Raw genomic sequence first — 144,179 nt, 5'->3', positions numbered from 1 at the left:
AAGTAGCTACAGACTAATGGACTGATAAAGAAGTCAGTCACTACCACAGGGAAAGTAGTGATAGAGCTGTGAACAGAGCCATGGGTCTCTGAGGTGGCCTAATAAGAAATTAGAGCAGTTAAGTCTTCTGTGGGAAGTAATAGCCTCTCAATGTGGGGAGGAGATAAGAGAGGACAAGCTGTAGGACAGGCCTGCTCCTCTCCGTAAGTCACCCACTGATGAATTGACCAGTAGAGGAATAAGGCAGCATGTGCTATTATAAACCTGGGGCCATATACAATCAAAAATAGTCACTGGGTTTCCCGGGATACATAAAAAACAATAGGGCTCGACCATGGTGTCTCTCTCTCCTCTGATAATGTTCTCTCTCTCTTTCTGGTGATAGAACAGGGCTCGACCATGGTGTCTCTCCTCTGATAATGTTCTCTCTCTCTTTCTGGTGATAGAACAGGGCTCGACCATGGTGTCTCTCTCTCCTCTGATAATGTTCTCTCTCTCTTTCTGGTGATAGAACAGGGCTCGACCATGGTGTCTCTCTCCTCTGATAATGTTCTCTCTCTCTTTCTGGTGATAGAACAGGGCTCGACCATGGTGTCTATCTCTCCTCTGATAATGTTCTCTCTCTCTTTCTGGTGATAGAACAGGGCTCGACCATGGTGTCTCTCTCTCCTCTGACAATGTTTCTCTCTCTTTCTGGTGATAGAACAGGGCTCGACCATGGTGTCTCTCTCTCCTCTGATAATGTTCTCTCTCTTTCTGGTGATAGAACAGGGCTCGACCATGGTGTCTCTCTCTCCTCTGATAATGTTCTCTCTCTCTTTCTGGTGATAGAACAGGGCTCGACCATGGTGTCTATCTCTCCTCTGATAATGTTCTCTCTCTCTTTCTGGTGATAGAACAGGGCTCGACCATGGTGTCTCTCTCTCCTCTGATAATGTTCTCTCTCTCTTTCTGGTGATAGAACAGGGCTCGACCATGGTGTCTCTCTCTCCTCTGATAATGTTCTCTCTCTCTTTCTGGTGATAGAACAGGGCTCGACCATGGTGTCTCTTTCTCCTCTGATAATGTTCTCTCTCACTCTTTCTGGTGATAGAACAGGGCTCGACCATGGTGTCTCTCTCTCCTCTGATAATGTTCTCTCTCTCTTTCTGGTGATAGAACAGGGCTCGACCATGGTGTCTCTCTCTCCTCTGATAATGTTCTCTCTCTCTTTCTGGTAGAACAGGGCTCGACCATGGTGTCTCTCTCTCCTCTGATAATGTTCTCTCTCTCTTTCTGGTGATAGAACAGGGCTCGACCATGGTGTCTCTCTCTCCTCTGATAATGTTCTCTCTCTCTTTCTGGTGATAGAACAGGGCTCGACCATGGTGTCTCTCTCTCCTCTGATAATGTTCTCTCTCTCTTTCTGGTGATAGAACAGGGCTCGACCATGGTGTCTCTCCTCTGATAATGTTCTCTCTCTCTCTTTCTGTTGATAGAACAGGGGAAAGTGCTCAAGGTTCTGCACACTATCGAGGAGGCCTTTATCATATCCCAGTACTCCCTCTTCCACAATGAGGGTCCTGTTCTAAGCATGGCCATCGACTCTAGGAAGGTACTGTAAGACCATCGCCGAACACTCCTTAGCAGCTAGCACTAACATCCGTAGATGAATTTGTTTACGATGTAGCTGCAGTCCAATCCTTTTAAACAATGCACTTCTAGTGATAGCCACTGTATGTCTCTTCCTGTCTCTCGTGTATTGCTCCCTGCCTTCTCCCCCAGGGCCACCTTTATGTGGGCACGGCAATGGAGGTCCAGCGCATACCATTGGCTGACTGCGGTCGCTATGGAGACAGTTGCCGGGAGTGCATTCTGTCTCGGGATCCCTATTGTGGTTGGGATGCAGCCAGGAGGAGGTGCACACCCATCCCAGCTGGATACAACATCAGCACTGGGTATGAGATGTGATGATGTCACTCCTGGAATACAGTTCAGATACCTATGGAAAACATGCAGTGTATCAAAAAATGACAGTCAATACCAGCCATAACTTATCATTTCTCACAGAGTGTCGAGGTTCCAACTACTATTCTAGGTTTTATGATAATTGTTTAATTTACATAAAATGGTTGATCGTTCAAAATGGTACATGCTAATTTGATGTTCCTTCAATAATTTGTTTCATACTGTAGGGCACTCACTCAGAGTCTGGACCACTCCAATGCCTCTATCTGTGGTGAAGCTGCTGGTGAGTGCCACTCCGCCTCCTCTCTGACTCTCTGTATCTTCATTCACTGAAATATGGAACTTTTTTCCAGAGCTTAACTCAGAAGATGATATCATATAATTGAGCGGAGGCTCAAACCCATTGGGTGGTTTAATATCAAAGTTTGCCCTCACTTCAAAGCCCAATAACTTCAGCCATATTAACCTCTAATAATCCAAACAAATTCTCCCCGCTGATGGGATATGTACTGTCTTTGTTATCAAGCTCTTTTTTCCATTGCTTCTCTTGGTCGCAGTCTCAGTGCAGCTGTCATGTATATCCGTTCACTGTTTCCTTTCTTCCACTCCTGGAACACTGAGATGTAATCCTAGGGAGTAGAGGATGAAAGGTGATGCAATATCATATAGAAAGATATTCTATTTGAATCTGTTATTTTAGCTGATATTTTCCAGAGAAAGTAAGTATCAGGCCACAGAATAAAATAGAACACTATTTAATGCATCTCTGTGTCAGTTTGTACACATTAGTCTGGTTTTAGGTTTACTGGGCTTTGAGTCACAATTGTCCTAGTAACTGAGAGCAAAGTTATCATTTACATCAACCTGTATATTTTTTCACCATGGCACCTGAAAGTTCCCTGACATTTCTAGGGGAAATGGCACTAGCCCTCACCCTCTGATCCAACAGGTCCCAGTGCTCAATGAGATTGAGATCCGGACTCTTCGCTGGCCATGGCAGGATACTGACATTCCTGTCTTGCAGGAAATCATGCACAGAACGAGCAGTATGGCTGGTGGCATTGTCATGCTGGAGGGTCATGTCAGCATGAGCCTGCAGGAAGGGTAACACATGAGGGAGGAGGATGTCTTCCCTGTAACGCACAGCGTTGAGGTTGCCTGCAATGACAACAAGCTCAGTCCAATGATGCTGTGACACACGGCCCCAGACCATGACGGACCCTCCACCTCCAAATCGATCCCACTCCAGAGTACAGGCCTCGGTGTAACGCTCATTCCTTCGACGATAAACGCGAATCCGACCATCACCCCTGGTGAGACAAAACCACAACTTGTCAGTGAAGAGCACTTTTTGCCAGTCCTGTCCGGTCCAGCGACGATGGGTTTGTGCCCATAGGCGATGTTGTTGCCGGTGATGTCAGGTGAGGACCTGCCTTTACAACAGGCCTACAAGCCTCAATCCAGCCTCTTTCAGCCTATTGCGGACAGTCTGAGCACTGATTGAGGGATTGTGCATTCCTGGTGTAACTCGGGCAGTTGTTGTTGCCATCCTGTACCTGTCCCGCAGGTGTGATGTTCGGATGTACCGATCCTGTGCAGGTGTTGTTACACGTGGTCTGCCACTGCGAGGATGATCAGCTGTCCGACCTGTCTCCCTGTAGCGCTGTCTTAGGCGTCTCACAGTACGGACATTGTAATTTATTGCCCTGGCCACATCTGCAATCCTCATGCCTTGCAGCATGCCTAAGGCACGTTCACGCAGATGAGCAGGGACCCTGGGCATCTTTCTTTTGGTGTTTTTCAGAGTCAGTAGAAAGGCCTCTTTGGTGTCCTAAGTTTCCATAACTGTGACCTTAGTTGCTTACCGTCTGTAAGCTGTTAGTGTCTTAACGACCGTTCCACAGGTGCAAGTTCATTAATTATTTATGGTTAATTGAACAAGCATGGGAAACTGTTATGAACTTGAGTGAAGACCCAAAAGCGGTTTTAACAGAAAACAGAGTTCTTTAATGAAAATACAGGAATGGCATAAATCCTCTTCCAACGTTGTCAGCGGAACAAAAAGAACGTTAGTATAGTGCAGGATGCTCCTGCCAGGCAGACTCCGACAGGACAGGACAAGGTGGAAGCAAACGAGACGACAGCTTGCTTCTGGCATCAAAAAACACAAACAAGAATCAGACACCGAAAGTAGCAGGAACAGAGAAAGAAATAGAGACCTAATCAGAGGGGGAAGAGAGAACAGGTGGGGAAAGAGAGAATGAGCTAGTTAGGGGAAATGTAGAACAGCTGAAGGATGAGAGACAGAGAAGGTAACCTAAAAAGACCAGCAGAGAGAGAGAATGAAGAGAAAGGACAGGAACAGACATAACAAGACATGACAGTACCCCCCCACTCACCGAGCGCCTCCTGGCGCACTCGAGGAGGAAACCTGGCGGCAACGGAGGAAATCATCGATCAGCGAACGGTCCAGCACGTCCCGAGAGGGAACCCAACTCCTCTCCTCAGGACCGTACCCCTCCCAATCCACTAGGTACTGATGACCACGGCCCCGAGGGCGCATGTCCAAAATCCTACGAACCCTGTAGATGGGTGCGCCCTCGACAAGGATGGGGGGGGGACGAGCGGGGGCGCGAAGAACGGGCTTAACACAGGAGACATGGAAGACCGGGTGAACGCGACGAAGATGGCATGCTGGAGAAGAAGTCGCACTGACAGGATTAATGACCTGGGAAATACGGAACGGACCAATGAACCGCGGGGCCAACTTGCATAGAAGCTGTCTTAAGGGGAAGGTTCTGAGTGGAGAGCCACTGACCCAAACAATATCTAGGACTCTTGGTCCTACGGTGAAGCCCTCACAGTCTGCGCCCTATTACGGCAAAGTGCCGACCTGACCCCCTTCCAGGTGCGCTCGTACGCTGGACAAAAGCCTGAGCGGAGGGGACGCAGGACTCGGCGAGCTGAGATGAGAACAGCGGAGGCTGGTACCCGAGGCTACACTGAAAAGGGGATAGACCGGTAGCAGACGAGGGAAATGTGGGCGACTCTGCCCAGGGGAGCTGTTCTGACCAAGACGCAGGGTTACGAAAAGAAAGACTGCGTAAAAATGCGATCAACAGTCTGATTGGCCCGTTCGGCTTGACCGTTAGACTGGGGATGAAAGCCGGGCGAGAGACTGACGGAAGCCCCAATCAAACGGCAAAACTCCCTCCAAAATTGAGACGTGAACTGCGGACCTCTGTCGGAAACGACGTCAGACGGAAGGCCATGAATTCGGAAAACATTCTCGATAATGATCTGAGCCGTCTCCTTAGCAGAAGGGAGCTTATCGAGAGGAATGAAATGAGCCGCCTTAGAGAATCTATCGACAACCGTAAGAATAACTGTCTTCCCCGCTGATGAAGGCAGTCCGGTGATAAAATCTAAAGCGATGTGAGACCACGGTCGAGAGGGAATGGGAAGCGGTCTGAGACGGCCGGCAGGAGGAGAGTTCCCAGATTTAGTCTGCGCGCAGACCGAACAAGCGGCGACAAATCGACGCGCGTCACGTTCCCGAGTGGGCCACCAGAAACGCTGGCGAATGCGTACCCCGAACGCCGGGGTGGCCGGCTAACTTGGCAGAGTGGGCCCACTGAAGAACGGCCGGACAGTAGGAACGGGAACGAACAGAAGGTTCCTAGGACAAGCTCGCGGCGACGGAGTGTGAGCGAGTGCTTGCTTTACCTGCCTCTCAATTCCCCAGACAGTCAACCCGACAACACGCCCCTCAGGGAGAATCCCATCGGGGTCGGTGGAGACCTCAGAAGAACTGAAGAGACGAGATAAAGCATCAGGTTTGGTGTTTTTTGAGCCCGAACGATAAGAAATAACAAACTCGAAACGAGCGAAAAACAGAGCCCAACGAGCCTGACGCGCATTAAGTCGTTTGGCTGAACGGATGTACTCAAGGTTCCTATGGTCAGTCCAAACGACAAAAGGAACGGTCGCCCCCTCCAACCACTGTCGCCATTTGCCTAGGGCTAAGCGGATGGCGAGCAGTTCGCGATTACCAACATCATAGTTACGTTCTGACGGCGATAAACGATGAGAGAAAAACGCGCAAGGATGGACCTTGCCGTCAGAGAGAGAGCGCTGAGAAAGAATGGCTCCCATGCCCACCTCTGACGCGTCAACCTCAACAACAAACTGTCTAGAGATGTCAGGTGTAACAAGAATAGGTGCGGATGTAAAACGATTCTTAAGAAGATCAAAAGCTCCCTGGGCGGAAACGGACCACTTAAAGCACGTCTTAACAGAAGTAAGGGCTGTGAGAGGAGCTGCCACCTGACCGAAATTACGGATGAAACGACGGTAGAAATTAGCAAAGCCCAGAAAGCGCTGCAGCTCGACGCGTGACTTAGGAACGGGCCAATCAATGACAGCTTGGACCTTAGCGGGATCAATCTTAATGCCCTCAGCGGAAATAACGGAACCGAGAAAAGGGACAGAGGCGGCATGAAAAGTGCACTTCTCAGCCTTCACATAAAGACAGTTCTCCAAAAGGCGCTGGAGGACGCCGCACGTGCTGAACATGAATCGAGAGAGACGGTGAAAAAATCAGGATATCGTCCATGTAAACGAAAACAAAAATGTTCAGCATGTCTCTCAGGACGTCGTTAACTAGTGCCTGAAAGACAGCTGGAGCGTTAACGAGGCCGAAAGGAAGAACCCGGTATTCAAAGTGCCCTAACGGAGTGTTAAACGCCGTCTTCCACTCGTCCCCCTCCCTGATGCGCACGAGATGGTAGGCGTTACGAAGGTCCAATTTGGTGAAAAACCTGGCTCCCTGCAGGATCTCGAAGGCTGAAGACATAAGAGGAAGCGGATAACGATTCTTAACTGTTATGTCATTCAGCCCTTGATAATCCACGCATGGGCGCAGGGACCCGTCCTTCTTCTGAACAAAAAAAACCCCGCTCCGGCGGGGGAGGAGGAGGAGACTATGGTACCGGCGTCGAGCGAAACCGACAAATAATCCTCGAGAGCCTTACGTTCGGGAGCCGACAGAGAGTATAATCTACCCCGGGGGGAGTAGTTCCCGGAAGGAGATCAATACTACAGTCATACGACCGGTGTGGAGGGAGAGAAGTGGCCTTGAACGACTGAACACCGTGCGCAGATCGTGATACTCCTCCGGCACCCCTGTCAAATCGCCAGGCTCCTCCTGTGAAGAAGAGACAGAGGAAACAGGAGGGATAGCAGACATTAAACAGGTTACATGACAAGAAACATTCCAGGATAGGATAGTATTACTAGACCAATTAATAGAAGGGTTATGGCGCACTAGCCAGGGATGACCCAAAACAACAGGTGTAAAAGGTGAACGAAAAATTAAAAAAGAAATGGTTTCGCTATGATTACCAGAGACAGTGAGGGTTAAAGGCAGCGTCTCACGCTGAATCTTGGGGAGAGAACTACCATCTAATTTTAACAAGGCCCTGGGCTCCCCTAACTGTCTGAGAGGAATGTCATGTTCCCAGCCCAGGTCTTCCATAAAACAGCCCTCCGCCCCAGAGTCTATCAAGGCACTGCAGGAAGCAGATGAACCGGGCCAGCGGAGATGGACCGGAAAGGTAGTGCGTGATCCAGAAGGAGAGGCCTGAGTAGTTGCGCTCACCAGTAGCCCTCCTCTTACTGATGAGCTCTGGCTTTTACTGGACATGAGGTGACAAAATGACCAGCGGAGCCGCAGTAGAGACAGAGGCGATTGTTGATTCTCCGTTCCCTCTCCTTGGCCGAGATGCGAATACCCCCAGCTGCATAGGCTCAGCATCCGAGCCGGCGGAGGAGGGTGGCAGTGATGCGGCAGGTGGCAGTGATGTGGAGAGGGGAGCAACGGAGAACGTGAGCTCCTTTCCACGAGCTCGGCGACGAAGATCAAACCGTCGCTCTATGCGAATAGCGAGAGCTATTAAGGAGTCCAGACTGGAAGGAACCTCCCGGGAGAGGATCTCATCCTTAACCTCGACGTGGAGACCCTCCAGAAAACGAGCGAGCAAAGCCGGCTGTTCCAGTCACTAGAGGCAGCGAGAGTGCGAAACTCAATAGAATAATCCGTTATGGATCTATTCCCCTGACATAGGGAAGACAGGGCCCTGGAAGCCTCCTCGCCAAAAACAGAACGGTCAAAAACCCGTATCATCTCCTCCTTAAAGTCCTGATACTGGTTAATACACTCAGCCCTCGCCTCCCAGACTGCCGTGCCCCACTCACGCGCCCGTCCGGAAAGGAGAGAAATGACGTAGGCGATGCGGGCTGCGCTCCTGGAGTAAGTGTTGGGCTGGAGAGAGAACACCACATCACACTGAGTGAGGAATGAGCGGCACTCAGTGGGCTCCCCAGAGTAACACGGCGGGTTGTTGATCCTGGGCTCCGGAGACTCGGAAACCCTGGAAGTGGGCGGTGGATCGAGGTGGAGTTGGTGAACCTGTCTTGTGAGGTCGGAGACTTGGACGGCCAGGGTCTCAACGGCATGTTGAGCAGCAGACAATTCCTCCTCGTGTCTGCCTAGCATCGCTCCCTGGATCTCGACGGCGGAGTGAAAAGGGTCCGGAGCCGCTGGGTCCATTCTTGGTCTGATTCTTCTGTTATGAACTTGAGTGAAGACCCAAAAGCGGTTTTAACAGAAAACAGAGTTCTTTAATGAAAATACAGGAATGGCATAAATCCTCTTCCAACGTTGTCAGCGGAACAAAAAGAACGTTAGTATAGTGCAGGATGCTCCTGCCAGGCAGACTCCGACAGGACAGGACAAGGTGGAAGCAAACGAGACGACAGCTTGCTTCTGGCATCAAAAAACACAAACAAGAATCAGACACCGAAAGTAGCAGGAACAGAGAAAGAAATAGAGACCTAATCAGAGGGGGAAGAGAGAACAGGTGGGGAAAGAGAGAATGAGCTAGTTAGGGGAAATGTAGAACAGCTGAAGGATGAGAGACAGAGAAGGTAACCTAAAAAGACCAGCAGAGAGAGAGAATGAAGAGAAAGGACAGGAACAGACATAACAAGACATGACAGAAACAGAGTTTAAACACTTTACAACAGGGTCCTGAAAAAGGGATGTTTCTTTTTTGCTGAGTTGATGAGTGTGGCCTCTCACCCACACATTTCTCACATAATGAAGTAGTCCTACCAATCCTGTCCTGCCATTCCCATTTTGAACTCACCTATGATTGTTACCGTAGATACGTAAACAATCCATAGGCATGAAACCATAGGCTACTCTCTAGTCTAGGCAGCCCATAAGTAAGTATTTCATTTGGGTGAGATCAATGTTAACCAGGCTGTGCCCTCTGAACCCCCACAGCACTGAAGACCCATAGGACAAACCCCAAACAGGTGGTGATTGACTCGGATGGCCCCGTCAACCTCCCCTGCCCCGTGCGCTCCTTTCACGCCACCTACCGCTGGGAGAAGGACAACTGTATCCAGCACTACCCCTGCTTCATCATTGGAGACTCCTGTGTGCTGGAACCCACCCCTGGCCTGCCCCTTAAGCAGGGGGTGTTCCGCTGCATGGCCACGGAGAACGGCTACAAGGTGGAGGTGGTCTCCTACAGGCTGGTGATCAACAGTGGGCCTCTGCCTGCCTCCCTGGCCTCCACCCTGGGGCCCTCCCTCCTTCTTGCTGCAGCCACCCTCTGGCTCCTGTAACCATTGCAAATGCTAAAGCTAACCCCTTAGCCTCTAAGGCCCTCTCTCTGACAGACAGGAGAGGAGGGGCCACCATACCCAGGTTCGGTTCGCAGAGCATTGATATTAATGGTTGGGTAATGCGATCAGTGTTGCCCGCAGAGACTGTTTTCAGAAAAAGTGTTTTTAAATTTATTTTCCGTTGTTCAGAAAATGCCTGAAAATAAACCAAGCCATTTATTTTTAAATAATATATGGGCCTCCCATACTAACTAATACTGTACTGTTTAAACAAAAAAATACCTAAAACAAACTCAAAATACATAACATTTAAACTCAATTAATACATTAACATCAATATGGGTTTTATGGAAAGACAAACTATATTACCATGTCTTATTCTGAATTTTAAATACAGATTCAAACCACAAGATATGCTTTGCGAACCTTGCCTGTCCACCCAAGAGATGACATCTCATGAGTTGTGTTAAATACAATACCAAGCCAATTTCTCTTTATGGTTTCTCAACTTATTTTGAAACTTGATTGTGCTTCTTTGTGAATATTTGAAGCTTGAATACTGCTCTAACATCTAAACATCCTGTTGAATGTCATAAGTATAGGCTAGTATTTAGAAAATGTCTGGTATTGAGTAAAAAACAAAAAGCCTTAACAATTCTGGGACATACCCCCTAAGCACAATTTGCTGTGAAAGCATAACTGCTCAATTGTGTTGACTTGAATCTGTGAATGAGGTGGCCAAGTCTTACTTTGATGCTGGGAGGAAGTGTCATCATTTTGACAAGAAGTCATCTTTTTGACAGGAAGTAGGTAGAAGAGCGTGAGCTCATCCTCGAACGTCACTGTGTCTCGGCAAGTCCTCTGCAGTAAAGGCAGTTTTTGCATCATTTTAATGGACAGTATCAGACATTCATATTATGCTACTTCATTTTCAATAAACGTAAGTTCAGTAAACATCATTCATTGGCAGGTGAGGCCAAATTAGAATTGAGTAGATGACATGTAGAGTTAGTTGCATTTTGTAGTTTGCTAAATATGAGAAAAAGCTTGTGATTATATGAGTACCGTGTGTTAAGTATTTTATTGCTCCACAAATGCTGATTTCCACCATTGCTGCCTATGAAAGTTATTCTTGACGGTTCAAGGTTTTATACTGTACGGAAGTCATGAAAGGACATATGAATAAAATAAAATAAATCCTTGTTATGTTGAGATAACAACTTATTTATCTCATGATCACGACATAACAAACATTTTGCAGAGGTCACAAGATTAACTCTACAAATAGGAGTAGACGCATTGATGATAGATTGACAGCATGGCTGAGGCGGTAGAGCCCACAGTGGATCAGCGCATATGTTTTGATCGATTGCTACACTAAGGGATGCTACATTTCATGCTAACATATCAGTCATTATCAGTTTATAAATTAGAATGTTAGCCAGCTAAATGTCCCTTACCTTGAACAAAGAGCTCTTGGGGCATCTAAGCCTTCATGGGGCATTTGAGTCTTGAATGATGCCTGACAGGCTGGCCTGTCTCTGAGACTGTATGCCACCCCCAAGACCACAGGCAATCGCATGCAAGCAACAATGCAGCTAACTTGGCTAGTCTTTTGAGTGCGCAAGCTATCTAGCTAGCTAGCTTGTTATATATGCTGGTTGTTAGCTTGCATAACTGATATGTGTATAATTGTAAGGGGCACTTCATGTTTTATGGATAATATTACATTTACAGAGTGGGTGAGCACAATTCCTGACAGGCTAATAAGATTACATTTTATCCTCAGACATTGATCAGATTCAGTAGCAGCCTCAGAGGCTGATAAAATCAGGATTCCACCTTGTAGGCTGTTTCATAGGTAATGCTCCTTGCAGGCAGATTAGCAGTCAGTGCATTATGTATATGATCAAGACTGGGTGCACTTTATTCCTGGCAGGCTGATTCGATTCAGTAGCAGCCTCAGAGGCTGATAAATCAGGATTCTGACTAGTAGGTTGTCTGCAAGGAGCCTTACATATGAAACAGCCTACAAGGCAGAACCCTAATTTATGAGCCTCTACGGCTTCTATTGAATCTGATCAGCTTGCCAGAAATAGAGCTCACTCACTTTGGATTATAGGCATCAGCCTATACAGTGCTGACAGCTAATCTGCCTGCAAAGAGATTTACCTACGAAATAACCTACAGGGCAGCATCCTGATTTATCAGCCTCTGAGGCTGAAATTTAATCTGAAATTTAATCAGCCTGTCAGAAATGCAGCTCACCCACTGCAAATGTAAATATTATTCACAATAAATGAAGTGTCCCTTATAATTTATACACATATCAGTTATGCAAGCTAACCACCAGCATAGATAACAAGCTAGCTTGCTAGCTAGAAAGCTCACAAGGAGAGCCAAGTTAGCTGTGTTGTTCCTTGCATATGATTTAATATGGTCTTGGGGGTGGCGGACACCCTGGGAGACTGTGTCGCCTGTTAGGCATCGTTCCGTGCTTAAATGCCCACATCTCCTTGATGAAGTGGTTATCGGGCATCTGAAGAAATGAATGGGTGATAAGTTGTACTTTTGACTGTCTTGTGATCTCGACAAAACAACTTTTGTTATGAGATAAATATGTCTTGATCTCGACATAACGAGATAACTATTTTTTAAATTCATATGTCCTCTCTGGATTTCCGTAATACTGTGGATGTACAATGATGTTACTCATTGACTGCTTTAACTAACCTATTCTCAATGGGAAAATCTAGTGCACAATACTCAAAGGGGTTATTTTCATACTTGTATCTGTATGCTGTAACAAAAGGCTTGACATAATTTGATAGGATCATTTTGTGAAGTAGAACACTTTGAGCAGCCACCATACTCTGGGGAGAAAGACTGAAATTGATTGACATTTCTGGAAGATATGGAACAAAATTCCTCTTTAAGCAATAGATGTTTTTTATTTTAGCACCTGACCTCACGTAACAATAGTGTATGCTTCATTGGAGGCAGAGAATGTTTGCTGGGATGGAGTGGTTTACTCAAAGCAAATGTTGAATGCAACATATTAATATGAACGTAGTTGCAACAAAATGCATGTCTATTGTCCCTATGTATTGATTGTTTTATCTCAGTGCTGAAGCACCACCTTATAACTACTACTTTGTTTTGAACTGTGCCACTGAGGTTTGTGGCGAATTTTGAAATGGCAAAAAACCACTGTCGCCTGAAAATATTGGTCGAAAACAGTCGACATGATGCTGTTCTTAGAACAGTTTTAGCCATAGTTCTGCAGGTTCCATCTTTCTCTCTGGGGGGTGGCTGTAAGTTTGTTGTCTCGAGGTCTCGGAAGGATCTGCTTGCTGCATTGCACTGATGCGGGTTATTGACTGTGCCAAACATAAGCTGTGTTGAGCCGCCTCATCCGCCGCCTGCCGCTTCTCACTCACTTAGCACTTTGAGTAATTGGTTTCCCAAATATCTTTCTCAAACTCACACACATTCTTATATATGTCACAAATACACACAGGCATGTAGGTGCGCGCGCACACACACACACACACACACACACACACACACACACACACACACACACACACACACACACCTCTTGTTTACCAATCACCCACTTCAATCTCATTCTCTTTACTCCAGTATTTACTGTTGCTTATCTGTTTCATTGTATTTTGAGCATGAAGCTGGTGTGTCTCTGAAAACAGTGAACAGAAGCCACTCATACACTAGCCAACACTAATTAGGCAACTGAACCTGTATCGCTTACTGCAGAGACATACAAGCTCTTTTACCGAGACAGATGGCCTAGTGTCAGTGGGTATTGTTAAAAACGGTCAATGAATCGTGGCTGTGCAGAGTTGATTGTATTTGGCCTTTCATGGATTTCCAAGGGGCAGCAGTGATATGGGAGTTTGTTTTCTCTGGAGCACTTTATTTAATGACCACCTTCATAGCCAGGATTCCCTGCTTTGACGTGGACATAAACAGTGGATATATCGCATGCGAGTGATTATCATTATCCTCGAAAGATTTAAACTGGTTTGTTGTGTTCAATTACCCGTTAGATAAATAATGCCAGCAGAGAAATAGAGTGAAGTGAATTGTATTGTCTTTAAATCCTTTCTCTGGTGCTTTGGACGGTGTTGATTGCATTCTGTGTCTTAGTACATTTGTATTGGGAATCAGCTTCCCAAACTCGATTGAAGAGGAGATTGTATTGGTATCATGCTCGTTAATGCCTCACCATAACCATTATTTTTCTTAAGGACAGATGTCTGTCTATATGAGGTGTTAATACATGTCCATGTAACACATCTGTAACTCCATATGTTTCCCTTTACTGAACATGTACAGTGAAAATCAATAAAGTAATCAACTACAGTATTTGATTTTTTTATTATCTTTTATTTTTTTCCAGGGTAGTCCAATTTTTGTTTCACACACTGGAAGAAAATGGTCTATCATTGGTCTTTTCTTTCATTTGCTTGTGTGTCTGAAGAGAGAGCGAGAAGAGGGGCAGAGGGAGGGATGTGGACAAGCATATCAGAAGAGGAGAGGGAGAGAGAGCGATACATACGTAACTGTATAATACATGGGCAATGAGCATGGCCCCGTTTGCCGCACAGTGGAAAGTTGGATTACTTTAAATTGTAGCAGATTGTGTTAAATTCATACTGGAGAACCACAAAATGGTTGAATTCTACACTGAGTAAATTATGTTAAATGTTGCACCATCTATTGGTGTAGAATTGTATGACAGTTCAGTGTCAATGCAGTACACGTGATCTTCATAAGAGTAAAATCAAATAAAAACATCACTTACACCATGACACAGACAGGTTGTCACGTTTTGACCTTTATTTCCTTTGTTTTGTCATTGTTTAGTATGGTCAGGGCGTGAGTTGGGTGCGCAGTCTATGTTTGTTTTTCTATGATTTGGGTATTTCTATGTTTCGGCCCAGTATGGTTCTCAAACAGAGGCAGGTGTCATCAGTTGTCTCTGATTGAGAATCATACTTAGGTAGCCTGGGTTTCACTGTGTGTTTGTGGGTGATTGTTCCTGTCTCTGTACCAGATAGGGCTGTTTTTTTTTTTTTTTTTTTTGGGGGGGGTTCCACGTTTTGTAGTGTTTATCTTTTTTTTATTAAACATGAATCAATATAACCACGCTGCGTTTTGGTCCGCCTCTCCTTCACCACAAGAAAACCGTTACACAGGTGAACCCTATTTATGCTGGTGATGAACCCTATTTATACTGGTGAATGCCTAATCAAGGACATACTCCATTGTCAGAGAAGTGATATTGCTTAACACAAAAGGGACTATTTATTTTTGCCAACTCACTGCCAGCTTATTTTCTACCTATCACTTCCTGATTTTTTTTTCCCCCAAAGGAAACTTGGCGTGACATGGAGATGAATCACTTATGATTAATAACAAGATCTAACAAGACAGCTTGCATTTGTTATGGGTTGTCATTCACTTTTGAACAACCACCATCAAACTGAGACAACCATAATGAACATATTTATTTCCCCCTCTCTTTTCTATTAAAGTTTCTACCCATTTGCCATGAAGTCAGTTTCCTATTTGTAATGAAGAGAAACAAACAACTAATCTTATTCAACAATAGAAAGGCTTACTTCTCGACTACCAGAGATAGCCACACAAAGCAAAATCAAAACCCCTGCTACATACAACCATACAGTATATTAATCATCCATTGTATTAGGTTCTAGCTTTCCTCTGTGCAAAGACAACCACAATACAATTATATCTAATGACACAACTCACCAAAACAATTTAATTGTCAGAGAGGTTTTAACTATAAATGTTGAAGGTTCTGACCTAGCATTTTGTCTTTATATGTTAGAATACCCAGGGTGGAATAACAACAGAGACAAAGCTATTTCAATGTACTATTGCACAAGATGGCCCCATATCTTATTTTCCCCACAGTCACCTCAAGAGACATTGTGTGACATTAAAGGTTGCAAACCCCGGCAGCAGCGCTTGACTTGGACTTGATTAGGTGCCGGTATGCATTTTGGGTGCAGGTACCTTTTATATTTAGGTGCAGGAGCGCTACAATACTTTGGAGCTAATATTCTATAAGAGGTGCAGGAGCTCAAGCAGTAGAACATTTGAGGTACCGGTACTCAGCTCCTGCCCAAGTCAAGCACTGCCCTGCAGAAAAGGGAACGTCTTCATTCACCACATTCCACATTCCTGAGCGCGTAACAGAGCAATGAAGGAAATAAAACTTAAAGGGCTGGACTTCTTCCTTCACTTGTCATAAGCGTGATCAGTCACTGACAACATATGCTAAAGTGTTGAAGGGCTGAATTGGTTCACTAATCTTTCCTCTTCAGGTGAGTGCTGAGAGTTTGTCTGACTACTTTATATAAAATGTTGATCATTTTAACAGTATAAAGATATTCAGGGTAGGGAGAAGGGGGCTGGCGTCATTTACACTCATTTAAATATTTGAGCGTAAAATTACCTAAAAAATGCTAGTAGTAACTATTATTAGGCTACAGGATGAGTTTACAAATACCAAACAGTCGGGCATCAAGGAAAAAATCTCGATATGCAAATGTGAACTTTTCAAGTGACTGAGAAATCAAATGAGTTTTTTTTAAAGTAAGCAGGCCTAGACAAGCTGTATCAGATAAATATAGAACCACACTGTGATTATAGGAGGAGTCACAATCATGAGCTTTACTCTGTTAAAACATTTCCCTCAAGTCAAGCAACACAGTGATCTGCCAGGTGGATGAGGGTGCGTTTGACTCCATTAATATTGTAACTGAAGAACTCGTGTGAGGGCCATGGTTTTGTGCAGTCTGTGCAATTGAGCCATTGCATCACATAAGGCTTTAATGTTAATGTGTTAGGGTACAACTTATATAATATTGAAGACCTTTGACCAGTTCTCTTGAAAAACAGATTCTGTCAGTGAGACTAAGCTATATAAAAAAAGTTAAATATATCTATATAAAACTAAAACTATAGCTCAAGTCAAACTCACAACATTACAGTATGCATGCCAAGCAAACACACAATGGACAGTTCCATGACAGACTAGATTGGGGTAAGTCATTACCTGGGAGTAGTTTTAAAGCTAATTTCCTGCTGTTCTACACATTGTATTGCTCATCTCATGCCATTTGTCACATTTTGCCACGAGGCTGAGAGAAAACGTTGCAGTTTTAAACTGTCCAGTGAAAATCACTTTTAAAAGTGAATATTGTTAACTCATACTCAAATGTTGTTGCCTCATCCTATGCATAGTATTTGTGGCCGAAGTATAAATAAAAATCAACTCAAACAAAAAATAATGGTTATTATGATATCACCCTCCTGGGGAGAATGAGCTGGTTCTACTCGTATCACCGTTCTACTCGTATCACCGTTCTACTCGTATCACCGTTCTACTCGTATCACCGTTCTACTCGTATCACCGTTCTACTCGTATCACCGTTCTACTCGTATCACCGTTCTACTCGTATCACCGTTCTACTCGTATTCATATTTTTAATGACCGGCATACGCCCACACCATTCCTACACAGAAAATGTGCTTTAACATACTTTTTAGAAGGCAACCCATTTCACTCATTGTAATTAATGAGTAATATTTAGTAGAAATCTGGAAACACTGGACAGTTATTTTGAAAGGTCACCTTTGGCCAAAAACAGCAGCTTTGAACTGTATAACTGATCAATGCACCATCTTACCCAGTCATTTCACCCTTAAATGGCTACATTAGTGCTATTTCTTACCAATGTAAAAACTGATCAGAGTTGGGGTTGTAAAAGGACTGCATATTGCTGTAACTGTTGGTTTGAGTTAGGGCTACCATGGTGGTGTCTCCATTAAAATACTGAGATGGTGGTTTGAGTTAGGGCTATCATGGTGGTGTCTCCGTTAAAACACTGAGATGGTGGTTTGAGGTAGGGCTACCATGGTGGTGTCTCCATTAAAACACTGAGATGGTGGTTTGAGGTAGGGCTACCATGGTGGTGTCTCCATTAAAACACTGAGATGGTGGTTTGAGTTAGGGCTATCATGGTGGTGTCTCCATTAAAACACTGAGATGGTGGTTTGAGTTAGGGCTATCATGGTGGTGTCTCCGTTAAAACACTGAGATGGTGGTTTGAGGTAGGGCTACCATGGTGGTGTCTCCATTAAAATACTGAGATGGTGGTTTGAGTTAGGGCTATCATGGTGGTGTCTCCGTTAAAACACTGAGATGGTGGTTTGAGGTAGGGCTACCATGGTGGTGTCTCCATTAAAACACTGAGATGGTGGTTTGAGGTAGGGCTACCATGGTGGTGTCTCCATTAAAACACTGAGATGGTGGTTTGAGTTAGGGCTATCATGGTGGTGTCTCCATTAAAACACTGAGATGGTGGTTTGAGTTAGGGCTATCATGGTGGTGTCTCCATTAAAACACTGAGATGGTGGTTTGAGGTAGGGCTATCATGGTGGTGTCTCCATTAAAACACTGAGATGGTGGTTTGAGTTAGGGCTATCATGGTGGTGTCTCCATTAAAACACTGAGATGGTGGTTTGAGTTAGGGCTATCATGGTGGTGTCTCCATTAAAACACTGAGATGGTGGTTTGAGTTAGGGCTATCGTGGTGGTGTCTCCGTTAAAACACTGAGATGGTGGTTTGAGTTAGGGCTACCGTGGTGGTGTCTCCGTTAAAACACTGAGATGGTGGTTTGAGGTAGGGCTACCATGGTGGTGTCTCCATTAAAACACTGAGATGGTGGTTTGAGTTAGGGCTATCATGGTGGTGTCTCCATTAAAACACTGAGATGGTGGTTTGAGTTAGGGCTATCATGGTGGTGTCTCCATTAAAACACTGAGATGGTGGTTTGAGTTAGGGCTATCGTGGTGGTGTCTCCGTTAAAACACTGAGATGGTGGTTTGAGTTAGGGCTACCGTGGTGGTGTCTCCGTTAAAACACTGAGATGGTGGTTTGAGTTAGGGCTACCGTGGTGGTGTCTCCGTTAAAACACTGAGATGGTGGTTTGAGTTAGGGCTATCATGGTGGTGTCTCCATTAAAACACTGAGATGGTGGTTTGAGTTAGGGCTATCGTGGTGGTGTCTCCGTTAAAACACTGAGATGGTGGTTTGAGTTAGGGCTACCGTGGGGGTGTCTCCGTTAAAACACTGAGATGGTGGTTTGAGTTAGGGCTACCGTGGTGGTGTCTCCGTTAAAACACTGAGATGGTGGTTTGAGTTAGGGCTACCGTGGTGGTGTCTCCGTTAAAACACTGAGATGGTGGTTTGAGTTAGGGCTACCGTGGTGGTGTCTCCGTTAAAACACTGAGATGGTGGTTTGGGTTAGGGCTATCATGGTGGTGTCTCCATTAAAACACAGATGGTGGTTTGAGTTAGGGCTATCATGGTGGTGTCTCCGTTAAAACACTGAGATGGTGGAATACTGTTCAAAGGGCTGTTGCCCGGTTTATTATTTCAGTGGAATTGAAGATAATGACAAGGTTGAAGATGTAGTGGTCTGGAAGGGAGATAAAGGGAAATATTAGTAACAAAACATAAAAAGGTGTAGACATGACAAAGTAGTGCCAGGTGACTATTACAGGGAACGGGGTAATATAACTACAACTAAGGAGGCAGCCACGACTAAAACCTAAAAGGGACATTATCAAACTGAGGACATTGATATACAAAGATAAATAACAAAGTTATGGCTGCATATAATATTGACTTATCGCCAACATAATAAATAGGCACTTAATTTCTCATATCACACACAAGGAAAAGTATGGGGGCCACCCCATGGCATCACCAAGCATAAACTATGCTAGTGCTTAGGGAGATGCATGCTGCTTATATGGGGAAACAGAAGAGCGAAAAAGGGAGGAGAGGTGATTATAGAAGTGGGAACTGGTGTGTGTATTTGACCTGTTGGGGAAGCCAAAGTGGCGATAGGATAAGGTGGTTAGTGATAGGATAAGGTGGTTAGTGATATGATTAGGGGGAATGTCAGTCAGGTTAGGGACAATTCGACAACACTGATCTTTACAGCAGCGCTGGCAAACTCATTCCATGGAGGGCCTAGTGTCTGCTGGTTTTTCCAAAGACCTAGGCAATCAGGTGAGGGGAGTTCCTTCATAATGTGTGACCTTAATTCATCAATCAAGTACAAAGGAATAGAAAAATCCCGCTGACACTCGGCCTTCTGTGGAATGAGTTTGACACGTGCTCTACAGGTTGTCCAAAAACCAATCCTGTGAAATGACGTCAACACATACTGGAGGAGTTAATGAGTAGCTACAAGTGGCTAGTTTAGCTAACGAACTAGCTACATTGGTCGCTGCACGCATGACCAGAATGACACACCGAAAGCACACCCCATTTCTGTTAGAACATGTTGGAGATGGAGGAGTTTGACCGTTTTCATGTCCAAAGTCGACCGTTAAAGATAATTTCCTGCAATTCTACACATGTTGCCATTGATTATGACATGTTCGTATGCATGAACTTCAGGCTAAGGGCAACATCACATGAGCAAGGTTATATACCAGCAAAAATATTGTAATCAGATTACAGATAGTTTTGAAAAACGAGATGATTACTTTGAGGATTACTTTTAAATTCAGAAAGGATGTTTGCGGAAAAAAAATCTTTGACACTTCTATGTTTTCTAAATGACATTCAAATCAGCATTGAAAAATGGCGCAAATTTAAGTTTGTTCCACCTGAGCGAGTCTGACCACAAGTCAGAGACCACTGTGACGGCAGATTTCCTCCTCTTCGTCTGAGGTGTAGCAGGGATCGGACCAAAATGCAGAGTGGTAAGGGTCCATATCGTTTATTATAAAACATAAACTGAACACTAAGAACTACCAAACAATAAATGTGAACATGAACGAAAACCAAACCGAAACAGTCCCGTGTGGTGACAAACACAGAAACAAACACCCACAAACCAACAGTGAAACCCAGGCTACCTAAGTATGATTCTCAATCAGAGACAACTAACGACACCTGCCTCTGATTGGGAACCATACTAGGCCGAAACAGAAACCCAAACATAGACTGCCCACCCCAACTCACGCCCTGACCATACTAAGTAAAGACAAAACAAAGGAAAATAAAGGTCAGAACGTGACAGTACCCCCCCCCAAAATAAGGTGCGGACTCCGGCCACAAAACCTGAACCTATAGGGGAGGGTCTGGGTGGGCGTCTGTCCGCGGTGGCGGTTCTGGCGCGGGACGTGGACCCCACTTCACTAAAGTTGTAGTGCGCCTCTTCGCCCGCCTCCGTAGCCTCTTTAAAGCGGCGACCCTCACCACCAGCCTTGGACTGGGAACCCTAGACATGGGTCCCGATTGGACGGGGGAGTCTGGCAGCGCGGACAGGCGGGAGACTCCGGCAGCTCCGGAGTGAAGGGCGATTCCAGCATCGCCTGGCTGACTGACGGCTCTGGCAGCTCCTGGCTGGCTGATGGCTCTGGACAGACGGGAGACTCTAGCAGCTCTGGACAGACGGGAGACTCTAGCAGCTCTGGACAGACGGGAGACCCTGTAGGCAGAAGACGGAGAGACAGCCTGGTGCGGGGGGCTGCCACCAGACGGCTGGTGCGTGGAGGTGGCACTGGATAGACCGGACAGGCGCACTGGAGCTCTTGAGCTCCGAGCATGCCCAACCTTACCTGGTTGAATGGTCCCGGTAGTCCGACCAGTGCGGCGAGGTGGAATAGACTGCACTGGGCTGTGCTGGCGAACCGGGACACCATGCGTATGGCTGGTGCCATGTACGCTGGCCCAAGGAGACGCACTGGAGACCAAATGCGTAGAGCCGGCTTCATGGCACCTGGCTCGATGCCCACTCTAGCCCGGCCAATAGGAGGAGCTGGAATGTACCTCACTATACACCCGCACCGGGGACACTGTGCGCTCCACAGCATAACACGGTGCCTGCCCGGTCTCTCTCGCTCTCCGGTAAGCACAGGAAGTTGGCGCAGTTCTCCTACCTGGCTTCGCCACACTCCCTGTGTGCCCCCCCCAATACATTTTTGGGGCTGCCTCTCGGGCTTCCTACTGCGCCGCCATGCTGCGCCGCCATTCCTCCCAAGTAGTGACACAGTCCAGATCTCGCTCCCATGTCCAGAAATCCTGACATCGCTGCTGCTGCCCATTACCACACCGCTTGGTCCTTTTGTGGTGGGTGTTTCTGTAACTGCAGATTTCCTCCTCTTCGTCTGAAGAGGAGGTGTAGCAGGGATTGGACCAAAACGCATGGAAAGTGTCCATATCATTTATTATAAAACAAACTGAACACTAAGAACAACAAAACAATAAATGTGAACATGAACGAAAACCAAACCGAAACAGTCGCGTGTGGTCACAAACACCCACAAACCAACAGTGAAACCCAGGCTACCTAAGTATGATTCTCAATCAGAGACAACTAACGACACCTGCCTCTGATTGAGAACCATACTAGGTCGAAACAGAAACCCAATCATAGAAACCCAAAACATAGACTGCCCATCCCAACTCACAGCCCTGACCATTCTAAATAAAGACAAAACAAAGGAAAATAAAGGTCAGAACGTGACAACCACTATGATGACACACCAAATGCATTAGATAGATCGCGGGAAAGGAGCAGGAATAGGCTTTTGTAGGCTTCATTCCAAACTATGTCTTCCAATGGTGCGACAAAGATTATCCATTTTGAATCAATGCTTGGAGGTAAGGATGACAGCTGTGGTGTGTAGTCTACGGCGACACGGATATCACTTATTATTGATATCTACATAGCACGTTGATGTGAATCACACTGCTGCTCTCTCATTTACAAAATTGTGCCTTACGGATTGTGGTTGTTGTGGATGGCTGTTTACAAATCTAAATGTGTATTTGAACCCAATAATGGTTGAATTCAATGTTTAAGCTGCCTATCAATCATTGTTTTTGAAACCAGTGGGCAGCCAGTGAAAAATGCGCTCTTGCAACAGCTCCATAGTGCGGATCCAAACCTATGGAATAAAAGTGGGGCTTTTATTGCTCAATTTAATCCATGCTGATAAAAAAACAAAAATCCATTGGCCTAATGGACACATGCTCAAATTTTCACACTTTTGATAGACTTAAAGGGGCAATCTGTAGTTGCTACATCCATTTTTGTACTTATACATTATAATATACAGTGCCTTGAGAAAGTATTCGGCCCCCTTAAACTTTGCGACCTTTTGCCACATTTCAGGCTTCAAACATAAAGATATAAAACTGTATTTTTTTGTGAAAAATCAACAACAAGTGGGACACAATCATGAAGTGGAACGACATTTATTGGATATTTCAAACTTTTTTAACAAATAAAAAACTGAAAAATTGGACGTGCAAATTTTTTCAGCCCCCTTTACTTTCAGTGCAGCAAACTCTCTCCAGAAGTTCAGTGAGGATCTCTGAATGATCCAATGTTGACCTAAATGACTAATGATGATAAATACAAGTTTGCCAGAAGCCACCTGGGAGACACACCAAACATGTGGAAGAAGGTGCTCTGGTCAGATGAAACCAAAATTGAACTTTTTGGCAACAATGCAAAACGTTATGTTTGGCGTAAAAGCAACACAGCTCATCACAATGAACACACCATCCCCACTGTCAAACATGGTGGTGGCAGCATCATGGTTTGGGCCTGCTTTTCTTCAGCAGGGACAGGGAAGATGGTTAAAATTGATGGGAAGATGGATGGAGCCGAATACAGGACCATTCTGGAAGAAAACATGATGGAGTCTGCAAAGACCTGAGACTGGGACGGAGATTTGTCTTCCAACAAGACAATGATCCAAAACATAAAGCAAAATCTAAAATGGAATGGTTCAAAAATAAACATATCCAGGTGTTAGAATGGCCAAGTCAAAGTCCAGACCTGAATCCAATCGAGAATCTGTGGAAAGAACTGAAAACTGCTGTTCACAAATGCTCTCCATCCAACCTCACTGAGCTCGAGCTGTTTTGCAAGGAGGAATGGGAAAAAAATTCAGTCTCTCGATGTGCAAAACTGATAGAGACATACCCCAAGCGACTTACAGCTGTAATCGCAGCAAAAGGTGGCGCTACAAAGTATTAACTTAAGGGGGCTGAATAATTTTGCAGGCCCAATTTTTCAGTTTTTGATTTGTTAAAAAAGTTTGAAATATCCAATAAATGTCGTTCCACTTCATGATTGTGTCCCTCTTGTTGTTGATTCTTCACAAAAAAATACAGTTTTATATCTTTATGTTTGAAGCCTGAAATGTGGCCAAAGGTCGCAAAGTTCAAGGGGGCCGAATACTTTCGCAAGACACTGATATTATGTAGTTAATTATATATATATATATATATATATATATATATATATATATATATATATATATATATATATATATATATATGATTAAAAATAATACTTTTTACATCATGGATGGTCAGTCCTTGCATCCATAATCTGAGAGCGGTTACATTTCTCTAGGCCCATCCATCAGCTTTTTACCAAAACAGGCAGGGTGAACCATTTTGTTATTGTTTCATCTGTGGATTTGCCCTTTAAACAGCTGTATATGATCAAAATATCAAAGTGTCACCAACAAAAAGGTAAACAATATGATCAAAATATCAAAGTGTCACCAACAAAAAGGTAAACAATAGGTCTATAACAAATGCAGCAGGCATTCATTTTTCACATGTAAATAGCACTTTTCAGTAGTCCTCAAAGCATGCCATTCCATGAGCGCAGCATTTATTTTTTAAACTCAAATCACTGAGCCCAATCAGTCCTACATGACAACACAATCATAAACAACAGAGTAGGGCTGGCCAGTAAGTCCTTAGTTTTGGTGTCATGTTGAGGTAAAACTACTTGGCTAATCAATACTTCCATATTTCCAAGTCCTAGTCTTGAAGATCTAAGGGAATAACATTAATTGGAATGACTGGAATTCTGATAGATTTTGGTTTTAATGCAAAGCTATAATTTAATGGTATTATATGTAGCAGAAAGCGATGGGTTAGAAGAAGTCTACATAACCAACCCATAGAGTAAAATCCATATATGTAAACTTTAACTTTGATTTATCCTGCAATATATGTGGTACAATTGGTAACATACATTTTTGCCTTCTTTTATGCCTCTTAAGGGGAAATCAATCTAAAAATAACAGAATGTAATCAGATTACATTACTGAGTTTGGGTAATCCAAAAGTTACGTTGCTGATTACAATTTTGGACAGGTAACTAGTAACTGTAACGGATTATATTTAGAAAGTAACATACCCAACCCTGGTTATATATAAGAAGTGGAAACTTTAAAACTCGTTTTCACATGCAGTCTTTTGAACATTGAGACTCATTGTGCCCATACAGTAATAGTATTACGAGAAATGCCTTACATTGTGATTCTGTGCCAAGGCATGGCCACTCCTGAACATTGTTACTGAAAAGTGAAGCAATAGCATTACAACAGAGATGGACTGATGCTTATCAGTGTAATTCCCATACAAAGACGCTTTGACGATACGCAGGATTCAGTAGGCCTATGTCACTAGGAGGATGTCATTATGCCAAGACAGGAGGGTCAACTTCAAGGAATCATTGACAAAATGGAACCAGTCAGACATCAATTCACTGCATTGTCTTCACTGTCATTCTATTGACGGTATGTCCCACTGCCATTCATTCCACTTACTGTAGATCCCTGAGATGATATACAGTAGATATGATATAGAAAGCTATAAATTAACAGATACCGGTAACAGATATGATTTATCTTTTGGTGTTGAACTTGGGGGTTTCTTTGAAGACAATATAGCTAATTGGCAATAAAGCAAGTATGTGGAAATGTTTACTGAGAAAATAATATCAGTTGAATATATGATGCTATGTGTATCAGAAGTTGTTTTGTCTCAGTTTTATATGGATGTGTCTCAAATGTGTCTGGATGTGGATGTCTTTTTTAAATATTTGTTTTACTTGCTACATTGTATTTACTTCGCCACCATGGCCTTTTTTGCCTTTACCTCCCTTATCTCACCTCATTTGCTCACATCGTATATAGACTTATTTTTCTACTGTATTATTGACTGTATGCTTGTTTTACTCCATGTGTAACTCTGTGTTGTTGTACCTGTCGAACTCTTTGCTTTATCTTGGCCAGGTCGCAATTGTAAATGAGAACTTGTTCTCAACTTGCCTACCTGGTTAAATAAAGGTGAAATAAAAAAATTAAATTAAAAAAAAGTGGGTGAGTACTAGGTTTAAAATAGGTTTAATAAGTTGTTTGGACATGCTTTCTGGGCACCAAACTAAGCCTTACATTTATCCTGGCTTGTCTAAATAAACTGCTTAGCTGCGGATATTAATTTCCCTGAAGCTAAAGTATATACTACTTATTTGAGTGACCAATCTTGATTGGCAAGTCATCTGATTCCAGTATTAGACATTCAGAAGCACACAACCAGTGAGTTAATGGTTAACCAGGCTAACTAACGGAGTTCATGTAGCCTATTAATACTCTATACATGTATGTTAGAGGCACACAGCTCAGGGTTGACTGCTCTGACCTGGTGGTAAGTAGTAACACTAAGTAAATATAGACCGGCTTTAGAAGGAAGCTTCTACTTTCCTGTAAAAAGTCCCACTCATTGTGTCATATTTACGGGTTACCATCCGGTCTGACATTGGTCCGTGGGACATTAATCAATCACTCAGTTATAGTTGGCTGATAATGATTGAATCACTCTGCAAGGTCTAATGTTAATCTAAGCAGTTTTTAGTGGAGGAAGACCATATTGTCCTGGGTTCATGGTACAATAACAATAAGATTGATAAATAATAATATTGAACCATTTCATGATTGGCCTATGCTTTATGGTGGTCATTATGCTGGGTTATGGTTTTGTCATGGGGTCATATGCATGTGAGGCATTTTACTGAATCAATATTATTGAAATGTTTTATCTTTTCTTCATTTGTAGGAATAGCTATCAGTGGTGGCTAGATAACGGATAAGCTTCTCTAAACTATGGGTACAGTAGGTATCATTGTGCAATAAAGCTATGCAGGTTTTTTTTTTTTACATGCAGATGCTACGTAGCATAGCAACAAGGAAGGGCATATTGCCTCTATGTTAAATTACAACAACCCCACACAGTAAGTAAATATTTATGAGTCAAGGAACCCTGCCAGATATGAATGTCAGTGGAGGCGGTGCACATCAGATAAGGAGATCAAGATCAAGACAGCAGTCTAACAGACTGTCCAATGAATTATAAACATCATAAATTGACCCTTCCAGCAGAAAGAAGGAATTCATTATCTAATTAAGCTCTATATCAAGAGCAGAACTCTGACCTGAAGTTTGAAAGGGTCCGTCTTAATTGCTGGTCTCCAGGAAGTAGCCATTGCCTATGTATATGCTACCCAATGTATACAGTACAGTAAACAAAGTGGAGGCTCTGAATACCTTAGACATTTTGGTATCAGAAAATACAATATGCCAAAGATTTAAAAATATATATATATATATAATCCAGAATCTTTATTGAGAAAAGCAAGGGCTTCTGAAAATAAAATGTTTTCATTAAATGTTTCATCCCTTGGTATTACTCAAAATATCATAAAACATTGCTAGAATACCAAACTTACTGTAGGCTATAGCAGAGTTTTACCAAACTTTTTCACTTGGGGCCCCGCTTCCAACATTGGGGAACATTCCACGCCTCAAGCACTACACTAGCTGTTCACAGCCCTCTTGTTGGTGGAGAGAATTTTGCAAGTTTAAGGCTTATTTTCTGCAATTCTACAAATTTTGTCATGGTGTGTAAAGAACATTTTGCAGTTTTAAAATAAATGTTCTGTAATTCTATACATTTTGCCATGTCTAATGTGTATTCATCTGATATTTGAGTGACAAAAAAATTACTACAATGGGCTTTTTAAAAATATATTGCTAAAAAACCTTAATACAAAAACATTAGCTGACATGTGCTAGTTGATCTGGACATTTCTGACAAGTTATAAATATCTCTCCAAGGTATGCAATGACTAACATTAAAAGAGGAACTGGTGATGCACTACCCAATTTTGCAATTGCATCGTGTACTATTACAACTTTCAAGAGTAAGTTTAAAGCCGGACTGAGTTCAGCCTAGGGGCCGCGCCCCACAGCTTGGGAACCACTGGGCTATAGGACAACAATCAAAGGGTTCACTGACATAATTGATGTTAGAATATGTCATCTATGACAATCAGTTATTTTCTTAAATATTGGTGAAGAAAGTGTACTGTAGGTGATAAGTCAGGTGTAAATATGAGGAAGCAGTACATCTGCAGCCAGTGCATATTTGTTCATGACATGAATGTTTACTCTTTTCTTGCCAATCACTGGATACAATTTTATTAAAACTGTTTGTTCTACATGGTAATAACATTTATTGCCGACTTGAAGGTAATGCCAAAACAGTGAGTTACCCTTGGTTTGTAGTATAAACAAAGGAAAGGATTATGAGAACTTGGGGGATTGTACCTAACAGCCATGAGCAGAGTACTGTGTCTTATGAGGGTTAGTAGAAACATTCAGCCACGAGAATTAGTCTGCAAGAGGAATTTTAATTTCAGTAAAGGGGGATGAAGCAATTCAGTCCCTTGTGTAAAGGCATATCAACATATCAGATGGTCTTGAACAGATAACAGCATCACCTCCACTAACAGGTACAGTTACACGCTTTTAAAAGATGCATCTTTAAATTTACTAGTCACAGGAATACTTTAAAGGTTCTCCATTGAGCATGCATTTTAGCCCAGAAATAGGTTTAATCTGGATCCTGGTAACAGCCTACTTAGAATGGCATATATCCTTTATTAGTTTTGCTATGGAAATTTGAGCATTTCACTTCCCAACACCACAACAGTAGTCGGAATTAAGTCAATAGATCAAGTGATGTGCATGCCAGAACTGACCATACGGTCCGTGTTGAGAAATCTCACGTTCAGTTCCATTTTCTAATTTTATTGCCCACAAAGCGAGAACTATACATTATAGGTAGGACATTATTGGTTGTTGGTATTCTTGATCTGGTTGCTTTTTGACTATTTTATCAATACTTTGCTGACTTCTACACTAAAGCCTAACTTAAAATATGCACACTGTTGGACCATTCTTCAGTGCAAGCATGTTAATATTCAACCTGTAATAATCATGACAGTGATGGTAAACATGGATGTAAACATGTATCCACAGATAAGAGTGTCATGGCAATATTTCACAAATCTCTTCTCTTGGCTTTGAAACAGAAATGTGTGGGCAATGTTGGGCACAGACATAAATACTGGTAACATCAGAGTGAAATCCATTTTATTCCTCCCTATTTCCTCTAGTTGCAATAGAGGATTGAAGGACGTAAAGAGGAGACTATAGTCAAACTTCAATGATAAAGACCTAGAGAATGTAATAGATGTTTGTTAACAATCTTGTCAATCTTGTAATTTGTTAAACTTGACAGATTTTTTACATTCCTTTACAGATTGAAAATGTGCTTGCACACAATGATTCTACTGGGTTTTGTGTGGTTTAGTCTGCCACTTCTTGTGGCCCTTGCCTCACCAAGCCCTGCTTCGAATGATGAGAGAGTCCCCTGTCAAATCTACAACTCTGGTCGCTCCGCAAACTGCCTTGGTCAGCAACTGGATCATGTTCCATGGAAGCACCTCCCTTCCACGCTTGAAAGTATAGATCTCTCCTACAATGAAATTCATGCCATTCGTGTTAATTACTTTTCTCGCCTACCTCATCTTCGTGTCCTCGAGCTGCAGTTCAACAACATCTCTGTGATTGAGGACCGTGCCTTCCACAACAACCCCCTCCTGGAGCATCTTAACATCTTTAACAACTCCCTAGAGGAAATCCCTGCCAACGCCTTGCAGGACCTCTTCAATCTAAGGGAACTCCTTATGTCGAATAACCTTTACACCCAGGCCACATTGTCAGCTGATGTTTTCTCCAGATTGACCCACCTCAAGGCCCTGTCCATGGGCGGCCCCTTGGTCAAGGGTCTAAGGAAAGGGGACTTCCAGGCATTGAGGAACATTCAGTTGCAGGACTTTGCCATTAAAACTTCATCAAATATCAGTTACTATGAACCGGGTAGTCTGAAGGTAATCCAGACAGGTAGAATGGGGTTTGACATGGCCATAGATCAGAAGCCGAATTTCCTTCCTTTGATTCTACGAGACTTGGCCAACAAGACTTTCAGTCTCATCCAATTCAGGAACCTCTTTGAGTTCATGTATTACTTGGGAGATGAGGATATTTTCAGAGGCTTGCAAGACATCAAAGTAGATTCGCTCATCTTTCACCGTGGAAAATTCAATGAGAACCTTATGAGGATGGCTCTGTTTAATCTACAGGTCACCCCCCTTAAACGTCTGACACTTCAATACATTGACTTTGCTCGCTCGCCCAACTTTCTGGATAATGGCTTGGGATCCAGTATCAAAGACCTTGCACTGAGTAGACTAAATTTGTGGTAAGCATATCTTATTCTACTCTGTTAAATTACAAAAGCACTATGCAGACATTACTATCCAGAAGATGCAAAAACAAATACAGGTTCCTAGTCACAAGAGTATTTTTTTCATCAATTGAAATCTTTTGTCATATCTATGTATTGGGAAAGTACCAATTATGTTATCATCTTGACCACACATGTTTTTTTCCTGCTTACATTTTTTTCTTGCTTACTCCTCAGGCACATCAGTAATCCAGACATTTTGCGATTTGACTGGCGCTTCACATGGTTCAACAAAGTCCGACTGCTGTCCATTCAGAATGTCAACTTCAACTCTGTGCCTTGCGATGCCTGGCTTAATATGGAAGACATGGAGGTTTTGGACATCTCAAACAACCGCCTGCAGGACAACATCCTCTTCAACCAGAGATGCGACTACAGGGGCACCATGCCGGCTCTTCGTTCCTTCAATGTCAGCACCAACCAACTGACCAGCCTTCAGGACTTAGCCTCCCTGACAAGGGAGTTCAAACAGTTGAAGGTCCTGGATGTCAGCCACAACATGCTGGGTTCTGCTGAGAAGAGTCGCAACTGTAACTGGATGCAGAACATCACCCAGGTGATCGCTCACCACAACCGATTCGAAAGTGGTGTCCTCCAGTGTCTGCCCACCACAGTACAATTCCTGGACCTCTCGTACTGTGACCTGGACCAGCTGGACATGGCCTACTTCCAACAAACCATCAGCCTCAAGGAGCTCCTGCTCAATGGGAACAAGATCAAGTTCATCCCCTCTGGGTGGAGAAGTCGCTCCTTGCAGTCACTGGCTCTGGATGGGAACTCCTTTGGGCTCATCAGCATGGGCTCCTTCCAGGACATGCCCCATCTGTCTCGACTGACGGCGGGAAACAACCCATTCCACTGCACCTGCGACCTCCATGCCTTCATCCAGGACACAATTTCCAAGGGGAAAGTCAACATCACTGACTGGCCAGAGAACTACAAGTGTTACCATCCAGAGGCCCTGCTCAATACCGCTGTGGCAAATTTCTTCCCGGGTCACGTGGCCTGCGATATCAGACTGGTCATCATCATCTGTGTGGCTACTACTGCAGCTGTGGTTTTAGTGTTGATGCTTATATGCTACATATTCAATGTTCCCTGGTACATCAAAGCCACATATCAGATCCTCAGAGCCAAATACAGGGCTCATCAGGAAGGAGCATCTGGAAAATCACAGATCTATGTTTACCATGCCTTTATCTCCTACAGCCACCCAGATGCAGACTGGGTCAGGGACCAGTTGTTGCCCTGCTTGGAGAACAGCAAGCCCCCCTACCGACTCTGTATCCATGAGAGAGACTTCATGCCAGGAAAGTGGATCATCGACAACATCATTGAAAATATTGAGAGCAGCGAAAAGGTAAGGGTGAGGACCCACCAAGACAAGTTAGAGGTGTTTTAACAAGTAAATAGTACTAGACTTTTAAATATAAAATGTCAAAATGTAAGATGTATGTTTTGTTTAGGTTTGTATCCTGATTCCTGCACTGTGAATTTGCCTAAATGAATACACCCTATCCTCTGAATTTTTTGTTTCCTAATCCAGGTCATATTTGTGTTGTCACACCACTTTGTGAACAGCGATTGGTGCAACTACGAGCTCTACTTTGCCCAGCAAAGAGCCATCGGCAAGACCTTCAGCGATGTTATTCTGGTGGTGAAAGAGCCCATCGACCCTGAATCTCTGCCCAGCAAGTATTGTAAGCTCAAGAAGATGCTGTACACCAAAACGTACCTAGAGTGGCCCCAGCAAGCCAAGCAGCAGACCTTCTTCTGGGCTCAACTTAGGAGCTGCCTGGGCAAGCCCACAGTGACTAAAGAGCAGGCTCTTAGTGGTAGGAGCAGCAGTGTATCCTCAGTGGGTGCTGTGCCTGTGATAGAGCTCCCTCTAGAGGATGGGAAACCAGCGATAGCTATGCCAAATTTAGACAGAGAAGCAGAGCTCCACAAAGTAGTTCCTCAGGAGATCGAAAATCTTTCAGTGAGAAGTGCAGAGTTTTATGGGCAAAGACCAATCCATGTAGCCGTGGCATCAGACAAAATAAGCCAAGCATGTAGCTTGTAATGTGTATAGTGTCCCAAGACCAATCTCTCTCTGAAGTGCTGAGCTTGAGTGACTTCTTGACCATGCTGTGGCAGATAATGTGTTTTCCAAGCTGCTGGTAGCATTAGCAAGTGTTTCATAATGATGACAGTGAATAACATGATCTGTCTGCTACCCACCCTTCTGACATGTACAGTGCTTACTCCCCCTTGAACTCTTTACATTTTGTTGTGTTACAAAGTGGGATTGAAATAGATTACATTTTTGTGTCATTGATCGACACAAAATACTCCATAATGTCAAAGAGAAAAAAAATAATAATAACAGAAGTATAAGTATTAATTTATAAGCACAAGTATTCAGAAGTAAAAATTGGCTGAACAAATCACATAATTTATACATTTTTAAACCTTTATTTAACTAGGAAAGTCAGTTAAGTACAAATTCTTATTTTCAATGATGGCCTAGTAACAGCAGGTTAACTGCCTTGTTCAGGGGCAGAACGACAGATTTATACCTTGTCAGCTCGGGGATTCGATCTTGCAACCTTTAACCACTAGGCTACCTGCCGCCCCATGGACTCACTCTGTGTGAAATAATAGGGGTTGATGGTATTTCTGAATGACTACCCTTTCCTCTGTAAGGTCCCTCAGTCAAGTATTGAATTTCAAGCACAGATTGGAACACACTTTTTGGACTAAATGCAAAGCCTTACACATAATGTATGCCATTTAGCAGACACTTTTATCCAAAGCAAATTACATTTTGTGTGCACATACACATGCCATGTAGAATCGTCTCTGCCATGTCAAAAGGCACGCAAGCCACAAATCTCATAACAAAATGGAACCAGTGGGGACTGCATGTTAAATGACAGTTGTTTAGAATGAAAAATGTAGCTTATGCAATGTATTCATGTCCAGTAATATTGAGAAAAATGTGATGGTCCAAATATTGAAAACAATATAAATACAATAATGAAATATAGTTTCCTAAATATTTTTTACTTTTCTATACTCTATACATGCTTTAATGTACATGTGAATGTTATTGTTAATGTGAATGGAATTGACTAATTAAGTAAATAACAAATGAGTTCATTGCTTATCATAACATTGCTTGCCTAAAGCAAATTAATTCATGCCAATACCTCTAATAAAACAGTGTCGTTTTGACTGTTGAGTGGGTATTTAGAAATAGGGATGTGTTAGAATGCAGTGTAATTCTGTTTTACAATAAATATCAGTGTGAAGGGCTGCTTTGTGAAACCTGGCAATATATACAACTGACCAATAGATGACACCCTTTTACATTTTCTGGAAGTCACTTTGTGTGTGTGTGTGTGTGTGTGTGTGTGTGTGTGTGTCTTGAGGAAGAGATCAGACTTATATCACAGAAACTGGCAGATGTCAGACATGATATAACAAACAGCATCTGCCTGTAGTTATATGCCCAGCAAGACAACAAACATACTTTTATTGTATCAAGTGTTTGTTTTATGCAACAGAATAGAGTATTCTTAACTTATGTGTGTGTGTTCTACTGAGGATGATCCTCTGGGAGATAACACTGACAGGAGATTTACAATGTCTTTTGGGTGGTAAAACCTAAAGAGCATTCCAGAGCATGAGTTAATGTTTCTGTTCTATATGGTACCAGGGAGAGATGGTTCCAGTTTGGAGTCGGAGGGACAGACACTGGTCTCTATACAATGAAAACTGTTGACACAGCAGATACTGTCTGCTATAGGTATCTTTCATACAGATCTTAACCTTGTGACCCAGTCTATATATCTGTTGTTCGTCATGTAGGTTGAAAGGGGTGTATCTTGGCTATAAAATACCTTTGTACTTTTGTCTCAGGGCTCTCAACGAATCATTTGATCGTGAATCGTCGACCAGCCATCATTATTGTAGAGCACTCAATTGATTCACTTTATATGTGTGCGTTGTATTGACCTGTCCCCTTATTAATAAGTGATTCAATATTTAGTTTAAGTACAACTCTGACTTGTGTGATAAGTTTGTCTTTCCTCATTTGATAGTAAAAAAAAAAATGAACCACCACAGTTCCAATTCTAGTATGTCTCCTTATGTGTTTTTCCAATTGTTAAATGAGAAAATGGCTACCCAGACTAAATCAAAATGTATTATGTGCTGCCTATTTACAGAAATTGCCATCTGAGCACAGAACATAAGAAGAAAACATGTTATCACTGTAAGAGATTCTAACAGTTGGTTCTGCTTCTCTACACAGTAATGAGAGATGGTGGCTTTAGTTTCCCACACAAAAGGGAAAGGTGAGTTCTCTTTTTCTGGGTCACTCAAGTTGACATCTACTTAAGTGAGATCACCTTGGAAACGCACTCCGCAGAGCCCGCTTTTGTGGCCTTGACATGGCCAAGCCTCGATGAATGACTTCCACCAGACTTACAGTATTTGTCCTGGAGCTGTCTAATCTTGGAAGGTTAAGTAAAGTATAGCCTACTAAGTAATACGCAAAGTATATGACATGCAAATACTTATGACAGAGGTCTGTATTCTGACCACATAGACATATCCTAGAAACTACGGCTTCTCAGGCATTATCACTTAATTGATCCCTTGGTTTTGTATTCTGCAAATATACATATAAATTAGTGTTTGTTTTATTGAGTGTTTATCTAATCGGAAGTCATAACATAAGGGCATGTAATCTTGAAAAGGGATAGAAGTACAGGCGTTGTATGACAACGTGGACATTAGCATATGAATGAATTAGAATCTCATAGAATATAGCATGTGTGATGAAAGATGGCTCATTCATCGGCTACAGCTGATTTGAGCTTGGTAGTTAGAGTCTGTTATGAGCGCATAAGCATACAGAGGGAGATTATTTCCATGTGATGTCATTTGAGGTGATAAATGCTGGCAAACCATTTTGGGTGCCCAGCAAGGGACAATGGTGAGAGAGAGAGAGTGAATGTCATATCCCATGGCTAATGTACCGTCATATCCCATGGCTAATGTACTGTCATATCCCATGGCTAATGTTCTGTCATATCCCATGGCTAATGTACTGTCATATATCATAGCTAATGTACTGTCATATCCCATGGCTAATGTACCTTCATATCCCATGGCTAATGTACCGTAATATCCCATGGCTAATGTACCGTAATATCCCATGGCTAATGTACCGTCATATCCCATGGCTAATGTACTGTAATATCCCATGGCTAATGTAATGTCATATCCCATGGCTAATGTACTGTCATATCCCATGGCTAATGTACTGTCATATCACATGGCTAATGTACTGTCATATCCCATGGCTAATGTACTGTCATATCCCATGGCTAATGTACTGTCATATCCCATGGCTAATGTACTGTCATATCCCATGGCTAATGTACTGTCATATCCCATGGCTAATGTACTGTCATATCCCATGGCTAATGTACTGTCATACCCCATGGCTAATGTATTGTAATATCCCATGGCTAATGTACTGTCATATCCCATGGCTAATGTACTGTCATATCCCATGGCTAATGTACTGTAATATCCCATGGCTAATGTACTGTCATATCCCATGGCTAATGTACCGTCATATCCCATGGCTAATGTACCGTCATATCCCATGGCTAATGTACTGTCATATCCCATGGCTAATGTACCGTCATATCCCATGGCTAATGTATTGTAATATCCCATGGCTAATGTACCGTCATATCCCATGGCTAATGTATTGTAATATCCCATGGCTAATGTACTGTCATATCCCATGGCTAATGTACCGTCATATCCCATGGCTAATGTACCGTCATATCCCATGGCTAATGTACTGTCATATCATATGGCTAATGTACTGTCATATCCCATGGCTAATGTACTGTCATATCCCATGGCTAATGTACTGTCATGTCATATGGCTAATGTACTGTCATATCCCATGGCTAACGTACTGTCATATCCCATGGTTAATGTACTGTCATATCCCATGGTTAATGTACTGTAATATCCCATGGCTAATGTACTGTCATATCCCATGGCTAATGTACTGTCATATCCCATGGCTAATGTACTGTAATATCCCATGGCTGATGTACTGTAATATCCCATGGCTAATGTACTGTCATATCCCATGGCTAATGTACTGTAATATCCCATGGCTAATGTACTGTAATATCCCATGGCTAATGTACTGTCATATCCCATGGCTAATGTACTGTCATATCCCATGGCTAATGTACTGTAATATCCCATGGCTAATGTACTGTCAAAGCCCATGGCTAATGTACTGTAATATCCCATGGCTAATGTACTGTCAAAGCCCATGGCTAATGTACTGTAATATCCCATGGCTAATGTAATGTCATATCCCATGGCTAATGTATTGTCATATCCCATGGCTAATGTACTGTAATATCCCATGGCTAATGTAGTGTCATATCCCATGGCTAATGTACTGTCGTATCCCATGGCTAATGTACTGTCATGTAATGCCAGGAATTGTGTACACATCATTGCGTCATGGGGCCGTGCATTATCATACTGAAACATGAGGTGATGGCGGCGGATAAATGTCACGACAATGGGCCTCAGGATCTCGTCACGATATCTCTGTGCATTCAAATTGCCATTGATAAACTGCAATTGTGTTTGTTGTCCAAAGTTTATGCCGGCTCATACCATAACCCAACCACCACCATGGGGCACTGTTCACAACAAACCGCTCGCCCACACAACGCCATACACACCACCTGCTCGGTACAGTTGAAACTGGGATTCTTCCGTGAAGAACACACTTCTCCAGCGTGCTAGTGGCCATCGAAAGTGAGCATTTGCACACTGAAATTGGTTTCGACTCCAAACTGCAGTCAGGTCAATACCCTGGTGAGGATGGCGAGCACGCGGATGAGCTTCCCTGAGATGGTTTCTGACGATTTGTGCAGAAATTCATGGGCTTATTTTTCGTGGACAGATTTTGGGCGGAGTAAAACCTCTTGCTTCACCTCTTCCTCTCTACTTTCAGCTGGTCCCTGTCTTGGATTCTCAGCAGATGTGTATGGAAGACAGCTGGCTCCATGTGAACTACTCCCGACGCTCTGTTTTAACGTTTAGAAACGTTAATAATTATACCTTGCGATATGGTTTTGGAAACATAAAGCCTTCCACTTTCACATCAAGATAATTTCACAAATGCTAAATAAACACTTAATATACAATGTTTTAACCGGTTTTAACACAGTTGCAGGCGGCAGTATTTTTCAGTTACAACACTATTACACACAATTGTTAGGAGACGCTTCGATAGCTAATTAGTTAAATAAAGGTCAAAAAAATGAATTAATTAGAACAGGTTGTCTTCTTCAAATTTCAGTCAGTCGTCTTCTTCAAATTTGTATTGGAGGACCGCAACAAATTGAAAGGTGCATACACCGCCACCTACTGTATTGGAGTGTGAGGACGGTCACGGACTCCCTATTCATCTATTTCTCTTATCTGGCCCTGTGTTTCCACCTACTGTTCTGGAGTGTGAATTCATTACACTTTGACACAAAAAGGGAAGGGGACAGGGAAAAGGGACCAACTAACCTTACATCCATTAAAAACCTCACAACTTTTCCACTACTTGGCTCCATCTGAATCCTACACCAGGCTGACATCCTGGAAGGACGAGACACTATCATTCAACACACATTGTAACTCACCTGCAGTAAAATCTCATACACCCAAGTACCTGTCTGCAGCTGCCACCACAACATCTATTTTGTGCGATTTACGTTCCATTCCTGAGGTACAGTTGATAACCATGGCTATGCCTCAATCTCTATTGGCCACAGCCTGCTCACAGGGATCATCTTAGGATCTCTAGCCCTGTACCCATCTTCCTCTCCTACTCTCTTCACTGTCTCGGCATACCAAACTTTCTGTACTACTCTCATCCAAGCAACGTCAGCTTGCCTTTCTCTCACTGGAAACTTCTGATCCTCAGCACCATGGGTACCCCCACAGTTAACACACAACTGTTTTCACCGATACTGCATATTCCTTTGTCTCATGTCCCCCTGCACACTTCTCACGGTCGCCTGTCTTCCGTAGGCCTAAATAAGCGCTATTACATGGAAATATGGCAGCCCTGCATGGACCTCTAATCCTAAAAAGGTGTGTAGTCATTTATCCTTTTGTTTTTTCATAAATACCATCTCACTGATGTGAAAGTTATTCCAAATATTTCCAAAACAGTATCTCTTCGTGCGAGGTATAGGCCTATTTGCGTTTAGACAGAGCATTTGGGAATTGTCACGGCATTTCCCTCAAGAAGGCTAAAGGGTACGTCCAATGGCTCATGTAATGCACTATAATAAATGTTACATGCGGTATATTCATTCATTACGCCAATTTTGTTGCAAACCATTTAGCCTACGCCAAACGGTAAACGTTTTGCAAGAGTTTCTATTGGACAAATTCAGATAGGTCCCGTCACCGTTTCCTCTGAGTGCATCAGTGTGGTTCTTAAACCGTAAACGGTTTCCGTTGCAACTAAACTCAGAATGGAAGTCGGTATTTTTAGTTGCTTTAAACCAATAGGTCCCATCATTTCAAGACGTCGTTGTTAAATACAGCGTATACGACTGTATACTGATACTGTCTTGTTTATGCGATAGGCTAATACATTCTGTATAATACTTATAATTAGTAGTTGCACCGCGAAATGTAACCTTACATGGTTAAATTAATTAGGCATACCTGTGTCATTTGCATCCGTGACGTTGTAGGTTTCACCGGTGGGAGGCGCCTGATTTGAATTTTGTCTCAGGTGAGATGCATAAAACAGGTAAGATGAGAGTCGACGCCACTTCTGCTTCGTTTGTCATCAGCTTTGAGGTGAGTAGCGGACCTGTTTGTGGTAATATATACACACATACAACCTGTATGCCTAGTTCTTGTTGAGCATATGTTCATTTTTGTATACCTTTATTTAACTAGGCAAGTCAGTTAAAGAACAAATTCTTATTTTCAATGATGGCCTAGGAACAGTCAAGTGAGAGAAATCAAATGTCCTTTTTGGGGGGACTGTAGCATTGGGTTTCTATTTTATAGTGCTTCTCTTTTGGTAATTGCACAATTTGCCATCTGTTTTATAATTGGCTTAAACTAGGCCTACAAAGTTTCAGCGACTGTGCTTTGGGCCTATACTGACTGGAATAACAACTATACAGTGTACAAAATATTAGGTAGACCTTCCCCTTTTGTCCTAAGAATAGCCTCAATTCGTCAAGGTCGGCGAACTCTACAAGGTAAAAAGTGTTCCGCAGGGATGCTGGCCCATGTTGATGCTGACGTTTCCCACAGTTCTGTAAAGTTGGCTGGATGTCCTTTTGGGTGGTGAATCATTCTTAATACAAACGGGGAAACTATTGCGCAGCGTTGCATTTCTTGACGTACTCCAACTGGTGCGCCTGGCACCTGTTAATTTGAACAGAAGTCTTTTGTCGTGCCCTTTCACCCTCAACAGCACACATTCTCAAGACTTAAAATCATTATTTTAATTTGTTTCTACCCCTTCAACTACACTGAAGTGGATTTAACAAGTGACATCAATAAGGGATAATGGCGTTCACCTGGTCAGTGTCATTGAAAGAGCAGGTGTTCCTTATGTTTTGTTCACTCAGTGTACTTTCAGTCCAATTGCCTCAACAGCCCGTGGTGTTTTAATGAGGGTGTTTTCACACAGCTGATCACATTTGTAAGGAACAGAACCACACAATCTAAACTTATCAAATAATGCTTGATTCAGGGGTGTTGTGTGCTTTAGATACATCAAACATTAGGCCTACCTCCTTCAGCGCTTTAGCTAGGATAGCTGCACACATCACGAAAGAATGGGCTACATTTGTGTCTCTGGGGATGACAATTTTATAGCTTGTGAAACCATCTATAACCTTACTGAGACAACCAATCCTTTTTGATGGTTTATCATGGACCCCTTGAGAACAGCAAGGTATGACCGTTTCCTTTGTAGGCCCACCAGGGCTGTATTGTTGAAGTGTGCTCACCAGGACAACCAATAGCAATGTTTCATTCTCCTTTGGGTCAATATTTTTCAATCCTAGTTGCTGCTGGAGTTGATGTCTTATTTAAAGATCTTAATTCATGGGTTGCTAATTATCGGATGCCTGTCTAGATCATAATTGAGAATTGACTTTGTTTTTCAAAGACCACATTTGAAAGGGGGATAGAATTTAACCCACATGATCATTTTGAACTGGATTAAATGCTTAAAAAAACTGGCCCCAGTGGCTGTTGCATACAGTTTACAATATTCTACACACTGACAAATGTTTCATATAAAAATAAACAGGAACCAGTAAGGAGTTCACTTCATGCAAATTGACTTCTACTGTAAAATCTAATTGTCCATACAGTTTATACACTGTCATGGCTTGACCTGTTTCTCACATTTCTTTTAGGTGTTCACAGCAGTGTAAAATGGGTTCCAAACTCGAGAGTGCAATGGAGGGGCTAATTCAAGTGTTCCACTCATACTCATCAAAAGAAGGGGACAAGTACAAGCTGAGCAAAGTTGAGCTGAAGAATCTATTGCAGGGTGAACTGAGTGAATTCCTGGCGGTGAGTTTGATTCCTAATGCCGTCCAGGGGAGGGATATGTGGTTTCAATGACATTCTGTTCACTTACATTTTAAGTAGACATAAACAAAATGTAAAACTGCCCCAAAACAAGTCATACATGCAAGAATTGGAGAAGTCTTGATTTATTGAACAGTTGTGGGACCATCATCTTCACAAAATATTGTATTAGAATCATTTAAATAATACAATGGCCTTGCCTAGAAATTACACATCACCTAGACATTTCATAGATATGAAATGATTTGATGGGTATAACAATGGCATGAGATCGATCTTTCCATCTGATTGGCTTTGTGCAATTTCCTGTGCATTGCTTATTCCAATTCTTATCTACAACAGTTCCAAGAGTCATGTGGCTGCTTCTGGTCTTGGCCTACCTTTCAATGCATTAACTGTTTCTACTCCTCTCTCAGGCATGCAAGGACCCTATGGTAGTAGAGAAAATCATGAGTGATCTGGATGAAAACCAAGATGGCGACGTGGACTTTCAGGAGTTTGTCGTCTTGGTTGTTGCGCTGACGGTGGCCTGTAACAAGTTCTTTGTAGAGGGTCTGAATGAATGAGTTGGGGGGGGGGGGGAGAAAACAGTCTGTGACCTCACCTTTCTACTCATTATTCCTTGTTAATAAAACAAACGTATGCTTTCATTTGATTGAAATGATTATCTTTTTGACAAAAAGGCAAATGTTTCAATATTGTCACATAATGGTAATTTCTAACAAAGGCTCTTTTCACTGTTGTAAAATGATTGCTTCTGGAGAGAATCCTGCAATGGACTGAGCAGTTTCAGTTTCAGCTCATTAACTTGAATGCGTGTTACTGGTACATGTCTTTTGCATGAACTCTGGGCCGTATGAATCAATCGTCTCGGCTTTAGGATCAGTTTTGCTTTTGCACTGTGAATAAGATTACATGGACGGTAGGGACTTGATCATACAAAAACACTTGTACTGAGATTCTTCATATGGCCCCTGGTCTGCCACCTATGGTTAAACATGACAAACCGCACCCAACATTTTAGGGAAGGCTTTGTACTGAAATGCACAACACTTTCAGCCAAACATGGTTCTAAACTAACTTCCAAAGTGACTTCCCCTCAGGTGTGCACTGCAAAGCTCCAAAGAGGAAGGGGGAACTTTTTTTTTCCCCACACAGCAGACTGGCTGCATCCTAAGTTTCCGCAATCTTAATGAAATGCAAAGCTTGATTTAAATCCATGTAAAAGATTGCTTTAGAGCCTGTGTTGGCAGCAACAGAATACTGCAGTCTCTGACAACTTAATACTGGAGTCTGGATGCTTCAGCCATTTGCGTTGAACTCTTCTTGTAACTTAAAATGGGAGTGTGCACTGAGCAACATGTCAGGGTTTCATGTATGACTGCTGCTGTGAAATGTGCCACATTAAACTAATATTTCAAGCAGCCTTAACTACTGTACAGGTCGATTTGCATGTCAGTGAGACCACTGGAAACAGGCTTTGGAAAATTAACTAAGGATTCATCAGGTGAAATCTAAATACTAGTCTTCATTTACACAATTTGCCATAAAAGGGGTACATTCTCTCAAGTAATTTTGTCCAGACAATATGGAAAAGCAATTACATGCATGGTTGCGTGCCCTCCACTTCTCACATTCTGTGAAATATTAGTCATTTGGCTCTGGCCATGTCCGAATACCCATACTTACATTCTAAATAGTAGGCCATTTTTGAAAATCAAAGTATGCTTTAAATGTGCAGATGTCATACTTATTTCAGCTTTGACAACCAGATGTGGGGATGTGCTATCAAAATTAACCAAAACACGAAACGATGCAATTGTGCATGAAGCATTCTCAGTATAGAAAAACATTTTTATAGTATGTCATTTTCAAAAATCATGTATGGCTTCAATGATACTAATTTCAGGTCATCTAGTAGAATTTGATGCACATTTTTCCACAGTGCATTGGAAGAGGTGGGCTGCGAGTGATTGGCTACTTGAACTAGGACCTAACAAAATTAGGCAACTTAATTGGGAAGATGCCAAATAGCCAATGCTTCTGCGGTGGTGTTCAAATGTACTGTAGGCCAAGTCGTTTTTGTTCTCTTTAAAATGATTCGTGTTGCTGCATCAGGCTACATCTTTTGGAAACATTTATTTACCCAAAGTGGATTTCTGTTCTCATTAAAGTATTGTTCCTCAGAGCTTTTAAACTAAACCATCTTTAGATGTTTTAATGCGTCAGTAGCGAGGACTCAGGATGTGGCTGCGTTATTGATGTCATGTTAATCAGGCCTTTTGATTTTAACACATGGATTGTTTTAGGTTTGAAGGCCTGAGCAGTCATTCTGCTCTCTTTCCCAATTATCAGTGCTTTAGTTTTCTGTTGCTGTCCAACAGTTTTGAATCTGCGATGCACCGGCCTGTCTACGTTTTTTGTTGATTTTAACATTTGAAAAGTTTTGGTGTGTACTAGGGTATTTGATTTAATGTATATATGCACTTGGGTTTCACTAAATATGTTAATGAAACCAAAACCAGATTTAAAGTGCCTTTGAACGGAGTATGGTAGTAGGTGCCAGTCATACCGGTTTGTGTCAAGAACTGCAACACTGCTGGGTTTTTCACACTCATCAGTTTCCCATGTGTATCAAGAATGGTTCACCACCCAAAGGACATCAAGACAACTATAACGTCATGACTATTCAGAGTTTAGAGAAATGAACTGAATTGGAAATTAGCTGTTATCGGGCTGGTTAATTAATGCATGTCTTTTGAATTTTGAAAAATCCACCCGTACTCTGCACCGCCCCACCTACTCAGCCAGTCAGGAGCCGCTACTGCGTTGTGGCCGTGGCATACTTCTTACTAAACGGTATGTGCAAAATAGTTTGCGACAATGAGTACATAGTATGCAGTTTAAGTATGTGGTACGGATATTCGGACACAGATACTCACTTCTAAACTTCCACTCCAAAGTCTTTGAGCACCAATGAGTACGGGAGTAAACTGAACACAACACACGATTTTAGAGATGTCATTGGTTATGGAAGAGTACACTCGGCCTCTTTGTCCCTTGTCGGCTGCTTCAGTACCAGGCTTCAGGGAGAGAAAACAGGGTCAAAGAGTGGCACCAGCTGACTCTTTATACCCACACCAACAATCAAGCAAGAACAAATAACACCTTTACTGTTAGCACTGCACTGGGCCCATGAAAAAAAAGATATATGGAATCCAGATACAAGATCTGATAACACACAGTCTCTGTACATTTCCTCACCTTTCTCCTGAAGGTATAGGATCCTGTCCAGCAGCACCAGAGTCTACACCACCAGTGCCAGTAGCAGAGCCAGGCTGAAGTATACCACCACACGACCCTCCTGCCTCAGCATGGCCCCCACTCTGCAGGTGTCCAGGGGCAGGCCAACGCAGGGCAGACCCAGACGGGCATACCTGTGAGTACATGGTGAGAGGGGGTCAGGGGTGTTTGACTTAAAGGCTATATAGAGAGAACGCAAATATTGAATTCCTAATGTGATCATCAAAATTATTATCATTATACACAAGGATAATACCAAATAGTAAAGGTTTTTCTGAGACAAATGCAAGGATGAATTTCTTATGTTTTCAGCCGAACATACAGTGAAAGCTGCTGCCTAATGATACAGACTGAAGAGGTATGGATACAAACTTGTGTAAACACTTACCCTGTAAAGGGTAGTAGATGTGCTTTCTTTATCGCCTGGACTCCCGGCCCGCGCAGTCCCGGCTTCACCTCCCTGATAACTGTCTTCAGGGTTGCCCGATAACCGTGCATCCTTAGCAACCCACTCTCCTCCCGCAGCCTATGCACGTAGTCCTCGATGGCATGACACGCCCCCTCCCGCGCATTATAGGACAGCTGGTGTCCTGGCAACCCCTGCACCGAGGAGCTCATAGGGTAGCCAAACTCTGAGTGACCCAGCCAGCCACATGGTAGGGTGAGGGGCCAGATCTAGAGAGGGGAGGTCCATTCTGAAAGAGTATGAGCAGTATAAATATTTAATTCTTCATTATATTGCATATTAGCAATATTCACCAAATTGCTTCACCTCTTTCTTCCAAAAAAAATCCTAGTCAACTGGGCCTTTCTTGCACTTTACTACTGAGCGTTCTGGTGCATTACCTTCCTCTGCCGCTCCTTCTCCAGCATCCACAGAAGCTGTCCATCATATTTGGATGCCATGGAAACTAGAGTGGGATCAGCCTCAATTCCAGTCACAGACAGACCGAGCCCAAATGACAAGAAACAAGTCAAATGGCCCTAGGGAAACCAGTAGGGATATACAACATTGTGACAAATCATATACCGTGACAAATCTCATTGTTAGGCAGATTACAAAAAGTAATATTGTGTGACTCCTAGGTCTGATAAGGAGGTTACCTGTCCAGAGCCCACATCCACCACACTATTGCAGACTGTCAGGTCACAAAGCTGCTTCACCAACTGTGGAGAGAGATGAACAGATCAGTATCCACAACTAAAATGCTTATTTGAATCAGCAGTATATATAAAAAAGTAGTATGCACATCCATATATGTAAAGTAGTATGCACACCTTTACCTTGCCCAGACTCCAGATCTCATGCTGCTTTTTGGGTTTCACATGTTTCCCAGCAGTGAGCTCTGACTCTTGTTCTCCAAGAACTCCTCTGGCTTCAGCATGCCCACTTCATGTCCCTGCTTGCCCTGGGGTGTCATGGGGAGCGTCAGGGCATGCGCAGTGGCCCGGAAAGCCAATAGTTAAAGAGGCCATAGTAGCTGAAAAAATAAGTAAATTGTATAAGTTATAACTGTTTTATGATATAGAATCCAATTCAAATTGAACGAATACATTGGTATGACTGAATCCCTTTTTAAATGTTTTTTTTATTTCACCTTTATTTAACTAGGTAGGCAAGTTGAGAACAAGTTCTCATTTACAACTGCGACCTGGCCAAGATAAAGCAAAGCAGGTCGACACATACAACAACACAGAGTTAGTTACACATGGAGTAAACAAACATACAGTCAATAATACAGTAGAAAAACAAGTCTATATACAATGTGTGCAAATGAGGTGAGATAAGGGAGGTAAGGAAATAAATAGGCCATGGTGGCGAAGTAAATACAATATAGCAATTAAACACTGGAATGGTAGATGTTCAGTAGATGAAAAACAACAACTTCAATTCACATTCAATCTGTTAGCTATTTGTGGGGGTGACAGGTCACGGAGGATCTATTGCCATCTAGTAGGTGTAACAGTATAACTTTAGACCGTCCCCTCGCGCGAACCAGGGACCTTCTGCACACATCAACAACAGTCACCCACGAAGCATCGTTACCCATCGCTCCACAAAAGCCGCGGACCTTGCAGATCAAGGGGAACCACTACTTCAAGGTCTCAGAGCAAGTGACGTCACCGATTGAAACGCTATTTAGCGCGCACCGCTAACTAAGCTAGCCGTTTCACATCCGTTACATAGGCAATGTAGCCCATAGATCCTCACTGAAGAATTCCTATGGCAGGAGAAAACATGATCAATAACACATAAATTGATGAGTAGCTAGAGAAATCTATCCAGGGGCCCTTTTGAGCCAGGGATCAAGCTTCATGGGAAACTTTGAGCCAGGGATCAAGAGTGTAGGGTGAAGTTGCCTCTAGACGCTGACCTTTGGTCAGTTTTATTTTTTTCCTAATAATGGTTTAGGTCAGGATTGAGGACTGGGAAGTTGATTCTAGATCTGTAGGGGAAACTTCAACCTGGAGCGGAGGACTCAAGACCTGATAGCAGCATATCACGTGATCATCTTATCAAATAACAGCAGCAGCTTAATTAACTTTAAATGCGTTGCTTGCTACGTACAATTATGAAGGAATCGGAGATGTGTTTGTATGTCGACAGAAAATATGTAAGATTTCTTGCCAACTCTCAGCAGCTGCTCTGCTGAAAGTGTCCGTGAGCACATCATTCGACTGTCGCATCGGCAACTGACTGGCTACAACTGGTTACGAATTGTGAACATTAAACATTTCAACAATAGGCTATTTCAACAGAGTCCGAGTGAAATAGTTTTATATAACGACGATGAGAAGTGTTTGTAGCTCTTCCTCATAACGTACGTCCATTATGTATATCAGAAACGAACTCTGAACCCGGAACCGGAAGTAGTCGACTGTTTGGCTTTTAAGGAAGTCGGAGCATGGTGCTATATTTATAGGTCGGTGTATAAATGTAATTTGTTGTATAACGCTTATTTGTGCACCACCATATCAGGATACAATTTGAGTGAAGACAAACAGTTAAATTAGTCTGTCTGGAGAATAGAGATTCATTCCAAGCGAGCTAATGTTCGAGTCGAAGTTTAGCATTATAGCTAGCCAGTGTTACTATAGCTAGTTAGCTAGCTAGCCAATGACCCAGTTCTAGCTCGCCTAAACCGTATTTTCGACTGTAATATCATCCTGACAGCTAACGTTTACACTACACGGATTACATATACTTTTCAAAAATACCTAACGTTAATTGTGGCTAGCTAGCTAAGTTGGCTCAATGTGTTTCATACTAAACTCGTACCAAACTAGCTAGATTATATAAACAGCTAACTAGCTGGCTTCTTTGTTTGTCATTCATGACTATAATCGTTTCCTACAATTTCAGACATACCAGCTGCTTTGTTAACAGAAACCTATTTTGTTTTTGTCCAGGGATCACAATACTGCTTCCATTGATGTCATGATAATTGGGTCAGAATGACATTTAATTAAAGCAAATATTTGAACCTAAATTTGCTCAGCAGTGAATGCCTTTATGTCCTGCTGAAGGGAGTGGGACGTAAACAGTTTTAGTCCAAGAACAAACCCAGCCCCAGTTGAGGAAGATTCCCCTCCAAGATGTCTGACATTATGTTAAACCTGGACTGTTCGGGCAGCAGTGGACCCCGTAAGGACTCATCGGGAAGCAAGAAACACAAGGCATTCATCAACAGGCGGCGACTCTTGGAGAAAAAGGGTTACCTCAACAAAAAGCAGAACCAGCACAATCACAGACAGGGGAATAAACATCAGGGCCCACCTCACTGGCACAATGGGGCCAATCGGCCGTCTCAACCCAATGCTGCACACAACAAAAGCATTGCTCACACGCAGAATACTCACAGTAAAAGTTCATATCACATACCCAGGTCAGATCATGCTAGAAGCGTTGCTTCCAAGCCTGCATCATCCACAAGCAGCTCAACATCCTTGACCATAACTGTGGAGAATTCCACCAATCCTGAGCAATCCACTTCGACTATCACCCCGGGGCACCAACCCCCACCCAACAGGACAGTTGCCCGCTATGCCTCTGTCCCAAGTGGGTCGGCCCCCCTTTGTAACCCCCTGAAGTACCTTGCCTTGGACTGTGAGATGGTCGGCACGGGCCCCAAGGGTCGCAACAGTGAGCTGGCACGATGCAGTATTGTCTCCTATGATGGAGACGTGGTGTATGACAGGTACATCAAGCCCACCAACGCAGTCACTGACTACCGGACTCGTTGGAGTGGCATCTCCTGGCATCAATTGGTCAAAGCCATGCCATTTCAACTTGCCAGGAAGGAGGTAAGAAGTCTCCCGGAAGAGAATGTTCAAAGGAGGATGAAAAATATGTTTTCCGTTTAACCTTTTTCCACCGTAAAGGACCTATGAGCATATCAAATTGGGTGTCAAATGAAAGCTAAGAGTCTATATTTTGGGGAAATGAAGGCATAGATACATTTTTCAACTATTATCCATCTTGAAAATGTGATATAAGCAAAAGGCTTTGATTTCTGGATAAACAGGTGGGAAAGGGGTCTTAGAAAACATATACCAGAAAAAGTCTTAAAAGGTATCAGAAATACATCAAAACACAGTAATGTTGAAGTAAAGACCCCTGCCAACTCATTGAGCGGTCATGAGTCGATGCGCTTGTTTTGAGATCAAAGTGAGAGCTACGTGTAGTGACTTGTGCATATTTGTTCATATCCTTTGCTAGTTAGTGAGTTATTAGCCCAATTACAGATCATTTGTAGTCGGCAATGGAGGATTGATTGCTTCCTACAAGAGTACAAAACGTGAGCATTTTCTTTGAAAAGCGAGTCAGGTAAATAGCTTTGTAGTGTTGTATTTTGAGACCGGCTTGAATAAGCTAAGTATCCAATAGGCAGAGCGTAGCATAATTTGTCTGATTCACTGTAGCAATGGTATGGGAATAATTATGCATTTTACTTTGTAAAGTGGTTTCTTGCATCAAACAACACAACATTTGTTGTCGTCTTGTCTAAAGGTCAAGTGGATTAATTAATGTCAAGCCCTGCATGTTTCTTTTTCTTTCAAAAGTCTCATGTAATGTAAGCATACATTGAACCCCACACATTGGCTGCTACTGTTGATTTTTCTACTCACAGTAGCCTACTTGACCACTGTTTAAACTAACCTAAAGCGGGAACAGCATCAGTGTTCATAGTAAATTTTCACAACTTTCAAGTTTGCACTCAGCAGACCTGAAATTTGCTCAGTGATATTCTTTTTTAGAGGGAACATTGGTTGTATGGTTTGTTAAACTTTGAAATCAATGATTTTTGTTTGGCATACATTTTCAAGTGAAAAAACTGAGTCAAAGCATAAATCTGTTACAGTGGAATTGCCCCTTAATTGGACCTTTACTTTGCTAAACATGACCATGATATCATTTGATCTATTCTGTATTCCCCCCTCCTATAGATACTGAAGATCCTTGCAGGAAAGGTGGTGATAGGGCATGCTGTCCACAATGACTTCAAGTCCCTGAGTTACAGTCACCCTGCTGTCTTAACGCGGGACACCTCCCGCATTCCTCTCCTCAACCAGAAGGCTGGCTTTCCAGAGAAAGATGTTGCCTCACTGAAAAGACTCACCAAGGCCCTGTTCAACCGCAACATCCAGGTGAGAAGAGACTTCTGATTGAAACGGGATTGATTTGAATATAATCTATAGTGATTCAGTCTAGGTTGTTGTTTCTAGTCTCGACAAAAGTAGTAAGCTACTAAACCTCTTATTGTGTCGCTTATGTTATTTTGTAGTAACAAGGAATTCCCCTTGTGTTCTCAGACTGGGAAGAAGGGGCACTCGTCCGTGGAGGACGCCAAAGCCACCATGGAACTGTACAAAGTTGTGGAGGTGGAGTGGGAGAGGACCTTAGCCTCCAAATAGAAAAAAAGCCAGTGAAAGACAGTATGGACTGAACTGGTGAAAGGGTTGAGTGATGGTATGGACGTATCATGTTTAACATAATTTTAACATTCAGAAATCACTATCAGGTCTTCCACTTCTCACCTCAGCCACTTCTGTCTCTTTTTCTACTTCTGTAAAAAAAACAAAAAACAGTTGCCTTCAGGGTTGCAGTTGTTTATTTTATGGTGGATGACCTACGGCACAAGATGGCAGTCCTCTGCCACAAGGTTGCAGTCTATTTTCTTGGTTTTTATTAATTAATTCCTAATACAGTACTGTGATGTTTTTTTGCTTTGAATTGTCTAGAGTTATTTGTTCAGACATTTCTATTTTATATATTCAATTGTTAACATACAGTATCTCCTCATGTACATGTTCATTTTGCCGGGTGAAACTGCAGTATAATGAAGAAATTGGTTTTAAACAATTATTGTAATGGCAAACATGGCAAAAAAAGAAATAAATGACCATTTCAAACTTTTAAGCCTACATTACTTATTGATATAATGAATGGCGCCCAAGAACATGGCTGATGTTTTACATTTTTTTTACTTATTGTGTGCATAATGTTGCTGCTACCGTCTCTTACGACCGAAAATAACTTCTGGACATCAGAAAAGTGATTACTCACAGCGGGCTGGAAGAAACTTTTTCCTTTAACGAGTGACAAGAAGGATTTCCTGCTTTCACCGGAACAGGCCCAGATCCACGCCTTTTGCTCGAAGAAAAGATGCCGGAAAAGAGGCCACAGATCAGGCATCCTTCTGAGAATCCGGAGACGAGCCAGTTAACTCCCACCGCCTTCCATTCTTCTTGTTAACTTGCAATCATTGTAAAATAAAATTGATGACCTACGATTAAGACTATCCTACCATAGTGCCCACAAAGCTCATCACTAAGCTAAGGACTCTGGATCCTGGACTTCCTGATGGGCTGCCCCCAAGTGGTAAGAGTAGGCAACAGCACGTCTGCCACACTGATCCTTAACACTGGGGCCCCTCAGGGGTGTGTACTTAGTCCCCTCCTGTATTCCCTGTTCACCCACAACTGGGTGGCCAAACACTATCCCAACACCATCATTAAGTTTGCTGACGACACAACAGTGGTGGGCCCGATCACCGACAATGATGAGAGACTATAGGGTGGAGGTCAGAGAACTGGCAGTGTGGTGCCAGGACAACAACCTCTCCCTCAATGTGAGCAAGACTAAGGAGCTGGTCGTGGACTACAAGAGAAGGCGGGCCAAACAGGCCCCCATTAACATCTGTAGTGGAGCAGGTTGAGAGTTTCAAGTTTCTTGGTGTCCACTTCACCAACGAACTATCATGGTCCAAACACACCAAGACAGTTGTGAAGAGTGCATGACAAAACCTATTGCTTCTCAGGAAACTGAAAAGATTTGTCATGGGTTCCCAGATCCTCAAAAGGTTCTACTGCTGCACCATTGAGAGCATCCTGACCAGTTGCATCACCACCTGGTTTGGCAACTGCTCTGCATCTGACCATAAGGCGCTACAGAGGGTCGTGCGAACGGCCCAGTACATCACTGGGGCCAAGCTTCCTGCCATCCAGGACCTACAGTTGAAGTTGAAAGTTTGCATGCACTTAGGTTGGAGTCATTAACTCGTTTTTCAACCATTCCACACATTTCTTGTTAACAAACTATAGTTTTGCCAAGTCAGTTAGGACATCTACTTTGTGAATGACACAAGTCATTTTTCCAACAATTGTTTACAAACACAGTGAGTTATAAGTGAAATAATCTATCACAATTCCAGTGGATCAGAAGTTTACATACACTAAGTTGACTGTGCCTTTAAGCAGCTTGGAAAATTCAGGAAAATGGTCATGGCTTTAGAAGCTTCTGATAGGCTAATTGACATCATTTGAGTCAATTGGAGGTGTACCTGTGGATGTATTTTAAGGCCTACCTTCAAACTCAGTGCCTATTTGCTTGACATCATGGGAAAATCAAAAGATATCAGCCAAGACCTCCGGAAATTCTTTTAGACATCTACAAGTCTGGTTCATCATTGGGAGTGATTTCCAAACACCTGAAGGTCCCACATGCGTCTGTACAAACAATAGTATGCAGGTATAAACACCATGGGACCACGCAGCCATCATACTACTCAGGAAGGAGATGCATTCTGTCTCCTAGAGATGAACGTACTTTTGTGAGAAAAGTGCAAATCAATCCCAGAACAACAGCAAAGGACATTGTGAAGATGCTGGAGGAAACGGGTCTATATCCACAGTAAAATGAGTCCTATATCGACATAACCTGAAAGGCCGCTCAGTAAGGAAGAAGCCATTGCGTCTAACCACCATAAAAAAAGCCAGACTACGGTTTGCAACTGCACATGGGGACAAAGATTGTACTTTTTGGGGAAATGTCCTCTGGTCTGATGAAACAAAAATAGGTCTGTTTGGCCATAATGACCATCGTTATGTTTGGAGGGAAAAGCCGAAGAGCACCATCCCAACCGTGAAGCACGGGGGTGGCATCACCATGTTGTGGGGGTGATTTCCTGCCAGAGGGACTAGTGTCCTTCACAAAATATATGGTATCATGAGGATGGAAAGTTACGTGGATATATTGAAGCAACATCTCAAGTCATCAGTCAGGAAGTTAAAGCTCGGTCGAAAATGGGTCTTCCAAATGGACAATAACCCCAAGCATACTTCCAAAGTTGTGGCAAAATGGCTTAAGGACAACAAAGTCATGGTATTGGAGTGGCCATCACAAAGCCCCCTGACCTCAATCCTATAGAACTAGCCACTTTAAACTATGCCACTTTATGTTTATATACCCTACATTACTCATCTCATATGTATATACTGTACTCTATACCATCTACTGCATCTTGCCTATGCCGTTCTGTACCATCACTCATTCATATATCTTTATGCACATATTCTTTATCCCTTTACATGTGTGTGTATAAGTAATGGGCCAAAATTCCCCAACTTATTGTGGGAAGGTTGTGGAAGGCCACCTGAAACGTTTGACCTAAGTTAAACATTTTAAAGTCAACTTCTGACCCACTGGTAATGTGATGAAAGAAATAAAAGCTGAAATAAATAATTCTCTACTATTATTCTGACATTTCACATTCTTAAAATGAAGTGGTGATCCTAACTGACCAAAGACAGGGAATTTTTTACTTGGATTAAATGCCAGGAATTGTGAAAACTGAGGTTAAATATATTTGGCTAAGGTGTATGTAAACATCTGACTTCAACGGTATATTATTGGTGGTGTCAGAAGAAAGCCCATAAAATTGTCAGAGACTCCAATCACCCAAGTTATAGACTGTTTTCTCTGCTACCGCACGGCAAGCAGTACCGGAGCGCCAAGTCTAGGACCAAAATGCTCCTCAACAGCTTCTACCCCCAAGCCATAAGACTGCTGAGAAATTCATAAAATCGCCACCGGACAATATACATTGACCCCCCCCCTTTGTACACTGCTGTTTGTTTGTTACCTATGAATAGTCACTTCACCACCCACCTACATGTACAGATTACCTCAACTAGCCTGTACCCCCGCACACTGACTCGGTACCGGTGCCCCATGTATATAGCATTATTCTTATTGTGTTACTTTTTATTTTAGTCTGCTTGGTAAAACAGTTCTTCTTGAACTGCACTGTTGGTTAAGGGCTTGTAAGTAAGCATTTCACGGTAAAGTCTACACTTGTTGTACTCGGCGCATGTGACAAAGTTTGATTTGATAATAACCATGACACAAAGGCAATTGCATGTCTGTCCAGGGACTTGAGATTGAATAGGGGTTTCCAGAATGGGTTTTTGGAAAGTAGAATGTGGTCCTATTGACACACAACTGTTACCAAGACACCGTTCAACACAACAGTGTGCCAGACCAGTGTGATTAGACTACAGCCCCAGTAGTCAACCTCATGCATTGTCGTCCAGTTGTTTCTTTTCAGTGGATAATGTAGCGACGCATTAGCTCAATGGCAATACTTAATTAAAAGCATTTGTGTCAAATCTAAAAACGATTTAAATTGGAAATCAAATGTATTCATGTTACTGTTGTTGACTTATACTTAAGTGCTGTGGGACCCATAAAGAGAGGCCCTTGTTGTACCTTCTCCTGCCCGGGTCAGGGTGTGAAACGTGTGCTACTGCCTTTGGCTGTTTTGTTTCCCCCCCTCCCTCATTGAAGACCTATGCTAGGTATTCAAAGACAACCGTTCTGTTCTTCTCATGTCAGCCTTGGCCTACCTCTATTGACCGAGCAGGCAACTTAAAACCACGGTATCGCCACCGCTTGTGCCAGAGCTCCTGATGGCTAAATCCAGGACATTACACCTTCTCGCCAGAATGTACCAGTGATTCTGAGAGGGCACGCCACTCTGTGCCAGTCTTCCCGGCTGCCACCCATTCACTGGTTACGTGGATCCTTGTTTTACATTGACGGACATCTTGACTCTTCACAATAACTATCCACTGAGGTTAAAAGACAATTCATTTCACAAAGAATCTTTGACCTGTTGGAGCTTTCCATCGTTTCCTTTTGTCAGATGGTTTTTACCATTTCATGTCAAGGAATAAATTGTCTCTCATGCATATTCACTTGTAACTCCACTCCCACTTGTGTAGGCACCGCAGAGTGGACCTTTACAAATGGCAGAGAAGCCTGAGCTCTAAATTCTGCCACAAAATGCCTGTAGGTACCATGCAGAGAAGTCATTGCGTAAGGTTGAGAAATGACCTATCAACGCATTCATCAGTGACACAGCTGAAGCAGCATGTAGTCTGTGAGATAAACCAAACAGGTTCTCATTCATATTGATTTAAAAAGGTAGTAAGGTATTGCACCAGTGGAACAATCAGGTCAGTGATCAGATTTAATCCCAGGTGGAATGCATGTCTTTGTGCCATGAAGGGATATAGCTGGATGAATTGGGAAACGTTGCCTGGAATGAAAGTATTCCCAGAGGAAGTTATTAAAGTTGTAACATACATGTATTTTCTACAATTATGTTTTGGCCCTCACATCATTATCAATTATAACATTGACATGGATGGTCGCAATACCCAAGAATGAACTAGACATTGGGTGGGAAGTGCATGGCGAAAATATCGGGCGACTCTCTCTGAGCCAGCCTACCATCATATCCATGCCTCTGGGCTTGCAGTCCAACAGCGGCGTCCATCCCACTGGCTTCCCAGCACCCATGTTGACCGTCCCGCACCATGCCTATATGTTAGATTCCTCCACCGCCCGCCACTCGGCCGCGACTGTCAGCTGAGCAAGGCTATGAACAAAGCCGTATTCACCCTCCCCTCTTACGAAGACCTCTTGCTCAGCACTACTACCATGCTATACCCACATTTCTAACTTCTGTCTGTTCATACCGTTGGACCATTAAAACCTCTGTGGGTGGCCAGCATCCACACTCTGTCCACAAGTGGTGAGAATAGCAGACATGAATCACGACTCTGACTCTGCAGCCTGTCTGCGAGAAAGCAAGGTCCTGCTTTGTGTCTAGTTGGAAATCTGTACATAATCGTTTCCCACATAATTTCAACCTGTATCATGTGTTTGACTTTTATAGGAAACTGGGTTAAGTCTGATGGCTGTGAAAGGACAAAAAGTTCCTCCACATACTCATATTATTGTGCAAGTAATCCAATACAGGTCTTGATGAATCCCACAGAGATTTTGTTAAATTGGGAACTGAAATTGCATAAGCATCCAAATGGAACTCAAAGCAATGTGATTGTGACACTTGACCTTTGTTTGGCCTTTCATGTTGTCGACATGTTGAGCAAAAATATCTGCTATCATCCACATGTTAATCAAGATTGTCCCAGATTAATAACCCCAAATTAATCCCTTTGTGCAGGGGCACATAATGAGGATAATTTTAGATTGTTCACCATTAGCTGTTAACCCCTCAGTTTTGGATGAATTGCTATTTTCTTGAGAGCCTTGCAATATTTCAGGGGAGCTAATAGGAGGAGTAATTTAATGAAGATTTCCTCTCCTTTTTATGAGTGATCAGCGATGGTTGTAACTGGTCATATTCTTTATGACAGGCAATAAATAGGCCTAATCAAATCACCATGATATGTGCTCTTCTTACTGAATTTGGAGCATGGAAACAAATTATTAAAGTGGTTTACAAGTTTGGTTGGTCAATTTTAACTTTTACACGATTGCTCTAAATAAAAAAATAAAAAACCAGCAGACTGACATGCTGTTTTCTTTTAATTGTAGTATAGGTAACTGGAGTATGTGAATGGGTGCTGCTGGTAGTTGATAGGCCTCTATTGTATTCCCACTGCAGCATCCTCAGTGGTACCCTCTGCTGCGAGATGGTGTGGGATCGCAACTTTGAATTCAGGCTATTGACTTCTGATATTAATATCCCCTAAGGTGATTCCTTCAACCTGCATGCTTGTGGGCGATTGATGGTGTGGGATCGCAACTTTGAATTTAGGCTATTGACTTCTGATATTAATATCCCCTAAGGTGATTCCCTTAACCTGCATGCTTGTGGGCGATTGATGGTGTGGGATCGCAACTTTGAATTCAGGCTATTGACTACTGATATTAATATCCCCTAAAGTGATTCCTTCATCCCCCCCCCCCCCCCCCCCCCCAATCATCGCGCAAATAGGAAAGTGTTCTTGGTCGGAGGAAGAAAGTGGGCTGTTCAAGATTCTGGTGTGCATAATTCTCTGCCCCCCAATCCCTCTTTACTTTGCTTCCTTCGCTGGCGGACGGAGCTCAAGTCGTTCTTTAGCTTTTTCTATTCAACTTGGGGAATCCTCGTACCTGACAACCCATTGTCTAATTTCATTCAAATTTGGTGGAAAAATAATTATTAGAAGTTGCACCTGTCGAGTCTACTTCAAAATACAGAGGTCCGCAGAAAGGATACTTTGAGAGGTTCGTTTAAATGAGGTAGGTGATGGATTTGTAAATCATATATCTTTGGCATGTCCTTGATAAATATAAGCATACATTTCTGTCGCAAAATAACACGTTTTGTTCATGAATTAGCCAACAAATGTTTTTTCGTTGTGTAAACATAAAATGCTCAATACATTTTGCCATAATTCTAGCTATTTAGAGACATTTTCGAAAAACGTTTTAAACAATATAGCCTATATTTTTCGTCAAAAATATATAATTAAATATTTTCTATCACCTCTTTTAGCCTACTGTTATTGCTATTCTGTAGGTCAAAATGACATTTATATGGGCGTTTATTTTGATATAAAGTTATTTTGACTTACCACGAACCTCACAATCTCAAGTATTCAATGTAAAATAATATTTTCCTGATGCATTGTTTGCTGAGCACAGTTAAGCAAGGATCCAGACAGATTGCACCTGCTACAGTGCTGTGTAAGGATTCACTCCAAACTGATTTTATTAAGGAAATCGCATGGGGCAATGCACACTGTTGTTCTAGGCCTACTTGTACCTATAGAAATAAAAGTTGTACTGTACTCCTAACTGGCTACATATAGACAATCTGTGACAGGGAATACAGCATATTTTCCCCAACCAACTACTGTATTGACATTAATACCAGTAGCTTTGTTTAAGCATATTGATTAAGACATACAGATCTCTGAACTGGAAAGGGAAAGGGGGATACCTAGTCAGTTGTACAACTGAATGCATTCAACTGAAATGTGTCTTCCACATTTAACCCAACCCCTCTGTATCAGAGAGGTGCAGGGAGCTGCCTTAATCGACATCCAGCCCGGGGAACAACTGCCCGTCAAAGGCTTAAACCTTTTGATGCCAGTTGATATTTGAGTGGGCTAACACAGATGTTTTGTGGAATGTCAAGTGATAGTTAAGTTGGAACAGGTAGCTAATTTCTCTACACCTCTCACAGTCAGCACACCTATTTGGCTAGGGGCACTTACAATGTATAGGCTATTTCATGACATCTCAGTGTTGATTTATCAACACCTCTGTTTCTAAGTCGATGTTGTATCATTTTAAAAGAGCTAACATCGACCCATACAGTACGTTGACCTAGTTTAGTACTATGTCCCAAGCAGGACCTTTCTGATACAGTGTGTATGTCAACAAACCTTGTACTTTTACATGGAAAAGTGGAACTGTAAACGTTTACGTGTGTGAGAGCCCCCCCCCCCAAGCCCAGCCCCTGGATGTGCTCATCACTCAAGCCCCAGGTAGGGACAGCCATGAGGAGCTCCCTGAAATATGAAGAGGGGTGTGAGGTGAGCAGAGGAAGTGACACGCATGCCCTACCCAAGTGGACTCTACTGCATGGAGTGGAGGGAGAGAGAGAGGGCAGGGTGATTTCATGACCACTCTGCTGTCCATGAAACACTGTTTGTGAGCTTGAAACTATTATAGTTTTTATATTTAAATATTCAGCCAACCAGTAACCGGAAAAACGAAAAGGAGGTCTATGTCATAGTATATGCCATTTAGCAGACACTTTTATCCAAAGCGACTTACAGTCATATATTGTATTTTCGTGTGTGGCCCCAATGGGAATCGAACACACAAACCTTGCCTTGCAAGCACCATGCTCTGCCAACTGAGCCTCACAGGACCGTTATTGTTATCTCTTCCATAAAGAAAGTAGAGGCAAATAAAAATAAAGGTGCACTTTGATGACACTTAGCTGAGTTTTAACAGGGCTGGATAATGCCCTAGTTGTCTGCCTAATGTTACCGGTCTCTTAATCATGTTCCTATGTACGATCAAGTAGCTATATCCTCCTTGCAGCCTGACTGTCAAGACAGACACTTTGATGCTGTGGTATCTGGGTTATCCTTCTCAGTTTGACTAACCTTGCAAATATGACTGTCTATTGCAAATATGAGATCATTGGTTTCTAAATAGGTCATTGCACCAACTTCGTGCTGTTGACTGACGAGAGTGGACTGAATTGGTGTACTGCTGTGAGTGCTGCCACAGTTTGCCTTGACAGTCTCCCATAAGCCCTTTAAGCGCTCAGAAGCCCTACATTTCTGCCTAATCAGCCCGTGGCACAGGCTACAAATTGGCCAAGGCCCCCTCCCCCCCATCCACCTCCATGAGTCAGTCCCTTTGGCTGGAGTGGCTAACGGCTAAAGCTAATAGCAATATGGCTAATGTCACTCCTCAGCTGGGCCTTCTGTTGTGTCCTGCCCTGCCGGAGGGGCACTGCTCAATCACACCAAAGCTTCCTTCCTGTTGACTTTCTCTCTCTCTCTCTCTCTCTCTCTCTCTCTCTCTCTCTTTCTTTCTTTCCTCTCTTAGTGCACTCTCTCATAGCCCCTTTCTTTCTCATTCTCACCCCCCCCCCTTTTTTTGCTTCCTACCAGCCTGGGCCTATGAGGGGGTATGGGTTGCCCCTAGAGATGGGCAGATGGAGTCATTCGAGGTAGCATGAGGCAGGATTGGAGGATGAGGCGTGGTGGTGGGGTGGAATGAGGCCGGGTAATGGAGGGTGGCAGACTGGCAACGGTGGTGGTCGGTGCCATTTCCATGAAAGGAGGGGGAGTCACTCAGATTTGGGAACTATACGAAAATAATGACTAGGACAGCTGGTGTTCGATAAGCTACAGAGGAGAGAGGCTGTGTGGGCCAGGTGTCTGTGTTCGTGTTTACGGTATCTCAATCTATTTGACCATAGAGAGTGATGTATCAAACCATTACTTAAGCCAAAAGAGAAATAATCTGTTACTAACCCTCATTGAATCAGTCCAAGAAAGTATAAGTCCACTTACAGAGGTACTTACACACCCACACACTTCCCCCTTCCCACCACCATCATCCCCATCACCAACACTGTATACTGCAGTCCTTCAGCCTGAAATGACCTTTCTTGGTCAGACCAAGGTGAAGTCATTGGTTATTCCAGCCACTTGTGATGCACATCTAAGCACTTCTGAGGTTGCCTGGGATGCGTCCTCCCCTCTCTCTCTCCCCAGAGGAAGCCCGCCCCCTCTCTCTCTCCCCAGAGGAAGCCCGCCCTCTCCCTCTCTCTCTCCCCAGAGGAAGCCCGCCCCTCTCTCTCTCCCCAGAGGAAGCCCGCTCCCTCTCTCTCTCCCCAGAGGAAGCCCGCCCCCTCTCTCTCTCCCCAGAGGAAGCCCTCTCCCCAGAGGAAGCCCTCTCCCTCTCTCTCTCCCCAGAGGAAGCCCGCCCCCTCTCTCTCTCCCCAGAGGAAGCCCGCCCCCTCTCTCTCCTTGAGTATGGAAATGTGTCATGGCTAAGGGCCATGTGCCAAACACAGCAGGGAAGAAAACAACTTTGTGTGTGTGTGTGTGTGTGTGTGTGTGTGTGTGTGTGTGTGTGTGTGTGTGTGTGTGTGTGTGTGTGTGTGTGTGTTTGGCAATATGAACAAAAATCCATATCATGATACATTTATTGAATTGAATGATAATGAAGTTTACAAGTTACTTTTTTATATTACACTTAAAACTACTTATACCTCTTTGAATGTTGTGGCTACCATTGTCCCGTTTCGTTTCAAACTTCACATTCCTCTAGTATCATTATTATCGATATCAGTAAAATGCCCTTGATAAATGGTTGGTTCGGTCTGTATCGATCATTTTGGGTTTTATTGTCCCAGCGCTAGTGTGTGTGTGTGGATATTGGGGGGTGGGGATGTTTTGGGTGTTGGGGGAAATTAATACATATCAGTGCTGTCTGCTTATATACTTAATTAACAGTCATAGGTTTGAGGAAGATTGAATGGAGGGTAATTGAGGAACCGGACAAAAAATACTTAATTTTCCTAGAAACTGGAGCTGAGACAAGTAGGAGAGGGAAGGCTGCCAGTATGACAGTTCATTTGCTTGTCCACATTCTCTCCATCTACTGTTATGGATACTGCCACAGATCTATAAGCTCCCCAATTTCATTTCAACTGACAGTTATGATGTGGATGATTTACCCAATGATTTTCTTCACAGGTTCGAGACAGTGTTGTTCATGTGCAATTTACCAACTTCTATCTTCACCACTAATCTCCACTGTATTATCAGAGTGTCACGACTTCCGCCGAAGTCGGTCCCTCTTCTTGTTCGGGCGGTGTTCGGCGGTCGACGTCACCGGCCTTCTAGCCATCGCCGATCCATTTTTCATTTTCCATTTGTTTTGTCTTTGTTTTACACATCTTGTTTCAATTCCCCAATTACATGTTCATTATTTAACCCTCTGTTTTCCCCATGGTTTTTGTGCGTGATTGTTTTATTGTAAGTTCAGTCCGATGTTTGTGGGCTTGGTATTACTTTATGTATTTGGACATTTTGAGTAAGGTCCCTTGTGTTACTCATCTCTGCTGTCCTGCGCCTGACCTCTCTGCATTTGCTACACCCAGATCCTTACACAGAGATCACACTCTAACAACCCCCATGTTTACTAATGGATTTACAGTTTATGTTATGCAATAGGTCACTTTACTTCAAACTTTGAAAAGAGAGTTTTACATGGGAACTTTGGGTAATTGATCATTAAGCAACAATCGGATTACTACAAAACCAACATTCATTTCTGCCTTGATTGCTAGTTAATCTAGTTCTTCTTGACCTAATTCCAGTTCCTGATGTGATTTCCCACAATATCAGGATTCTATATAAAAGGGAAGCAACAATCCAGACAGGCAATGTAGAGTATAGGTTGAGATTCTCTTCCTCTAACCTCGTCACTGGTTGCTTGTAAAATAGCTTGTAAAAATGATTAAAGGGTCTGGATGTGACTTTTACAGTCAGTCGGCTTAATCTACCGTGGGCTGTCAGTAGACATTTCCTCCTGCTTCTCCATTTAGCAGAATCATCACTTCCTCCTAAGTCAAACTTTAGGACATCAAGACATTTGAATTATAGGGATATATCTGCAGATAGAATAATTATAAAGATAATTGGCCTGATGATACATGAATGCCACCTACAGTACTAGATAGTTTAGGTTGAATAAAGAATTCACAGTGACTATATGGCCGAAGTTAGACTTGCGTTTGAATAAAGGCAATGTACTGTACACTGAGTGTACAAAACATTAAGAATGCCTGTTCTGGCCATGACATAGACTGACCACGCAAATCCAGGTGAAAGCTATGATCCCACATTGATGTGTAGACAATCAGTGTAGATGAAGGGGAGGAGACAAGTTAATTAAAGAAGGATTTTTAAGCCTTGAGAAAATGAAGACATGGATTGTGTATATGTACCATACAAAGGGTGAATGGGCGAGACAAAACATTTAAGTGCCTTTGAACGGGGTATGGTAGTAGGTGCCAGGCTCACCGGTTTGTGTCAAGAACGGCAATGCAGTTTCCCATGTGTATGAAGAATGATCCACCACCCAAAGGACATCCAGCCAACTTGGAACGCTTTTGACACCAGTCCAAGACCTGGCGAATTGAGGCTGCTCTGAGGGCAAAAGGGGTCTGATCAATAATAGGAAGGTGTTCTTAATGTTTTGTCCAACCAGTGTAGATTCTCTAACTGTTAGAAAGTGATCACTAAAGCACCCAGTTCACTGGGTTTGCAGCATGACTGCATAGTTCATTCACCAACACATCCAGTTGGGGGGGGGCTCTATTCATGTATACATTTTTGCACCCTCTAAGAAACACACTGCTTATTTGAATACACCGGCCTGCTCAGAATGGGTAATGTGGCGGTCCTATCGAGTCAGTGGGGAAAATGTGTAGCTGTGTCTGTGTGTCTTTGGTGTGTAGGTAATGTTGATGGGGTGGGGGTGGTTGGGGTTTAACATTTAGGTTGCTAAAAGGGATATAATGATGATAAAGCAGTGGAGTTGGAGAAAGGGCTTTGTGCCATGCCATCCTGGGGGAATTTGGGGGACATCAGAATTCTGCTCACACTCGAGAGCTCCCAAAGGCTGACTCATGCCAGCTGGATGACACCAAGGCCACACAGACAGTTACTCTCTAACACACTCTAGTTGACTGATGCAGAAAGGCACATACTTTATCGACACACACACACACACACACACACACACACACACACACACACACACACACACACACGCACACACGCACACACACACACACACAGGCACACAGGCACACACACACACACACACACACACACACACACACACACACACACACACACACACACACACACACACACACACACACACACACACACACACACACACACACACACACACACACACACACACACACTATCTGACTAATGACACACTTGACTTAAAGAAATGTATATACACATGTAAAAACACAATACCCCACAAACACATATCCATAATCTCATCCATTAACTTATTGGAAGCTCAACAAAATTCTGCAGAACCAAAGAACAATCCCTCACACTTGTCATACAAATCAATTTGTCAAAATGAAGAATGAATATTTGTTATTTCAAAGGGACTTCAGCTTGATCAGGACTGACGTTGCATGTGATGGATTAACACACCATCCTACCCGTTCTCAAGGTCTCTGCTAAATGACAGCTGATATCTTAGCCACGGCTTTTACTTTACGGTCATAGAGGCTGAGGTGGTTGTTGAAAGCTGGCCTCTTGCCACTATCTAGTAATATACTCTGAGGTTGATGAATGACTGTAAGCATGAATCAATATTTGTATATATATTTTTTATTCTTGTCTCTAGGTATCCAAAGAGGCCGCAGGACCCTCTGAGAGTTATTGAGGGAGTCATCCCTACCTCTTTGCCTCTTCTCACTTTCTCTACAGCACTTCTCCATTTGTCTATTAAGCTGTCACTATAATGATAATGTCTTTCTCTCTTTGTCTCTCTCTCCCCCGCCACCTCTCTATTTCTCTCTATTGCAGATTGGAGATGCTCCTGTCTTTGCTGCTGTGTGCCATCTGTCCGCTCGTCCTACCGTCCTCCTCTACCCCCAGCCAAGCCTCAGGTGCGTGGCTCCCCTGTCAGCCCCGGCTATACTGACATCCATTCAATTATCTATGAGCTTCGACTTCTAAGGGTTTAGGGGCATTTTTTAGTCACTCCCCGATCATTCATAGTTTTTGCTGACACACACTCTGGAAACAATTTTAGAAGGTGTGACTTTAGAAGCAGAATTCAAGGTTAACTGATGTGCCCAGGTGTGTCTCATCCGGTATTTGTGTCAACAACACCATGATGGCAAGTGGCAAGTGGCAACTGGCAATACTTTTGAATGGGTTCCAGACTTTAACAAATAACATTAACAGCAACCTGAGACGCCCCCCCCCCCAAACTGTGAACTTTTTGACTGTATAAAGTCAGCAATTGAACCCCTTCATTCTGCACTCTCCAGATGACTCCAGACTCCTACAGGTGACCATCCCTACGACCCCTCCCTTATCTGCCGTCTTGGGGGGCTCTCTTACCCTACCTTGCCTGGTGTCTCTGTCCCACCCGCCCCCCAACACAAATGGCCGCCACGCCGTACTCTCCCTACCCAGGGTCAAGTGGAGCGTGCTGTCCCAGGGACACGAGACTGAGATCCTGGTGGCCCGAGGGGACAGGGTGAAGGTCAGCGAGGACTACAAGGACCGAGCCTCCCTGCTCCATTACGTCTCCTCCCCAGCCGACCTCACCCTGAGGCTGGAGGGCCTGCAGTACAACGATTCTGGCTTCTACCGCTGTGAGGTGCAGCAGGGCCTGGAGGATGCCGACGATGTGGCTCAGGTCAAGGTCAAAGGTGAGGCCAGGGTTTGATGTCATAGATGTAGGGGATAAGCCAAGAGTTCCTGACCCGTGACAGTAACAACTCAGGAGTGCGTGTGTCAAGGCTTGTAGCTTGTGAATTTAATAATGAATTCACTTGTTAAATCAACTTCAATTAGTGTAGATGAAGGGGAGGAGACAGGTTATAGGAGGACTTTTAAGCCTTGATACAATTGAGACATGGATTGTTTATGTGTGCCATTCAGAGGGTGAATGGGCAAGACAAAAGACTTAAGTGTCTTTGAACGGGGTATGGTAGTAGGTGCCAGGTGCACTGGTTTGTGTCAAGAATGGCAACGCTGCTGGGTTTTTCACGCTCAACAGTTTCCCGTGTGTACTTGGGCCAGAACCCCTGTGGAACGCTTTTGACACTTTGTAGAGTCCATGGCCCGACGAAATTAGGCTGTTCTGGCGCAACCCGATATTAAATCAAATCAAATCAAATTTTATTTGTCACATACACATGGTTAGCAGATGTTAATGCGAGTGTAGCGAAATGCTTGTGCTTCCAGTTCCGACAATGCAGTAATAACCAACAAGTAATCTAACTAACAATTCCAAAACTAATATCTTATACATAGTGTAAGGGGATAAAGAATATGTACATAAAGATATGAATGAGTGATGGTGCAGAGCAGCATAGGCAAGATACAGTAGATGGTATCGAGTACAGTATATACATATGAGATGAGTATGTAAACAAAGTGGCATAGTTAAAGTGACTAGTGATACATGTATTACATAAGGATGCAGTAGATGATAGAGTACAGTATATACGTACGTACGTATATGAGATGAATAATGTAGGGTATGTAAACATTATATTAGGTAGCATCGTTTAAAGTGGCTAGTGATATATTTTACATCCTTTCCCATCAATTCCCATTATTGAAGTGGCTGGAGTTGAGTGTTGGCAGCAGCCACTCAATGTTAGTGGTTGCTGTTTAACAGTCTGATGGCCTTGAGATAGAAGCTGTTTTTCAGTCTCTCGGTCCCAGCTTTGATGCACCTGTACTGACCTCGCCTTCTGGATGATAGCGGGGTGAACAGGCAGTGGCTCGGGTGGGTGTTGTCCTTGATGATCTTTATGGCCTTCCTGTAACATCAGGTGGTGTAGGTGTCCTGGAGGGCAGGTAGTTGTGCAGACCTCACTACCCTCTGGAGAGCCTTACGGTTGTGGGCGGAGCAGTTGCCGTACCAGGCGGTGATACAGCCCGCCAGGATGCTCTCGATTGTGCATCTGTAGAAGTTTGTGAGTGTTTTTGGTGACAAGCCGAATTTCTTCAGCCTCCTGAGGTTGAAGAGGCGCTGCTGCGCCTTCTTCACGATGCTGTCTGTGTGAGTGGACCAATTTAGTTTGTCTGTGATGTGTATGCCGAGGAACGTAGAACTTACTACCCTCTCCACTACTGTTCCATCGATGTGGATAGGGGGGTGTTCCCTCTGCTGTTTCCTGAAGTCCACAATCATCTCCTTAGTTTTGTTGACGTTGAGTGTGAGGTTATTGTCCTGACACCACACTCCGAGGGCCCTCACCTCCTCCCTGTAGGCCGTCTCGTTGTTGTTGGTAATCAAGCCTACCACTGTTGTGTCGTCCGCAAACTTGATGATTGAGTTGGAGGCGTGCGTTGCCGCGCAGTCGTGGGTGAACAGGGAGTACAGGAGAGGGCTCAGAACGCACCCTTGTGGGTCCCCAGTGTTGAGTATCAGCGGGGTGGAGATGTTGTTGCCTACCCTCACCACCTGGGGGCGGCCCGTCAGGAAGTCCAGTACCCAGTTGCACAGGGCGGGGTCGAGACCCAGGGTCTTGAGCTTGATGACGAGCTTGGAGGGTACTATGGTGTTAAATGCCGAGCTGTAGTCGATGAACAGCATTCTCACATAGATATTCCTCTTGTCCAGATGGGTTAGGGCAGTGTGCAGTGTGGTTGAGATTGCGTCGTGTGTGGACCTATTTGGGCGGTAAGCAAATTGGAGTGGGTCTAGGGTGTCAGTTAGGGTGGAGGTGATATGGTCCTTGACTAGTCTCTCAAAGCACTTCATGATGACGGAAGTGAGTGCTACGGGGCGGTAGTCGTTTAGCTCAGTTACCTTAGCTTTCTTGTGAACAGGAACAATGGTGGCCCTCTTGAAGCATGTGGGAACAGCTGACTGGTATAGGGATTGATTGAATATGTCCGTAAACACACCAGCCAGCTGGTCTGCGCATGCTCTGAATTAGGAATGTGTTCTTTATGTTCTGTACACTTATTGTACATTTCTGTACCTTTATAATGTCATACAAATTCTGCTGAGATGAATTGGTTGTCCCACCCTATGCACCCAGCAAGTAATAGAGTATGGATTGCCTGACCAGAGCATTTTGTAACATAATAAATCAGATATAGCCTTCCCTTGTGAATGTAGCTGTAGTTCACACAAAATACTGAATCTGAAATAACGCCAAGACTGTGGACCTTCAACAGGGGTGGTGTTCCACTACCGGGATGCTTCCAGTCGCTATGCCTTTACCTTTGCGCAGGCCCGGGACGCCTGTGAAGAGATCGGGGCTCACATCGCCACCCCAGAGCAGCTCTTGGCAGCCTACCACAGTGGCTATGAGCAGTGTGATGCGGGCTGGCTCTCAGACCACTCAGTGAGGTAAGGGCCAGGCAGATAAAAGACCACTGTAAATGTTCTCTCATATCAAGTGGACACAGATAGAGAGATGCTTTCATCCACTTCAATAGACTTTCCCCCTCTGTTATGACAGTTGTTTAACACTATGTGGTATCAACACTCTTCTCCACAGATATCCCATCCAGATGCCACGAGAGGGATGTTTTGGAGACATGGACGGGCATCCTGGAGTGAGGAACTATGGGCTTCTGGAACCTGATGAGCTGTACGATGTATACTGTTATGTGGAGAATATAGAGGGTAAGAAAATCTGTTATTTATTGGAGTATTTCATCAATTTGATCAAGTGCAGATGATCACAATCTGATTTCTCCCTCCATATATACAGGGGAAGTGTTCCATGGCTCTTCTCCCCGAAGTTTCACCCTGTGGGAAGCTAAGGCCTATTGTCTGGCTCAGGGAGCGGAGCTGGCTACCACAGGTCAGCTGTATGCAGCCTGGAATGACGGACTGAACGCCTGCAGCCCGGGGTGGTTGGCTGATGGGAGTGTACGCTACCCCATTGTCACTCCCAGGGAGCGTTGTGGTGGAGGGGAGCCTGGGGTCAGGACTGTCTATCGCCATTTGAACCAGACAGGCTTTCCAGAGGCACACACTCGCCATGACACTTACTGCTTCCGAGGTAAGAGCTTTCGAAAGCATAGGTATTGATGTTATGCTGGGCTTCAGTAGTGGCATCCAAACTCAGTTCCTACTGTATTCTAAGTCATCCTCTGGCCTAACTTTTATGCATTGCCTTTGCATCTGACAGGCAACAGCAACACTCACACCGAATCTCCCCATGATTACCTGGCTACAGAGCCAGAGGACATCGACCAGGACATTGGGACGCTGTCTGAGCCTCTGGAGGAATTCAGCCTGGGTCAGGTGACAGAGCAGGTGGTGAGCAAAGAAGCTCAGGGCTCCCTGTCTGCCATCCTTGTTCCAGAGGAGCAGCACGCATCAGTGCATATAGAGAAGCAAGGGGGTGTCCCTGGAGAGCAGTACCCAGAGGAGAGGGCTGTCCCTGGAGAGCAGTACCCAGAGCAGAGGGCTGTCCCTAGAGAGCAGTACCCAGAGCAGGTGGCTGTCCCTGGGGAGCAGTACCCAGAGCAGAGGGCTGTCCCTAGAGAGCAGTACCCAGAGCAGAGGGCTGTCCCTGGGGAGCAGTACCCAGAGCAGGTGGCTGTCCCTGGGGAGCAGTACCCAGAGCAGAGGGCTGTCCCTAGAGAGCAGTACCCAGAGCAGGTGGCTGTCCCTGGGGAGCAGTACCCAGAGCAGGTGGCTGTCCCTGGGGAGCAGTACCCAGAGCAGGTGGCTGTCCCTGGGGAGCACGGAGAAGAACAGGGGTTTGTTCCTGGAGAACACGGAGCGGAGCAGGGGGCTGTTACTGAGGAGGCATACACCAAGGAGGATGGAGAGGAGCAAGGGGCTGTGCCTGGACAGCACGGAGAGGAACAGGGGGTTGTTCCTGGGGAGCAGTACCCAGACCAGCCTGGAGAGGAGCAGGGGGCCGTCGATGGCCAGGGCCCTACTGTTGTCTATCACGCCCTACCCTTTCCGGTTGAACCCCAAGACCCATTCACCCCCACATCCTTCCCCCAAGACCTGAAGCCCACAGAGGACACCTGGCAGCCGTTGAAAGAGGTCAGCAACCCAGAAACATATCAGCCTGCCCCTGAGGGGGCAAACGTAGACTTAAACTACCCAGTCACACCTTATGATGAGCTGAATGCAAACCCAACTCTGTATCCACCTTCTCGCGAGACAAATTATGACTCAGGTGATCTTACAACTGCTCATGAAGACAACATTAGTATCCCCGATCCCTACCAGCCCTTGTCAGAGTCAAACGTGGAATCAGGAGAGCTCTCAATAGAGGGTGTTCCAGGGACTGCTCTGGAGGCCCCCGTGCCCACCACAGGGTATGAGGAGGTGAACAGGTCCAGTGATCCACAGCCCATGCCTGGCACAACCCCTGAGAGTGGTGAGTCTCAGTATGGTATTTCAGAGGAAAGCCTTCTGCAAACAGGGATCACCCAGGAGACCGAACACTACACTTTTACCTCTGAGACCGCAGGCTACAATGTATCAGGAGTTGAAGCCACTACTAGTCATGACAGCTCTCCAGAGGAGCAACTGGAAAGTGGGCTGCCCACACCTCCTGAGGAGGACCACTCCGGAGATGAGCATGTCATCCAGGAGCATGTCACAGACACAGACTCGGTCTACCCAAGCACCTCTTACGACCTCTCAGGAGGGTCCATCAGGCCTGAGGGAGCCATCGCTGGGGGTGTTGAGGAGACATCTGTATCTTCCACTTCACCTCACGAGGAAACGGAGCTCTTCCCTGACCAGTCCACCACTCAGCCTCCATACTGGGAGAACACACCTGAATACCGGCGTACCAACTCTGTGGACCACAGTGCCAGTGTCCTTCTCCCTGAGGAGCATACCACATCACTGGACTCATTGGTCATCCAGACAGGGGAGAACAGTGGCTCTGCTACGGCTGAGTCAGGAGACCTGGCGACCCAAGGCCCAGTGGAGATGGACCCCTATGAACTGATCCCGACCTCTGAATATGGTGAGTCCATAGAGAAGCTTTTCTGTGCAAAAGGTCTATTTTTTTAACACTTTTATTTATGTAATGTACTGAAGATTTAGTGCAGATGTGTATTTAATGGTATTGAATGACATAAAAAGCATGAGCTGGTGCACCCCTAAAAAAGGTGGTAGAGGTGCTGACTAATGGCGTGTAAATTGCATTCATACATTTATCTAACCTTTATTATACCAGGTAAGTTGACTGAGAACACATTCTCATTTACAGCAACAACCTGGGGTATAGCTACACGGGAGAGGAGGGGGATGAATGAGCCAATTGGAAGCTGGGGATGATATATATGGTGACCATGATGGTATGAGGGCCAGATTGGGAATTTAACCACTGGGGTTAACACCCCTACTCTTACGATAAGTGCAATGGGATCTTTAGTGACCACAGGTAGTCAAGACAACCATTTAACGTCCCATCCGAAAGACAGCACCCTACACAGGGCAATGTCCGAAATCACTGCCCTGGGGCATTGGGATATTCTTTTAGACCAGAGGAAAGCGTGCTTTCTACTAGCCCTCCAACACCACTTCCAGCAGCATCTGGTCTCCCATCCAGGGACCAACCAGGACCAAACCTGCTTAACTTCAGAGCCAAGCGAGCAGTCGGATGCAGCGTGTTATTCTGTAAAAAGCTATACAATTGTAGGCTATTCAAAATGAAATAAAAAGAGAGTCACACACTCTATATACAAGCTCCCAGTAATTGATTTGATAAACCACCAACATTTCAGCATCACTGTGCCTTCTTCAGGGTAATGTCATGAATGTGAATGTCTACATAACCTGGTTCAAGCATTCATGACATTACCTTGAAGAAGGCACAGTGATGCCCGAACATTGGTGATTTACCCAATAAATTACTCGAAGTTTGTACAGTATTTATTTGATATTTTACGTTAATTTAACTAGGCAAGTCAGTTAAAGAACAAATTCTTATTTTCAATGACGGCCTAGGAACAGTGGGTTAACTGCCTTGTTCAGGGGCAGAATTACAGATTTTTACCTTGTCAGTTCGGGGAATCATTTTGCAACCTTTCGGTTACTAGTCCAACGCTCTAACCGCTAAGCTACCTGACGCCCCGTATATAGACTGCAACTCTCTTTATTAAATTACATGAAAACATCTGTGCATATGTAATGTGTGATAACATTTTTTTATTATTAAGAGCTGAACACTCAAGTGTGGACAGGGTTACACTAACTGTAGGCTTGAATAATGTTTGTGATCTGTTTCCTGGCAGCTTTTGACCCCACTCAGGAGCAGTCTGGTGTCACGTCACCCGACTCCTCTACCCTAGATGAGCATGTGGAGCAGGAGGCAGGAGGCACAGTGGACTCATTACCAGAGGTTTCCATGGGCTCCACTGACCTGGGTTCAGTTCCAACTGACAAAGTCCTCACAGTTAGTTATGACACTGGCTCTAGTGAAGCCTCTGGGGTCCACGAGGGAATGCTGGACGTTACCCTCTTGACATCCCCCAAACCTATAACCTATTCCCCCCCGACCCAGCGTTCCGTGGAAGCAGGGGCCAGATCCCCAGGTGACTTCATAACCGTCATCCCAGAAACCAGCGTTCCATCTGGGTTTGATCCCCTGGAGGAAGGGCTGGAGAAGGTGGAGCAAGAGGGGTTGGGTGAAATCCCAGACGTAGTTGAAACTACTACCCCAGAGACAGCTTCTGGTGAGGAGGGGAGTGGAGATGAGCAGAATGGTCAGGGGGTGAGTGGAGAAGAGGAGAGTGGTCAGGAGGTGAGTGGAGATGAGGAGAGTGGTCAGGAGGCGAGTGGAGACGAGAAGAGTGATCAGGAGGCGAGTGGAGAAGAGGAGAGTGGTCAGGAGGCGAGTGGAGACGAGGAGAGTGGTCAGGGGGCGAGTGGAGATGAGGAGAGTGGTCAGGAGGCGAGTGGAGATGAGGAGAGTGGTCAGGAGGCGAGTGGAGAAGACGAGAGTGGTCAGGAGGCGAGTGGAGACGAGGAGAGTGGTCAGGGGGCGAGTGGAGAAGAGGAGAGTGGTCAGGAGGCGAGTGGAGATGAGGAGAGTGGTCAGGAGGCGAGTGGAGATGAGGAGAGTGGTCAGGAGGCGAGTGGAGAAGAGGAGAGGGGTCAGGAGGCGAGTGGAGACGAGGAGAGTGGTCAGGAGGCGAGTGGAAACGAGGAGAGTGGTCAGGAGGTGAGTGGAGAAGAGGAGAGTGGTCAGGAGGCGAGTGGAGAAGAGGAGAGTGGTCAGGAGGTGAGTGGAGACGAGGAGAGTGGTCAGGAGGCGAGTGGAGACGAGGAGAGTGGTCAGGAGGCGAGTGGAGAAGAGAAGAGTGGTCAGGAGGCGAGTGGAGACGAGGAGAGTGGTCAGGAGGCGAGTGGAGACGAGGAGAGCGGTCAGGAGGTGAGTGGAGATGAGGACAGTAACCAGGAGCTGAGTGGAAATGAGGACAGTGACCAGGAGGTGAGTGGCCAAGAGGGAGTAGAGTCCGGCTCAGGATCAGGCGAGGAGCACTCTGCATCTGCTGATTCTGGAGAAAGCTCACGGATCCTTGAACCAGAAGTCCCATACATCAATGAAACTGTCACTCCCATCAATGGCACAACTGTCAATAGCACAGATGAAAGCGAGCCTGAGTCGAGCACAGATGCGCCTTCTACTAACATGGAGATCACGCTGCTCCCTGATTTGTACCAGACCCCCGTGCCCTCCCCCACCATACCCCAGGAGTCCCGGGCCGATGCAGATCTGGAGTACAGTGGGGAGACCTCAGTCACGGAGGACCCTGACTCCATCACTCCACCCACTGAGGAGCCTGAAGAGACCCCCAGCCCGACGCCCACCACAGAGGACTACGATGACCAGACTATGACGGCAGCACCCCTATATCCAGAGGACGTTGATGAGGAGAAACTGATTACCACTTCTACTACTCCAAGATTTGGGAACATTTCAGGTAACGTTCAATGCAACTCAAACCATGACAATTATTTGAATCCATGTGTTAATGCAAATCATAATTGCATACTTTCTACCATATACCTCACCTTAAATTACTCACTTGACTCTTGTATTTATTTTATGGTCTCATGCCTCCCCCGCTCTGCTTAGTCATTAGAAAGTTTAAAAAAAATTGCTATGATATGGCAATCAGAGTAAACAACTGACTCAGCAAAAGAAGGGGATTATCATTGTTTCGGTTGGAGGTAAACACACAGCAGCTGTCTCTGTTATTAGCAGCAAAGGATTGGGAACATAATATGCAGTGGCCTCCAAAGGTATTCATTCGTACAGTGACAATTTTTGTTTTTCTTTTGGCTCTACTGCAGCACTTGGATTTGAAATGATACAATGACTATGGAATCCTAAACACTTCTACATTCATGTGGATGCTACATGATTACGGATAACCATGAATGAATCGTGAATGATGATGACTGAGAAAGTTACAGAGACATAGATAACATACCCCTCCAAAAGTGTTTTGAAAAATATTCTATTCTTATTTCCAATACAAGTGACTCAAAAATGACACATTACATTATTCACCATTCATTTGTATTGGGCAGAAATAATCTGAAACACAACAAAACAAATGCATCCAACAGGTTTTTAGTCACAAGCTTGATGCACTGTATTTAGTCATTGTGTGCTAGGAATATTGGACCAAATACTAATCTTTCAACTACTTGAATAAACATACGTGAATTTATCCAAATACATTTGGTTGCCTAAAACGGGAGGACTATCTACAAAAAGTGCTGTAAATTCACCCGATATGTATGAAAATACCCTGACATAAAAACTGAAAGTCTGCACGCTCATAGTCATTGTATCATTTCAAAGCGCTGGAGTACAGAGCCAAAACAAAAACAAATAAAGGGGCAGTGCAGTCAAAAAAGGATTTTCTGTTTTTTTTTGTAATGATATTTCCACACTATGAGGTCGAAATAACACTCTGAAATTGTAAAAATGATGATAATTCCCTTTTAGTACAAGAGCTTTTTTTTTTAAGAAAGAAAAAAAATGCCTGGAATTATCAGCCTGTTCAGGTGGGAGGGAGTTTTTGGCCCACAGCATGACATCACAATCCAATCTGATTATTCTGACCAATGACCAGTCATCTTTTATTTGCATATGTATCCTCTTACTTTGAAGGGGCTCTAGAGTCTAGACAATCCTATCTGCCAAGCAGGGCTGTGTTTGTAAATATATTTCAATTTGTATCAACAAGGTCACACATAAATGTCTGTATTTAAAAAAATATATATATTAACCTCATTGGTATTTTTTCAATGGCAAAATGAGACTCAGGAAGTTATTTTCAAGTAGTTATTTTCATTTATTAGACATATACAGTGATGATCTACAAATAAAATGCAAAAGACTATATGGGGGGGGGGGGGCATTAACAAAATGGCATGGTAAAAAAAGAGCATGGAAGCATATGTGCTCCACTTCACATATGCATGTGAAAAGGTCACCTATGTCTGAAATTTCCTCAGCACAGGGGCTTGAAAAGGTCAAATTCTATTTCCTATAAGCTGAACACTCAGGCCACTGTAGGCCTATAGTCAGTCAGTGATGAGGATGAGTACTGTTGGTATAATGGCTCCCTCCAGTGGCAGTTAAAGAAATTACCATGTAAATCAACAATAAAGTGATCCTGTCATATCTGTCCTTTACATTGACACTATATAGAGGAGATTTCAAAACATTTGTACTGCATTTACATTGGTGCCAATGCTTGTCCTCTCCTACGTTTGTGTCTCAGATGCCTGCCTAGATAATCCTTGTTCCAACGGGGGAACATGTGTGGACAGTGGGTCTTCAACCAAGTGCCTTTGCTTGCCCACCTATGGAGGAGACATGTGCCAGACAGGTACAGTAACAGATTGCATGTTTTGTTTTCTCAAATATAAGGTTGAAATAATGAACATATCGCTCCCCCTTATGTATATGTTTGTCTCCTCTGTGTGCATCTAACCTCTTCTTCTTCATGTTGGTTAGACCTGGAGGTGTGTGAGCCGGGTTGGGAAAAGTTCATGGGCTTCTGTTACCAACATTTCACCAAGCGTCAGGGCTGGGAGGTGGCAGAGCAGCACTGTCGTTTGTGTGGCGGTCACCTGATCTCGGTCATGACCCCTGAGGAACAGGACTACATTAATGGTACAGCGGGCCTGAAAACATGTCATTTGATCTTGTAACAGACAGCTCTGAGTGCTCTGCATAACTTGACCTGTGTAACCCTCATCCGTGGATTGTTAAAAAGGTGTAATTCAATCACTTAAATGGGAAAATGTGTTCATTTAACTATTTATCATAGCTTCATTCAGTGTGAACAGAACTTACAGTCCTAAAATGCATAAACTGAATGCGTAATGACACCTCTGTAACCCCAGTACCATCTGTGAGGAATATTTTGTAAACTAATGAATTTATTTGTTTAAAGGTTGTATGGTCCAGGGAAGACGCAACATTGTCTTCTTTCATGTCTTACCTGCCGTTCACTCATTTTACCCTGAAACATGGGAGGGCTTTGATGCCTGTGTTGATATTGTGTCTGGAAATATGGAGGAGATGATTATCTAGCATTCCTTAGTTGTTTTCCTGGGCCTGTAGTCTTACAGCGGCCCCTACTTGCTAGTGAGCGAGGGTTTGCAGGCCCAAAGTTACAGTGAGCTCTCTCTTTCCCTTTAGATAAGTACAGAGAGTACCAGTGGACGGGACTGAATGACAGGACCATAGAGGGAGACTTCCGCTGGTCTGACGGGAATCCTCTGGTGAGTCTCACATAGTCTGTGTTCCCATAAAATATGTCGAGGTTCTCCATAAACATAATGTTGTTTGCGTGAACGTGCCTCTGGGATTGTATCCCATTGGTATACAGAAGATCCTCACTCATGTTTTGTAAGACCTGATGCAAAAATAACCTCCTCCTGGTATGTGATCTGCTTCTCATGCTACTTCTCAGCTGCTGTATATGTGAACTAACAGTATTAAAACTCCTCTACTTCTTCATCATCCTTCCCATCTTTCTCTGCCAGTTGTATGAGAACTGGTACCGGGGCCAGCCGGACAGTTACTTCCTGTCTGGAGAGGACTGTGTGGTGATGGTATGGCATGACGGGGGGCGCTGGAGCGATGTGCCCTGTAACTACCACCTCTCCTACACCTGCAAGAAGGGCACCTGTGAGTACACAACCATAATCACCACAGTAGTGTAGCATAGAAGTCCTCAACCTCTCAGTATGGTTTTAATGTATTTGCACCCCTAACAGCATTATTTCTGTTCAGCTTTCTGTGGCCAACCCCCCATCATTGCCAATGCCAAGGTGTTTGGTAAGTCGCATCTGCGCTACGAGACCAACTCCAAGGTGCGTTACTACTGTGAAGAAGGATTCCTCCAGACACAGAACCCTGTCATTAAGTGCCTATCCAACGGCCAATGGGAGGAGGCTTTGATCACCTGTCACCCTGGTGAGGACAGACATTCATTCCATTGACTGACATGAAACAATATAAATGTATGATGTGTGTGATAGGTCTCTAATGTTATCATTGTATGACTCGCTTAAGTTATTTTGTGATCTACTGTGATAATGACATGATGTACCTGCTATGTTTTTACAGCCCTGACCAACTTGGCAGAGGGAGAGCAGAAGGTCACGACGCCACCCAATCAGAACGAGGGGGTGGAGGTGGTGGACACAGCCACGGAGAAAGCCACTTCAGGGTTCTGGGACATCAAGTGGAACTAATAAGCTCATCAAACTCAATATGCCCCTTCCCTCTTCCCCCTTCCCTGGAATCCTATGTTCCACTCAAAGACTGTCCAACCTTGTCCCTCCAACAAGGTGGAGCCTTGTAAAATAAATGTTCTCCCTGAGAACGAGTCATCACATTCCTGTCACCAGCGCTTTCCAGAATAAACCCATTTAGAACATCAACAGACTTGATGTTACTCGGACCTAGTGCCGATCGATCACACTTACAATAAGAGTACATCCCAACATAAGGCCACGATTAGAGGGAATGGATCAAATTTGCACAGTACAGTTTGTCATTGGAATGAGCTTTAACGAAGATGTCCCATCCATCATTGGGCTTGTTTGTTGTATAATGATATGTGTTTGTTGACTAGTGAAATTATTTGACATCCACCTGTGCTACGACACTGTTGGATTACTGTATTTGACTGCGAGTAACATATATTATGACATGTTTATGAGGGTGTACAGTAAGATTTTGATGGAGAGTTTTAGTAAAGTGCAACCTAAATCTCAACCTCAGCTGGTCTGACATTAACCGAAGCCACTTTCCCACCCTCTGCCACAAAGACAGAATTAAGATGTCCACTTCCGTATGCTATTGTATAAGAAAATCTCCTTGTCAATCCATATCTTCTCAATTCCTACAACACCATGCATTTTCTCAACATGTCCTCTTATCTGGTACTTTGTTTTATCAGGTGTCTTACGAACTTTGGACCCAATATTAGAAGCCAATTTCCACTTTTAAAGTACTTGGTTTGAAAATAGCCAGAATCCAAAGTTGTTTTTTTATACTCTCGTAAAAACGTAATCACTAAGATACTAGGAAGAACATGTGAAAATGTCCACAATGGTATTTCCGTTTTCATGCACCAGTGATGTCATTGTCTTAGTTCCAATGGAAGTAATACTGTACGTTGGTAGTGTTTAACAGTAATCAAATAATGCTAATTGTAAATCCCATTTGTGACTGCACAATTGCATATTGAACTTGTTATGAAAGAAAAAATGTAATTGTACAACTAATTAAAAAGGAGATGGATTAAATGAAAATAAGAAAAATATAGTTTTTGGAGAGTAGAAAATAAATATCTAATAAAATGAATTGATTACAATGTATTTATCCATGTGAATATGGTTGCATTTGAATGATATTTTCATGCCACATCAAATACACTGTCAAGATATTTTATTGTATTACAGTTATGCTCAGTGTGTATACTTTCTCCCATTCTGCAATTTGCACACTCTCTTACATCAGCTAAGAAGCTAACAGTAGCATTTTAGGAATTTGTCATTGTGTAATAACTATCCTGTTAAACTAGAATAATGCTTCTTGGATAACAAAGTTCACAAAACAAATGTTACACAAGCGCAGGAAAACATGTACAGCAGTTGTTACCTGTAGCAGTAAAGCTCATAAAAGTGGCAGGCTTTTGTTGATGTGTCCCATGGAAAAAGGCATTAAGCCTTCGAGGTTTCCTGTAATAACACATTGTAGTATTGCAGAAAAGCTCAGTGCTACTTGTATCTTTTTGCCGTTGTTGAGGAACCAGTTCCTAGCCTTTTGACTACCTGTATCTGCAAGCCCTGCGTACTGAAACCTGTAGGGGTCACTGGTAGTCTTCACAATGGTTCTGCGTCTTGGATCTATGAAGTCAGTGGAAGTAGGCTCCACACGCAATGGGTCTCATGAAAGCTACCTGTAGCAGTAGGCACCATAGAGACGCAGGGTCTTGTTGGGGTACCCAAAGGTGCGCACCCCAGCCTCGGGAATACCGCCACAGCGCTCTCTAGGGGTGGTGATAGGGAAACGCACACTGCCGTCCTTCAACCAACCTCCATCACAGCGGTCATAGCTCAGGAAACGCCAGGCCGAATAGAGCTGTCCAACAAGAGCTAACTCTGCTCCCTCACCCCTACATGCCTGCATTGCCTCCCCAAATGTGAGTGGCTGTCCAACGAAGAACACAAAGCCTGGAAGAGAGGAAGGAGAATGCAAGTTCTTTAACCTGCTAAAGCAGTGTTCTCCAACTGGTGGCCCATGATCCGAACTTGGCCTGCGGGTCATTTTATTTGCCCCCAAGTTTTGAGCATTTTTTTTATTGTTGGACGTAAACGACTGTAAAAACACCAGCATATCATCTCCAAGTGATTTTCATTTTGGAAATCTGTTCCAAAGTATATATGTGATCATATACAAATGTAAGCAAGGTTTAAAATTATTATGTTTTAGTCAAACGTTATATCTGTTTGGGCTTCTTTGCTGTCATTTTTTGCAATCTACAAATTATTTGTAAATATGTCCCTGCCCCCCTGACCATCTGCTCAAGAAAAAAAAATTGCCCCTCTGCAGAATCTAGTTGATAATCCCTGTGCTAAAGCATAAGAAGTCATTTTTTGTATCAGTCATTCTGGATCTGAAGTGTTGACATGCACTCACAACAATATCATTACTGTTATTTCGGTGAAGTATGGTGCTGTATCCACCCTATATGGCAGCGATCATCAACTCGATTCAGCCACTGATTTTTTCATAATTATAATAATTACAAATAGTTTGTAGACTGCAAATTGACCGCAAGAAGCCCACGCAGATATAACATTTGACTGAAACATAATAATTTCAAACCTTGCCTACATTTGTATATGATAACATACAGTTGAAGTTGGAAGTTTACATACACCTTAGCCAAATACATTTAAACTCCGTTTTTCACAATTCCTGATATTTAATCCTTGTAAAAATTCCCAATGAGGAACCAGACTTGATTTTCCCATGATGTCAAGCAAAGACGCACTGAGTTTGAAGGTAGGCCTTGAAATACATCCACAGGTACACTTCCAATTGACTCAAATTATGTCAATTAGCCTATCAGAAGCTTCTAAAGCCATGACATAATTTTCAGGAATTTTCCAAGCTGTTTAAAGGGACAGTCAACTTAGTGTATGGAAACTTCTAACCCACTGGAATTGTGATACAATGAATTATAAGTTAAATAATCTGTCTGTAAACAATTAAAATTACTTGTGTCATGCACACAGTAGACGTCCTAACCGACTTGCCAAAAACATTGTTAACAAGAAATTGGTGGAGTGGATGAAAAATGAGTTTTACCGACTCCAACCTAAGTGTATGTAAACTTCCAACTTCAACTGTACCTCCATTATGGGTGGGAATATTTTCAAACATATTTCCTCAATTAAAATGTACAGTCTTTTATGTCCAACATTAACTAAATGTAAACTTATTGGGGAACCGTGCTATATGATAAAACCACCCACTGTCTTTATAATTCAACATTTCCACTGAGGTTTTTATTTTCCGATTACAGTGTATGTTCTAATGTCCCTAAAGGGCAACGAGTTTCCCACAGCTGGACTTGTTTACAAGTGGGTCTGAACAACAGCCTTTATTGTCCCCATTAACGAGCCCACTCCTATGTATCACCAAAGGTTACCCTGTTGCTATGGAAAGTTTACAGTCAGAATAACCTAAGACTTTTCTGAACACAGTCTTTTGCCAATACTATAATATAATTGCATCCTTACTAATGTTTGATTAAATATTGGTTCCAGACTATTTTTAAATGTACCACATCGCCCAAATCCAATTGAACTCATTTGATTCATTTTCAGTAAGCAGCATTCCAAATGAAAAAGGATGGAACTAATTTGGCACATGAAGACTATACTGACATTGCTATTTGACAGCTTCACAAAGCACCAAAACCCATTCAGTTGACCTGTGGTTCTAGAGGTGAAACAGAAGGCATCAAAGTGTTCCCGGATCCTGTCCCGGGGGCCATAGCTGCGAATGCCAGGTAGCAGCTCCCCCCCACATTCTGCTCGTGGGTGCAGGATGGGGTAGTGGACTGTCCCATCGATGAGCCATCCCGCGTTGCACCAATCCAGACCCTCTGCCCAGGCTACACAATGAGAATGTGTTACTGTTTACTTTGTGAAAGTTAGCGGTACATAAACCTCTATGGCATCAGTAACAGTACAGAGTAAACTGTCAATGTTTTGTTGATTGAATATTAAATACCTCTGTATAGCTGCTTGAATGTGGCCAATGTGCCATCCTGTTCAGCACAGGCCTCCTTAGCTTCCTTGTAGGTGAATTTGTAACGGCCATTTTTGCTCTGATATGGAAACACAATCCCTAAAAGGAATTAGAAGTTGTCTCTTTTTATGTTGATGTTAAGTCACACAACATATTAAAAACTTTGTCTGATTTGCCTTTCTTTTTTCCAAATATATTTTCATCTGAATAGCAAGCCATAAGGTTTCTTTACAACATTTGAAATGTTTAGAAAGGTTACATGAATCATCATAATTTACCTTCTATCCTCAATGTAATGATGACGCTCTCATCCTCAATACCGTTGATCAGCTCACAGCGATATCTACCACCGTCTTCTAGTTCCAAGTTGCTGAGTTGTAGTGAGGCATCCATGGCATGAGCCTTACGAAGCGAGGCCCGTGGCCCAAGCAGGCCATTGGGTTTGTGGGCTGAACCGTTTGTGATCATGACAATGTTCTCGCTTCCACGACGAAGTGGTTCCAGTTTTGTCCATTTCACCTTGTAATGGCTTGGTTTGAATCGCAGTACACATGGCAAAGTGGCATTTCCCCCCCGAGGGCTGGTTACTTCAGCATAAACAGGAGGCTCAAGCAGATACTTCAGTTTCTTTGTTTCTGAGGGAATTAAAACAGCTTCCTTGTAAGATTATTCCTCCATTATTCAACAATCAAAGTCTCTTACATTACATTGGGTTAGAATTATTTTATGGTCATCATTAAGCAATGTCACTGACCAATAGCTAGTGCCCTTCTTGAACTAAATTGACCAGATTCAATAGATGGATACAATTCTCCATACTCTCCTGTCATAAGCTAAAATAACTTTTATACTCAGAAAATGACAAAACATACCTTGTTTGTTTGGCAGATAAATAGTAGACGTCCAACTGAAACAACTTGCGGTTAGTATCAAAATAGCAGCACAGTTCATAATGAAGCAAGTCCCCCTCCCTGTCCCTGCAATAGAATAACAGCATTATCTGATTTAGAATGGTTACATAATGTGGTAGAGCATTTTTGATTGTACTAAGAAGAACAGTTGTATACATAGAACATTTGCCCCTAGGAGGACCACAACAGATCAACAGACACCAAAAGAAAATCCCAAAGCTCTAACCTGCAGCAGTTGATGAGATGAGGATTTATTTTCTCTTCAAAACAGTGGTGACTGATCACCTTTGAGGGTTGTTCAGTCAAACATGACCGTTTTCCATTAGTGGGATAGTTCAGAAGCAAAAATATCTTCTTTATTTTTCTCTGAGCCCATTTCTGCCACTGTGATCTCTTCTCCCTTTGACCCCCAAGGTCTCTCTCTCTCCTTCTATTGACTCTCTTTCTCTCTCTCTCGCTCTCTTTCTCTCCTTCTCTTGACTCTCTCTCTCTCTCTCCTTCCCTTGACTATATCTCTCTCTCCTACTCTTGACTCTATCTCTCTCTCTCTCTCTCAGACCAGTGCTCATATGTCTCAGGCCGTGGTGGCCAGTGTAAACTGGGTTGTTCTCTGTTCTGCTCCAGATGTTAATGAGGATGTGATGTGACAGGCTGCCATTGTGTCTCTCTCTGCCTCCATCCTCTACTTATCAATAAGGGACAAGTGAGAGGAAGTGAGGAAGAGTTGCCTGTTTTCAAAGAGTTTGAACCTAGAACGTGTCTGTTTACTGTATTTATGTAATAGAGAGAGTTCGAGAAAGGGATATTTATACATATATTGTTTTGAATCTGGTATTGTGTATGGGTAAAACAGCAGTATATCCCCATGGAAGTAACCATGTTGCTGGTCAATGCTGTAACTTTCAGTAGCAAGGTTGTGGCCTACTGCTGGCTCAACCACTGGGGTAATGCAGTTTCTCTGGATCGCAGAAAAATCTAATGCGTCAGCCGCTCACGAAGTTCAGACTACTTACTAATCACTGTCCATGGTTCTTAAATTGCGACGGCTACACGGCTGCCTATCAGAGTATGTGGTGGTAATGCTTGTCGTAGCCTATAGCTTTGCTTTAATGGATTCATGTTTACTTTTATTTGGTTTGCATTTTCTCATGTTAAGCTTAACCTTTATGTTTCACGGAGCTATAGGCCAATGGTGTCACAACGCTGCTATTTAGAATGCTGGCTGGCGGCAATATTGTATGTACTTGTACAGCAATTAAAGTTGGAAATGTAAACATTGCAGATTGTAAAATTAATTTTCCATGTAACAGCCCCGATGTAGATTGGACAACACAAACACTTTGCTTGCTACATGTGGACATTAAAAAGGAGGGTTATTGTCAAAAATATATTTTTAAATATAATACAATTTAGACATACTGTAGGTGTGAGATGATGGTCGCATTGGCACCCAGAGCACGTGGGACCCCCACCTTGCGGGGGCTACGGGGGTTTCCGCTACGCCAGTGAGCTCAATTTATCATCTCAAAACCTTATTGATGGCAAGCCTGCCTGTACGCTGAGGCCCTTGCCATCTTGCAGGGAGGGAGGAAGCTGTGTGAGCCCTGGCTTATTCTGGCCCTGTGGCCCCAGACACAAGGGCTGCATTATGAGAGCCACAGTCTCCTTCCCCCCCAAAGACAACAGGCGGCGGGACTGGCATACAAACACGAGGAGAAGGGAAAAATGAAATAATAGAATTCCTCTGCTTCCCCTGTCCCTTCTCCATTGTGCTCAGCCATCAATGGAACTCATTCTGGCTCTTTAGTTCACAGCAATTAGTATTCATCAGGACACTCTTAAGTGACAACTGTCCCGTCTCTGTCCCTCCAACTATCTCTTTCTCTCACTGTACTTCGACCCCAACTCTACATGTGTTTTCTATTATACTGTATGTGTTGGTCTTCTTGACATATTTGAGTTGAGTTCAGATGTTAGATCAGGGGCGTCAAACTCTTTTCATGGAGGGCAGAGTTGCTGTTATTCCCCTTCAGTAGCGGTGCGTGGGTAAAATCACTGAGGAAGCCAAGCCAGTAAAAAAATCCATATACCAACCTATGTTGTGATAATTGCGTTGTTTGCTCTATAACCCAATTGTTCCTACGCCACTGTGATATACAATAAAGCCGTGACAACAAAAACACAACAGTCACACAGTGGCGGAATAAATTCAACTACACATACATTTGTTTCATCACAAAACCGGAGAGCTACATCTGTCAAGTGAAGTCCACAAAGAAAATATTGCATGCAACAAACCGTTATATCGCCTGCAGAATGGTCAAGCAAGTTAATGTTTGACAGTTTACTGAACAACTAATGATTTAGAACCACGGAGTTACCGCAGGTTTGCACAAAGACAACAGGAGCACTGCCTCAGCTATTTCAGCACTATTTCAACATAAACACTTAAACATTGTCAAATCAACGCTACAGTATACATGCTTAGTTTTATACACTGAAAACAAACTTAAAGGTACCAAAAATGATTTAGTCCAATCAATGTTGTGTGTGTAAGTTGCGAGCAAGCTAAAACAATTTGGGACTCACCCTGCTTGCAGACTAGAACGCCAATGCCATCCTCCTCTCTTTTATGTTGACAAAACGGTCCATGGCTCTGTCATATAGTAAGTACAATTTAAGTTTTTGTTGTCCTAGGCTACCTAGCTAAAATGCTTGCTAGCCTAACTTCCTTGCATGTGCAAAAATTAACCAACTAGCTAGCTAGTTAACGTGAGCCTAAAAGGGCTAGGCTACATCTAGGCTAGATATGGAACTTCATTCGTCTCAGGCCAGTGGCACAGCATATTCGTTAATGGTTAGATCATAATCGCATCATAATCATTGGCCTGTACAGAGAATTAAGTCAAAACCACAAGTCCAAATCACCATCTCTAAATCCCCATCTCCATCCATGGATTAGGAAAGGTCCGATAGTGACTGCAGGACATCAACACAAGTAGACCAGAAACTAAAATGACATGTTGTTTCGGGTGAGATTTGATTGGGGTGAAGCTAAATCCAAACTGGCCTCCCTTGGTGAAGCACCAGGATAACCCACAGTTGAGCTCAGCTAAATTGCTAATTATCGTATAATTATTTTATTAAGAGAGGCCAACTGATTGCTGGCATCAATCAATCAAATGCTACAGCCATAACATGTCATACTCTTTTTGTCATGTCTTATTATGTCTGTTCCTGTCCTTTCTCTTCACTCTGTCTCTCTCTGCTGGTCTTATTAGGTTACCTTCTCTTTCTCTCCTTCTCCAGCTGTTCCTCATCTCCCCTAACTAGCTCATTCACCCTTTCCCCACCTGTTCCCTTTTTTCCCTCTGATTAGGTCTCTATTTCTCTCTCTGTTCCTGCTACTTTCGGTGTCAGATTCTCGTTTGTGTTTCTCATGCCAGAAGCAAGCTATCGTCTCGTTTGCTTCCTCCTAGTCCTATCCTGTCGGAGTCTGCCTGGCAGGTGCATCCTGCACTCTACTAACTATCTTTTGTTTGCACCGTGTCCAGTTCATCATATGCTACGTGTGATCAGCTACCACCGTTCCTCTGTGACCCGCACCGACCCAGAGCGACCTGCAGCCTGTCGCCGCTACCCAGCTATTCATCAGAGGGACTTTATGTTTCATTTGTCACCCTCTCTGCGGGTATTCTATTGTGCCATTGACAACGTCGGAAGAGGATCTATGCCATTCCTGTTTTTTCATTAAAAGAACTCTGTTTCTGTTAAAACCGCTTTTGGGTCTTCACTCAGGTACATAACAGAAGAATCTGACCAAGAATGGACCCAGCGGCTCCGGACCCTTTTCACTCCGCCGTCGAGATCCAGGGAGCGGTGCTAGGCAGACACGAGGAGGAATTGTCTGCTGCTCGACATGCCATTGAGACCCTGGCCGTCCAAGTCTCCGACCTCACAAGACAGGTTCACCAACTCCACCTCGATCCACCGCCCACTTCCAGGGTTTCCGAGTCTCCGGAGCCCAGGATCAATAACCCGCCGTGTTACTCTGGGGAGCCCACTGAGTGCCGCTCATTCCTCACTCAGTGTGATGTGGTGTTCTCTCTCCAGCCCAACACTTACTCCAGGAGCACAGCCCGCATCGCCTACGTCATTTCTCTCCTTACCGGACGGGCGCGTGAGTGGGGCACGGCAATCTGGGAGGCGAGGGCTGAGTGTATTAACCAGTATCAGGACTTTAAGGAGGAGATGATACGGGTTTTTGACCGTTCTGTTTTTGGGGAGGAGGCTTCCAGGGCCCTGTCTTCCCTATGTCAGGGGAATCGATCCATAACGGATTATTCTATTGAGTTTCGCACTCTCGCTGCCTCTAGTGACCGGAACGAGCCGGCTTTGCTCGCTCGTTTTCTGGAGGGTCTCCTCGCCGAGGTTAAGGATGAGATTCTCTCCCGGGAGGTTCCTTCCAGCCTGGACTCCTTAATAGCTCTCGCTAGAGCGACGGTTTGATCTTCGTCGCCGAGCTCGTGGAAGGGAGCGCGCGTTCTCCGTTGCCCCCCTCTCCGCATCACTGCCACCTGCCACATCACTGCCACCCTCCTCCGCCGGCTCGGATGCTGAGCCTATGCAGCTGGGGGGTATCCGCATCTCGGCCAAAGAGAAGGAACGGAGAATCACCAACCGCCTCTGTCTCTACTGCGGCTCCGCTGGTCATTTTGTCACCTCATGCCCAGTAAAAGCCAGAGCTCATCAGTAAGAGGAGGGCTACTGGTGAGCGCAACTACTCAGGTCTCTCCTTCAAGATCCTGCACTACCTTTCCGGTCCATCTCCGCTGGACCGGTTCATCTGCTTCCTGCAGTGCCTTGATAGACTCTGGGGCGGAGGGCTGTTTTATGGACGAGACCTGGGCTCGGGAACATGACATTCCTCTCAGACAGTTAAGGGATCCCACGGCCTTGTTCGCTTTAGATGGTAGTTCTCTCCCCAAGATTCAGCGTGAAACGCTGCCTTTAACCCTCACTGTCTCTGGTAATCATAGCGAAACCATTTCTTTTTTAATTTTTCGTTCACCTTTTACACCTGTTGTTTTGGGTCATCCCTGGCTAGTTCGCCATAACCCTTCTATTAATTGGTCTAGTAATACTATCCTATCCTGGAATGTTTCTTGTCATGTGACCTGTTTAATGTCTGCTATCCCTCCTGTTTCCTCTGTCTCTTCTTCACAGGAGGAGCCTGGTGATTTGACAGGGGTGCCGGAGGAGTATCACGATCTGCGCACGGTGTTCAGTCGTTCCAAGGCCACTTCTCTCCCTCCACACCGGTCGTATGACTGTAGTATTGATCTCCTTCCGGGAACTACTCCCCCGGGGTAGATTATACTCTCTGTCGGCTCCCGAACGTAAGGCTCTCGAGGATTATTTGTCTGTATCGCTCGACGCCGGTACCATAGTCTCCTCCTCCTCTCCCGCCGGAGCGGGGTTTTTTTTTGTTCAGAAGAAGGACGGGTCCCTGCGCCCATGCGTGGATTATCGAGGGCTGAATGACATAACAGTTAAGAATCGTTATCCGCTTCCTCTTATGTCTTCAGCCTTCGAGATCCTGCAGGGAGCCAGGTTTTTCACCAAATTGGACCTTCGTAACGCCTACCCTCTCGTGCGCATCAGGGAGGGGGACGAGTGGAAGACGGCGTTTAACACTCCGTTAGGGCACTTTGAATACCGGGTTCTTCCTTTCGGCCTCGTTAACGCTCCAGCTGTCTTTCAGGCACTAGTTAACGACGTCCTGAGAGACATGCTGAACATTTTTGTTTTCGTTTACATGGACGATATCCTGATTTTTTCACCGTCTCTCTCGATTCATGTTCAGCACGTGCGACGCGTCCTCCAGCGCCTTTTGGAGAACTGTCTTTATGTGAAGGCTGAGAAGTGCACTTTTCATGCCTCCTCTGTCCCTTTTCTCGGTTCCGTTATTTCCGCTGAGGGCATTAAGATGGATCCCGCTAAGGTCCAGGTTGTCATTGATTGGCCCGTTCCTAAGTCACACGTCGAGCTGCAGCGCTTTCTTGGCTTCGCGAATTTCTATCGTCGTTTCATCCGTAATTTCGGTCAGGTGGCAGCTCCCCTCACAGCCCTTACTTCTGTTAAGACGTGCTTTAAGTGGTCCGTTTCCGCCCAGGGAGCTTTTGATCTTCTCAAGAATCGTTTTACATCCGCACCTATTCTTGTTACACCTGACATCTCTAGACAGTTTGTTGTTGAGGTTGACGCGTCAGAGGTGGGCGTGGGAGCCATTCTTTCTCAGCGCTCCCTCTCTGACGGCAAGGTCCATCCTTGCGCGTTTTTTCTCATCGCTTATCGCCGTCAGAACGTAATTATGATGTTGGTAATCGCGAACTGCTCGCCATCCGCTTAGCCCTAGGCGAATGGCGACAGTGGTTGGAGGGGGCGACCGTTCCTTTTGTCGTTTGGACTGACCATAGGAATCTTGAGTACATCCGTTCAGCCAAACGACTTAATGCGCGTCAGGCTCGTTGGGCTCTGTTTTTCGCTCGTTTCGAGTTCGTTATTTCTTATCGTCCGGGCTCAAAGAACACCAAGCCTGATGCTTTATCTCGTCTCTTCAGTTCTTCTGAGGTCTCCACCGACCCCGAGGGGATTCTCCCTGAGGGGCGTGTTGTCGGGTTGACTGTCTGGGGAATTGAGAGGCAGGTAAAGCAAGCACTCACTCACACTCCGTCGCCGCGAGCTTGTCCTAGGAACCTTCTGTTCGTTCCCGTTCCTACTCGTCTGGCCGTTCTTCAGTGGGCTCACTCTGCCAAGTTAGCCGGCCACCCCAGCGTTCGGGGTACGCTCGCTTCCATTCGCCAGCGTTTCTGGTGGCCCACTCGGGAACGTGACGCGTCGATTTGTCGCTGCTTGTTCGGTCTGCGCGCAGACTAAATCTGGGAACTCTCCTCCTGCCGGCCGTCTCAGACCGCTTCCCATTCCCTCTCGACCGTGGTCTCACATCGCTTTAGATTTTATCACCGGACTGCCTTCATCAGCGGGGAAGACAGTTATTCTTACGGTTGTCGATAGATTCTCTACGGCGGCTCATTTCATTCTTCTCGCTAAGCTCCCTTCTGCTAAGGAGACGGCTCAGATCATTATCGAGAATGTTTTCCGAATTCATGGCCTTCCGTCAGACGTCGTTTCGGACAGAGGCCCGCAGTTCACGTCTCAATTTTGGAGGGAGTTTTGCCGTTTGATTGGGGCTTCCGTCAGTCTCTCGTCCGGCTTCCATCCCCAGTCTAACGGTCAAGCCGAACGGGCCAATCAGACTGTTGGTCGCATCTTACGCAGTCTTTCTTTTCGTAACCCTGCGTCTTGGTCAGAACAGCTCCCCTGGGCAGAGTACGCCCACAACTCGCTTCCTTCGTCTGCTACCGGTCTATCTCCTTTTCAGAGTAGCCTCGGGTACCAACCTCCGCTGTTCTCTTCTCAGCTCGCCGAGTCCTGCGTTCCCTCCGCTCAGGCTTTTGTCCAGCGTTGCGAGCGCACCTGGAAGGGGGTCAGGTCGGCACTTTGCCGTTATAGGGCGCAGACTGTGAGGGCCGCTAATAAGCGTAGAACCAAGAGTCCTAGATATTGTTGCGGTCAGAGAGTATGGCTCTCCACTCAGAACCTTCCCCTTAAGACAGCTTCTCGCAAGTTGACCCCGCGGTTCATTGGTCCGTTCCGTATTTCTCAAGTCATTAATCCTGTCGCAGTGCGACTTCTTCTCCCGCGATATCTTCGTCGCGTTCACCCGGTCTTCCATGTCTCCTGTGTTAAGCCCGTTCTTCGCGCCCCCGCTCGTCCCTCCCCCCCCATCCTTGTCGAGGGCGCACCTATCTACAGGGTTCGTAAGATTTTGGACATGCGTCCTCGGGGCCGTGGTCATCAGTACCTAGTGGATTGGGAGGGGTACGGTCCTGAGGAGAGGAGTTGGGTTCCCTCTCGGGACGTGCTGGACCGTTCGCTGATCGATGATTTCCTCCGTTGCCGCCAGGTTTCCTCCTCGAGTGCGCCAGGAGGCGCTCGGTGAGTGGGGGGGTACTGTCATGTCTTATTATGTCTGTTCCTGTCCTTTCTCTTCACTCTGTCTCTCTCTGCTGGTCTTATTAGGTTACCTTCTCTTTCTCTCCTTCTCCAGCTGTTCCTCATCTCCCCTAACTAGCTCATTCACCCTTTCCCCACCTGTTCCCTTTTTTCCCTCTGATTAGGTCTCTATTTCTCTCTCTGTTCCTGCTACTTTCGGTGTCAGATTCTCGTTTGTGTTTCTCATGCCAGAAGCAAGCTATCGTCTCGTTTGCTTCCTCCTAGTCCTATCCTGTCGGAGTCTGCCTGGCAGGTGCATCCTGCACTCTACTAACTATCTTTTGTTTGCACCGTGTCCAGTTCACCATATGCTACGTGTGATCAGCTACCACCGTTCCTCTGTGACCCGCACCGACCCAGAGCGACCTGCAGCCTGTCGCCGCTACCCAGCTATTCATCAGAGGGACTTTATGTTTCATTTGTCACCCTCTCTGCGGGTATTCTATTGTGCCATTGACAACGTCGGAAGAGGATCTATGCCATTCCTGTTTTTTCATTAAAAGAACTCTGTTTCTGTTAAAACCGCTTTTGGGTCTTCGCTCAGGTACATAACACTTTTAGTCCAGGCAGCATCAGAGACATGGGCTACACACACTGAGACAGAGGGGCACCATTTCCCACGCTTGGAGGATTTCTCCGGTGAGATTCAGTCACTTGCGAATTGACGGAAAATGATGAAAACACACAGAGACGAAAGATAAATTATTTCATAATTTATATTTTTTTATTGGTCAAATATTTGGTATAATATTCTGACTTTCCTTTTGATTTGTGAAAAAAAGGTGCTATCTAAAACCTAAAAAGGATCTTCGGCTGTCCACATAGGAAAACCATTTGATGAACCCCTTTTGGACCAAGGTAGAAGAACCCTTTTGGTTTGAGGTAGAACCATTTTTGGTTCCATGTAGAACCCTTTCCACATGGAACCCAAAAGGGTTCTATTTGGAACCCAAAAGGGTTCTACCTGGAGCCAAATAGGGTTCTCATATGGGGACAGCCGAAGAACCCTTTTGGAACCCTTTTTTATAAGAGTGTACAACTAAGATCTAGACAACCAGGTGAGGGGTGTTTCTAACTAATCACTGACCTTAATACTTAATTTATCAATCAAGTACAAGGGAGGAGCGAAAACCTCAGGCACTCGGCCCTCCATTCAATGAATTACAGGTGTTCAGGCGAAGTTTGTAGGTAGGTATATGCAGGTAGGAGAGTTGGACATGGTGGAGTTATCCTCGCTCTTTCTTATTTCCCTGTCTTTCTCCATCTCCTTTTTCTCATTCTCAATCAATTACCTTTTGATTGAGAAAGAGCTTTCTTTGTCCTGGCCATATCTGTCCCTACCTCACTTTCTCAGTTGCTTTCCTCTGTCTCATCATCTCCGTAACCCAACTTTCTTTTAACCTCTTGGAACTCTAGGGGCAGTATTTCATTTTTGGATAAAAAGACGTGCCCGTTTTAAGCGCAATATTTTGTCACAAAAAGATGCTCGACTATGCATATAATTGATAGCATTGGAAAGAAAATACTCTGAGGTTTCCAGAACAGCAAAGATCATACTCCTCTCTGCTGAGTCAATGAAACGCTGCCCTCTGGTGCATATTTGTATAAGATATGCACAATCAATACCTACTCCTCAGTGCTGAGGGTAAATGAAACACTGCCCTCTGGTGCATATTTGTAATGTAGTTACGAAAGTTCAGGTTACCCTATCAGTATAGCCAGTATTTATAGGGAAATGTTTATAATGTTACCTCATTAACATAGGGCACCCTGTCATCAGCATCTGGCTCTGAGGAGCGTTCCTCGGAGACTCGAACCCAACCCAAAACAATTCAATAAAATTCCATATTGTATTCTGTCTCTGTCATTAATGTTAAGCCTGTACTCGATTGAATTAAAGATGCACTTCAATACCTTCAGAAACTCCTTTAATCACATCAGTTGATGTCGTAGGTCAGGTCTGGTGTCAGAGGTGAGGTTAACGTGTTCTTCTCTAAAGCCTGGTGGACACTACACGATTTTGGCCCCGGTTCAGCTGTCCCAGGCAAGTTTTTGAGATCGGAGACAAAATTCCCATGTCTTGTCTACCTGGGGGCGCACGGCCGTCATGGACTCTCGTTTAATGTGAGTGGGTCAGAGACACAATCTGAGGGCTACTGATCTTGTCTTTGAGCAGTCCCAGAAGTCCTGATATTTATCGGCACAAAATTCTGCAATGCTTTTGTAGTGTGAGATGTGCAATGACAAGTTTTGAGAACGGTGGTCAGCAATAGCCAATGAGAGCTCACCAGAGAAGAAGCCAGTGAGATGATAACGTTGTTTCGCATCACCCTGAAAGTTGTGTAGTGTACACCCGGCTTAACCTGTCTCTCACACAGTTAAGACCTGTGTTGTGATAATTGCGTTGTTTGCTCTATAACCAGTTAGTTCATATGCCTTGATACCGTGATATATAGGCCTAAGGCTGAGACAATAAGAACACACAGTGGCAGAATAAATTCAAACAAAACTTTGTTTCATTACAAAACCTGAAGTCCACAAAACATATTGCATGTAACAAACAGTTGATTTACAGCATGGTCAAGCAAGTTGAACAACTATTGATTTAGAACCTTTGAGAGCAGAGGAGGCTGGTGGGAGGAGCGATAGGAGGACAGGCTCATTGTAATGGCTGGAATGGAATAAATGGAACGGTATCAAACACATCAAACACATGGAAGCTCTGTTCCATTTATTCAATTCCAGCCATTATAATGAGCACATTCTCTTATAGCTCCTCCTACCAGCCTCCATTGAAAGAGAGTTGAGTTTCTCTGTGTGTGTGTGTGTTTTTGCATGCGTGCATGCCAGTAGAAAAAACATGTTGACTCACCCTACTTGTAGGGAAACACCAATGCCTTCCTCATCTTCAATGTTGCAGAAACGATCTAGGACTCTGTCATACAGTACACGATTTTAGTTTTTGTTGTTCTATGCTACCTGGCTAAAATTCTTCATCACTAGCCTAACTTCCTTTCATGAGCAACGATGTGCCAGGCCAGTTAGTTTGTAGCATTAGCCTACTACATCTACCTACATGTTGAACTTCCATCCTCTCAATGTACGAATTAATGGTTGGATCAGAATCACTGTTATAATCATTGGCCAGTATGGAGAATTAAGTAAAACCACAAGTCCAAATCCCTATCTCCATCCATGGCTAATTTAGGAAAGGGCTGATTTTAGCTAGCTAGATGCAGATGCAACAATTCAAGTTCTTTCTGTCAATGACGTTTAGCTTCTGATGTGATTGGTTTGAAGCCAAATCCGAACCGGCTTCCCTTGATACTTGTTTTTGGTACACCAGAACCATTCACAGCTGAACTCACTCAGTTTAGCTCAACGCTGATTGGATATTATTTTATATGGTTTTTATTAAGGGAGGCCAAATGCTTTCTGGTTTCCCTTGCATTCAATGCTACAGGCGGAAACATCATACTCTTTCTGACCAAATAGCATCGGATAGATGGGCTACACATACTGAGACAGAAGGGCACTCTTTCATTCACTTGGATGCTTTCTCCAGTGAGATACATTCAGCCTCTTGAAAATTTAAGGAAATGTATGAAGCACAGAGAGATGACTGTATGTTTTGTATGTTTTTTTCTTGGTAAAGTTTTGGGGAAGCCTGGCTTCCCTTGGCATCCATGAATACACGCAACTGTCCTTAGGGCCACGAGGTAGGGTAGAGAGACTACTGCAAGACTAACTGACAGGTTTTCTCTATGTGTTTTCTAAAAGTGTACTACTGTATATACTCTGTGTTGGAAGTTATCACAAATGTAATGACCTCTCTCTGTATTGCTTCTCTCCGTTATCGCTTGATCCCATTCTCATTATAAACATTTTTACTCTCACCTTCAGGTAAACAGTACTAAATAAACGACTCAAGTAAAGACATGTTCGTATGTTTCATTTCAATTTGATTTATGGACTTTTTTTGGGGCTTCTCTGAAATAATCTTTGTGGTAAACCGACAGGTTTTTCAAGAAGCTAGGGTCATGAGTATCATGGATATTACAGTGGAGCTGCAGTACGTATTTAGTGTACGCTAACTAACCATGAATGAAATGGATGTACAGTAAAAAGGTAACTTGTTTTCTATACCTAACTAGATATTTTAGTGTAATTTAGCTCATCACTTCCAGAAGTGTGAAGAGGTACAGTATTACACTATAGATTTCAAATATAGTCTGTAATTGTCTGTATTGTCCACAACGTTAACATGACATTTCATATTTTGAGGGTGTCAGTTGAACTAGAGCTTTTGAATGACCTTTTCTTTGCCTATATCATAGATCAGAAAGAATGATAAAGAGCAGGTTTGGCCGACCAGCCCTGAAGCCCTTATGTAGTATCAGTTCACTGGGATCACCAGTGCATGACTGTGTTGACGAAAGCTTGGCACACACATCGGGGTCATGAAGGCTTTTCAAAGCCAAAGGCACACATTTCTGACAGGACTTTATCAACTTGCAAGAGGCCCTTTCCCTCCAGTTAAATACATGCTCCGGAACTTTGATGATTAGTAAGTAATTTTACAACCTCCCGCTTTGGGCTGGATGTGTCAATGTGTAGTTCATGAACTCAGCAAAAAAAGAAACGTCCTCTCACTATCAACTGCGTTTATTTTCAGGAAACATAAGGTGTAAATATTTGTATGAACATAACAAGATTCAACAACTGAGACATAAACTGAACAGAAATGGAATAATATGTCCCTGAACAAAGGGGGGGTCAAATCAAAAGTAACAGTCAGTATCTGGTGTGGCCACCAGCTGAAACCTCTCTGGGATAGGGGAGACGCAAATGTCTCACCTGGCCAATTGCCAGGAAAAATGCAGAGCGCCAAATAAAAAAAAGAAATGCTATAGAATTCAAACGTTCATTAAGTCACACATGTACGATACCAAATTAAAGCTACACTCGTTGTGAATCCAGCCAACATGTCAGATTAAAAAAGGCTTTTCGGCGAAAGCATAAGAAGCTATTATCTGATGATAGCACAACAGTAAACAAAGAGACAATAGCATATTTCAACCCTGCAGGCACCACACAAAACGCAGAAATAAAATATAAATCATGCCTTACCTTTGATGAGCTTCTTTTGTTGGCACTCCAATATGTCCCATAAACATCACAAATGGTCCTTTTGTTCGATTAATTCCGTCGATATATATCCAAAATGTCCATTTATTTAGCGCATTTGATCCAGAAAAAAACAGCTTCCAATTTGCGCAACGTCACTATAAAATATCTCAAAACTTACTTGTAAACTTTGCCAAAACATTTCAAACTACTTTTGTAATACAACTTTAGGTATTTTTAAACGTTAATAATCGATCAAATTGAAGACGGGTCTATCTGTTTTCAATACAGGAGGATCACAAACTAACGCTACTTTTCAAGTCTAGCGCAACTCTCAAACAGTACACATAACGTTACCATGTTCCAAGATGGCCGTACTTCTTCATTGCACAAAGGAATAACCTCAACCAAATTCCAAAGACTGGTGACATCCAGTGGAAGCGGTAGGAACTGCAAACAAGTGCCTATGAAATATTGTTTCACAATGAGAACCCATTGAACAGACAGTGACCTCAAAAACAAATAATTCTGAATGGTTAGTCCTCGGGGTATTGCCTGCTATATAAGTTCTGTTATACTCACATACATGATTCAAACAGTTTTAGAAACGTCAGTGTTTTCTTTCCAAATCTACTAATTTTGCACGCCCAATTTTTCAGTTTTTGATTTGTTAAAAAAGTTTGAAATATCCAATAAATGTCGTTCCACTTCGTGATTGTGTCCCACTTGTTGTTGATTCTTCACAAAAAAATACAGTTTTATATCTTTATGTTTGAAGCCTGAAATGTGGCAAAAGGTCGCAAAGTTCAAGGTGGGCGAATAATTTTGCAAGGCACTGTACGAGTGTCAGGGAACCACAGCGAGGCAATCCAATTAATGCTAATTAAGTCTCCTCAGGTTCTCGTGGTATTGGGATTCTCTTTGCTCCAGGAAAATCAAAATAAATCAGCCAAGACCTCAGAAAAAGAATTGTTGGCCTCCACAAGTCTGATTCATCCTTGGGAGCAATTTCCAAATGCCTGAAGGTACAAACAATAGTACGCAAGTACTATGTTTTTCAGTCTCTCGGTCCCAGCTTTGATGCACCTGTACTGACCTCGCCTTCTGCATGATATCGGGGTGAACAGGCAGTGGCTCGGTTGGTTGTTGTCCTTGATTATAGTTTTGGCCTTTCTGTGACATCGGGTGGTGTAGGCGGTGTGCAGATCTCACTACCCCCTGGAGAGGCTTACTGTTGTGGTTGGAGCAGTTGCTGTACCAAGCGGTGATACAGCCCAACAGGATGCTCTCAATTGTGCATCTGTAAAAGTTTGTGAGTGTTTTCGGTGACAAGCCACATTTCTTCAGCCTCCTGAGGTTGAAGAGGCGCTGTTGTGCCTTCTTCACCACTCTGTCTGTATGGGTGGACCATTTCAGTTTGTCTGTGACGTGTACGCCGAGGTACTTTCCACCCTTCACTACTGTCCTGTCGATGTGGATAGGAGGGTGCTCCCTCTGCTGTTTTCTGTAGTCCACGATCATCTCCTTTTGTTTTGTTGACGTTGTGTCCTCACCTCCTCCCTGTAGGCCGTCTCGTCGTTGTTGGTAATCAAACCTACCACTGTAGTGTCGTCTGCAAACTTGATGATTGAGTTGGAGGCGTGCATGTCCACGCAGTCATGGGTTTAACAGGGAGTACAGGAGAGGGTTTAGAACGCACCCTTATGGGGCCCCAGTGTTGAGGATCAGCGGGGTGGAGATGTTGTTTCCTACCCTCACCATCTGGGGGCGGCACGTGAGAAAGTCCACGACCCAGTTGCACAGGGTAGGGTCTAGACCCAGGGTCTCGAGTTTAATGACAAGTTTGGAGGGTACTATGGTGTTAAATGCTGAGCTGTAATCGATGAACAGCATTCTTACATAGGTATTCCTCTTGTCCAGATGGGTTAGTGTGCAGTGTGATTGCGATTGCCACGTCTGTGGACCAATTGGGGCGGTAAGCAAATTGGAGTGGATCTAGGGTCTCAAGTAGGGTGGAGGTGATATGATCCTTGACTAGTCTCTCAAGTACTTCATGATGACGGAAGTGAGTGCTACGGGGCTTTCTTGGGAACAGGAACAATGGTGGCCCTCTTGTGGCCCTCTCGACAGGGCTGGTTTTCTTTTTGTAATCTGTGATTGACGATAGACCCTGCCACATACGTCTCGTGTTTGAGCCGTTGAATTGCGACTCTACTTTGTCTCTATACTGACACTTAGCTTGTTTGATTGCCTTGCAGAGGGAATAGCTGAACTGCACTCTGTCATGTCTCTGGTCGCCTTGCCATGTTTAAAAGCAGTGGTTTGCGCTTTCAAATTTGCGCAAATGCTGCCATCAATCCACGGTTTCTGGTTGGGGAAGGTTTTAATAGTTACCGTGGATACAACATCTCCGATGTCCTTGCTAATAAACTCGCTCACCGACTCAGCGTATAAATCAATGTTGTTGTCTGAGGCGGGCCAATAAACTGGGGGGAGAGTTTGCGGGATTCCACCCGGAGGGGCAGATTCTGGGTAAACAGCCATACATTCTGCTCGAGATAATACCTGGGAGCCGGGATCCAGTGGCGATCCGCTTGTCATCGATACCTGGAGGTGGTCTTGAGAAGGGCCGACCAGGCTCTCTTCCAGGTACGGCGACAGCGGCGGACAAACATCTGGGCCGAAGGTATGCTAACCTCTTCCTCCTGCTCAGGGAAGAGCGGGGGCTGATACCCCAGGGAACACTCAAAGGGAGATATACCTGTGGCAGAGCAAGGACGGGTCTTGTGGGCGTATTCGACCCACAGTAATTGCTGGCTCCAGGTGGTGGGGTTGGCAGAGATCTGGCAGCGCATTGTGCTGTACCATGAGACGTGCTCATGAAGATGTGCTGTACCATGAGCTAGGCCGTCTCTTTGGCAGAGGGTAGCTTGGAGAGAGGAATGAAGTGGGCAGCTTTGGAAAACCGATCCACTACGGTCACGATGGTGTCGTTGCCATCAGACGTGGGGAAATCCGTGACAAAGTCCAGGGATATGTGAGACCAGGGAAGGTGAGGGACAGGCAGAGGTTGAAGGAGACCAGCCGGAGTCTTGTTCTGTGCACATTGTGTATGCGGTGACGAACGTGGAGATGTCAGGAACCATGATAGGCCACCAAAAGCGTTGTCGCACGAAGGCCAGGGTCCGCCAGGAGCCCGGGTGGCAGGGAAGCCTGGAGGAGTGTGCCCACTCCAGGACCAAGGAGCGGACTGCGTCAAGAACAAACATCTGGTTATCTGGGCCTGGGGTTCGGCTGGGAACGCTGCACCTCACAAACCTGCTTTCCTATTCACCAGCTGAGTGCCGTCGCCAGGCATGAGGTGGGGTGGATGGTCTCAGGTTCCGGGGTTCAAGCCGTGGGGCTATAGCGGCTTGACAGCGCATCCGGCTTGAGAGGGAGAAGTTGAACCAAGTGAACAGCAGGGCCCACCTTGCTTGCCTGGAATTGATGTAATTGGCACTGAGATATTCCAGATACTTGTGGTCAGTCCACACGATGAACGGATGTTCCGCCCCCTCCAGCCAGTGCCTCTTCTCCTCCAATGCCATCTTACCGTGAGGAGCTCACGATTCCCCACATCGTTGTTCCTCTCTGTGGCATTGAGGCGTGGGAGAAGACGGTGCAGGAATGTAACTTGAGTTCCAGCGCAGAACACTGGGACAGGACAGCCCCCACTCCGACATCCGAAGCATCAGCCCCCACCATGAACTGGACCGGTCAGGATGAAACAAGTTTGAAGCTGTGGTGAAGCGGTGTTTGAGATCCTGGAACACCCGGTCAGCAGCAGGGGACCACGTAAACGGAACCTTGGGAGAGGTGAGTGCAGAGTCTTATTACATACAATCCAATAACTATTGGATTTAAGAACAACATCAACTTACCAACATTATGACCAGGAATACGACTTTCCCGAAGTGGATCCTCTGTTTGGGCCACCACCCAGAACAATGGATCGGATCCATTGGGTTGCCTTCCAGAGAGAAATCAGAGATTGTACCATTCTCTGTTTCACGGAAACATGGTTCACTCGGGATACGTTATCAGAGTTGGTGCAGCCACCCAGTTTCTTCATGCATTGCGCCGCTGGTAATAAGAAGGGCGGGGGTGTCCGCCTTTTGATTAACCTCTCTGGTACAAGTGGGACGGTATCCAGTGAAATTGCAGGGCGCCAAATTCAAAACAACAGAGATCCCATAATTAAAATTCCTCAAACATACAAGTATTATACACCTTTTTAGAGATAAACTTCTTGTAAATCCAACCACAGTGTCCGATTTCAAAAAGGCTTTACTGTGAAAGCACACAATGTGATTATGTTAGGTCAGCGCCTAGTCACAGAAAACCATACAGCCATTTTCCAGCCAAGGAGAGGGCTCACAAAGTCATAAATAGCGATTAAATTAATCACTAACCTATGATGATCTTCATCAGATGGCACTCATAGGACTTTATGTTACACAATTCATGTATGTTTTGTTCAATAAAGTTCCTATTTATATCCAAAAATCTCAGTTTACATTGGCGCGTTATGTTCAGAAATGCATTGTCTCAAACAAACATCCGGTGAAAGTGCAGAGAGCCACATTAAATTACAGAAATACTCATCATAAACATTGATAAAAGATACAAGTGTTAAACATAGGAATAAAGATAAACTTCTCCTTAATGCAACCGCTGTGTCAGATTTCAAAAAGGCTTTATGGCGAAAGCACAATTTGCGATTATGTTAGGTCAGCGCCTAGCAACAGAAACCCAAACAGCCATTTTCCAGCCAAAGAGAGGTGTCACAAAAGTCAGAAATGGCATTAAAATTAATCACTTACCTTTGATGATCTTCATCTGGTGGCACTCCCAGGTCTCCATGTTAGACAATAAATGTTTGTTTTGTTCGATAATGTCCCACTTTATGACCAAACACCTCCTTTTTGTTTGCGCGTTTTGTCCAGTAATCCGAATGCACAAGGTGCGGGCACTAAGTCCAGATGAAAATTCTTTTTTTAAAGTACAATAAACGTTTGTAGAAACATGCCTAAAGATGTTTAAAATCAACCCTCCGGTTGTTTTTGTCATAAATAATCAATAATATTTCAACCGGACAAAAGCTTCGTCAATAGAAAAGGAGAAACATGAAAGGTGCTTTCCCGATCAGGCGCATGGCTGATGTCTGGAAATTTCCACTGTCCATTGATTGAAAGTTGTCCATCTCCCTCATTTTTCAGAGTAAAAGCCTGAAACAATGCCTAAAGACTGGCCACATGTAGAGGAAGCCATAGAGCCCGTGAACAGGGTCCTAAGTCTTTGTATGGTGGATAGGATTTTAATGGAAAAACAGCCTTTCAAAATAATAGTACTTCCTGGTGGATTTTCCTCGGGTTTTCGCCTGCCATATCAGTTCTCTTATATTCACAGACATAATTGTAACATTTTTTGAAACTTTAGAGTGTTTTCTATCCAAATCTACTAATTATATGCATATCTTAGCTTCTGGGCCTGAGTAGCAGGCCTGTCTTAAAAATTCCCTGTCTTGCGTCAGTGAGGATCACCACTTTATTTTAAGAAAATGAAAGCTTTTATTTCTTTCATAGCCTCAGACGAATTAGCATAACGCAGCGGACATAAATACCCCTAGAAACTTTTCCTATTCATGAAAATCGCAAATAAAATATATTCAATCACAAGCTTAGCCTTTTGTTAATCACACTGTCATCTCAGATTTTCAAAATATGCATTACAGCCAACACTAGACAAGCATTTGTGTAAGTTTATCATGGCATAATGCTATGCTAGGCTCTGCTGGCAGCAGGCAACATTTTCATGAAAATAAGAAAAGCAACCAAATCAAATAATTTACCTTTGAAAACCTTTGGATGTTTTCACTCAGGAGACTCCCAGTTAGATAGCAAATGTTCCTTTTTTCCAAAAAGATTATTTTTGTAGGAGAAATAGCTCCCGTTTGTTCATCATGCTTGGCTGAGAAATCGACCGGAAAATGCTACCACTACCACTACAACGCCAAACTTTTTTCCAAATAAGCTCCAAAATATCGACAGAAACACAGCAAACGTTGTTTAGGATCAATCCTTAAAGTGTTTTTAACATATATATTCGATAATATATCCGTTGAGGCAATTGGTTTCTCATAAGAAGCGATTGGAAAAATGGCTACCTCAGTATTTTACGCAAGATTTTCTGCGGGAGACACCATGTGACCACTTGCTAAATATGGTCCCTTACGGCTATTCTTCAACGGAAATACATAGCTCATTCACAGCCATATACGGAGCCATTGGCATGAGGCGGTTTTAAAAAATGTGGCACTTCCTGGTTGGATTTTTATCTGGGTTTCGCCTGTAACATCAGTTCTGTTGTACTCACAGACAATATCTTTGCAGTTTTGGAAACGTGTTTTCTATCCACAGCTGTCAATTATATGCATAGTCGAGCATCTTTTCGCAACAAAATATCTTGTTTAAAACGGGAACGTTTTTCATCCAAAAATTAAAATAGCGCCCCCTACCACCAAGAGGTTAATCTTGATACTCCCCATCCCGGATCCGGGATCGTGAATAAAGCCTCAGGCTCATTAGCATAACGCAACGTTAACGCAACGATTTCTGAAAATCGCAAATAAAATGAAAATAATGCGCCTGCTCTCAAGCTTAGCCTTTTCTTGTCATCTCAGATTTTCAAAATATGCTTTTGAACCATAGCAAATCACTAATTTGTGTAAGAGTATGCTAAGCTAGATTAGCATTTTGAGTAGCATTTAGCACGCAACATTTTCACAAAAACCAGATAACCAAATAAATAAAATCATTTACCTTTGAAGAGCTTCAGATGTTTTCAATGAGGAGACTCTCAGTTACATAGCAAATGTTCAGTTTTTCCTGAAAGAATCTTTGTGTAGGAGAAATCGCTCCGTTTTGTACATCACATTTGGCTACCGAAACGAACCGAAAATTCAGTCACCAAAACGTCAAACTTTTTCCGAATTAACTCCATAATATCGACCGAAACATGGCAAACGTTGATTGGAATCAATCCTCAAGGTGTTTTTTCACATATCTCTTCATTGATATGCAGTTCGTGGAAGCCTGCTTTCCCCTCAGAATCGCATGGAAAAATACCAGCAGCTGAAAAAGACGCACCAATTTCGACGGAGGACACCGGGGCGGACACCTGGAAAATGTAGTCTCTTATGGTCAATCTTCCAATGATATGCCTACAAATACGTCACAATGCTGCAGACACCTTGGGGAAACGACAGAAAGGGCAGGCTCATTCCTCTCGCATTCACAGCCATATAAGGAGACAATGGAAAACGGAGCCTCAAAAATCCTGCTGGTTTCCTGGTTGTTGTTTCATCTTGGTTTTGCCTGTAGCTCCCGTTCTAGGGCACCCACAGACAATATCTTTGCAGTTCTGGAAAATTCAGAGTGTTTTCTTTCCAAAGATATCAATTATATGCATAGTTGAGCATCTTTTTGTGACAAACAATCTTGTTTAAAACGGGATCGTTTTTCATCCAAAAATGAAATTGCGCCCCTAGAGTTTCAAGAGGTTTTAACTTGGGTCAAATGTTTTGGGTAGCCTTCCACAAGCTTCCCACAATAAGTTGGGTGAATTTTGGCCCATTCCTCCTGACAGAGCTGGTGTAACTGAGTCAGGTTTGTAAGCCTCCTTGCTCACACACACTTTTTCAGTTCTGCCCACACATTCTCTATAGGATTGAGGTCAGGGCTTCGTGATGGCCACTCCAATACCTTGACTTTGTTGTCCTTAAGCTATTTTGCAACAACTTTGGAAGTATGCTTGGGGTCATTGTCCATTTGGAAGACCCATTTGCGACCAAGCTTTAACTTCCTGACTGATGTCTTGAGATGTTGCTTCAATATTTCCACATAATTTTCCTCCCTCATGACACCATCTATTTTGTGAAGTGCACCAGTCCCTCATGCAGCAAAGCACACCCACAACATGATGCTGCCATCTTCGTGCTTCACGATTGGGATGAGGTTCTTCGGCTTGCAAGCCTCCCCCTTTTCCTCCAAACATAACGATGGTCATTATGCCCAAACAGTTCTATTTTGTTTCATCAGACCAGAGGACATTTCTCCAGAAAGTACAATCTTTGTCCCCATGTGCAGTTGTAAACCATAGTATGGCTTTTTTATGGAGGTTTTGGAGCAGTGGCTTCTTCCTTGCTGAGAGGCCTTTCAGGTTATGTCGATATAGGACTCATTTACTGTGAACACAGATACTTCTGTACCTGTTTCCTCCAGCATCTTCACACGGTCCTTTGCTGTTGTTCTGGAATTGATTTGCACTTTTCGCACCAAAGTATGTTCATCTCTAGGAGACAGAATGTGTCTCCTTCCTGAGAGGTATGGTGGCTGCGTGGTCCCATGGTGTTTATACATGCGTACTATTGTTTGTACAGATGAACGTGGTACCTTCAGGTGTTTGGAAATTGCTCCCTAGGATGAACCAGAGTTTTGGAGGTTGTTAAGAGATTTTATCAAGGTTTAACATGAATGATTAAATAATTCTACTCAGAAACTTAACCATTAGGGATTCGAGGTTATGTAGCATGGATAAGTGGTAATTGGAAGTGATTACCATTGTGGAAGAAGGAATGTATGTGTGTGTGTATAAAGTAAGCAAAGAGGGTCATTAACCTATGTTTGAATCGACTCAGATATAACTCTGTGGCGATAAAATAAGACAGCGAGAGCCCCTCCAGGTTTTCCTTATTTGAAACTATCTGCTAAGTGGTAATAAACTATGGTGAGACTTCAGGAGTTACTCCAAATATAGTGTGTCAGGTATGTGCGCTAGTGAGTTGGAATGAACTTTTGAACCTGCTTTGTCCTGGTCGAGAGGAGGAGAGACATTTTAAAACCTATGACGTCATATGTGATATATAAGCTGTTGTACATGGTTCTATGTCCAGCGCTATCGAGAATAAATGCTATTGGCTAATTTTGGTAGACTGGTCTCTGTCTATTTTAAGCAAAAAAGGATCTTACAAAACAGACTGAGTGATTTTAATTGAATTGGTTAATGAACACATATAGGAATTGTTAAATTCCTTTGACAGAGGTCTACAATTTTTTTCTATGAGGTCTTGGCTGATTTCTTTTGATTTTCCCATTACGTCAAGCAAAGATGCATTGAGTTTGAAGGTAGGCCTTGAATTACATCCACAGTTACACCTCCAATTGATTCAAATTATGTCAATTAGCCAATCAGAAGCTTCTAAAGCCATGACATCATTTTCAGGAATTTTCCAAGCTGTTTAAAGGCACAGTCAACTTAGTGTATGTAAACAATTGTTTGAAAAATGACTTGTGTCATGCACAAAGAAGATGTCCTAACCAACTTTCCAAAACTATAGTTTGTTAACAAGAAATGTGTGGAGTGGTTGAAAAATTAGTTTTAATGACTCCAACCTAAGTGTATGTAAACTTCCGACTTTAACCGTACGTGCGAAAAACTGTTTTTTTTTAGGTTGAGTTTGAACGTTGTGCAGCAATTTATTTTCGTCTTTCATGCTATCTAAAGTGCAGTATGTTCCTTTGGCTATGATATAAATATAACTTGGCACTGACATTAATAGCGTAATAGATGAATGGTTAAGTAATTAAAGCATATCAAAGCATAATTGGACGCTGGTTCACTTCCAACTGAGCACACACTGGTTGAATTAACGTTGTTTCCACATCATATAAATTAAATTTCATTGAACCAACGTAGTTTAGATGTTGAATTGACGTCTGTGCCCAGTGGGTTGGTTGTTGTTGTTGGAGGAAGTCTTTACATTGTTGTTGTGTAATCGAAGAAATGCCACAAAAATGTTTGTATCGAATTGCTCCAAATTGAACTTGTAATGTTAGTTTTTTGTCGACAGGAACCTTTACAGTAGATCACAAGATACATTTTCCTACACATTCCCTTGTGAGTCGTTCATATGAATATTAGTCAGGCGAACCTAGAAGACATGCTGACCTGAGAAACAACGCTCAACATGTGAGAGGCGGTACTCTTGTTTTTACTGTCTGCCTCTCTGCACTTTCAGTTGGGCATTTGACTACATTATGCCTTCACAAACTCCCATTGTACAGGGAGAACTGAGAAAGGGTCTACACACATACCTGAGTGAATGGTTATGTGTTCAGTTTTTGGGCCATATTTTCATGGTCTACTGATAGTTGTCTAAAATGTGTCATGTGATATTGCCTCGGTGACAACCAGATGCTCCTCCCATTCACACATAGGTTGTTACGGATTGGCTCATTCAAAACTCTGCTGAACCAGTTCGAGTGAGACTGATCTCTGTGCTCGCTTGTAAAAGCTGAAATGTTCATCATTGTCATGAGCCTTCCACCACAATGAGTTACCCATGCCATTACATTGTTTCTCCAAAGGTATTGGATACTAATTGTACTCATCACCCCTGGAACCTCCATGAAAAATAAAAGCCAAGCTTCTATATGTGCTTTGAAGATATGCCAATGCCTACTGTTCCATGTGTAGCGCACAGTAAGGCATCTCTTACTTAGACATTATTATCACTGATTCACTCACTATAGTGAACCAAAGCTCTGGGAGGTTAGGTGAGACGCTATCTCTTCATCTCTGTTATTTCTGACCTGTCACCCAGGGGTCACTATCCCCACATGTCACTTTTTTGCACCCCTTGGTGACAACAACATACTGGATAACCCCATCGATTCTCAGTGTAGTTGGTTTTGGGGCATGTGTTCTCCCCATTTGATGGGAAGTCACATAGGCATAGATCAGAGATAAGGCTCAGGTATAAGACTGTTTACTTATCTCTTTCTCGCTCCGTTTCCCCTGCAGCTATTCCGCACCACTGTGTGTTCTAACAACACACTGCATGCCATAGGTGCTGACGGACATCACATGAGGAAATGTGTGTGTGTGTGTGTGTGTGTGCGTGCGTGTGTGCGTGTGTGCGTGTGTGCGTGTGTGCGTGTGTGCGTGTGTGCGTGTGTGCGTGTGTGTGTGTGTGTGTGTGCGTGTGTGCGTGTGAGCGTGTGTGTGTGTGTGTGTGTGTGTGTGCGTGTGCGTGTGCGTGTGCGTGTGCGTGTGCGTGTGCGTGTGTGTGTGTGTGCGTGTGTGTGTGTGAGAAGGACTGTCTTTTGGTTTGGAATGTAATCACAAAAATCCCTTCCTAAACACACATACCTGACCTGCACATCACCTGTGGAAGAGGAGTTAATAGGCGCACTCTCACATCTACAGTCTTCAACGGAGTCCGCGACTTCAGAATTTCTCTCCTAGCCTCAGTTCTAAGCATGCAAGCCCTGTAGTACTATAACGTTCCGAAACACATACACCTCCACACACACAGGTTTGCAGGCTATGTGTGAAGTACCTGTATGGTGTATGTTATCACAGGCTGCATAACGGACAGGTCCTTTCTTGTGCTTATCGCATCAGATCAGGTGCCAAGGCTCCAGTAGCCAGTTTTGTTACAACGCAAGTCCCTTCTTTGACCCCCCCCCCACACACACACACACACACACAAGCAACTCCCACGTCACCACATGTCCCATCGGCCTTGCCTGATGGCCAGATTGTCTTATCTGAGAGGCCCAGGACCCAGCCTGCAGATGGAGTGACAATAGAACACTTCATAGGACACCTCTTGCACGCATATTTGTGGTAGTGCAGCTGCTGGAATTCTACAGTTGATGCCTGTGGGGGCAGGGGTGTGTGTGTGTGTGTATAAAATGTAATTTCTTTGAAATGTGTGTCTATGCAAATGAAATGTAATTAGTCAATACATAGGTGTATTGGAACTGCATTATGGCATATCACAATGTCTAGTGTTCATGTTTAATAGATTAAATATGTTACAGAGTTTGAAACTCTTAGCAGAACAAAGGAAATGACAACAGAGATAGTGTTTGTGCCAGCACGGGACAGGATTGCATCTGGCTTACGAAACTGTTGGGGCACCATGTGTGTCTCCCCACTATGCCTGAGTGTGTGTGCTGGAATGACAGGCATTCCTGGCATCTCACTGGCATCCGTCATAGCCAGCCTAATCATGTATCACACCTAGGTCTATATCGCACATCTCTAGCCGTGGTTACACCTTGCAGTAACATGTGGTTCTCGTCATCTGATCAAGACAAATAAATTCCAAGATGGCTTAGCAGTCGGACAGGTGTTTGTCTTGTCATGTCCCGTGTAAATAGTCATTTTTCTTCATTTTTCAATGATATAGCAATGATGACGTTCTTGCTGGTGATTCTCTGATCCACCTCTATGCAGACGACGCCATTCTGTATACATCTGGCCCTTCTTTGGACACTGTGTTAACAAACCTCCAAACGAGCTTCAATGCCATAAAACACTCCTTCCGTGGCCTCCAACTGCTCTTAAACTAAATGTATGCTTTTCAACTGATTGCTGCCCGCACCCACCCACCCGACTAGCATCACTACTCTGGATGGTTTTGACTTAGAATATGTGGACAACTACAAATACCTAGGTGTCTGGTTAGACTGTAAACTCTCCTTGCAGACTCACATTAAGCATCTCTAATCCAAAATTAAATCTAGAATCGGCTTCCTATTTCGCAACAAAGCCTCCTTCACTCATGCTGCCAAACATACCCTCATAAAACTGACCATCCTACCGATCCTCGACTTTGGCGATGTCATTTCTAAAATATACTCCAACACTCTACTCAACAAATTGGATGCAGTCTATCACAGTGCCATCCGTTTTGTCACCAAAGCCCCATATACTACCCACCACTGCGACCTGTACACTCTCGTTGGCTGGCCCTCGCTTCACTCTCGTCGCAAAACCCACTGGCTCCAGGTCATCTACAAGTCTCTGCTAGGTAAGCCCAGCCTTATCTCAGCTCACTGGTTACCATAGCAGCACCCACCCGTAGCACACGCTCCATCAGGTATATCTCACTGGTCACCCCCAAAGCCAATTCATACATTGGCTGCCTTTCCTTCTAGTTCTCTGCTGCCAATGACTGGAACGAACTGCAAAAATCACTGAAGCTGGAGATGCATATCTCCCTCACTAGCTTTAAGCACCAACTGTCAGAGCAGCACACAGATCACTGCACCTGTACATAGCCAATCTGTAAACAGCCCATCCAACTACCTCATCCCCCTACTGTATTTTTTTATCTTGCTCCTTTGCACCCCAGTATCTCTACTTGCACATTCATATTCTGCACATCTACCATTCCAGTGTTTAATTGCTATATTGTAATTACCTCGCCACCATGGCCTATTTATTGCCTTACCTCCCTTATCTTACCTCATTCGCACTCACTGTATATAGACTCTTTGTTTTCTTCTTTCTACTGTATTATTGACTGTATGTTTGTTTATTCTATGTGTAACTCTGTGTTGTTGTATTAGTCGAACTGCTATGTTTTATCTTGGCCAGGTCGCAGTTGCAAATGAGAACTTGTTCTCAACTAGCCTACCTGATTAAATAAAGGAGAAATATATATTTAAAAAAAAATCATCCTCCAACTTGATTGGAGTCCACCTGTGGTGAATTCAATTGATTGGACATCATTTGGAAAGGCACTCACCTGTCTATATAAGGTTCCACAGTTGACAGTGCATGTCAGAGCAAAAATCAAGCCATGAGGTTGAAGGAATTGTCCGTAGAGCTCTGAGACAGGATTGGGTCGAGGCACAGATCTGGGGAAGGGTACCAAAAAATTGCTGCAGCATTGAAGGTCCCCAAGAACACAGTGGCCTCCATCATTCTTAAATGGAAAATGTTTGAAACCACCAAGACACTTCCTAGAGCTGGCCACCCGGGCCAAACTGAGCAATCGGAAGAGAAGGGCCTTGGTCAGGGAGGTGACCAAGAACCTGATGATCACTCTGACAGAGCTCAAGAGTTCCTCTGTTGAGATGGGAGAAGGACAAGCATCTCTGCAGCACTCCCCCAATCAGGCCTTTATGGTAGAGTGGCCAGACGGAAGCCACTCCTCAATAAAATGCACATGACCAGCCCGCTTGGAGTTTGCCAAAAGGCACCCAAAGACTCTCAGACCATGAGACACAAGATTCTCTGGTCTGATGAAACCAAGATTGAACTATTTGTTCTGAATGCCAAGCGTCACATCTGGGGGAAACATGGCACCACCCCTACGGTGAAGCATGTGGGTGGCAGCATCATGCTGGGGGGATGTTTTCAATTTCAGGGACTGGGAGATTAGTCAGGATCGAGGGAAAGTTGAACTGAGAAAAATACAGAGAGATCCTTGATGCAAACCTGCTCCAGAGTATTCAGGACCTCAGACTGGGGCGAAGGTTCACCTTCCAACAGTACATCGACCCTAAGCACACAGCCAAGACAATGCTGAAGTGGCTTCGGGAATAGTATCTGAATGTTCTGGGGTGGCCCAGCCAGAAATGAAACATCTCTGGAGCGACCTGAAAATATCTGTGCAGCGATGCTCCCCAGCCAACCTGACAGAGCTTGAGAGGATCTGCATAGAATTAGAGAAACTCCCCAAATACAGGTTTTCCAAGCTTGTAGAGTCATACCCAAGAAGATTTGAGGCTGTAATCGCTGCCAAAGGTGCTTCAACAATGTACTGAGTAAAGGGTCTTAATTCTTATATAAATGTGATATTTCAGTTTTTTTATATACATTTGCAAAAATGTTTTTTTTTTTAAACGTTTTTGCTTTGTCATTATGGGGTATTGTGGGAAGATTGAGGAGAAAAACAAACTATTTAATACATTTTTGAAAAAGCTGTAAAGTCACAAAATGTGGAAAAAGTGAAGGGGTCTGAATACTTTCTAAATGCACTCTACCACAGATTCCTACAAGGTCTCAGACTCTAGGATGCTTACAAGAAAGAATCAGATGAAGACCGAGACAGTTGTCGATTTCCATTTTGTAATGTTAAAAAGGTTAAAAAAAGACAATCCCGTTTTCTAAATTATCTATCTTTTATAATTTGTTTTTGCAGATTCTGCCATTATTCTCCTGAAGTTGCCAGTAGTAGGCAACCTTTCTCAAGTGGAATGCCAATTTATCTTACCATATCTACCAATCTGTGTGCCAGTTATGGTTTTCATATGCACATTTTTATGAAAAGGTTTCATTTAATTCAAATCTCAAAATAATTATCATGTGGTTAATCAAATTCTATCCATATCTAAATGAAAATGATACAAACCTAAAAATGTTTTTTTTTATTGCGTTCCCAACTATGTAAAAATAGCCTACATAAAGCCAACAAATAAAAACATTGCAGACTGCAGGTAGAATATACCTGTCGTTCTGTCGTACTTAAGAACAGCCCTTAGACGTGGTATATTGGCCATATACCACACCTTCTTGGGCCTTATTGCTTAATTATACAACGGGTGGCTCTAATCCTGAATGATGATTGGTTAAAACCGCATTCCAGCCAGTGTCTAGTCCACAAGTTACCACTGGCTAAATTTATGAAGTTAAAATGCCTATTTACTCTGTTCCATTTGACTGCGCAATCCACTGTCTCATCAGCCCAGCCAGGCAACTTATAAACTTGATCTCCACTATGATAAACATCTAGACATTATCTCTCATTTCTTTTAGACTAACATTTCGCTTTCAACAGTGGAGATTTGTATAAACCTTGCTGTCAATCTCTCCGACATTTGCAACATTGTTTTCAATATTAAAATTTGATTTCCAACTGTCCCTAATTAATGAACGTTTTGGGAGTTAGGACGAGACAAATAGGCATCCATCTTCATGAATCAGCTGGCATAATTTTTAATGAATATGTGTCAAACATTATTTGAATATGTTGGTAACCCGTTGTATACACGGTTTGCCGGCCCTCGACTTCGCCTAACAACACCTATGCCAATATATCCTCCAAACACCAGCTTCTCGGGCATTATCACTTAATTATAGGAGTTAACAGTAAATGTACTACTGGTAATATACCGTAGGTAATGGGGAATTGATATAGACTAACAATCAAACATATACAATTCACACAATAAAGCTATGAAACAATTTGAATGTGCACAAATTGGCGGGAGAGAGCTCATTCTGGAGAGAGAAGTCCATTGTGCATCTTGGTGCATGGTCAATCTGACGTCTGCATTGGCCATGCAGCATTTACCGTAATACGGCCTCAGCAGAAATCAGGGGCCAGGGCAATCATTCCTGCTCTTCACGGAGCAGTTCACTGAGATGGGCGCAAATTTACAGTATATATATTTGTTACTGCTCGACTTAAACACCCGGTCGACCAACAGCCTAACGACCAAACAATCGACCAGCCGACTAATTGGGTCAGTCCTAAATGTACTCAATAAAACACTGCCCTCCTTTATAAATTACTAAAGGGATCCCTTACACCAGGCTAACCTCTGTCAAATTCGTATTTTGCCCATGATCCAGGGCTTTTGTTTGTTGACGGGGTGGCAGGGTAGCCTAGTGGTTAGAGTGTTGGACTACTAACCGAAAGGTTGCAGGTTCAAATCCTTGAGCTGACAAGGTACAAATCTGTCATTCTGCCCCTGAACAGGCAGTTAACCCACTGTTCCTAGGCTGTCTTTGAAAATAAGAATTTGTTCTAAACTGACTTGCCTAGTTAAATAAAGGTAAAATAATAAAAATAAATTAAAAAAAGTCACATTAATCAAGATGGCAAGACACTATGTACAGAACATGGTCAATACATTATCCGCTCTGCCCATCAGTGTCCCAACCTGGGCAAGCATGTAATTTACTAATCTGAGAATATGCTATCAGTTTAGAGAAGAATGCTCCTGAGTTAAACTGTGGGGCTAAGTAAGTGAAACTCAATTGTTTTGAAGAGGCTGATGATTTAGACGTGCCCTGTAGCCCAACCTGTCAACATACCGTGCGGAGGAATGGTAGTGGGTCCCACGTAAAGACAGGATGAAACATGTCACACTAGTTAAATCACAGTTTACTTATTTACTTAAAGCTCTGCCTACTCCAGACTACTTGTTTTCTAGATTCTGAGTAACAAATATGTTGCTTTATATGCAACGGTAAGCCAGATCAAATTAAATGAGCTTGTTTATATAATGTATATGAGTTTGGAGGGGGGGGGGAGTATTACATATTAAAGCATTATACCTCTCCCCCTTTCCTGCAGTCAAATGACCTAATGGTCTCATGGGTGGAATGGTATTCATATCTTTCATCATTTCATAATTAAACATTATTTCCAAAGAAATCTGCCAACAATCAATCTGGTGTTTTTATGTCAAACAGTTTTGTTATATTTTGGTCTTCGGTGCTGTATATAAAGTGTAATATTGGTATGCAAACTCTGTATATGGTACAGGTGTCTTCTTTAAGCCCATAACATGTGTGTGAGGTGTATACTTTTGTTTCAAAGTGGATTTGTTTTCAGACTACCAAGAAACACTTTGTGTGACCCTGATTTAGCCCAGCGCAGTAAAATGTTATTAAAGCGTCAGTCAGACAACAGGTAGACTTAAACCAAACGGGTTCTCCAGTAGAGTAGTAAGAATGGCTTTTTATTGCCTTTTTTACATTATCCAGATAACAATCTTTCTGTTTTGGTTAATTGAACATGAACATCAGCAGTTTTCCTCTTGTTATAGGTCTCTGACTGACAGCCACTCAATTAGCCCATATCAGCAAAAAAGATTTAGATTGGTAAATTAGTCAAGTTAGTCTAGCCAGCTATCTAAACTTGTAGTAATCACATCCAAATTACCGACCGTGCACGCAGGGCACATGCCCAGAAGGGCTGGGTTCAATTTGAAATGAAGGCAGTCAATTCAGGAAATAAACTTAAATATCCCCCTCCCTCCCAAACTGTTCTCACTGAAACTCAAACCCTGGTTACAGCCCTGGTAATACTGTTATTAGAAGTACCATGTATGTGAAATGTATGAATAATGTACAGTATATGTCACAAAATAGCTGTAAAATCTTTTATACAAAAGTCTCTTTTGTCCTCCAGAGTGGTGGATGGGCAAATAAAATCCATAGTTACTGTAAGTTCTACTTGGATTTTGCTGTGCTGTAGCTACAGTAGCCCTACAGTATGGCATCAGTCATCATCATTAGTGGAAATCGTCAATTCTTGAATTTTAATTGACCTTCATTGACTGAATTAAGTGTGAAATGACCCCAACTCTTCAGACAGTCATACAGGCACAAAGGTAGGCAGGAAGCTTGACAGACATTCACAATTCACCTTCATAGATTGGCATTGTGCCTGTGGTAGGCTTTTAGTTGAGATTCTCTAAACCATCACATGCATTCCTGCTAGGTGCTCTTCTCTATAGGAGAAAGATAGCGTACATATTGAGTGATGGCTGCTCCTTACAGGAGAAAGATGTGCACAGACCTGCCTCCATCCCCTCTCACATCCTACTCCCCCAAAACCTGTCTCAACCTTTCCGGTTGCCCCTTGTCCAAACATCTCAACTACAGGCTCTTTTAGATTTTTGACATTGTGGCAGTAAGGTGTGTGTGTGGTTGCACAAACTATTCTGATCTCAATATGTTTTGTTTTTATTTTACTTTTTGTCTAACTTTGAGGAGTCAATGGCATAATGGAGAGACACTGCTCACAATCACAGGAGCAATATGTTGGATCCTGTGCATGTCTGACTCTCTGCATGCATCTGTTTGTGTTTTTTAAATTCACAGTGGGCCTTGAACCATCAACCTAATGTTTTACCGTAGATAAGGTATGAGAAATGATTTCAATGTGAAGGGCAACCTGATGAAAATAGTTTTTAATGGGTCATTTTCGTTCTCTATGAATCTAGAGGAGTAACTGGTCATTTTAAGGAGTACTAACTCATTCCAGACCACCTTAACAGCAGCAATAGTGAAGGGGAGGAGCTGAGGTTTTCATTCAGCCTCTGATTGGAGGCACACAGAAAGGTGGTGGGCATGAACATTTGCAACCAAAACGCACTAATTAAGTCAGACCAACTCATGTGTCAGCTTGAGTCCTCACTCCCTGCACTCCCTGCACTCCCATCGCATCACTGCAGTCACCAGTGCTTGTGAGTGTTAGTGTGTGTTGCTGTGTTCCCCGATCTGGAACTGAGTTGGACTTCTAACTATTCACCGCTAAGGCCATAGTGCAGAGCCAGGAGAATACCCAGGTAACTCCACAGCCATGACGAACTCAGCGACTAACTTGCGGCTGAAGCTGCCCATGGCCTGCATCATCCTGGAGGTGATCATCATCATCCTCTTCGGCACTCTGGTGCAGTACGACGATGAGACAGACGCCAAGCTCTGGCACAAGGAAATCGCCAATGGCTCCTCCAACTACGACAACGACTTTTACTACCGCTACCCCAGTGAGTGACCGCAGCGAGAGGGGTAGGGTTGGGGTAACGAGACAGGTGGGGTAGTAGACATCCCTAACCACCGATACAGGGTCAGATACGTTTTCCTCCTTTTAATGGTTATGGTTATGATTAGGTAGTATGGTGATCTGACCCTAAATCTGTGGATAAGGGTAACTATTACCTTGTGAGGGTGGAGAGGATGGGGGATGTGGAGTCCATCTATAGAAATTAAATTATTGTTCTTTTCCTTCTTTGTTATGTTTTGTCAATGTGTCGACGACTTGCATGGTAGCAGAAGCAGACATGTTTGTTGTTTAGGCAAGTGTCTTGTGTCATTCATTGTCATGCCATACATGTTTGTCAAGACAATGAACATGACAGAAAAGTTGTCTGAAGCTGTCCCAGGGTAAGTTGTGCCAAGAGAACACTTGGACATGCTATGTTTTCAAAACTGTAATGTTTACATGAATGATTGATTATCTGATTATTTCCAGGGATACATAACATCCTGAAATATATGTTAATATCTTTGTTAAAAATAGTACTATATTTCCCTTTGACCAAGTAATGCTGAATGTAAAATGTATCAACTTACTCCACTCTCCCATACAACCCCTGAGCTCTTCAGTGTTCAATGTGAGTTTTCCCTCCTTTGCGTTGACATTTGGCTGCAAGCAGCAAAGCAACAAATGGTTCATTTGTTTGCTAATAAGTGGAGGTTTAAGGTTGCCAAATGTTTTGGGAGAGATCTGCGGAGAGATTACTGTCCTTTGATTTAACCCTTTAGTTTCTCAGATCTTTCCGTCAATGTTTCTTTGATGAGCGTCAAAGCCCTCTAACTCATAGGCTACTTTGAACAGCAAGAGGGAAGGAAGTTTGGTCTCTGAATAGGTTATAGCATGTCTGTTGTAGTGGGTGTCCAATCAGTCACCAAAGGCAAAGGTATACTTTTCCTCCTCTGAACGTAGCTGTTCCACCTTAACAGATCAGTAATAAAATGCAAAGGAAGAGTACTGGGGGAAGGTGGTGGAGGTATTGGGTGGGTCCAATTCTTAGCCCTTTTAAAGGTTCCTGTGTGCAACTAGTCCTAGCTGTCACCACACCTTGAGGCTTTCCCAATACTGTCCCTGTACTATATGTCATGCAGAGAAATGGGTGCAGGTAAGCCCCAGGGTAGGAGTGTGAGAATATCTGATATACAGACATGGGAATGTGTAGGAGGAATGTTTCATTTTCACATTCACCCCATCACTGTCCAGTTAGTGAAAGGCCAGGGGGATAGGTGCTTCTGCGTGAGAAAGGGGCACGTTGGGGAGGAGTGTGAGGGGAAACAGTTGAGTGAAAGATGGGGTACAGGAGGGAGGGTGAAAAGGAGAGAAGGGGTTAGGAGGGAGAGAGTGATTGTTTTCAGAGAGAAGGAAAAGTTTGCTGTGGCAGTCTGATTTATGTGTTTATTGCCATGCCAGCAAGGCTTGTCATATGGAGGACTGAGATACACAGAAAGAGAGCTAGGGAGAGAGAGAAAGCAAGAGAAAAAGGTCATTAAGGATCCAAAGATGAGCTGTCCAGTTGTTCCATGGTTTTCCCTGGTTTAGGCCTGGTAGTCATAGCCTGGTCAATCACACTGACCACTGTGGTCAGTGTGGTTGACTAGGCTATGGGAGTCATGGGAAACTTTGGGAGTTGAATTACGTGAATCTCTAAGAGTTGGATCATGTCCGTTTGACTTTGAATTCAATGAATCTTTGAGGTTGAAGTCTGTGACTCTTGAGATTTGAATAAATTGAGCATTTGCGGATTGGACCTTCACTTAAGCAGATGAAGCTGCTGATGCACGTTATGCCAGGCTCACTATTTATGCTCTTTGCCTCAAGCTATTGAGTGATTGAGTACACTGATTTTGACACAAAGTAGAAACCTGTTCAAGGTTGGGTAAATTGAAAGAGGATGCACTAAAGGTCCATTGTAAGTAATTATTTCAGATAATCTTTAACCTGTCACTTCACTGATGAATGGAAGATCACCTTCAAGAATGAAACACACATACATACACACATAGAGTACACACATGCACATCTGACTACTCTCATTGATCATGTCCTGTTTGGAACTTCAAGCGTTTAAGGTGTAGTAAAACGAATTACGGGGAGCACGGCCCCCCGAATGAGACATGAGCTTCCCTAAATTCAACAAAAGTCAAACTTTGGGGGGACTCTACATGGTATCGACTGGGTCCAACCCTTTAGCGAACTTGCAACATTGTTTCAACTGTGCCCTCAATTTCCCCTGCGGATGAGCTTGGGAGAGACAACTGTATTTGCGTCCCCATTTGTCAGCAATACGCATCCATTCATTCAGGTCTTGTACTGTGTACTGTAGGCTTAATGACAATCGCCAAATGCCATTAGACTTTTTGGTGTTTTGTAACAGATGTCTCTTTACCTTCATCAGATGGCGCGTGCACTGGGCACCGTTTGGATGAATGTGTGCAGGTAGCTGACTTTTTAAAGTGATTTGTCATATAATAAAACATAATCACTGGACAAATTCTATCTGATTGAAAGATGCAGTCAGAATTAAGAGAACTGTAAATAAATCATTAGATTAAAACTGGTTTGTATGTTGGTTCATGAGTGCAGGTGATAGACTGCCTTTTACAATAAATGTCAATGTGTGCAATTTTAAATGTTTTATTTACATCCTCGTAGGTGTTGCCTGTGTGTGTGTGCATGTTACATTTTCTCACCTCTCTGTAGGTGTCCTTCTAATCTAGGAGATGGCACAGGGTATTTGGGCCAGCCTGCCAGTGGGGAGTTGGGCAGTGGGAATATCCTCCATGCCAATGATCAGTTGCCAGGCAACGACCAATAGATATTGTCCCTACTCCCCAGTGCCATGTGGATGAATACGTCCAGTGGGCAGGGGGAGGTGTAGTAGGCCGGGTTAACAAGGCCAGATAGCAGGCTGAATGGAGCTATGAGACACAGGGTAACTTCTCTGTGTCCTTCTATGTAGGTCAACTGAGGCTCCCAAAGCCCCCTGTCCCACTCAATTTAAATCACAAAATGTTGACTAAAAGGGGTTGTTGGTGTTTTGTGGGGAAGTCACCAGAACTTTCAATTAGTTGAAAGATATTGCTATACCACTGTCATAAGACAGATAGTCTTTCTCACCAAACCATAAGAAGGGGATTGTTACTGTGTTTACGAGACTGACCACACAGGCACTTCAATAGTGACAATGTGCATCCAAAGTAATAAAAGAATGTTCTCTTCCTTTGTTCAGGCTTTCAGGATGTGCACGTGATGATCTTCATTGGCTTTGGTTTCCTCATGACGTTCCTTCAACGTTACGGCTTTAGCAGTGTGGGCTTCAACTTCCTCATCGCAGCCTTCGCTCTGCAGTGGGCCACTCTCATGCAGGGCTTTGTCCACGGCATGCACGGGGGCAAGATCCATGTCGGAATAGAGAGGTAGGGCTCATGCACACACTAACCTACATTTCATTACTACAATAAACACAACACACCAGCAGATACATGTGATGTGTATACGTGGCATATCATACGGGTGTAAGTGTATACTGTAGTGCATCCCATAATAAACCCTATCATTAAGAGTTGAGTGTTTGTCACTCCTGCAGTATGATCAACGCTGACTTCTGCACAGGCTCAGTGCTCATCTCGTTCGGGGCGGTCCTGGGGAAGACTAGTCCAGTCCAGCTGCTGGTCATGTCTGTGATTGAAGTCACCCTGTTCGCAGTCAATGAGTTCATTGTGCTTTCTGTTCTGGGGGTGAGTGTGTGTGTGTTTAGGTGTACCATTAAATGTACAATTCATACTGTATATGTCTGTATACAAACCTACACTAAAACTGTTTTACGTACTATTTTACTGTTCTACGTACTATTATGCCTACTCTCCTATTAGGCTTTCTCCTCACTATTGAAAACTCTACTTATAGACGAAGCTTTTTACACCCCTTAAATTAGATCATTTCCATCTTTAGGCCAAGGATGCTGGTGGCTCCATGACCATCCACACCTTTGGAGCTTACTTTGGCCTGATGGTTGCTCGTGTTCTCTACCGCCCCAACCTGGACAAGAGCAAACACAAGAACTGCTCTGTCTACCACTCTGACCTCTTCGCCATGATTGGTAAGAATACCTCCTGCTCATCGTTAGCAGGAAGCCCGTACTTTAGATACAATTAGCCACCATCAACAAGTCGGACAACTTAACCTTCATTTTCTGAAGACGCCAGTTATGTTTTGACTGTACATACAATGCATGCCAATGTATGGGAGTCTGTGTCATAATTAAGAGTACATCCACCTCCCCAGGAAAAAAACCTTACCTGTAAGCTTGCTAACCTGAAGGACTATATTACATACCGGTATGCTAATACTTATTTTTCCCTGCCTGCTCAGGCACCATCTACCTGTGGATGTTCTGGCCAAGCTTCAACTCTGCTGTGACGGCCCACGGAGACGACCAGCACCGCACGGCTATGAACACCTACTACTCTCTGGCTGCCTGCACCCTGGCCACCTATGGCCTGTCTGCCGTTGTGGCTCATGATGGCAAGCTCGATATGGTGAGGGAGCTAGTACAGTGTGGGGACTTAAGAGGAAAATCAGGTCCCTAAAATTAGTATAGGGCTAGACAGGTGATGCAGACTTGGGGAGACATAGTAAGGAGAAGTAGGATTCTACAGGGACTATGCAGTGGAAATGAGGGGCTTAAAGTGGTCTTCCCAGATCATTTCAAGTGGGAGTGAGGGACTAGACATGGTGGGGGAAGGAAGATTTCTCCCAGTGTTTGTTGACAATATAATCTGGTTCAACTGTATGTTGCATCATAGGGCTACAGTACTGCTAGTAGACCTATGACTCCTTTGGGACTAAATCCTTATTGGCAAACTGAATCATCATGCAGGATGTTTGCATATGTTTGCATATGTTTGCATATGTTTGCACAGGTATTTCAACTCTTGTCAACAGATGTAGTTAGGCATTCTTGGTGAAAGCAAAACACAACTCTAGATTTCTTACGTACTGACGTTATTATTATTATTACATTTAGTCCCCTCGCACTAGCTCTTAAATGATTTAAGCTATTAACATGAAACTTCCAAATGTGCAGACTGCACCAACTTAGATTGCTTGAAAAACGTTTTGATAGCATTTAACTCACCAACCATAACTCCTGAAGCGTTCACCAAACGACACCAGGCCAACTTTCACATGTTCAGGCTATCCTACCAATCAATCCAATCAATCAATCTTTTCATCTACCCACTTTTTCAACTGTAACCAGTCACTACCATTACTACTGCAGTCACTACCACTTCTTTAACTTATTTTAAAAACAAATACTTTTAAACAAGCTAGCAAGCACACAGATTTTCTTCTGAAATGTTCTTTTCTAGTTTAGATTGGATTTATCTATTCTAAACTACCAAACTATGAATCATCAAACTTTTTCACAAGATACGATTTAAGAATGCCGAGATTGGAATGCCGAAAATGCATGCTGAAGCATCACACCGTAGTTACTATCTACCTTTAGAGATACAGTCATGTGAGCCAGACAATATATCTAGTTGCTATGTCCCTTGAGGACATGGCTGTCATCTGCATCTCATTCTGAAATCAAGACAGTCCATTACATTCCTGCCTAGATGGCAATCAATCTGAAGTTGTCTTTTCTACACAATGGAGGGAGTGTAGGAGTCAGTGAACATAGCACATGACCTGGTGATAGTAGTACCGTTCGAATCAGCTCAGATTATCTCATAGTTGGTGAAAGGGTAGTGCGTCCGCAGCGTATCATCAAATCTGTCTGCAATCTAACAAGCGTTTCGCTACACCCGCAGTAACATCGGCTAAATATGTGGATGTGATCAATAAAATTTGATTTGAACTCTACACGGTCACACACCTCCACTTTGCATGATGGTGATAGCAAATTGTCACACAATGATCCTTTGGTTGGGATTTTCTATTATTCAAATATTACATAAGTCATGCTACCTTCTCGTTCCTTGACATTGTTACCGTGTAAAATTTGAGAACAGTGATAATTAAAATAAAGGTATGAATGGACTCTGGCAATCAACCATTTTGAACACCATTTAAAAAATGTTGTCTCTCTCCTCTCTTTAGGTGCACATCCAGAACGCTGCCCTTGCCGGTGGGGTTGCCGTGGGAACTGCAGGTGAAATGATGCTCACTCCTTTCGGCTCCATGATTGTGGGCTTCCTGGCTGGAACCGTCTCTGTGCTGGGCTTCAAGTTCCTCTCGGTAAGGCCAACCTGCCATTGGTAAGACAGGATATAGGACATAAGTGTATGGAAATTAATATGTATTGTCCTCCTGAGACCCAGAAATGAAACATATCTGTAAATAAAAATAAATTATATAACATAAGAAGTGTTTGGGGTGAAAAAAACTTCTTACAGAAAAAGAAAACAATGAACAAATATAGGTTTATTTATTTTCCATTGTATGTGCACTGTAGTGGACTTAATAGTTCAGTTGATAGTAAATATAAACAACAGTAAAAAGGTACAGTCTGTAAAATAACTACAGAGGACATAAATAAGCTCTTATTTGAAAAATGATTGCACTGCTCTGAAAACTTAAACTATTACTGAGATATTTACTTACTAAAAGCAATTGAGTAAAAAACTCACAAAGAAAATGATAATTACACATACTTACCTTTCCATAAAATGTGCTAATTGTGTTGGCAGCCATTTTAACAAACCTGGAAGAGAAAGTTATCCAGATCACACTCCCACATGCGATATCATTGAAAAGCCCAGAATGTCCCCTCAAAGGGTCTCAGTAGGATATGACCGTTAAGGATGCCAACAGAACAAGAGTATCTATTTACAACATAAACAGTCATGTTGAGAAACACATCCACTTATGTGTATATGGCACCTTTTGAAGGACATGAGGGTGCTAAGGTACATAGACATCACAAACACCCGTACTCATGGCACTGACAACTTTCCACCCCTGTCCTCTCAGCCTATCCTGGAACAAAAGCTGAAGATACAGGACACGTGTGGCGTCCACAACCTGCACGGCATGCCTGGAGTCCTGGGAGCCATCGTTGGCGCAGTTACTGCTGCTCTGGCCACCAAGGACGTCTATGGAGATGGGTTAGTCTGCCTTTTTTTGACAAGTTTGGAAAGTGTGCCCTCCCCTGGTTTTCTGGTGAAGCTCCCCCTACTGCGCAACAGACAGATGCCATCAAAGTGTGCATTCACACAACAGTTTCATTCAACTCCCTGCTCTCTGTGTTGCAGGATGGCTGATGTGTTCCCTGACATCCACTCTGGTGATGTGGAGGCCTCATTCCAGGGCGTACGACAGGCCATCTCCCTGGCCGTAACCCTGGGCATCGCCCTCCTGGGCGGTCTTATCACCGGTATGTAGAGGGACTAGCTAGAGGATAGGGGGGGATTTAAATATTACCAGCTCACAGAATGTTGTAAGCACACATAGGCATTGCTTTGACTTGTTTGTTTCACAAATTCATAGGGATATTATAACTATGCTCTTTTGTCCCTGTATATAGGCCTATGCCTTGTGTCTGTGTGTAATTGTATCATGTCCTTGTCATGCAATTTATATGTCCTCGTCTTCTAGGTTTTATTCTGAAGCTGCCAATTTATGGTGCTCCTCCTGACACCATCTGCTTTGAGGATGGCATCTACTGGGAGGTAAGTTTAGCTATTACACCCAGTCACTTTGTATCGATGAATGAACACACAGGACTCACAGATTTTTACATAGTGTTTGTGAGAGTGCAGGGCCATTCAGGCCCATGAAGGGTTAAAGATTGCGAACGATGGCATGCAGTTGGGCCCAATGTTGTGCAATATGATATGTGGCCACAAGGTGTCATGCTTGCATTTGGTTACTGAACTCAAATAACTGCATTTCATCATAAGCAAAGCAGTCACCCTCGGGAATACCAGGTGGTATCATTTCACATGGTCAATGCATGTATAATCAGCAACTGATCATCTGTAATTCTCTTTATAAAAAAATATACAGATTTAGGAATGTCTTGAAATTAGATAGGCAATAGGTATACTTGCATTTTTAGGACTAGATAAGGCGAAAAAAAAGGTCCAAATAAATCACCACTACATATTTTTCTCTATCCATTTATCTCTCTCTCTCTCTCAGCTGCCTGGTGAGGAGGGCTCACAAGAGGAGTTGACCACTGTCAGGACACCAGACGAGGCAGAAAAGCTCAACGCATAAACACACACACACACACACACACACACACACACACACACACACACACACACACACACACACACACACACACACACACACACACACACACACACACACACACACACACATAGTGGATTTTACAACCAGGATGTGGCAGCACATGGTGCTTGTGTATGTCTGCCATTTTTCAATGTGCCAATACAATATCTGATTCACTAGTATGGTGGTAGTGTGTGTTCCAACACTCCAGACCATCAGCATAAGTGCCTTTCACTCTCAGAAGAAAACAATCTCAAGGTAACTCATAATGTGTTTATACCAGACAGAAGCATGCTATCCTCCAAGCAGCATGGGCTGTGGACAGTCCATTGCAATATACCTCCTACCAACTGCCTTATGTTATGGTTCTAGATTATGCTTTGAAGCTACAGTATATGACAAAGGTATAAACTTGAATCATGGTCTGAGAAATTGGATACGACTAGTGAAACCTGTTTGATGATACAAAAACAATGGATTAAGCAACTTTTTAATTTCGTGTTTTTGAGATATTTTTGGCATCTCCGCTCTTCTAAGAGATGTTACATGCACCAATGTTAAGGGAATTACACTTTTAGCCACTTTTAATCATCTGATTGACTAAGGGAAAGACACATTTGCAGTAGGCCTATGTGTTGTAAATTCAATATAAAACCAAAGAAAATTGTACCTCGCATGTGATTAATGTAAATCACGGATGTTTTCATGAATAGTCAATCACTTTAATAGGTGCATGTCCATCACTAAAAATGAAAAGTATTCCAAACTAAAGCTATGCATAGATAGTTAAAGTAGAGTTTAGACTATTGAATATTCTCTCTGGGTCGGGATTCTCCTTTTGTTCTATTTCTATACTATGAAATGTATTGGGTCTAGAGTAGAGTTGCTATTGTACAATTATGTACAGTTGTGTATTGTACATACATGTTTAGACAACATAAAATGTGATATAATTGAAACCACTAGCTTCACCACTACAGACAAACTAACCATTGAATCAAATGGATTATTTGCTACAGGGAAGGAAATGGTGCCCAGACTTTGTTACACTGGATTGCTGTGAATTTAAAATGATAATTGAATAATACCTGTAGCACATTTTGACAGAAATAAATCTTTCAAATGTGATATAAATCTTTTTTTTTACACGTTATTATTTTATATTGTTCATTGGACATTTTGAGTAGTTTCGTCTGAAACGTTCCTTTAATCTGTTCCTGAATATATAATTGAGCTCGTAAATACCTCCGAGTTAATGCCCGAATTTGTTTTTTCATATACCACATGATTAACACTTTCTGGGATCAAACATCCTAGGGAAGCAGGTGTGTTCGGCTGCATTTAGACAGGCAGCCATATTCAATTTGAATCAATCAGATGAGCTGAAAAATAGCTGTTGTGAAAAGATCTAATTCGTCAAAAGACCAAAATAGCCTCGTTAGAAGTGCCGGGAACCAATTCATGTCCGTGTGAGGGAAGAAGAAAAAGGTTCCTGCAATGATATTTAGGGGTTCCTCAGATTGCATCACCGATTGCATCACCTCCTACTCTTGTGATTGGTCCATGATTGGTCCATGCTTTTTAACTAATATATATATAACCCTATATAAAGTGAATATATATATATATATATCTTGTTTATTATATATATATATATATATATATATATATATATATATAAGAAATAAATTCATTAGTTATTCTTTAAATGCTCATAAAAGTGTGAATGTGTACATTTTCATGTTTCAAAAACAAGCTGTTCAGTTACTACTCTGCCCCTCAGTGACTGCCAGCAGCAGAAGTTTTGCCTCTGCGGGCGCATAGGCCATGCGAACACTGCATGGATTGTTTTTCCAGCTATTTTCTATGAGGGAGAACTAGCCCCAATGAAATCACAGCATTTCATAGCATAAACTATAACAGCACAAAGTGAATGGTCCATCCTGGGGTGCTCAAATGTGAGTCTGTTCAGTCATAACTTGTAAGTCTGCTCTCGTCTCCATCCCAATGAGTCTCTGACGCCAGATGGCTTACTTCCGCACGTGAGACTAGATGACAGATGAAGCTAAAGCAAAAAGCAAGCTGGAAATGAGTAATCATAACAGTCATGGGAGCCTGGAACCTGATAAACTACATCCAGTGATTCAAAGAACAGAGGCCAAGGGATACACAAGCTAGAACCAAAAATGTTTATAACTAACCTAAGATAGACCACAGGCTGTCATTTCCAATGGGAACAAATGAGCAATAGTGAGCAGAACAAGCAAGAAGGGCGGCAGAGACAAGCACCAGCTATCAAGATCCTATTGACGCGTTTTAGCATGTATTTGCATATTCCATTAGGAAAACGCCTACTCTGTGAAGTGCGGGTGTGCAATAACTCAATTTGCCCTCCTACTTCTTCTAAACAATGCAATTTTTGGAAACTTTGGAAAGGGGTAAAGTCCACAAAATGTAATCCACTCTGTTCATAACAGTTTCTAGCTTTGGGAATTGAAAACTGTATTGAGATCAAATCTTTCATCGATGAGAACATTTGCAGAATGTAGGCCAAAATGCATCTTGTTCCCATCTTCTCCCACTGCCAGCCACTGGGCTTCCTCTCACCACCATATGCGGTAGTGAGTGGAAATGCCAAGCGGATGCTTCACATTTAAACATCCGGTGAAATATCCATCTCTGTGCTAGAACATTTTCATTGCAGATCAAGTAGGACAAAAAAGCATGGAGAATTTTGTTTCACCCCATGTTGTACATCAAGTTCTAATGTAGGTGACAGGGTGACATGTTGTGTGGACTAAAACAGCATAAACCTGGGTGCATCACAAAGCATAATCAAATTAATTAGCCAGTTACAGTCATTTTTAAGAAGAATTTTAAGAAGATAAATTGTAGAAATAGGCAGACTATGAATTTCTAGCTGTGGTAACAAGTGACGACCAATTCACCCTATGCTGCTTGTTCTAAATAGTACAATCTGTTCAAAACAGTGGCAGCATGTGCAGCAGTGGTCACTCGGTTTTTGACGTGAAATAGGTGTACTTATGCTGTTGTTCAAATGCAGAGATCATTTTCCTTTACTGACATGCTACAGTGGGGAAATGACAACACACAATTAGAATTCACTAGAATTATGAACAACACGTAACACTCCCACAAATAATAAGCAGGGAAATTCCCAAAGGAGAATGTAAAATTCTGAGGACTCTATTAAGTCATTATGTTCTACTTTAGATTGGGGGCGATGGGGTCTGACATCAGTAGAGCGCAATAGGAGGCCTTCGCTGGCTAGGAACCCTAACCTCCAAAGGGTCCCGAGGGTCTCAATATCGTTCCCACTACCTGGTAGCCATTGGGCAGAGGCCATGATAATCTTACCCCAATACTCTCTCTGTCCAAATGCCTGCAATTAACATGTTGGCCTATTATAGTATTGTTATTGTAATATTATTGCTAAAACTTAAGTTTGTTTCTCTTAGCTGTATTTTCCCTCTAAATGTGTATTCATTATCCTATTTTAAGCTCTCCATAATCCATCAGTTTAATTGATATTGATCCAGATTTTGAGTGGAATATTTTGGTGATAAAAATCTAAATCAATACACATATCTGCATTGTTTTTTCCAAAGGCATTTACTAACCATGTTTCTAGAAACGGTGGGAAATGGAATAGTTAGGCTACCATAATCATAATCATCATAATTACTTTCTACATTTGAATCGGCCCAATAAAGCTCCATTAAGTACTTCAGCATTTGCGCCTATTAAGTAAACAGCTGTCCACATGTCCCCTCCTTCCTGGGGAAAGACCATGGTGCCTGTTTATGTCGAGGTACCCTCACCAAATATGGGGCTACATGGGAAGAATTAGGGACAGTGCTGCTGAACCAAAGCCCAAGTGTGCTGTATGTCACAGTCACGGTGTGTAACAAACAAATCATGCAGTTGGTAGGGTGTCCAATCAAAAACACATGTTTTGACCAATTACTAAAATAATATATTGTGTATATAATCTTCAAAGAAAACCAATAGTCCAAACCTCATTTCTCCATCATAATCAGTTCAGAAGTTATTGGAGATTTTACTAGGGTTGGGAAGACACCAGTATCACGATCCTCATTAGTATCGTCAAACTTCTTCAGGAAAACAGCCCTAATGTTGGAAACAAACATCATTATGTTGTCATCCAGAGTCACATTTATTTATTTACAAGCTATAGCACACAATACTTTACATACAGCAGGTTTTTAAAGGACCAAAGAGTCTGTTTTACGTAAGATTGATATCGATTTTGAGACATGACATGTAGTATTTTGATATTTTAGTATATGCTTTTCATATTAATTTGAAATTACTCACAAAATCAAGCGTCTCTCTGTGAAATGTCAACGGAGCACTGAGCATATAGGCAGTGGTGTAAAGTATTTAAGTAAAAATACTTTAAAGTATTAAGTAGTTTTTTGGGGGTATCTGTACATTATGTTTACTCAAGTATGACAATTGGGTACTTTCCCCCCCCACTGCTATAGGTCTTTCAAGCATTTTATTTTCAAAGCCTTTTACATTTATGTCATGCTAATTTTGCAAATTGCAATCAACAGAAGTCTTATTATTGGATGTTTTAGGTTACGAATCCAACTTTTTGGATATAATGCTAATGATATGTTAAAGACCCAACTGAGCAATTCATAACATATCATATTTGGCTTGGTAAAATGTATTTAATAACATAAGTGAAATTTCCTCACCCAAGTGCCTTTTCACCCAGTCTGGGCAGAGTAGATGGACACCTTAAAGTAAATGCAAAGGAAGTTGTGATACTGTGTAAGGTTTGCTCAGTTCATAATTTACTGTTTTAAATAATACTTGAATAATCTTAATATTTTTCTCTTAAAAAAACCCTACTTCTTACAGTGTGTATAGTTCCCTTCACCTACAATGAGAATAGAGGTGAATCCCTTTGCCAATGATAGACACATCCAGCTCTCCATGGGATTTTTAAAAAGACTGATCATTAACAAGATTTCAGTAATTCAGGCTTTGTCAGAACCATCTGGACGGTAGCGCTAAAGACAGCAGTAAGTCTAGTTGTCATGCATAGGTGTAATAGGTGGCAGGGAAGTCAGGCGCATGAGAGTCAAATAGAGTGTAAAATTGAGTCTTTTAATAAAGTTCACGGAGTATGCTCCATAACACTAAATGTACATAAATAAACATGGGTACGAGGACCTGACGCGCACCTATACAACATCACACTACACTGACAATAAAACAATCTCTGACAAAGACATGAGGGGAAACAGAGGGTTAAATACACAACAGGTAATGAATGGGATTGAAAACAGGTGTGTGGGAAGACAAGACAAAACCAATGGAAAATGAAAAAAGGATCAATGATGGCTAGAAGACCGGTGACGTCGAACGCCGAGCACCGCCCAAACAAGGAGAGGCAACGACTTCGGCAGAAGTCGTGACACTAGTGCTGGACTTGGGCAGGAGCTCACCGGAGCTGAGTACTGTCACCTCCATTTTTTGGTTTACAGCTCGAGTTCCTGCACCTCTTATAGCATCATCCAAATTATTGTGGAGTTATTGCACCTAAACATAAACATTACCTGCACACAAAATTAGCACTGGCACCTATTTCAGTCCAAGTCAAACAGGGAAGTAAGTCTCCAACAGCCTGGTGGCCTATAGAAGGAGTGAGCTGCTGCGTGTTTGGTGCTGATAAATAGACTGTATAAGTTATGTGTGTGTGTGTGTGGGGGGGGGTGAAGCGGTTTGGACACTTGAATGAATGGGAAACTACCTTGGTGCTCTAGGAGTACTTATAGTAATTCACTTGAATTTCCTCCCAGAAAAAGGCTAGCAGTGTGAATGTGAAATCAACAATAGTACATTCAGTTTTCATTTCTGTCCCACCATATAACTCAGTGTTTAATTCAGAATGTTTAATTGAGTTAATAGTCACATGTACAGGGTTGTAGGTATGATTGCAGGGTGCAGTGGAAATCTTACATGCTTACTACACTGCTCACGTTACGTGCACAACGTTGCAAAATAAATGTACACATACATGTTATCCAAACTTAGTTCCATTTTTGATGCGTGACGCGCTGGAAGTCCTGCCTCTCCAATCTCCTCATTGGTTTTTAGGAGCATATATCCACATGGGTGATTGAAAGATGAACTGAGGTCCACACTCCAGTCCAGTTGGTGGTGGTAATACACCTTAAAGTTGATTGCCAACTTTATTAATGTCTCCTCCTTCCGCGTGCCCGGAGGTCCACAGAAGAAGAAGACTGAAGGAGGAGAGATTAACAGAAAATAACTAGGTTTCCCCTTTTATCTGTGGATTAATTGACGGAGTAGAGAACACACGATTTTGTGTGACTCAAAATGGGTAAAAATTCTACAAACATCCAGAAAAGGTCCTTGTGCATTTCAGGTAAAATAACAACACCATGTTTATATCCCAGGACAAATTACAGTAGCTAGCTAAATGGCTAGTTAAATGGCCATGAATTTGTCATGTGTTTCCACCTGTACCCAAATTAATATAGTTGGTTCATTTTGAAAAATATATTTCAACCTGTGTGTACTGATCGCGTTTGGTGGGATGGACAAAATCAACAAGCACATGGACGCACGGGCGTGCCCGGTCTAGTCAGCATGTTAGGCTTTGCGCTACAGCATGCAGGACTAAGTGAAGTATAATAATGAAATAATGACACACTACGGTGCCCGTGTGGTTAAACCATTTCAGCTTCTCTGAGATGTGTACGCTGAGGAATTTGAAGTTATTGACTTGTCTCCACAGCGGCCATGTTGATGAGGATGGGGTGTGTCCAGCCTGGTTCCTCCTGAAATCCACAATCAGCTCAGTTTTGCTAACATCGAGGGAGAGGTTGTTTAACTGGCACCATGCTGTCAGTGCCTACCTCCTCCCTGTAGGCTGTCTCATCGTTGTTGGTAGTCATGCCCACTACTGTCTTGTCGTCAACAAACTTGATGATGGAGTTGGAACTGTGTGAGGCCACGCATTCATGGATATACAGGGAATACAGGAGGGGACTGAGGACGCACCCTTGTTGGGTCCCCGTGTTGAGAATCAGTGTCGAGGAAGTAATGTTGCCTACCTTCACCATATGGGGGTCCAGGACCCAGTTGCATAGGGAGGAGTTCAGACGCAGGGCCATGAGATTTGTAATGAACTTATAGGGCACTATGGTATTGAAGGCCGAGCTGTTGTCGATGAACAGCATCCTCACATATGCATTCCTTTTTTCCAGGTTGTAATGAATACTCTTGAGAAAATGGTGTAGATTCACGCGCAGGGCGCGGCAGGTGTTTATTTTGCCATCGCAGAAGGCAGGAATCGTGGTCGCAGGCAATGGTCATACACAGGTAGGCAAACAGACAGGTGACTCAAAACTAGGACTGAAGGCTATAACTGGTTCTCACAAACGAGCTAGGAAAAGGCTTAGTAGAGTCAAAACTAACAATATCTCACAAAGGCACAAACAGAATGAACTGAACTAAATAAGGAGCTGATGAGACCAGGTGAGTAACTAACACAGGTGAAATCTGTCACGTCTGCTCCCGCTCTCCCCCCCAATACGAGGGCGCCAGGCTGCCCTGCATCATGCACTCCTATCATCCATTACGCACATCTGCATTCCCTCGTCACGCACATCAGCGATATTGGACTCATTCATCACCTGTTATTACATCCCCTATATTTGTCAGTTCCCCAGCTCTGTTACCCGCTTCTGCATTAATAGTTTTTTGTTTGTATTACTATGTTCGTTCTTTATTAAATGTTTGACTCCCCGTAACTTCTTCGTCTCTCCAGGGTTCTTTCATTGTGACAGAATGCAGAAGCCAACACACGAAGCATCGGGGAGTACTGGCATTCCGGTTGGTATGGTGGCATCGGCTCTGGGTCGCCACCGATGGAACCGGGGGTGCCTAAGCCAGCCCGTTGGGCATTCACTCCCTGGCTGTCTCGAGAGGTTTCCTTGCCTCGGTTGATTCGGTGGCTTCCCATCCCACGTCGCACTCCACCGGATCTTCGGGCTCCCTCTCTGCAGCGGGATCGACAGGCGTCTTGCCTCAGTCGGATTGTCGGGCTTCCATGTCTCAGCCGTCTCGCCAGGCTCTCACGCTCCTGCCAGTTTGTTGGGCTTCCACGCCCCAACCGGCTTGCCCAGCGCCCATGTCTCGGCCGGTTCGCCCAGGTGGCACTCCGGGTGGCCCCCTAGAGGGGGGGTACTGTCACGTCTGCTCTCGCTCCCGCCACCCCGAGGGCGCCAGGCTGCCCTGCATCACACTACTTTGCTGACGCTGTTCCTGTCTCGTTCCATGTCCGTTCTTTAGTAAATGTTTGACTCCCCGTACCTGCTTCGTCTCTCCAGCATCAGCTCATGTCACAAAATGAATTAACAAAAATGAAAGACAGGGCTACGTTCAAGAACACAAAGAAACAGGGCTGCGTTCAAGAACACAACGAAACAGAACACAAGGTTGACTAAGAAAATAAATACAGAACCTTACACAGGTGGGTAAGGGCAGTGTGCAGTGCAATGGCAACTGTAGTCCGTGGATCTGTCAGGGCGATAAGTATATTACATTTACTTTTAATACTAAAGCATATTTAAAACCAAATACTTTAAGACTTTTACTCATGTAGTATTTTACTGAGTGACTTTCACTTTTTCTTGAGTCATTTTCTATTAAGGCATCTTTGCATTTACTCAAGTATGACAATTGGGTACTTTTTCCATCACTGTGTATAGGCCTACCAATCTTTTTATATTAAAATCATTTTACTTTGAATTCAGATCGTGTCATGCTCATTTTGCTTACTGCGGAAACAACTTTGAAGACAACGACCACAAAATGTAAAATCCTCAAAAGTTATGAGAAACATATCTTGCTGTTCATCTGCTGTTGCTAAAGAATGTGGATGTATGTCAAACACCTGCCCCTTTTATTGATGCTAGTTTAGTATGAAGATGGTATTTATTATACTGGAATGACAGATATGGAATTAAAACAAGAACACACCCACTTGGCACATATGTCAATTCAACGTCTAGTTCTTTGAAATGACATAAAAACAATGTTGATTCAACCAGTGAGTGCCCAATGGGACACTGAAGCGATTACTTGGCTATAGATAATTACCTTAGTAGTAAAGAAAGAGGCATATTTGAGTTTAACAAAATAAGTTGAAATATATGAATAAATAAAAGGGAAATTAAAATGTCTTCAAATTTAATTCAATATTCGCTTATGAATATGAATATTACATATCACATTTTGGAGAAATATCCTAATTTCCAAGGTCTTGATTGGTCACCTGGCTGTAGTTTATCACCCTTTGTACTAACAGGCCTCTCACTGAAACCAGCACAACTGAAAACCAACAAAGCAAGTTATTGCACACTCCCCGTGAAAGACAGGGGCAAGCTGGACATAAGGTGAACAAAACCACTGACCACCCCTCCTTTTGCTCTGCCGCATCCTCATGCACGCCTATAGCGACACAGCGACATTGTGGAGGTGCGTGACCTGGGGGTCACCGTAGGTCAAGAGAGGTTAGCGTTCATGGCCAGTTAATTGAGTGGGTCCATTCAGGGAGCATGTGGCTCTCTGCAGGGCCTCACCGAGTCTCCATGGGGCTAAGTTGGCTCTGCTAACAGCAAAGGTCATAAGAAAGTCATGACATGAGTCTCTCCATCCGATCTAAATTCCACCGCATGCATGCAGGCACACACACGCACACACACACACACACACACACACACACACACACACACACACACACACACACACACACACACACACACACACACACACACACACACACACACACACACACACACACACACACACTCACACACAACACACAACACACACAACACACACAACACAAAGACACACATGCACATGGACCCATCAACCACTCTTGCTATGCTCTACACTTTTTTGGGGGCACTGCTGAAATTGAGAGCTGGCTGGAATTATGAGAACCGTGGAATTCCATTGAATTATGACAGTACAATTTATTACAGTTTCCCCCCCCCTCATTCAAAGCCAGTCAGGTTAACAGCCTATTAAAAGTCACAACAGGAGAGCCCTAAACGGAATGGAGGTCACTAGAGCATTGTATAAGCCCACTGCACAGTAGTGCATTTAAATCAGATGACTCTAACATGAACACTCAACTTGGCTATTGATTAATGGAATCCACCTCCCCTTAACTGAGGTGGCTGGAATTACATAGACATTTGTAAGGCATAATCACTGAAGGGCTATGGAGTCCTATAGTTGGAGGGAATCTGAATTCTGGGAGATGTAAATGAATGAATGGTAGTATGAAAAGTTCACATCTCAAAATGTGAACATTCTGTGAAATGATGGAGCGTGTGCATCATCAGCAAAGCACATCATGGTGGTGTCGTAAACTATGTAGAATATAAGGGAAAGCAGCGGTGCATTTTTTCATACTAATTCCATAGCTAACATTTAAACAAGAAATGTTCTCTATCTGTCCTGGACCTGTGAGCTAACTGAGAGAATTGGACACCACTCCCTAACCTCTTACCCCCATACCAACACTAGTTCAGTCTCATCAGTAGAAGAAGAAAATAAAATGGATAAAGAATTAAAAAGACAATACAACCGAGTGATGAGAGTGAGAGGAAAGACGGGGGGGGGAGGGGGCGTGCCTTAATTAACCAGTGACTAATCTCAAACAAATGAATAACTGGATCATGGCTGTGGGGAAAAGGGTGGAAGAAAACAAGGGAGAGAAAATAAAAAGGGAGAGAGAGGAATGCAACGTAATGGCACCCAGGTCCCTCCGATGGGAATTTAGTCCCTTTCCTTTCCCCATAACCCCTCCCAACCTCTTCCATTCTCCTCTGTGCTCCGATCACAAACAGTCTTTGTGGCTCCCAAACCTTTATCGGATGCCAATTTGCATGAAGGCAACAAGCAGCCACACTGTTTTGTGTGATAGGGCAGCAGCTGCACCTCCCCTCACTGAACACACTGCATGTCCTCTTGTTTTAAGACCCTCGAATGCATTCACTCACACACATACCAAATACACACACGTGAACTAGTGCACATACACACTTGATTCTGCTTGTTTTACAGTTCTCTGAACATACGCACGCACGTACATGCATGCAAACACACATAGACACACACACACACATCCGGTCATTGCTTGTGACCCTTCAAAATCGTTCACACACACAGCTTACATACACAAACTCGATCGTGGCGCACACACACACACAGCTCCCCTTTGAGCGTAATTAAAACAGGAGGTGCCTACACAATAGTCTTTTGTCTTAGGGGAGAGCAGAGGGAGGTGGGGCCGGTGCCGCTGCATATTAATTAGGAGACTGTAGTGTAAGAGGGAATCAGGCGTATTAAACAGATGACATACTGGGACAAATATGGCACTACTTTCTCTCTGTTCTCCCACAGTGGCGCAGGGATACAGCATGCGCAGAGCGACTTCATGCCATGGCATGCAGCCAGCAGTTGGAAATTAGCAGCAGGCACTGTGAGAATTAATTAGCAGCACGAACAATGAATGCATGGAGCTGTGCTCAAGCCCCTGTGCTGGAAGTAGAGAGGTGTGAGTCGATTCAATATTCGAGCACTAGGTGGAATCATTGAGGCGTGGGAGGTGGGAATCTGATTTGCTGGTGTTACTCGCATCATCCTCCTTGTGTGATTGTAATTGAATGCCTAAATTGATGTGGAATAATTCGAAAGATATATTTGTGATTATGAAAAACTTTAAACGATTCCAAGTTGGCAGCCATTCAATATTTAGTCTGCGTTTGCTCCTCATTAGCAGAGCACTGAGAATTCTTAGACAAAATTAATCTAACAAAAATTACACATTGAATTGATTATAACCCTGCAATAGCAAATCACCCCTTTGAAATATATGAATCCCCTTGACGCTGAAAAACATCATTTCAGATGTTCATGTTCATTCCAGTCTCACCACATCTGTCTGCAACACAGAGAGTGTTCTGACTGACCCCCCCCCTTATATTAAACCAATTCAGCTTTAATAAATCACTAGGGACAGGGCAGCGAACAGTTGACAGAACATACAGTGGTGTATACCACCAAGATCCTGGACTTTTATTCCTAAGGGCCACCCAGCATCGACCAGCTCTTCGTGGGTGATCTCTTTGGACTTTCTTTCTTTGTATCCTTCTCCCTTCATTTCTCTGTATTGCTCCTCGCTATCTCTGTGCCTCTCTATTTTCTTGTTCAATATGGTTTTATTTAGTCCAACCCTGTCAATCTCTCTCTTTCTCTCCCAGTCTCTTATTCTATCCATCTCACTCATCTCACTGTCTCCCTCGATCTTTCTAATTTTCTTTGTCCTTCTGCATATTTATCGCTCTCATGCTCACCCTCTCCTCCTCCCTCCCTCTACCCATCTTTCTCTCTTTCCTCCTCTCTCTGTCTTCCCTCTGGCCGTCCCTCTCTGCCACTTCCTCGGTGGGGCATTTGCAGCACCATCTTTGAATCTCCGCTCCTGGCACCCAGTTCTAAGCAGCCGTCCCTGCATGTGAGGAGGAGACTGTGTGTGAGCAAACGGGTGCCCACTCCTGCCCCTTGCGCCACAATGGGGCCTTTTTTCCCCCTCAATGGGCTCCATTAACGCCGGGCCCTTTGCCTCTGGAGGGGATGTCAGGCTTCCCGACATGGCACACAGAGACGGCCATTAGAGGCAGGAAGCCGGGGGCAGGGGCATGGGAGAGGTGCCAGGGCGAGGGGGCAAGCGGGTAGAGGCAACGTTTGTTTAGAACACACACAGAAAAGGACACATTCACCCAGTCACACAAACACTTGCGCACACGCATGCACACACACAAACACACACACACACATTCGCTCACAAAAATGCGGGAACACACATCAATCCGAAGAGGACTGGCAAGCCCAAGCCTTTGTGCCGCTCTCCTTTTTCCCATGCTTGCCACCAATGAACATTTCTGTGTCGATCTTCCATAGACAACCTCTCAATTTCTACTGTCTTTACGAAAGTGAAAACTCAAGACACCATAATCAAAAGAAGTTTAAGAGAAGTGTACATGTTATTTAACAAAGATATTCTAGAATGAACATCAGAGACCAAGATATGGATATGGGGTAGCAGTGGTACATTACTCTGAGGCAGATTACAACTGACACTGTTATGGTGGTGACGCCTGCCTGGGTGTGAAAAGAGTCAGGTCGGCTTCTCAAGACCTGAGACGCTCCACAGGACAGAAAGGGGAGGGTCTACACTACAGGGGTGTGTTGTGAGAGCAGGTGGGGTGGTGGTTTGTGAGGGTGTGTGTTCGTATGTGTATATAAGGGAGTGTGTGGAGGGGGTTCGTGGGGATGGACAACATTCAGTGATCTAATGACGGCCCAACTTCTGAGCGTTGTCGAATAGAGCGGCTCCCTTTGCACAGGGCCAATTAACTCCCAGGGTGGGGACAGTTGATGGACAAGTCTATTATTAGCATCCGAGGAGCGCTGCCATGACTCAAAGAAATCAAAGAAGAAAAGTCCTGAAGGAAATGGCAAATACAAAGTGAATGAGCATGATATGGTTCATTGGCTCAATTGTGCCCACGTCGCTTTCTTCGCCTGTCCTCCTATGTGCAAAAATACACCACAACTCTGAAAATGATGTAATTTGTGGCTATGTGGAGCAGTAGCGTCCAATGGCATATTCAATTTTGTGTCTGTGGAAAAAAATTGTCTTCATTCAAATAAATAAATCAAAGCTGCTAGTCCTACCTATCTTTGTCTTCAAGACCAGATTGCTTACACATTGATTGGGCTCTACTTCAAACATATTTGCATATTTCAAAGAATCTAAAGCACATCATTATGGAAGCCAGGAATATGCTATCCAGTTGTGATGCTCCTGAATGCAACAATAAATTATCATTTTCATTTTTAGACAGTTGTGCATGTTTCAGGAAAGTCTCAAATTGGTTTATATATGTAAATGAAAACTGAGTTCAAATAACTTCCAAGCATTTGAGAAGCTCGAGAGAAAGAAGCCTTTTAACAGGTATACAATACAGACAGACATAAAGCAATGTTTCAAAAAGGATCAAACACTAACACAAAACTATCAAGACATAGTGGATTATGCAGTGACAGAGTAAATCTTACATGAACAATGGTCTTTACATCCAAGCCTATAACAGATTGTGTAATTCTGGAATCTAACTTTATGTTGTATTCATATTCACCAATAAATGGCTCAGCAACTTCTAAATAATAAATTAATTTCTTTGTTTTTAATCACAACTTATTTTTAATGTCAGCACAGTGGATGTCTGACATAAGGCATACATATGCATCGATTAAAATATTTGACATGAAGTCTAAATTAGTAGCCTACTAACCAAATAGCCTACTGAATTATTCTGGTATTATATTTATATCATTACATTCAGTAAGATACACCCAATAGTAAACATCAGAAACCTTCCAGACACAAATACTTCTTGAAACAATAGTCAATGTGTCAGTATTTTTTACAATAATGTTCCTATCATTGAACTATTAATTATATGGAGTTATTTACCAAAATGCCCCGAAATACCCAATCCTAAAAAGTACAAACAAATCCTATAAGCATTGACATAGAACCCTGATATCTTTAGATGATGTATAATAGCCTAACCATTAACATGCACCTTCACCCCAATAATGACTAAGCCAACACTGCGGATACGTTGTGATTGACTAACACTCATTAATTTGTTCAATCATTCCTTCATTTACTTATTCATACACAAAATGTATTGTGCGCTTGAATCTTTGACTGCGAATGACTAAATTGATTTAAAACCCTAAGGTGATGTCTCCAATAAACTATTCTTTACATAACGAATAAAATCGAAAATAGTTTTGAAAAAGTAAATCGCCCGACCAACACTAGGGAAAATAAACACTGATAGGGGTTTTGAGTTCGAGTTAAACGAGGAATAGGCTAACGCAGCCTACAAGCTAAATGGAAAGATTAGAGACCATCTTGGAAATATGACGGTAAGCCCTAACGTTATTTGCTAAGGAGAGGAGAGATGTATGGTTTTCCGTCATTTGCGGGAATGGAGGAGGCATAAAATAGGCTAATCTTTCAGCGTGTTGCAATTCCACTTCCCCGCTCCCGGGCTGCCAGTTTGCTCTTACACGTATGCAGCTATTCATGAGAAAGGGATGTGAAAAAACAAAACAAAATGCCAATGGCAGCTGTTTGTTTACGCTTTCCCACGACTCCATGCCAATTAGCCATCGTCATTCCGTCAGCCGCTTGTCTTCCCTCATTAGACACCCCTCAACAGACAAGTGAGGCCCTGGAAAGGCGGGCCCACGCAGGGATAGAAAGCATGCGGACGCCTTTACTCGTCCGTTTAACTCTCCTGAATCGACAGCCTCGATTTCTAGGTGCACTTGGTTCAAAGAACCAGAATGCATCGCCGATAATTCCAAATGTGCATGCGTAATGACGCAGGTTCGGTATTTCTGAATACCTTTCATGGTGAAGCACTTAGCCTATATCAGGTGTAGGCCTAGTTTATAAAGATCTTGAGATAAATAGGATTTGAAATATTTTTTCCTTTTGTCACCCAAGGTGTTGGATTACAGGTTTCATAAATAACAGCAGAGCACCTCTAGGCCCACTAGTTAAATTCACAAGATGAATGAATCCTACTTATTGGTGTTTGTCTGCCCCACTTGCATGCATTCATAACACTGTTCAGTGGCTGGGGAAAAAGGAAAGTTCCAAAAAGTTGATTATGATACATTTTCTGCCCAATGAACTTGAGTCCTATGAACTCCCTGAAAGAAATACATTATTCAAATGCATTTACATGGTATTATTAGTATTATTATTGTTATTATTATTATGACTACTGCTACTATTCTGCGTTATTGTTGCTGTTCAGAGGGAGTAGCCATCAATTACATTGGAAGTATACATCTCAGTGAATTTACATCTCAGTGACAAAGAGTAGCCTAATACAAGAAAATATTGTAACAGCAATTACAGAACAAAAATGTATAATTCATCCACATGGAGTTGGGATTCAAAATATGAAACTTGTTTTTGGAAATGTGTTTGGTGTGGTTTAGAAGATTGTGTGGTGACTGTGGTCATAGCTTCTGCGGTTGGGTTTGTTCATTGTTGAATGGAATTGCTCCCTTTTACATGCATTGATTCCACTATAATCACGATGCCAGTCTAGGCCTGTGATAGGTGGGCATGAGCATGAGTTAGCCCGCCGGGCGCCACATGACAGTGCTCTTTTATGTTTCTCATTTTTAATTGAGTCCAAATGCGAAGAATTGAAAGGAGGGGACCCAGAATGCTCAGTCATAAAGAGACACTTCACTTTGTTGAGCAGAAATATGTGAGGGATGAATTACATCAATCAGCTCAGGACCTGAGGTGACGTCTTGTATTTTTCAGTGTGCAGAAAACACCCAAGAAAGATGTGAATCAGAAGCCTGCGATAATGGGACCATAGTCAAGTGTCAGATAATAAAGTGTGGGAATCTGGGTTCTGTTTGTACTGTTTAAAAAAAACTTGGATTGGCTACAGTACACATTTATTTATGTATTTAAGTAGGCTACAACTTTAAAGTGGGAAACACATTTAAACAGATGTTTCCTTGAAGGGAATACTGAAAACCTATTATGCAAATGTTCTTCAGTCCAGTTCCAATTGGTATAATGCCTGTGTCAATAATTGACCATGATCCCTAAGGCATGACTGTCATTATGAGTTTTTGTTGAATTTATAATGGGGGCTAAAATAAGCCATATGTACATACTTTAATGTGATTGTCGCAATGGTGTTGTAATAACACATTTATTACATGTATTAGATTAATAACATAAATGTATGTCATGGACAGTATAGGCCTATCTGGTACTGAGATTTTATGTTAGAGACTTTTATTCACATGCCTTGGGTGAGGGGGGATTCACGTGATAGATGAGTGAGTGACAGTGAAAGAGATGGCGATGTAACCTGTTATGCTACTAAATGTTGTGCTGCTGCTACTTCGATTAGGATTCAACTATAGAAAGGAACTTTATTGTAACCTGACTCTTTATCTTCAAATCCAGGCTTGATAGATAGATAGATAGAACTTGATAGATACAAAATTAGAGATTAGGGATAACTATAAATTACAGATACACAAGTCTCCCTCCTCCCGAATAAGCAACACATGACGAACCATGCTGCCTGGCTGATGACTGAGAAGAAAGACTTATTGGTGCTTTCAAGACAACTCGGAAATGTGTAAAAATTAGTGTGGAGCTTATATTGATTGATTTTGATACTTTCCCAGTGGTAAACTCGGAGTTCATCTTTCCAAGGAGTTTCCAAGTCGTACATTTCTGAGTGTCCGAGTTCCGAGTTGTCTTGAACGCTGCGGATAAATTGTTTTCGCTGTCTACTTTTGACATGTGCTAGCAACATAATGCACAAGCAAACAAAATCCTATACAGAAAAAAACTAAAGCTTTAAATGGTCACGCAAAATATTAGTAAGACTAATTTGTGATCAATTGTTGTAATAATTGCTCTCATGGGATGTCATTCATTGAGCACTAGCTGACAGTATCATTTAAATCAAGTGCTTTTGTGAAAATATAATTACAATTTCTCCATTGTTTACCTTTTGCTCTTGGCCTACTCTTGGATGGTATATATGGTCTTAGTTTTCGATGCATACATTTAAATTCAAATTCAATTCTCCAATGCAGTTTAGTCGCACCAAATTATCAAGACATCTTCTAGGAAATTAAATGGAAATTGGTAATCACTTCAAAGAACAACCATGGTGCCATGAATTGTGACACACACACACACACACACACACACACACACACACACACACACACACACACACACACACACACACACACACACTTAACATACACTCTCAGACCTCAGATTCCCTTAATGAGCATTCCAGTGGTGAGGCATTAGCTGTAACCTCCACACTGTCTGAAAAGGCCCTCCAGCCAGGCACATGCCCACAGAAGACATGCAGGCCTCAGTCAGGCCTCAGCCTAGCTAGACAATGCATCTCACCCAGCTCCTCATGTCTGTGTGTGGAGAGGACCTCTCACATGGGCCCCTTTTTGAGAGGGAGAATGTGGAGGTCCTGGAAGCTAACTCCCAGATGGGCCCCATGGCCTGCTCCCACACTCCCCTCCTGGGATGAGGCAGACACACTCACACACTGCTTACAGGAGGGTGGTATGTGTGTGTGTGTGGGGGGGGGTAGAGCAAGAGAAAGAGAGAGCATGTGTGAGAGAGTGGGCGAGAAGGGGGGGGGGCTGGGGGGGGGGGTGACGTCTCTTTGAGATCCAGTCTAAGTTGGAGAGAAGGCAAGTTGGCTTTGGTAGGCAGCTCACACACACAGCCACAAAAGCAGCTGACAAGACTAGTAGAGATTTGCATGTGTCTGCTACTTGTTTGGTCTGACTCTAATCTAAATCAAATCAAATTTTATTTGTCACATAGACATGGTTAGCAGATGTTAATGCGAGTGTAGCGAAATGCTTGTGCAACTAATCTACAGCAGCTAGCCAGGCCTGGGTCAGTAGGACCATTCTTAGAGAGTGTGGCTCCATTCAAGGTAGACTGGGGTTTGCATGAAGCTGAGTGTATGCAAAGGATAGAAAGACTGTTTGAAGATAGACTGAATTATGGCCTTGTCATGGATCAATTTATAGATGTGAGTTTTTAGCATCTTCCAGCTTTAGACTGAAAACCGACCTAATGTGTATCGTTCGTTATTGGAAGTTGCATTCAGAGGAAATCAGTGACTTGTTTCTCGTTGCCAAAGGTGTTGGCGTTGAAACTGGCAGTGTGTGCACATGGCATCACCCACTGCACCAGCGACTTTCAGCAGGAGGTCCCTGATGGTGTCCTAACACACCAGGGCCGAAGGGGGTTGTTGGCGATAGCATTAGCATAAGAAAGCAGCCCAGATTCAGTGCAGTTATTTGACCTTTGACCTCCCCTTTGTGAGTCCCAGACGGCAAATTGCTGCAGTGGTAATGGCTGCCGGTCCCATACAGGCGCCCCCTACCACTACCTCTCCATCCTGTCATGACTCTCCCACCCTCCTCTCACCACGGGAGGGAGGGAGGGACTCAATCAAGTCGTTTAATACCAAAGTCAATTCCCATACACCCCCCTTGTATACACAGACGTCCACATACACACTCTCACATACATGCTCCCACACTCCTAACCAGACATGCTGGAGGACTCTCTCATCAGCTTTTTGTTCCTGTTCCCTCTGTCTACACCCCCTTTTCTTGTCTGTGTTTTATTCAAGTGGAGTCAGGGACACCCTAAAAGTACTGTGGGTGGGGGACATCAGACTTGATGTGCATGTTTGTGCATGTGCATGTCTGGGTTTTTAGGGTTAATCCTGTTAAATTGCCATGGGTTGGGAAACATATGCATCATATTATCAGTTACTAGTGTGCGTCTTATTCACCCAGCATCAACGGCATCTGTGTTTTACCACCAAAGTCTGGACATGACTGTGTTGGCTGTTGTTGCCATATGTTAATGAATGTGTCTGCTCCCAAGACTAAGGCACTAAAGACATTACTGATTGCAACAATGTTGTTTTCAGATTTATAACGCTATAGATATGGCCTCTCAATGACTCATTTCAATGCAAGACCCTAATTACCATGCATGGTGGTTAGGCTTTTTCCTAGCTAAAGTAAGGTTGATTTCTGTGGCTTTTCAGGTTTAAACCAGAGATGACTCTGGTTCTTGCCTTTGTTGATGTTGAGGCTTTGAGTTCACAGCTTAGTACAACGAGTGTCATACTTAATCATGTAACATTTAATCCCATTTATAGTACATTTAGTGTATTTGGATTTTTTTGAAAACAATATACCCATGTCATAGTACGTGAAATTGTCCCGCTTTTACAAATATATCTCTCTGCCTAAGCATTGACTGTTTAGATCTTCCAATTGACAAACAAATAGGTCTTTCATTTTAATTAATGCATGCATTTGACATATATATATATATATATATATATATATATATATATATATTTTTTTTTTAATTTACACCATGACATGTTGAAGACACTTTGTGCTTGGTGCCACTTATGACACTGTAAACCAATTGTACTGAGACGGTTATACCTCCTTTAATAAGTATTTTATTGTGAAAATGTTCTCTTCAACATGGAACAGAGACACAAGCCAATGGTACTTCGACTTCCCTGAAAGGCCTGTTTGTCTCCCTTCACGCACAAGTGTTGAGGATGTTCAGTTGAGTCCCAGAGATGCTGTGAGTGTCCTGTTAATGACCAACACTTCCTCTGATTACCCATTGTCCCTAGCAGGACTAGAGCTTGATGGAGGGGTCATTAAAACGGAGGTTAGAGGAGCTGCTGGTCTTTCCTCAGCTTCCCAGGGGACGAACACTCACACACGTAGAGGTCAAGTGACCTCTAGCATCCACTCCCTATCTATCAGCAGGGTGTAACCCCCCCCCCCCTCCCCATTAGCCACTCCATCTCAGACTGAGTGGCCATGTGGTGCTTGTTTTAGCCTTGACCTCTTGTGTCACCTCAGCAATGTTTGGTGTGTTTAAGCAGTGGTTGGTTCCTCTCCTAGTCTTCACTCGTAACTCAGGTGGACTGTTTTCTTGTTGTTTTTTAGCAAATCAGTTCCCATGACTCTATTAAGAGACAAATACATTTCAGGAGTCTGAAGGTCTTGAAAGAATCCCGTCCTATTTTTCTAAATAGTTAGAGTCTCATTGTATTTAGTGTAACCATGGTGCAGGAGTGATTTCGCTGTTGCCATTTGATAGTGTGTTATGACAGTTAACCATTTTCAGAGTACTTATTTTATATGCCTTCCTTTTGTTTTAAAACAGTAGATAGTGAAGAAATAGACAGGCTACCACATTTGGTTAATTGGACTGTGAATATTCACACTAGTGGTGATGTCAATGCCTGAAGAGTGTCACATTGTGGCTGTCAATTCAAGACCTGACGTGGCAAACATCTGCCATATATCCAAATGCTCCCGTACTTTCTCTGTCTTTTTTTCTCTTTCTGCTTCTCTTTTTGTCTCACTCTTTTTTTACAAACACATACCCAACCTCTTGCTATTCATCGCCTTCTCTCCATCTTTGTCTTTGTCACTGTCTGTCTGTCTCTCTTTCTCTCTCTGTCTTTCTGCAGTGGTTGGGTCTAGGCTGTGCTAGGAACAGGAGGTCTAGCAG

General features: G+C 43.3%; 7 protein-coding genes and 1 pseudogene across 9 annotated transcripts in view; 6 read left to right on the top strand and 2 right to left on the bottom strand.

Annotated features, from left to right (window-relative positions):
* Positions 1–11,233, top strand: part of LOC135520253 (semaphorin-7A-like) — a 19,025-nt gene extending 7,792 nt beyond the window's left edge. Inside the window, exons 11-14 of the mRNA XM_064945662.1 lie at positions 1,479–1,594; positions 1,765–1,937; positions 2,175–2,230; positions 9,296–11,233. Of these exons, the coding sequence (XP_064801734.1) occupies positions 1,479–1,594; positions 1,765–1,937; positions 2,175–2,230; positions 9,296–9,642 (692 nt within the window). The 3' untranslated portion in view covers positions 9,643–11,233. The remainder of the gene's footprint in view (positions 1–1,478; positions 1,595–1,764; positions 1,938–2,174; positions 2,231–9,295) is intronic.
* A 4,699-nt stretch (positions 11,234–15,932) lies between these two features.
* Positions 15,933–34,356, top strand: tlr18 (toll-like receptor 18). The gene is made up of 4 exons (XM_064945661.1): positions 15,933–16,019; positions 29,205–30,206; positions 30,429–31,611; positions 31,798–34,356. The coding sequence occupies exons 2-4, from the start codon at positions 29,212–29,214 to the stop codon at positions 32,314–32,316; spliced, it is 2,697 nt and encodes an 898-aa protein (XP_064801733.1). The 5' UTR covers positions 15,933–16,019; positions 29,205–29,211; the 3' UTR covers positions 32,317–34,356.
* A 4,728-nt stretch (positions 34,357–39,084) lies between these two features.
* Positions 39,085–42,084, top strand: LOC135520251 (protein S100-A1-like). Of its 2 annotated transcripts, XM_064945660.1 has the most exons (3): positions 39,085–39,167; positions 40,754–40,913; positions 41,348–42,084. In XM_064945660.1, the coding sequence occupies exons 2-3, from the start codon at positions 40,773–40,775 to the stop codon at positions 41,495–41,497; spliced, it is 291 nt and encodes a 96-aa protein (XP_064801732.1). In that variant the 5' UTR covers positions 39,085–39,167; positions 40,754–40,772; the 3' UTR covers positions 41,498–42,084. The 2 variants fall into 2 exon arrangements, with proteins under 2 accessions (XP_064801732.1, XP_064801731.1); XM_064945659.1 differs by lacking the exon at positions 39,085–39,167 and having other exon boundaries at positions 40,728–40,913.
* A 1,791-nt stretch (positions 42,085–43,875) lies between these two features.
* Positions 43,876–47,066, bottom strand: LOC135519681 (methyltransferase-like protein 25B; annotated as a pseudogene).
* isg20l2 (interferon stimulated exonuclease gene 20-like 2) lies at positions 46,962–50,651 on the top strand. The gene is made up of 4 exons (XM_064945658.1): positions 46,962–47,158; positions 47,646–48,539; positions 49,683–49,883; positions 50,049–50,651. The coding sequence occupies exons 2-4, from the start codon at positions 47,832–47,834 to the stop codon at positions 50,148–50,150; spliced, it is 1,011 nt and encodes a 336-aa protein (XP_064801730.1). The 5' UTR covers positions 46,962–47,158; positions 47,646–47,831; the 3' UTR covers positions 50,151–50,651.
* A 6,243-nt stretch (positions 50,652–56,894) lies between these two features.
* On the top strand, positions 56,895–78,012 carry LOC135520246 (aggrecan core protein-like). Its single transcript, XM_064945654.1, has 14 exons — positions 56,895–57,114; positions 63,984–64,066; positions 64,454–64,840; positions 67,332–67,506; positions 67,658–67,785; positions 67,874–68,167; positions 68,297–70,111; positions 71,385–73,076; positions 74,895–75,002; positions 75,131–75,289; positions 75,821–75,903; positions 76,168–76,312; positions 76,418–76,600; positions 76,754–78,012. The coding sequence occupies exons 1-14, from the start codon at positions 57,110–57,112 to the stop codon at positions 76,879–76,881; spliced, it is 5,385 nt and encodes a 1,794-aa protein (XP_064801726.1). The 5' UTR covers positions 56,895–57,109; the 3' UTR covers positions 76,882–78,012.
* Positions 78,013–78,071: 59 nt separating this feature from the next.
* Positions 78,072–109,029, bottom strand: hapln2 (hyaluronan and proteoglycan link protein 2). Of its 2 annotated transcripts, none has more exons than XM_064945657.1 (6): positions 108,761–109,029; positions 81,832–81,936; positions 81,238–81,594; positions 80,942–81,058; positions 80,640–80,822; positions 78,072–78,870 (listed from the first exon to the last, which is right to left on the bottom strand). In XM_064945657.1, the coding sequence occupies exons 2-6, from the start codon at positions 81,908–81,910 to the stop codon at positions 78,593–78,595; spliced, it is 1,014 nt and encodes a 337-aa protein (XP_064801729.1). In that variant the 5' UTR covers positions 81,911–81,936; positions 108,761–109,029; the 3' UTR covers positions 78,072–78,592. The 2 variants fall into 2 exon arrangements, with proteins under 2 accessions (XP_064801729.1, XP_064801728.1); XM_064945656.1 differs by lacking the exon at positions 108,761–109,029 and adding an exon at positions 82,097–84,910.
* Positions 109,030–114,119: 5,090 nt separating this feature from the next.
* Positions 114,120–123,966, top strand: LOC135520247 (ammonium transporter Rh type B-like). The gene is made up of 10 exons (XM_064945655.1): positions 114,120–114,524; positions 117,801–117,987; positions 118,158–118,308; positions 118,523–118,670; positions 118,943–119,109; positions 120,680–120,817; positions 121,553–121,686; positions 121,834–121,955; positions 122,177–122,250; positions 122,723–123,966. Exons 1-10 carry the CDS (start codon positions 114,338–114,340, stop codon positions 122,798–122,800), a joined length of 1,386 nt encoding a protein of 461 aa, XP_064801727.1. The 5' UTR covers positions 114,120–114,337; the 3' UTR covers positions 122,801–123,966.
* The last annotated feature ends 20,213 nt before the right edge of the window (positions 123,967–144,179 follow it).

The sequence above is a fragment of the Oncorhynchus masou genome, chromosome 29 (assembly GCF_036934945.1).
Source record: "Oncorhynchus masou masou isolate Uvic2021 chromosome 29, UVic_Omas_1.1, whole genome shotgun sequence".
Lineage (NCBI taxonomy): Eukaryota > Metazoa > Chordata > Actinopteri > Salmoniformes > Salmonidae > Oncorhynchus > Oncorhynchus masou.
This window is presented reverse-complemented; position numbering and strand designations above follow the sequence as displayed.

Bases quoted from the DNA above. Each gene is read 5' to 3' on its own strand.
- tlr18 (XM_064945661.1), top strand. From the start codon at position 29,212: ATGTGCTTGCACACAATGATTCTACTGGGTTTTGTGTGGTTTAGTCTG. The intron at 30,207-30,428 runs GTAAGCATATCT...CTTACTCCTCAG, and splicing joins CTGAGTAGACTAAATTTGTG to GCACATCAGTAATCCAGACA. The intron at 31,612-31,797 runs GTAAGGGTGAGG...TTCCTAATCCAG, and splicing joins ATATTGAGAGCAGCGAAAAG to GTCATATTTGTGTTGTCACA.
- LOC135520251 (XM_064945660.1), top strand. From the start codon at position 40,773: ATGGGTTCCAAACTCGAGAGTGCAATGGAGGGGCTAATTCAAGTGTTC. The intron at 40,914-41,347 runs GTGAGTTTGATT...CTCCTCTCTCAG, and splicing joins AACTGAGTGAATTCCTGGCG to GCATGCAAGGACCCTATGGT.
- isg20l2 (XM_064945658.1), top strand. From the start codon at position 47,832: ATGTCTGACATTATGTTAAACCTGGACTGTTCGGGCAGCAGTGGACCC. The intron at 48,540-49,682 runs GTAAGAAGTCTC...CCCCTCCTATAG, and splicing joins TTCAACTTGCCAGGAAGGAG to ATACTGAAGATCCTTGCAGG. The intron at 49,884-50,048 runs GTGAGAAGAGAC...TTGTGTTCTCAG, and splicing joins TGTTCAACCGCAACATCCAG to ACTGGGAAGAAGGGGCACTC.
- LOC135520246 (XM_064945654.1), top strand. The intron at 67,786-67,873 runs GTAAGAAAATCT...CCATATATACAG, and splicing joins TTATGTGGAGAATATAGAGG to GGGAAGTGTTCCATGGCTCT. The intron at 75,290-75,820 runs GTACAGCGGGCC...CTTTCCCTTTAG, and splicing joins GGAACAGGACTACATTAATG to ATAAGTACAGAGAGTACCAG.
- hapln2 (XM_064945657.1), bottom strand. From the start codon at position 81,910: ATGAACTGTGCTGCTATTTTGATACTAACCGCAAGTTGTTTCAGTTGG. The intron at 81,595-81,831 runs GTATGTTTTGTC...TAATTCCCTCAG, and splicing joins TTATCTGCCAAACAAACAAG to AAACAAAGAAACTGAAGTAT. The intron at 78,871-80,639 runs GTCAACTGAATG...CCTCTCTTCCAG, and splicing joins TTTCACCTCTAGAACCACAG to GCTTTGTGTTCTTCGTTGGA.
- LOC135520247 (XM_064945655.1), top strand. From the start codon at position 114,338: ATGACGAACTCAGCGACTAACTTGCGGCTGAAGCTGCCCATGGCCTGC. The intron at 120,818-121,552 runs GTAAGGCCAACC...CTGTCCTCTCAG, and splicing joins TGGGCTTCAAGTTCCTCTCG to CCTATCCTGGAACAAAAGCT. The intron at 121,956-122,176 runs GTATGTAGAGGG...CTCGTCTTCTAG, and splicing joins CCTGGGCGGTCTTATCACCG to GTTTTATTCTGAAGCTGCCA.